Source organism: Strix aluco, chromosome 12 (genome assembly GCF_031877795.1).
Source record: "Strix aluco isolate bStrAlu1 chromosome 12, bStrAlu1.hap1, whole genome shotgun sequence".
In the NCBI taxonomy this organism is placed as follows: Eukaryota; Metazoa; Chordata; class Aves; order Strigiformes; family Strigidae; genus Strix; species Strix aluco.
The window spans coordinates 5414066-5540618 of NC_133942.1; the positions used below are offsets into that span (position 1 = coordinate 5414066).

The window sequence follows — 126553 nt, forward strand, 5'->3', positions numbered from 1 at the left end:
TTTTACCACCCTGTGATCAGATACGCCTGGAACATATTTCTCAGCCTTTTTCTTTTCCCCCCTCCCCGACTGTTCCCAGCTGGGCTGGGAACAGGGCTCTGCCACAGCGATGCCCCACGCCGCTGATATTTAGGGTGACATTTCCCATGGAGGAGAAAATCCTGCACCATGCCATGTGTTTGCAACCTAAGGGAATGAGATGCAGCAAATAAACACAGCCGCAGCATCCCCCCCCCTGTTACACAGGTAATTTATTCCGTGGATTTCACGCCGTACAAAGCACCTGGAAAATAGCTGTGTGGGCTTTCCATATGGGTTGCTATTATTTTCCAGGGTACAGAAAACAGATTGTTGGAAGAACTCCCTGTTCTGTGGCTTGTGCTATTTTATTTTTTAATTTTTTTTTTTAAAGCAGAGCAGCAGTCAGTGCTGTTTCCTCTCTGCTGAATGTTGTTTAGAGATTGCTCCTAGTGCAACTTGAAGCAGGAAAAGGCTTAGAGTTTTTAATTAAAAGCAGCAATCTGCTCTTTCTTCTAAATGCAAAGTCTCACCTACAAGATGGGAAGAAAAAGAATACAATAATAAAAAAATGAATCCATTTTTACTCCATAAGGAGGGACTGAGAATGAACCGTGGGATTGCTCTTCTTTGCAAACCAAGTCCTGTTGCTCCATGGGGATCTCGGTGGTAGGTTGGGATGGTTTTGGGAAGCCCACAGCTCTGCTGGGATGGGCACATCGCTGATATATATGTTATTATATAGGCACCCTTTCCTTGAGCATGAACCCCCTGCCTGAGCCTCCAGCAGCCGTGCTGGGCCTGATCCTGCTGAGCCCCCCAGCCTCACCCGGAGGATGTTTGCATCTCTTAAGAGAGGGAATCGCAGATGTTTCCCTGGCCTGCTGGCTGTTCAGCAGCATCCATGCATGGCTAAAGAGGTCAGCTTGCTTTTAAACATGTCACCGAGCATCTCTGTCTCCCTCGGGATGTGGGGTACTGAGAGGAGCCTGTGGGGATCAGAGGGAGTTTGCACCACAGCAGCTGAAGATGCTGGAAGACACGACAGATCCCCAGAGGGATGTGGTGTCAGGAACACAGGGGTGAAAGGATGCTCCAACTTGATAATCAGGGAGTTTTTATTTGCAGTGTAAACGTGCTGGCTCCAAGGCAGGGAGAAGATGGGTCTTCTATATTTGGCGCTGGGGAGCGTGTCTAGCTCTGCCTGTCGTCCCTCCATCTGCAATGTCTGGCTCGTTGGGGTGGTGAGCCCCAGGCTCTGCACTTTCCTTGGGAAATAAATGCTTTGGGAAGTCGTACAGAGGTTTTTTTTTCTCCCTTTGTTGATGATGGGGAAAATGCTCCAGCCCCTTCTTGGCCATTGCAATTCCTTTGCCATACCTGTCTGCTGCCTTCCTTGAAGGGTGACCAGTGTCCCCAGGGTGGACTTATGTCCCCTGGGAATGCTGAGCAAAGGCATTCTGCCCATCTAGTCCCATAAATGTTGTGGTTTGTGGGAGTAAAAGAAAGAGGAGAAAGGCAATGAAGTGGAAAAAAAAAATCCCTATAATCTATAATAAAAGGAAGATGCTAATAAAGATATTGTTCATTTGTTGGGCTGTGGGGCTGCATTTATATTCTCTCTGGCTGGTGCCTCTCCGCCTCTGAATTCAGATCCGTGTGCTGGGCAAAAAGTGAAATGTGCTGTAAGAGAAGGGTCAGCAGCTGGGACCCTCCTCCAGCCTCCTCCCTGGGGTAGATGTGGTCTGGGGGCTTATCTGTAGCAGGGGTATTGGCTGGGGGGAGGACTACAGCCCCTCATACCCCCCGGGCTCATTTTGCTGTAGTCAGAAACGTGTTTGGCTTCTGTTTTCATGGGTTTGATCCTGAGTCTTTAGGATGATCTTGGGTCACGTTTTGGGGCTTTTCCTGGCAAATCAGAGCCAGGGGCTCAGGGAATGCATGAAATAGGGTGAGATCATGAATGTGTTCATGAGATACATGGAGAGATGAAGCTTTTATATTAAATCTCCAGTCCCCTTTAACTTAATTTTCCCTTAAAGCTCTCTCGAGGGATTGCATGGGGAAGGATGGAGAGGTGTGGGGAAGGGGAGTCCTGGGCTGAGCGCTGCATCCTTCCCAATCCATCCATCCATCCATCCATCCTTCCCACCCCAGCCTGCATCCCTGGTCACCAGACCCACAAAGCTGCTCAGAGCCCCTGGGTCAGGCTCATTGGGGTCCAGCTACCTTGAGGTGGGATATTGATGTCTCCACAGACCTTCTGCACAAGATATCTAATAGAAAAGCAGCTTTTCAGGGGATCTGATCCCCTCCTTGCGCAGTGTCCCATGCAAAGCACCCGTGCTGGAATCTGGCAGAGAGCTGGACCAGGGGAGCAAGTCAGGGTGAATTTTGGGGGAGATGCAGCAGGGTGCTTTCTGTGAGCTATATTTGGGTCCCCATCAGAGAGAGCTGGGGTGGAAAGGGGTGGTCGTGGGTTTTGCAGGGAGATTGGCAGCTCTCCTCCCAGAGCCTCATCTCCCCATCCCTCCCATAGCACATTGAAATTCAAATCGCGCCTCTCTGATGCCGGCTCTCTTTGTTGCTTCTTCAAATGACTAATTGTCACTTTTCTTAATAAGGCAGCATCATGGGGAGGTGCAGGAGATTTTTTTTCCCCCCCTTTTACGATTATTATTACAAAAAAGAGGGGGTGGGGAAGGAGAAACACAAGCACCAGGGATAGTAAATCTCTTCCTCCTTTCCACACACCAGCTGCTGTGATTCTCTACCACAGCAGCCAAGACATTTCATCCTCCTCCGGGGGTTTACTTGGAGCTGTGTGATTGCTTGGGTAAACAGGGCAATTCCTGCTACGTTTGCTTTTTATTTGCTTTTTTTTTTTTTTTCCTTGAACTGGCTCTAAATAGCTGGGGAGGGGGTGGGCTGGCCTTTCCCAGCCCTCTGAGTTAATTTAAAAGCTCTCATGTTAATTTAAAACCAGGCTGAAGTCCGATACATCTCCCACCAGCATGGTCCAGGTCCCTCCCCACTGAAGGGGGGGTCGGAATTGGTTATGGAGCTGCCCTCACTATTTGCTCTTAAAACTCTGCTCTTCCCATCCCTGGTGATTTTCCTCCAGGAGGTGTCCTCTTCAAGACTGGTAGAACAAGCAGATTTTTAGGGTCACTTCTTGGCTGATCCTGGACCCCCTGGATCCCCGCTGGACCTATTGTTTGCAAACAGAGAAGGACTTGTGGGTGATGTAATGGTTGGAGGCTGTCTTGAGCATAGTGATCCCAAAATGATACAGTTTTTGATTCTTGGAGAAGTAAGGACGGGGGTCAGCTGAGCTGCTACCTTGGACTTCTGGAGGGCAGTCTTTGGCCTGTTTAGGAGACTGATTGCCAGAGTCCCCTGGGAGACAGTCCTGAAGGGCAAAGGGGTCCAGGAAGGCTGGTCGTTCTTCAAGAAGGAAATCTTAAAGGTGCAGGAGCAGGAGCAGGTTGTCCCCATGTGCCGAAAGATGAGCCAGAGGGGAAGAAGACGGGCCTGGCTGAACAAAGAGCTTTGGCTGGAACTCAGGACAAAAAGGAGAGTTTATGACCTTTGGAAGAAGGGGCAGGCCACTCAGGAGGACTACAAGGGTGTCATGAGGTTATGCAGGGAGAAAATTAAAAGGGCCAAAGCCCAACGAGATCTTAATCTGGCTACTGCCATAAAAGACAATAAAAAAATGTTTCTATAAGTTCATTAGCAACAAAAGGAGGGCTAAGGAGAATCTCCATCCTTTATTGAATGTGAGGGGAAACATAGTGACAAAGGATGAAGAAAAGGCTGATGTACTTAATGCCTTCTTTGCCTCAATCTTTAATAGTAAGATCAGGTGTTCTCAGGGTACCCAGCCCCCTGAGCTGGAAGACAGGGATGGGGAGCAGAATGAAGCCCCCATAATCCAAGGAGAAAGCGTTAACAACCTGCTACATCACTGAGACACACACAGATCTATGGGTCTGAGGGTATGGTGGGATCTGGCAGAAGTGCTCACCAAGCCACTTTCAATCATTTATCAGCAGTCCTGGTTAACTAGGGAGGTCCCAGTTGACTGGAAGTTAACAAATGTGACACCCACCTACAAGAAGGGCCAGAAGGAGGATCTGGGGAACTATAGGCCTGTCAGTCTGACCCAGTGACAGGGAAGGTTATGGAGCAGATCATCTTGGTGCCATCACATGACACAGGTTGACCAGGACAACCAGGTGATCAGGCTCAGTCAACATGGGTCTATGAAAGGCAGGTCCTGCTTGACTAACCTGATCTCCTTCTATGACAAGGTGACCTACTTAGTGGATCAGGGAAAGGCTGTGGATGTTGTCTACCTAGACTTTAGTAAAGCCTTTGACACCATTTCCCACAGAATTCTCCTGGAGAAACTGGCTGCTTGTGGCTTGGATGGGTGTAGTCTTTGCTGCGTGAAAAACTGGCTGGATGACTGGGCCCAAAGAAGGTGGTGAATGGAGTTAAATCCAGTTGGCAACTGGTCACAAGTGGTGTTCCCAGGGCCCAGTATTGGGGTCAGTTCTGTTTAATATCTTTATCAATGATCTGGGCAAGGGGATTGAGTGCACCCTCAGTCAGTTTGCAGATGACACCCAGTTAGGTGGGAGTGTTGATCTTCTTGAGGGTAGGGAGGCTCTACAGGGGTGTCTGGACAGGCTGGATCGATGGGCTGAGGCCAACTGTATGAGGTTCAACAAGGCTCAGTCCCAGGTCCTGCACAACAACCTCGTGCAATGCTACAGGCTTGGAGAAGAGTGGTTGGAAAGCTGCCCATCAGGAAAGGACCTGGAGTTGTTGGTCAACAGCTGGCTGGATATGAGCCAGCAGTGTGTCCAGGTGGCCAAGAAGGCGAATGGCATCCTGGTTTGTATCAGAAATGGTGTGGCCACCAGCACTACAGAAGTGACCATCCCCCTGTACTCAGCACTGGTGAGGCCACACCTCGAATACTGTGTTCAGTTTTGGGTCCCTCACTACGAGACAGACATTGAGGTGCTGGACAATGTCCAGAGAAGGGCACCAAAGCTGGTGAAGGGTCTGGAGCACAAGTCTTATGAGGAGTGACTGAAGGAACTGGGGTTGATTAGCCTGGAGAAAAGGAGGCTGAAGGAAGACCTTATTGCTCTCTACAACTATCTGAAAGGAGGTTGTAGTGAGGTGGGTGTTGGTCTCTTCTCCCAAATAACAAACGATAGACAAGAGGAAATGGCCTCAAGTTGCACCAGGGGAAGTTTAGATTAGATACTAGGAAAAATTTCTTCAGTGAAAAGGTTGTCAAGCATTGGAATGGGCTGCCCAGGAAAGTGAAGTCACCATCCCTGGGGGTGTGTAAAAGGCATGTAGATGTGGTGCTTAGAAACATGGTTTAGTGGTGGACTTGGCAGTGTTAGGTTAACAGTTGGACTCAATGATCTTAAAGATCTTTTCCAACCTAAACCATTCCATGACTCTATGATCCCCATCTGTCTCTGGGATGTGCTGGGTGGGATGGAAATTAATCTGATATATTTGAAAGGCTTAGTAGTAACCTGGGGATGGGAGAGCCTTGGACTGGCCACCTCCTCTTGACTCTGTCCCGGGCGATGAGCAATGAGCAGAATCGGGTCCCTGAATTTGAGCCCTGGGGGACGTGGATCAGGGAATGGGGAGTGGAAGATGCTAAAACAGCATCAGTCCCAGGTAGGATTTATCCTCTGGACTCTGTGGTGAAGTATTTACCCAGAATGTTGCCTTTGAGAACGCTCATTCTCATGCATTATACCTGCCTGAGTGGCACAAGCCATCTCCTGGTGACAAGCTCTGGACCACTTTCCATCCTACCCTCTTTGGTTTGGTGGGTGAACTGCAAAGCCTGTCAGCCGCAGCCCCTCGTTAGGCAAATTATCTCATTGCTGTTCTCCCGACCCAGCCATGGAGGATGCTGAGAGCTCTCTGGCGTTGCTGATGGAGGTCAAACAGCATCTTCCCCTGCGATGCTTTGGCTTCTCCCTTTGCCAGCCTTGGCCCGGGGGTTGGTCTGAGCCATGCAGGGATGGATTTCAGGCACAGCATGAAAGAAAAAACCCCTCTCCTTCTTTTATTTATCTCAGCGAGTCTCTCGCTATGAACTACCGCCAGCCTGATGCCAGCTGGACCATTTACGATGGCAATAAAAGCCAAACGGCGATATAAAATTGCACCTGTCATAATTGGGCTTGATTTAACCGTGGATGGAGGCAGTCGATGGTGATGCTTGTTTAATATGTTGTGTGAGGGTGCCTTGGCCAAAGGGTACCACTGCAGCCACGGCCCTCCCACAATGTGCCAGACCCTCGAGCATCTGTTTTGCAGGTGAATAAAATCACTTTGATTCTCCCTGAAAGCAGGATGCTGCGTGAGCTCATGTCTTAAAGTAATGGGAGAAAAGGATGGCTGCCGTTTTAATTTGATGTTGTCTGGCTTTTTTTTTCCCTTTCTTTTTCTTCCTGAACTTCATAGGAGACTGGATGGTGCTGACAGATGACAAGAACTTTTTAACTCCTGCTGCTCCAGAAACTCAACGCTGCATTTTCTCCTTTCCTAGAAAGGCAGCCTTGCTAACCAGTAAAAGGTCCCTTGCTCCCTGATTTTTACCAGCTTTGGCTCATCCCCCTGGAGACAGGACAGGAGCAAATGTCCGTTGTACAGAAACAGTGGTATTTACACCCAGAAAGCAGCTGACTTGTGCATGGCCCCTGTACAGTACTGGACCAGGGGTGGATGGATCTACCTCATTTCCCCTTTCTCCTGTTCACAAGAAGTGTAGGAATCTCTCGGTGCAGATTTTGGGGTGGTTTGGTGTATTGCAAGAGGATGGGGGCTGCAGACCCCTCTGAGAGTAATGAGACTTCTTGGTGTTTTTAATATATGGGGTATTTTCTGCTGCTCCCCTGGTTGCTTTTCTTCCCTCTAATTCTTCCATTATCCTTTCTTAATGAACAAATAAGGCTTGCACTTGCAGGGCATGCAAAGGACGCTCTGACAGCTCCCAAGCTTTTTGGGATTCTTCAAAAGCTTCAGGATTTAGATCCACATCGTGGACATAGCTAAGCAGGGGAAAAGGAGCTCCTGGCATCCCTGGGTATGGACTCGTGACAGCACTGTTCAAAGCAGCATCTTATTTTCCAGCTCATAAAGGTGACACTTCAGCTCACCCCTCATTTAAAGAGCAGATGTTGTGTGCGGGTACCCGCTTTGTTACCCAGGTCCTGATGCTGGCCATACCTTGATGCTGATCCAGACCTTGTGTTATTTAATTTCCTTTCTCAATCTAATGAGTGTTAATGGGAAGGGAGGTACCAGTAGCAGGAGTGCTCGCTGCCAGCCATGGGGCATGAAATGGGAGTGGTAACATCTCCCTGAGCCCCACAACTGGATATTCAAGGAAAACACCGAGTACCTGGCTCAGGTACCACGTATGCCCCTCATCCATCACTGCAGAGTCCTGGGACTCTGTTCAGGCTCCCCAAATTACTGGGCCATCTGAAGACCAGTGTGTGTTGTTGAAAGCAAGACTTGAGTTTCTCCTTCAAGATTCCTATTTTATTATCCCTTCTGATATTTCTGCAAGACATCCTGGCTTGGTTTCTTTTCTCCCAGCTCTCCTTGCTGCCAGGGTTTGAGAGCATCGTGACCATGCTCTGCACAGCCTCTCCATTCTCTTTGGAGATGGTTATTGGAATGCTGCATTTAATCACAAGTAATGAAAGCAAACGGTGTAATGTCAGTGGTATCTCTTCTTTCACCCCTCCAGCAATTTCATATCCTGTTGTAATAATGTAAAGGATTAAAAGCGAGATGGAAAGTGGTGACACGAGGACGTGGTGCTGGGGCGGGCAGCCGGCTTTCCGCCTCCTCCTGCTGTTGGGAAAACTCATTTTGCAGGCTGGCCCCACTCACTATGCCTGTTTGAATGAGACAATTCTTTCTGCGAGCAGCACAGCCTAAATAGAAGAGCTTTTTTACAGCTTTGCCCCTATGTCGCTGGCTTGCCCAACATCTTTGGCATCGGCATCAGTGCCCACTGATGTGCCAGGCATGGTCTATCCAGGTGGGGCTGCTAATCCCCGTCTTAATTTGGGTTTTCAAGGACATGTTGAACCTGTGGACATGGGTTCATGCATCGCTGATGGGGAGATAATGGGAGAACAGATGTAAGCAGCTGGTTATCTCTGTAACCCATTAATATGTGTCCTAGGGCAAAATAGCTCCAGGGCTACATGAGAAGTGCCTCCTCTCTCCTTTTTGACCTGGAGATGAGGAATGGAAGGTAAAACCCTATTTAAAAGAGAAGAGGGGAAAAAAGCTCAGGTCCTAATGCTGCCTGCGCTTGTTCCCTGCCTGGGTGAGCATCACTTAAACAGCAGCAGCCAGTTAGAAACCCACCGAGCCTTGAGCACACCCGCAGATGGGCTGGGTGAGCATATTTAAGACCTGATGAGCAACAGCATTAATATTGCAGGGAAGAGGATGTTGAAAAAAAACCTGTAATGGCTTGAAACCAGGTTAATGGGGCACGCAGGAGCAAGCTTGTTAAAAAAAAAACGCCGGTCATCAAAAATCAAACCAAATCGGTATCTTCTGGAAGGGAGAGGGAAAGAGGAGGTTTAACTGGAGACAAAGGACCTTTGTCTCTAATTACAGGAACAGCAGAGGCGGCGAGGGAAGATGAAAGCTCCATGTAAAGTACCAGGTGTTTTGATCTGCAACTGAGTTACCTCTGAGATGTTCCCTCAAGTCAAATTAGCTTCTGAGGGTTTGTTTTAAAATAATAACCATGAAAAAAAATCTCTTTTTTTGTGTGTCTTTGAGACTAAAAGCTTTAAACACAGGGGTCTGAGCCATCTCCCCAGCCCTCCCCAGTATAGAAGCATCCCTTCCATCCTGCAAGGCTCTGCTTGGAGCTCAGCTGGACAATTTCCCCCAGCAAGCTTGAGCCGAGAGCCGAGACCCTCTAAGCCACCAGTTGCATGGGTTTTCACCTCTGCTGTGACAATTTATTTTGTCTTTATGGGCTGCCCCTCCCCATCTGGGGAGCCCTACAAGTATTGGAGGGGCAGTGCTTGGATTAGGGGAGCCAGGGAAGGGTGACCTTTGTAGGAGACATCATAGCGAGGGATCAACCTGTGACCTCCTGCTGCCTCTTCTTTTATGCATCTGGCTTAGAAAAGCCTTGCTTTTCCTAGGACTTGAGGGAAAATAAAAATTGGAATGATATTTGAAGAAGAAATGGTCTCTTTAGGAATCAAGTGTGCAAGCACTGGGGACCGATCCCTACCTCCACTTTGGGTTCAGGCTCTCCCACCACCCATAGGCATCACCTATTGCCCCAGGACCCAACCTCACCCAATCCATGCTTAATCACTAATGAGCGTTTGAAGCTGGAGATGCTTCTCTAGGATGTTCCTGGCATTGGCAACTCTTAATTTACTGCCAGGATGGTTCCCCATGGTCTGGCTTCAGCTCGGAGAAATATATAACTGACAGCTGGCAAAGCACCGTTTCATCCAGCAACGGGGTGAATCCAGCAAATAATTGTCCAAAGATTATCGCGGCGTAATGGTGCAACAACAGCAGCCGCCGCACATCATTAGAGCTTACCAGGGAGCACGGGAAGAGATTCAACAGAACTAAAGCAAACAAACGCCGAGCAAAATACACAGCAGATGTAGCGTATTAGTTGTGCACGGATTGACTTAAGAGCTGTGTGTCAACAGCATTGAAGCAAGGCAGGAGTTGGCAAAGCCTGAGGCTGGTTGCATCTCTCAAGCATGGCTCCATCCTCATGGGCTCTTGGGTTTAAAGGAGTTGATGGGTGCTCAGGAGCAGTTGGGATCTCCTGCAGTCTTTCTCTGGGACTTTGGAAAGAGGTGTCTGGGGTTTTTCCCCACCTCCCTGCCTGCCAAATGAGTACAATAACCCATGCTGCCTTTGTGTTGTCTCTCCAGGTGGTAACTCCTTTTGCCCTGTCTCTTTTTCAGCCCTCAAAGCTCCTCTGCTGTGTTGATACTGGCCCTGCTCCTCTGTTTTTTGTTATATTTTATTCCATGTATGCATGATCGGCAGCTGGCATTATCGTGGTTTGCTCTGCACTTTCATGCGGCTGCTAGGGCTCAGAACCCTGCAAATATTCGGGCTACTCCATTAATGGGAACATAAGAATTAGTAGTTTTCAATTGCCTGTACATGGGAAAATCAGGATGATCAGAGCCTGTGACAGCATCTTGTTTCTTCTTGCAGCCAGCTGTTCCCTTGCTCCATAGAACAGGGACTGGCCGGTCCGAGGTGCTGTCCTGGTGTGGGACCACATCCCAGTTTCTTGCTGGGAATCCTTTCATCCATCCAAACCTGCAATGAACCTCTCCATAGGAGAGGAATCGGTGTTAATAGGCTTTTGCTCCTATTTTGGTATAAAAAGAAGTATTAAGGCATTGGTGGGGGCTGGTTGGGGGAAAGGCAGGTACCTCCAGGTTAGGTTTCCCCAGTTAAGAGCTGCAAGTGTCTCGGACAAAGGTTATCTGGACTGTTAAATCTTGTCTAAACAGTAGGAATTTGTCTTGGGCAGTGTTTTTTGGGTGGTTTCTAGAAGAAATGGAAACCTCTAAAGTTTCTGGCTTTTTTGGAACCTTCTGTCATAAAGCTCGATCCTTTGAGTGAATGATCCAGTGGAAAGCAAAGCAATCCAGGACATAATTGTACATTTGATTTTGTTTATAATTTTAGCCTGGTGTTGTATTAGTGCAGACCTCAGAGCAGCTGGAAAAAAGGTTTATTGGATGATGGAGATATTCTTGCATTGACCATCAGCTGCAGGCTGCCTCCCCACCCTCTTCCTCTGCTGTTTTATATCCCTTTTATTGCTCCCCCACCCTCAGCACCCAAGTCCCCTCTAGTCCTGGATGAGAATGATAATGGTCCATCCCCAAGTTACAATATTACCGCTGAAATTTGCAGACAAGATAAACCCTCTACCTCCTTCCTCCAGACCACGAAACACCAGTGATGTGTTTCTGTGTCTGAGACATGCCTAAATATCACTTAATGTGAGGCAGAGCATAAATACTCCCCATGAGCCGTACACCGAAGTTGAGCATACGTCGCAGCAGCTGGGGGATGTTTGCAGGCTGCGCTCAGGTGCGCTGGAGAAACATATATAGGACATCATCAACTTTCAGCAATTTATTCCACCTATGCCTTTTTTATTTGTCACTATGGCAACTACAAAGTAAAGATCAAAGCAGCGTGCCAACAGCAGGAAAAAGTATTATTCCCCCCCCCAGCCTTTGCAGAAATAACTTAAGCTTGTTTTTATTTCCTTCCCATTCAGAAAAATCCCTTGCTGCTGGTCAGTGCTGCTACAAGGGGTTGTACCTCTTTTTGACAAGGGATAAATCCTTGTCTCCAGCTGTTGAGAAATTGCACCTCAAGAGTCTGAGGATCAAATAAGCTGAATTTGCTTTGGTTTTGAGGCAAACACGAAGTGCGGCTTGATGGATGGGTGATGGGGTAGTGTGGCAGAGGACAAAGAGTGTTGATAGAGAGGGTCCTGTGTTTTAATAATGGTGATGGTTTGGAGGGCTGGAGCAGGTCCTGGGGCTGGAGAAGAGAAACTAGAGCTACCAGAGGCTTGTGAGGTGGGGAAAAAATTCTTAGGAGGAAACACTTGGTTGTTTTTCTTTCCCTGTTGGGAAACACTGATTTAATTAAAGGAAAAACAAATTGTGGAGAAATGGTGTGGGCAATAAGGTGGCCTGACTGTGGGGAGTGGAATTGCCCTAGAGGCTGCTCTGAGACCTTGATGGTTCCAGGTGGGGTCCCATGACCGAGCTGCTTGGAGGATGCCTGTGGTGGGACCAGTGCCGCTCCTTGGGGCAGATCGCAAGAATAACAAGTGACTTATTGAAAACAAGATGAACTTGGCTGCATGGTGGGCTGGCATCTCCTCCTGGCTTTGTGGAGCAGTTTGCCTTGGGTAGGAAGAGGAGCTGGCAAGGTGCTGAGGCAGGCTGTAGGGTCACTGCAGATCCCAAAATTCTCCATCCATTGCTGGCTGGCCAGGTTTGTTGAGGAGAATGCTGCTGCCTGACCTGCCTGCAAGCTGCCAGAGCCTTTGGTGGGTGTTTTGCATTGTGCATGGTACAGACCAGCCTGGTGGGACCTGGAGCAATGGAAGGGCAGCCCATGTTGGAACAAGCAGCAGGGATGATAGCTGTGGGCTGGCTGCCTGCGCATACCAGTCCTCACCCATCTCACTCTGGGCAATTTTCTGGGAGCAAATATTCCTTGCTGCAGCTTGCTCCCCGGGAATGACAGCTTTTATGGGGATTTGATTGTCACTTAAAATGGAAATCAGCAGGCAGCCGAAACAGTGGAGAGGAGGAGGAGGAGGAGGAGGAGGAGGAGGAGGAGGAGGAGTAGGAGGAGGGAGGAGAAGAAGTAGGAGGAGGAGAAGGAGGAACAGGAGGAGGAGGGGGAGGAAGAGGGAAAGTACCACTCTGGCTGTCCTGGCTGACGCAAAGAAAAGAAGGTTCAGGTCAGAAAAGGAACATCATCCCCCAACACCCCCCCAACAATTGATATTGTTCCTGTCTATGCCCTGTGGCTCTGGGGCTCGGGATGGATTTGGGGTCCCCATCCACACCCTGTGGCTCCAGACTGAATGTTTTCATGTGGATAAAAAGCCAGAAGCCACACAAATCTTGAACTCTGCTTGATTTTTGCTGGCTTCTCCTTAGTTATCATGGAAACAGGGTGCATTTAGGGAAGGGCCCTGCTCTACGCATGTAGCTGCAGCTCTAGGGTCTTCAATGAGGGCACTTGGGATCCAGCAGTTACCCTGCTTTGATTACCCTCTTAATTATTTTAATTATTAATAATTGCACTCTTCCCTGATAGGTGTAGAAATAGAAAAGCAGGTGCAAAAAGGAAGAGGATGCTCATCGACGTTCTGCCATTGGCCATCCTTCCAGCCATCAGGCCCCTGCCACACGAAGCTGAATTTTTTGCCAGGCACGTGGCATTTCCAGCCCTACTTTGTTGACTCAAGCAAAGCTACTATGGAAGTAAGTAGCATCCCAAACTTTGTATTTTTAATTATACCAAAGTGTGCCAATATGCACACAGGAAAACTTTAACTCTGATTTAAATCTGAGAAAAAAAGGGGGTTTTGAAATACATAAGCACATTCACAAGTAAAAAAATTTGAGGTTTCTATGTTGTGTGTTTGCAATGTAAGTGGTAATCTCTTCCTCTATGGGCTATAAAGCAGCTTTTAAGTTGGAGGGAATTGAATACTGCGTGTATTTGTTGTTTCTGCAGATGAAACGAGATGCACAGTTGCAGCAACGAGTAGTACAGCCAGTTAGGATGTAGGCGCTTAAAAAATTAGTGGAAGGTTTTTGGCTGTCAGGAGAGTTTCTGGAGGGATATTGAGGACAGCCAGGAGCCATCTGATTTTAAGAAGGAATTTAATCCATTTAGGAGTGGGATTATGTGATATATTTGCTTGCAGATGCTGGGGCATAGTGGCCTCAGACTTGCTTTGAGTTTCTTTTTGCTCCTGCAAGCTTCGCATCGCACTGAAGATGGCTTCTGCTCTATTCTTCTTTTTAAGTAAAAGTATTTTACAGGCAAGAGGGAAAATATATCTGGGGTCATGCTGCCATTGTGAGGCACCACTGCTGGACTCCCCCTTCCCGGGGGGGCTGCGTGAGGATATAGTGCAGGACCTAGTCCCACCTATCCAAGCCTTGGTCTTGTGTTTAGTGCCTTATTTTGCCAAGGGAGACTTGTTTGGCATCACTCAGCATCGCCACAGGTTTGTAGCCCAGAACCCACAGTGAGGACAGGAGGATGATTCAGTGTAGGTGAGCAGAGCTGGTTTTAAATAAGTAGGGGCATTTCTAACGCTGCGAGACCTCCTTTAGCAATGGTGAGTTAAAATTAGACCTTTAAGAGAAACAAAGAAATGTAATTAAATTAAAGTTTGGTGGGAAGGTGGCTTCAGGGTCTCTCCTCCCTGACTCATGTGAACCCAGTGTGGTGGGCCCACACATGGCAACCAAAAGCCAAATTCCCACTTGGTCCAGTGAGTTTGGGTTGTTTTCAGGGTTTTTTTCCATCCTTCCTTAACTGCAGATGCATTTATTACTCAGAGTTGATGATTTCCAGATGGAAATCGTTGGGAAGGGGATCTTGGAAATGCCCTGATTTAGTCCCCAATCATGCTTGTATCTACCTTCAGCTCCACTCTTTGTTGGCCATGCTTGAAAAAACACAGAGGAGCTTCTTAAAGCCAACAGCTCAGCAGGGGCAGACCAACCCTCAGCCTCCTTTGTCTCTAGTAAGAGACTGTCTTGAATCTAATTAGTCTGAGGTTAACGAGAGAGGTGGCAGTGAGGCAGGATCTGGCCCTTGCTTGTTGGCTGTTGGAGCATGGACCTGTCTGGAGCATCCCTTGGGGTGCCTCAACGTGCAACTTGACTTTGTGCATTATGAGTCATTAGAGGGTGAAGGAGAAGGAAGCAAACGGTTAATTACAAGGAAAAAGCTGTTCTGGTCATCCTGGAAGTATTTGTGAATTTGTTAAACAGAAAACCTCAAAGCTGGCTGTGCTGGCAAAGGGGGGCTCCAGATCTGTGCGGTGGCTGAGCTCATGGGGCGTTTGCCCAAGGAGAGGGTGGAGGGAGGGTGGAATCCCTCTCCTGGGTCTCATCCAGCTCTGCCGATGTCTCTTGTGAGCACATAGCTCCCAAACTTTGCACCCCACTGGACTGAGCACCAAACAGGTCACTAAGGGGGTGCCAGCTTAGTCCTGCTCATGATCCCCATGGGATGTATTTGCTGAGCCAGGTGCTGCTGGTCCATGCTCCTGAGCACGCCGCATTGCAGAACACACTCATATCCCCAGGGGGTTATATATAAATTTTATATAAAATTATATTGGTTTATATATAATTTTATATACATTTCTATCCAGGGCGCATATAAATATTTATACTGCATGAGGGCTGAGCCATGGGATGCTGCTGCCCCCCTTAACCCTCTGCAGCTCCCTGCTCCGAGCAGGGCCGCACCCAGGTACCTTTCCCCGCCAGGCACGTGGTGGGACCATGCCAACACCTGTGATGCCTTTGAAGACGCGTAGGTGACAGGGCTATATATAGACAGGGGCGGGTTGGGGATGTTTCGGTGGAACCATCCTGTCAGAAGATGAAGTCCTGTCAATGCTAAAACGCTTTCAAAAATCAGATTTTTTTCCATTTTTACAATTTTTCCATGAGCTTTCATTTTCTTGCAGAAGAAAACCAGGGAAGCAGTAACCCCTGTGTGTGCATGCCTATAGGCACCTCATATAGGAATGTGTGAATGTCTGGGGTCAAAATGAGCTAGAACAAGTCGATATATCGCTCCTGCATAGCCATCTGCAGCCCAGGACCTCCTCTTTTTAATCTGCAGGGATAAAGGATGCAGCTATAAGTTGTATCCCCACAGGTAATTCCCACAGGCAGACAGGGTTGCAGGACTGTGGGGAATAGGGGACCAGGGAGCATTCAGCATCGTTGTAAGTGCAGCGACATCAAACCAACATTTGCAAATTGCTGACAAACTCAGTTTTGTCTGCGGCGGATCGGCGATGCTTGCAGCCCTTTATCTCTATCACCGCCAACAGAAGCTCTTCAAAAATTTATAAGTCGCCCTTCGAATGATGCAAAGAGTGTTATTACCCTGCCTGATGCTCAAAGCCACCAGCATTAGATGTGGAAATGTGGCTGGCCGAGGCATGTTGGAGCTGTGGGGACAGTTTCTGAGCTGCTCCAAGCATCACTGATGGTTGTCTGTAATCTGATGGTCTGATGTAATCCCAGGGATTTCTCCCGGTGACCCAGGACCTTGAAAAAGGGCTCAGGCACAAGGAGGAGAGAGCTGTAAGTGGGTGTCCTCCTGTGGGTGGTTGCAAGCAACCCCTGTGAGCTCCAGGCTGGCACTTCCCAAGGGTGGGTTGAGCTTGGAGGGTGGATTGACACCCTGGAGCCATCTCCACAACTTGTTATGTTTGAGATTGGAAAACCCTCCCCAGATGATGCTTTTTGTAGGCTCCTCTGTGAGAATGGTGCTGGATTAACCTGGTAGGATCTTGATCACATGTCCCTCATGATCGGAGCTAGCGATAGAGGACTTCAGTGTCAAGAGGGGTTTGCCTTGCAATGGGGCTAGAGCATCCTTCAGAAAACACATTTTGAACATAAATTTGGTGCTGGGCTGGCGGAGCTGTGCACTCAATGGTGGTGGTGTGGAGATCCTCCCTGCGGAGGTTTGGCTCGGTGGGTCTCTCAATATCGCTCTGTCAACACATCATGAAGTGAAGGAGGCCATTGGTTTGGGCAAAGGAGATGCTGGGATCAGGCCTGATGGAGCGGTGCTGCATGAGCCCCAGGCAGCCAAAGCTGGGAGCAATACCCCCATGAGATGCTGCAGCACCAACACCATGCAAATGCAGGTACAGCTGCTGAAATCCCACTCTGGGTGATTTTTGATTCCAGCAAAGCTGGTCAAAGAAGTGGTTGTGTCCTGCCACCCTTTGGAAGGAAAGATAACACAAACTCCTTGTTTCTTTGAAGCCGTGTTGGAAACATAATGTACAGATGCTGGGGATGGGTTGGTCCCACCCAGCCCCAAAGATCCTGCAGTAACTGTTGAGATTCATTGAAACTCAGCAACTGTATAGGAACTGGGGATTTCCATAAAACTTGTTTATTGATGCACATTCCCCTGGCTGCCTTCTGTCTTTTTCCACTCTGGGTTTTGGCAGGCTTTACGGCTAGATTTTGTGTTCATTAGGAGGAAGGCTTGGCTGGCGCCTGCCCACGTGCAAATCTCTGGGGTGCACAGGTCTCTGGGGCTGCTGTGGAAAATATTTCATGTAAAATAGCAAAGATCTGCTGGAAAAATGCTCTGGTAGGTCTTCTCTCCTGGATGACTGGGGCAATGTGCAGTTGCCTATCTTTGGCCAGGCCCTGAGGACTGCATGCCCTTTGGTGAGGACATCTGGGCCCCTCTCAGATGTTTCTGCTGGGTAAATGGAAGGTGAGCACCAAAGACCATCCTGGGAATCTCCATGAACCTTTGAAGGGTGCAGGAGGGTATTTTACACTCAGGATGGGGTGGTGGGATCAGAGCCTGGCTGCTGTGCCCCAACAGCAGTGACAGCCACCACATCATCCTCAGGCTTTGCAGGGGCAAGTTTGCATTTCTGGAGGTCCTAGATGTGATGCCAGCAGGGCAAGCCAGGACCGTTTTAGGGTGCATCATCTCACCTATACTATGGTCTGGTATCTATGGGAGGGAAGAAATGGGGATCACTGTCTGTGAGAAGCATGGGCCACAGATTCTCCAGTCCCTGTCCCGCTCCCTGCACGCTCTGGCAGAGAGGGACCACAGGGGTGGTGGTGGCTCTGGTTTACTGGGAGCAGTCCTGCCCTGGAGGGATTCCCAATGCACCCACCTCCACTCACACCCCATTGCCCAGGGATCGCCCATCCTTGGGGACATCCCCAGCATCCCCCCACCACAGCTCACATACATACCATCACGGGCCATGACTCACGCACACAGCCACCCCCACCACACACCCCTCTTCCTTCCCACCCCCAAGTACCTAAATATACCTCCATCTCCTCACTGACACCCCCTCCTGTGCTCCCAAAACTCCACACCTGCTTTCTCCTATGCTCCCCCTCCCTCCCGCGCTGATGCCCCCCGAACCCTGTCTCTCCTGTAGAGATAGGTGCCACAGGAACGCTGGGGACAGGACAGTGTGTGCCTGCGATTCTCCAACCCATTTCTTCCCTGCTGCCTGCCTCCGCCAGCGTCCCGCCGTTCTTATTAATGCACCGTTCGAAATACAAGCTGTGATGGAGGAGATATATTTAGACTAAATCCCTCACAGATGATTTGGGGGGGGGGGAGAGGCAGGGTTTAATTTTTTGCTGTGATGGTTTAGCCTCAGGGCCTCTTTCAGAAGCTGCGCTTCTGTCCCGGCAGCGCCAGCAAAGCCCCCAAGGTAGAGAGTGCTTTGGGGGACACCCCTGCCACCAAACCTCACATCTCACGTTCAGATCAGAAACCCTGCGGCACACATCCAAACCCTTCCCAGACTGTCTATCCATCACTCTTGATAGATTTTGTTGCAGGGTATCTCTCAATAACTCTTTCTTTGCAGACCTCTTGATCTCGGTGATGTCCCACGGCAGTGATTTCCCCGGCTGGTTGTGCCCCGTGCAAAGCAGCCTGTGCTCCCTTTCTTTCCCTGAAGGTTTGTGTTAGGAAAAAAGGGATTTTTTTTTTTCCCCTCAAGATACATGTGCATGCTCCAACCCTCTAGCAAATGCAACATGACTCAAGGTGGTTTTGCTTGAGCTGATCCTGAAAGATGTGTGCTTGTATGATGCAAACCCAGCTCCTGGAAGGGTGATGGCTCCCCCACCGGGTCCATGGTCCCCAACCCTGCTCTCTATTCACCCATCTCTTCCTGGGTTTTATATCTATCCATCTGTTTAAGCAAGAAGGTGTTTTCTGCTTTGTGGATGTATAATGTTGCCTCTTACACATGCATTGAGCAGGTCTGTGATGCAACTACAGGATTTCCTCACTCTTCCCATCATCCAGGGCTCTGCTGGGCAGGGTGAGAGGCTGGGCTGGGTCCAATCCTGTACACAGCAAGCTCTTACCCCCAGCTTCATGCAGGATTAAACCACAACTTGAGTAATTTCTGTGTCTCCAGTGAGACTTCCACTCCAGGCGATCACAGAAATGGTGCCAGCAAAGGTTGAAAGCATCTCACAGGTCTGCTGAGACCCATGTCTTTTTTCTGGGAGTTGTGAACATGATGGACAGAAGGCAGCGGCAAGAAAATAGGGTAAATCATGACAGCAAATTGGATTTTCATCTTCGTGTAAAGTTTCCATCTTTTACAAGGAAATGACCTTCCTTTTTTTCTTTTTCCTGTATCCTAGAAATAAAACAGCAATAGATGGGAAGTTCACCATCTGTGGCATTAGGGGTGTTCAGCACAGGTGATGTTGTACAGGCACACATGCATGTGGTTCCTCACCCAAGTCAAATAGAGGATGGAGAGAGCACTTTCCCTGTACACCCCAGAGCACCAGCACCTCTCCTTGCGGGGGCGTGTACTGTGGGTGAAACAGCAGCATTTGCCAGTGGTTTTGGGGGGCTTTGGAGTTACAGCCATGCTCTGAGCTCCCTGTGGGTCAGGAATGAATGCTGCCTTGGTAGCGTGATTATTGGAGACTGGAAACGGGTGAGGAAGTTTTTTATCATTGCTCTCCCCCATCTGTCAAAGGAGATGTGTTTTATGTCCGCAAACCAAAGACTGAAATGAGAGATCAGGATTTATTTGGGAAATAAAGCACTCTCTCTATATTCATTCTGGTTTTGGTTTTTTTCCTTTCCCTTCCTACAGTCTATTTATCTAATCCATTTACATCTCTTCATCTATCTGTCTCCTGTTTATCTGGAATATCTTTCAATATAAATCTATGCCTGTTCCTTTCTGCATTATCGCTCTTGCCCTTATGTATCACCATCAATCTAACTATAAAATCTCTCCCTTTCTTTCCATCTTTTTTGAATAAATTTTGGCCTTTGGACTGTTTCTATTTCTCGCCCTACCTGTTGCATGCCACAACTTTTCCTAACCATGACCACCATTCCTCTTGAACAGAATATTTTAAGAAAATGTGTCATTAGCGAGGGATTTGATCAATTATGTATATTATGCATTTGGGGATGTGATGTGGAGCTGGGGCACATCCCTGCGATGGAGGAACGCCAGTGATGAGGAGGTGTGTGAAGCCCTGGGGGGATGTCACCGTGTCTTCATGGTCCTGAGGAAGGAATAAGCCCTTTTCTCCAAGATCTCTCTAGGGTTGCGAACATCAAGTTGGGCTGCTTTCAAGCCATGTCCCTCCTCCACCTCTCCCTCCTGCTGGCGTGACTCAGAGCCATCTTGGTATTCCTGGCAGGTACTGCTTCCCACCAGCTCTCAGTAGCACCAACCAGGTCAAATGCTCTTTTACAAATGAGCAGCTCAGTGCTGTTTGTGCATTACCAGGCTGCAGGGATTGGTGGGTAAGCAGTTAAATAATTTTTTCATGCCACATCCCGTGGTGCACTTGATTAATTTTGTTCTCAGCATATCTCGATTTTGTGCTGATGTCTTGTCCCTACCATCCTGCTGATGGTTAACCCTCTTCATGCCAGCATGGTCAGCCTGGAGCAGGACACTGTCTCCTCTGCTAGCCCAGGTTAGTGCTCCTTCCTCCTGGGGAGGGTGCCTGGAGCAGGACACTGTCTCCTCTGCTAGCCCAGGTCAGTGCTCCTTCCTCCTGGGGAGGGTGAATCAACCCATTCCAAGCTCCAGATGCTTTCTTTGGATGCAGACACTCAATGCCCTTTCCACCAGTGCAGGTGACACTGCTTAAACATGGTTTGCCAACAAGCCTGCTTTGTTCCTCATGCCAGGGAGAGAAGGCTTGAGTGACCCCAGCAAAATGGACATCTCCAAAAGTCACAGGTACTGTCAAGAGGCACTAACATGTTTGCTTTAATACACTCATGTCTAGTTATTTTTTTAAATTAGCAACAAGTAGCCATCAAGAAGAGAAGATGCCTCTTGGGTATGTTGCTGGTAACGTGCCAGTCATGTGGAAGATGACTGGCACTGATGGTAATTGTTCGAGCCTTTTGGGAGACAGAAAAACAAAGAGGTCTTACTTCCCTTTCACTTGATCAGTGTGAAGTGAGTGCCAATTAACCTTCAGGAGTGAGGTGTTCTCATGATATGGATGCTCTTACACATGCCGTACTGGGACAGTAATAGGTCTCAGTTTCAAGAGGGACAGGCTCTGGAGGGTATTTGTGCCTGGATATTTTCCCTTCCTTCTGTATTTTCACAGTCTCAGTGTTTTTTTCTGAAATCCCCAGTTGCCTGAATCATGCTACTGCCTGAGAGAGCTCAGTGTTTCCTACAGACAACCAAATACATCCGTGGTTTACGTGCGTGACCCTGACATTGTCAGGCTTGAGGAGAGAGAGATGTTGATCTGTTTCTGGAGAGGGAAACTCAGCCGTGTAACTACATGCATTACAAGATGCTGCTGCCTCTAAATCCTCAGGTAGGGCAGGACACCAAGTGCTGCCTGCTGTCCTGAACCCCATGGCTGTCCCGATCCCCATGGCTGTCCCTTCCCATTGCTTTCCATCTGAGTCCACCTTGTCCAGTAGGACCATCTTCTTGGCCTGTCCTGTCTCTTCCCATGCACACCCACATCTCCTGTGTTGCTGTCTCCATCTCCTTTCTCAAGGGCAGATACCTCCTGCCTTCCTCCCATCACGTCTTGCTGCAGGGTCTTCATCTTGCATTGTTGCTCGCTCCGTGGTCCCAGGAAACTCTTCCCTAATACACCCCTTGTGCCTTCAGCAATCTTCTCCCTTTTTTTTACAGTTGTCTCCTCTCCGTTTCATGGCCAAGTGCAGGAGCTTGGCTGGACCCTGCTTGCTCGAAGTCCTCCCCAAAAGTGACCACCAGCCATGGAAAGCTGCACTTGGATTACAGTTTTTGAATACCTGGGTCAAGTCCTTCAGGAAGCATACTGGGTTTGCATATTCCTTTCTTCTTAGCAACAGCTGTCTCTTCCTTGTGGCCATTTCTTCTATCGCAGAGGTCCCATGGGACACTGCTCAGGAAAACAAGGTAAACTTGCTGAAATTATTTCCCAAATGTAAGTTATTAGCATGAATTTCTCATCAAAAAACAATAACAGGGGATTTATCTTCTTTTTTTTGTTTTGATGGAAGCCAGGATGCGTAAGGTAGCCGGCAACACATATCCACTAGATAATTAGATTGAAAGAAAACCACCCCTCTGAAGACAATGAAATGATAAAAGAGATCAGGGTCCCTGGGAAAACTTAATCCTTCCCTTTTTTCCATTACTTCTCAGGTTATTTCACTTTGCTATTAAGAAATTTGATTTGCTGATGAGCAGGAGAGGAAAATTCCAGACTCAGAGAAAAACAGTTGGGTTGTGTGAGAACAGGCTATTAAAGATTCCCTTCCCTTCCCTTCCCTTCCCTTCCCTTCCCTTCCCTTCCCTTCCCTTCCCTTCCCTTCCCTTCCCTTCCCTTCCCTTCCCTTCCCTTCCCTTCCCTTCCCTTCCCTTCCCTTCCCTTCCCTTCCCTTCCCTTCCCTCGGACACGGCTGCCCTGGAGCACAAGAATTGCTCCAGCACTTTCTCGAACTGCTCAAATTGGCTTTTCATTGCCCCTGAAGGAAGGAATCAGCTAAATGCCACGGCTGTGCTTCAGCCATAATGAAGCTGCGCAGCTGGACCCAGACCTGATATCAGGCTGCGTCCTGGCCACAATCCAGCACGTCTAATTACACCACAGAGCAATGTCTTCCCAGTCCTTCCCTGGAGTTTCAATCAGGATCATTATTTCTTGCTTCCCCTCCTTGTCCAAGTGACTCTGGGAGGGGGACAAGACCAGATGCCTACCATGGTGCCTGCCTGGCTTAGAAATGAGATTTTTTTCCACTTGCCATGGGAGGTTTTCCTTCTTTTTCCAGCCCAGGCAACTCTTCAAGGAGGAGGCACAATGACCAGGGTGGCACCAGGTTGTCCCTCCCGCCTGGCTCGAGGAGGGAGGCTGCAAACTCACATCAAGGAGTTTGGCTCAGCTTTTTAGCGTGAATTATTAATTCATAGCCAGCCTTTCTCAGAGCAGTGCTCTGCCTAATTCTGGAGCACCTGCTGCAGAGCAGATTTACTGCAGCCAGCAGGAGCTTGTATTTATATTGTTACCTTCACCCCACAAAATTAATTTTCATATGCCCACAGGAGGGTCATTTCACCCCTTGCTCAAAGTTCTGCCCAGCAGTGAGTCTCAGAGGACCGACTTCTGGTTTCGCTGCTCCTGGAGTTGATTTGGAGGTTGGGACCTCTCTCCTGGCAGTGTGTTATTCTCTCTCTCTTTCTTTCTTCTCTACCTGGAGAGAATTCTGCTTAGGCTGCTCCCTTCCAGGGAGTTTGTTGGATGGAAACCTCTCACATGAGTTTGATGCAATGGGAAGTGTCTGGAGACTGCTTTCGTCTCTAGCTGTATCAATATAGATAGAATTAAATCTGGCCAGGATGTCAAGGGCAACAAAAAAAAAGCTTTTGCAGATAGGTCAGTGATAAAAGGAAGACTAGGGAAAATGTGGGCCCTCCCTGGAAGGAAAAGGGTGACTTGGTCACCCAGGACATGGAGAAGGCTGAGGTACTCAATAGCTTTTTGGCCTCAATCATCACCAACAAGGGCTCCAGCCACACCGCCCCGGCTGCAGAAGGAAAAGGCGGGGACTGGGAGAATGATGAACCACCCACTTACCCACCATAGGAGAAGATCAGGTTCAAGACCATCCAAGGAACCTGAAGGTGCACAAGTCCATGGGACCCGATGAGATGCATCCACGGGTCCTGAGGGAACTGGCAGATGAAGTGGCTCAGCCACTTCCCATCATATTGGAGAAGTCGTGGCAGTACAGTGAAGTTCCCTCTGAATGGAAAAGGGGAAACATAACCCCCATTTTTAAAAAGGAAAATAAAGAAGACCCAGGGAACTACAGGACAGTCAGTGTCACCTCTTTGCCTGGTAAGATCATGGAGTGGATCCTCCTGGAAAATATGCTGGGGCACATGGAAAATAAGGAGGTGACTGGTGACAGCCAACATGGCTTCACTAAGGGCAAATCCTGCCTGACAAGTCTGGTGGCCTTCTACAACGGGGTTACAGTGTTGGTGGACAAGGGAAGAGATATCATCTACCTGATCTTGTGCAAAGCCTTTGACACTGTCCCACATGACACCCTTGCCTCTAAACTGGAGAGACATGGATTTGATGGATGAACCACTCGGTGGATAAGGAACTGGCTGGATGGTCGCACTCAAAGAGTTGTGGTCAGTGGCTCCATGTCCAAGTGCAGAGCAGTGACGAGTGGCGTCCTCAGGGGTCGGGGTTGGGACCGGCGCTGTTTAACATCTTTGTTGGCAACATGGACAGTGGGATCGAGTGCACCCTCAGCAAGTTCAACAACGACACCGAGCTGTGTGGTGCGGTCACACGCTGGAGGGAAGGGATCCATCCAGAGGGACCTGGACAGGCTGGAGAGGTGGGACGTGCAAACCTCATGGAGTTCAGCAAGGCCAAGGGCAAGGTCCTGCCTGTGGGTCGGGGCAATCCCAAGCACAAATCCAGGCTGGGCCATGAGTGGATTGAGAGCAGCCTGTGGTGGTTTAGTCCCTGACAGGGTCCAAGACCATGCTGCCACTGCCCCTCCCCCACAAAGGGAGTGAAACACAAAGCCCCAGGGCTGAGATAAGGAGAGGTTTAATACAACAGTGCAACAGCAACAAAACAAACAACAACAATAACAATAACAGTACAGTAATAACAATGAACAGAGCAAGAAATATACCGATACAGCAGTGAGGAGAGCGATCGCACAATAACACGTGTTCACCAATTCTGCGCTTGGGCGCCCCGGATGTGACGTCAGCATGGTATTGAATAACCCGGCTAGAGCTTCCCCCCACTGCTGGGGAAACTTAACCCTATCCTAGCTAAACCAGGACACAGCCCCAAGGAGAAGGACTTGGGGTGATTAGTGGATGGAAAACTGACAGTGAGCCAGCAACGTGCACTCACAGCCCAGAAAGCCAACGGTACCCTGGGCTGCATCCAGAGAAGTGTGGCCAGCAGGTACAGGGAGAGGATTCTCCCCCTCTACTCCACCCTCGTGAGACACCCCCCCCTTGCAGTGCTGTGTCCAGCTCTGGGGCCCCCTGTATAAGAACATGGACCTGCTCGAGCGGGTCCAGGGGAGGCCATGGAGATGATCAAGGGACTGGAGCACCTCCCTTATGAGGACAGGCTGAGAGAGTTTGGGGGTGTTCAGCTGGAGAAGAGGAGGCTCCAGGGAGACCTTCTAGCGGCCTTCCAGTACTTAAAGGGGCTACAGGAAAGCTGGGGAGGGACTCTTTATCAAGAGGTAGGGATAGTATGAGGGGTAACGGTTTTAAACTAAAAGAGGGTAGATTTAGATTAGAAGTAAGAAAGAAATTCTTCCTTGTGAGGGTGGTAAGGCATTGGGACAGGTTGCCCAGAGAAGCTGTGGCTGCCCCCTCCCTGGAAGGGTTCAAGGCCAGGTTGGACGGGGCTTTGGGCAACCTAGGCTAGTGGAAGGTGTCCCTGCCCATGGCAGGGGGCTTGGAGCTAGATGATCTTTAAGGTCGCTTCCAACACAAACCATTCTATGATTCTATCTTTCTATGAATAATTGATATGTTGATCCAGAGCAATATTAGAAACAGGATCAATACTCTTTATTTCCCCTTTTTTATTTCTTTTTTTGGTAAGCAGCAAAAGAAAAACAGCAGCTGTGTCACTGCTCAGTGGGGACTTTTCAGTCTTTCTGTGGGGTTTGCACCCTCCTCCTTGCTGAGATGCTCTCTCCATCCCTTTGGCCAGATGGATTGGAGATGGCCATGGCTCTCTCCAGCCTTGAGCCCTTGCGTAGGAGACATGTCTCAGTGGATTCATGTAGGGTGAATGGTTTATGGCAATTTTAAAGTTTAAATGTTTTAAAGCTCTTCTTTTAATGGGAAATTCACATATAAAGCCACGAAGTTATTTCAAAGCAGCTGAGAGCCCTCCGGTGATGTTCAGTTCATTCGTGTTTCGGAGGCTGCTAGAAGGCCACTGCATGGGCACACCAGCATGGGCATGCATCTCATTGCAAGTGGTTTCTCCAGCATCTTCCCATTGACTGTTTTCATTTCTCACTCAATTTTTAGTCTTAATGCTCCTAAGACGTATATTTGGATTTAGAAATCACATCACGGCTCAATGTGTCAATCAGGGTTGAGGAGATCTCAGGAAGAGCGACTGAAGCACACTTGACAGAGAGTTTCCAGCAGCTGTATCTCCAAACCCTACTTGGACAGAAAATGAAGGGCACCTTTCCAGAAGCCTTCAGTGCCCAACTTGCTGACTGCTGACTTCAAGCATCTTGACCTTGGTCCTGAAATAGTTTTGAAGGTTGTTTCATCAGCCAGTTGACGTTCGTTCTGGAGAACACCACAGCTGACATGATTCACCTGAGGCCAATTATACCCGTGGCATTTGAACTTCTTAAATATGCAGATAGGACTTTCTTCCTCTCGCTTGTCTGCAGAAGTTGACTCTGCCTTTCATGATGTTCCTTGAGGTTCCACAGTCCAAATTAAAATATCATCTGCTGTAACTTCAGCACCTCCTAATCCCTCAAATATCTGCTAAATTACTCTTTGAAATACCTTGGGAGCAGAACTAATTCCAAATGGCATTAGCTTAAAATCGCAATGTCCAACTGGTGTATTAAAAATCACTAGCTTTGAGCCCCATTCATCTAATTTTACTGGCTTTAATAGATGTTCTGCCTTCATGCTGAGAATATTTCTGCTTCTGAGAACATTTCTAACTTTTCATTAAGAGTTTCCAGTGGATAATGTCTCCATTTGAAAAGCTTTATTTAAACCATATAAATCAATCTGCATCTATGATTTATTTGGCTTTTTGATTCCTACCCTTTTCAGTGAATACACTAGGTTTAACCTAGTCTGTTGTTTGATACAGTCTAGAGGGATGAAAGACAATGATAGGACAAGTTGTTTCATCCTGACACAGAAGGTAATCCCGGGATGAGCCTGGGAACCAAGCTTGTTCTGTCCCACCAGTTTTGGGTGTTTTTCTCTCCCATCAGCCTTCTCCAACATGGTAGGACATGTGCCTCCCTCCTGTCACCAGGAAAGGATTTAGTTTCACTACAAGCTGATTAATAACCCTGTTGTTGCTGGAATGCGCCTTTTGTCAACTATTTCACCCCTCTGGCAGAAACCTGTGCCTGCAAGGAGGGCACTCTGTTTAGAAAGCCATGGACTGACCATGCTGGGATTGTTAGGGGTGGTCCCCTCCTCAGGCTGTGCCTGGACCCATTATCCCCCTGCCAGAAAGAGCAGGAGGAGCAGTTTTGTCACGCTGTGGACCAGTGTTTCCATCTGATTTGAACTCAAAAAGGACCACAAACACACAAATAAAGTTTCCTGGTGGATGGGCTCCAGGACATGAGATCTTCCCATACTTCCCCTCAAGGGGCACCTTGCTCCAAATTTCCTTCTGAGTTTGGGACACAAAAGTTTGTCTCTTTATTGGATCTTCTCTGCAAGGTGGAGCTGAACTGGTCCTCCTGTGATGTTGTAGAAAGGGCCCTGGTGAGACATTCTGCTTCATCTCCAGCTTTAGTACATCTTCTTGGGGTGGGCGTGCAGTGATGTACCTGCTTGATGTTGGGACTTATCCAGACCTTGGGGAATGGGACATGGTCTCCTTGCACAAATAGGCGGAGACTGAAGCTTAAACCCACATGCTCCCATAACATATCATAAAGGATCTACCATTTATGTGATACCCAACAGGGATTCATCTTCTCCAAGCGTTAGCTAGGCGCACATCCAGCACATTGGAGCTAAAATAAGTTAACAGGAGAGGGAGAAGCTCAAAATAAAGAAAAATTGGAGAAAAATTAAAGTCCTTGAGGGTTGTTAACCTGGTGCATCTGAAAGCCGAGCCAAGCTGCCATCCACGCGCAGCTCTCTTCCAGCTATGTGGGCGAGGGAGAGAGCAAGAAGAGCTGGAAGTACAGAGGCTGCCAGACAAGGAAACATGCTGCAGGGGAAGGGAACCAGAGGGAGACGCTCTCAGATCACGAGCACCTTTGAAGTGTGAAAAGGAGCGGAAATTCCTCCTCAGCCCCCTTGGGATAGCAGGCTGGCACACCATGACTTTTAAATTTGATTTTAGCAAGGTGGAGGTGAAGGAAGGAGGCAGGAGGAGGAAGGCTGTCGTGTCTTCTATCATGAAAGATGGATCTGAAATTCTCTGGTGTAGACTCATTTTTCCTTTGAAAATAATCCCTGGGAGTTGGTCTGATGAAAGATGAAGATCTCCCACTGGGAGATGATTCACTGCCCATCTGCACAAAACTTGCCTTGACAGGGCCAGTGCCATGGGCTTGGGCCATCTACCCTCCCCAACGTGTCCTCTGGCTGGGACATCAACTCCACCCCAGCCCAGTTGGGACTCCTGGGCAGGAGCGGGATGCTGGAGCACAGGGTGGGTCTACAAGGTGCCTCCTCCTGAGGGCGACCCTTGGCCAATGGAGCCAGGGAGCAGAGGGGAATCTGGTGGATGAGGGGCAGGGGACACAGCTCCAGCTGGGTGGTGGCATCTTGCCACATTGTCACTGCTGCTGGTGTTGGCATGTGCTGGGGATGGAGCAGGAGGGTGATGCTGCCCACACCAGGCGGTGCTGAGCCAACTGCAAGGTGGTGCCTGATGCCCATAGGGAGCCACCACGCCACTGTGGGGACCAGGGCCTCGACCCAGGCAGGTGTACCCAAACCCTTCCCTCTGCCTGGGCACCGACAGGAGACTAGTGGCTCTGGCTTGACCATTTGTGCATCATTTTTGCAGCCATCCAGGACATTTGGCTTTTACGAGTGCAATGCCGTGAAGCACTGGGAAGCGTTTGGGCGTCACTCAGGCTCTGGCTGATGGTTTCTTCTCTAGTGGGGTGCAGCAGAAGGTTGGGCTGGACAGACAGTGGGGATGGGAGAGACGATCCTCTCCCGCTTTGGCTCTTGCTGCCGTGCTTGTTTGCAGGGACCATGCACCAGATGATGCTTCCTCCATGTTTCCAGGTTGGTACAATTGCACTAGGCATCCTGATTTTTCTCTTGCTTCTACAGCATGTCCTCACCCTGCCAGAGGACCCTGATGCCCTTGGGGGTGCCTGTGGCAGCCCGGACTGGCCCTGTAGGGCTCTGCTTCCCTCCAGGGACACCCTGTGTGCATTGATTTGCCCGTGCAAAATCAGGCAGGGTATTCACTGGGTTTGATTTCAAGGAACAAATCTCCTCCCATTCTTCGGGTAGGACTCTGGTACTGGGGCCAGCTCATTTCCAGGCTGGCTTCCAGCAGGGAAGGGTTGGAGGCCACATGGCAGCTGCTCAGATGATGGGGCTGGAGCTGCCAGCAATTTTCTGCTGTGACCAAAATGATCTTTAATAAATGCATCAGGGATTTCTCACTCTTTTTTTCCCCCCCTTCTCTCCATGCCCTCAGAGTTTGGGTAAATTGTGGCACGCTCGAGTGGTGGGCACCACTTGGCAGGCAGAGGAGCATCACCAGCTGGGGGGCATCTTGGTGAGCTGGTGCCATGTCTCCATTGGCCAGATACATTTGTATGGATGTATTTCTTTTCCCTCCGTTTGCCTCTGGGGAGGGCTTCTCTCTGCCACAACAGACCTGATGAGGCTGTGAAGACAGACAGATGGACAAAACGGAGCTGTGGGCATGGGCTCAGCACAGGGTCTCCCCTGCCCATGTTTGCACCCAGAAAATTGCTCATGTCTTCTCAAAAATCCCCCTTTCCTCCCTGTTTCTGGGAGGGATCTTGGGATATCTGTTCCTCCTCTCACTTTTCTTTCTCCAGTGCTGTGAAGCTTGGCATGCCTGGCCTGGCCGAGGAGCCCTGAGGCTGGGAAGGGAATGGTTGCCCTTGGGACGAGCCAATGAATCCCTCATCAGTGTCAGGGGTGTGCCAGGCTGGCTCTGCCAGTACTCCCTGCAGGAAAGAAAATAATCCCCAAGCCTCTGGGATATTCAGGGAATCTCCCAAAGGGGAAATTGGTGATGTTTCTGCTACAGTTTTCTTGCAGAACATGCAGTTTTATTGAACTGGAAAAATTCCTGGAAGAGTATTATTAATACCAAAAAAACCCCATTATTGCGGATGCGTTATAATGGATCTTTTCAGTTTCATTTAATTTTGATAGTCAAAATGTTTCATTGAGATGTTATTGCTTTAATTTCATCTGGACTTTTCTACTGTCTCACTTATGTGTAGGCTTCATATTATATGTCGCATTACACTGTTCAAACGTTATCCCAGTAGAACGTTGTTACTTATCAAAATGAAATTCCCTTTTGGAATTTCCTACAGGACATGAAATGCCTTCCAGTGGTGTTAAGCTAAAAGACATGCTTGATTTTGGGGACACAGCACCCTCTTTCCAGAGATTTTTTTGGTGACAGCAACAAATCACTCACTCCGAACCCTACAGAAGGCAGTATAGCTCTGAGCACTGTACTTCATAAGTTTCCTGTCTCTGCATTTGTTTTGTCACCCAGGGTCCCCCCCCAGCACCAAAGAAGCAATTGCTTCAACTTGAGCTTAATTACTTTAATAAATTAGATGATAGGGGTTGACAGAGGGTGGTACTTAGGCAGCAGGGGAGGATGCTAGCAGAGGAGGTGCTAAGGTGGGGGTGGTGTTTACTCCCTTATGGTGGCAGGTTGTTGGGGACTTTCTTGGCCAACGGAGGTTTCACCATGAGTTGCTGCTTCATTCTGGGGTAATGCTGTGAGTTATCTCTGAATAATCCCCTGGGGATGGAGCTGCTGCACCTCTCTAGCTCGCCCTGTGCCTCTGATGTCCCCAAGGGACACACCAAGTGTGGAAACCCTCCCTGTCCCCTGTAGCTGGTGGCCTTGAGGATGTTATCAGTGCTTCCTCCATGTTATTTATCTCCCCCTGGCCTCTTCGTGTTGCTATTTTGCTTCTCCTGCTCCTCTCTGCTGTCCCAGTCCCAGAGGCTCTGGTTTAACCCTGTGCCCAGGGAAGCAGTGATGTAGACAGAAGTGGGAATAGGGCTGCAAATCCCCAATTTGGGCAAGTCCTTGGGCAGAGGTGCAGGCAGCTGCCAGTGGTGAGAGCTGCCCCTGCTGCTGTGTGATCCCTCAGGGCATTGCTGCAGCCCCTGGAGCCCTTCCTCAGCGGGGGGCACCCGCCCTGTGGATTTGAAGGGGGATTGCTTTTCAAGTCTTATATTCAAGCACTAAATAAGTTGGTTCCTCTTGTTCTGGGGATTATCTATAACTCCCAGCCCCAAAATGGGATCTCCCCTTGGTGAGCAGGTCCCCAGCAAGACCCTCACCGCCTGGGATGTGGTTCCATCCCTTCCCAGCCAGAATTTGTCAAGACTCAGCTCCTTTTTTTTTTTTTTTTCATCTCTCTGCAGATCTATCAGATGGAAAACAGCTTTCGAAGGAAGGCAAACAGCCCATGATCCCCCACTGTGGGTTGGGGTCTGCTGCCCCACTCCCCACCCAGGGTTTTGGGAGTCCTTGGGTACCTTCGTGCCTTGCAGCTGGCTGGTGAGCTGCATCCCTTGGGTGGTAACACCCAGGAGTAGAGCAGTTCATACTCATCAAAGTCCATTATTTTGGTATTTCTTTTTCAAAAAAAGGAAAAAAGCTTTTTTTTTCTTTTTTTGCTCTTTCTTGAACACTTTGAAAGGAAACATCAACTTCTTGCAGCAAACCCATTTTGGCATCCAAAAAATTCAAGGAATTTGGAATAACTGGAAGAAGTTTGATCTCTGGATTGTCAGAAACAACTGTGAAAAAAAAAATTGTCTGAGCAAAAAGCAGTTTTTCTCCTTGCATCACCACCCTGATTTGCATCCCTGCCTGAGAAGAAATCCTTCCTTTAAAAATGCTGCTTAGTTTTTTCCAAACATGCACACGAGGCAGTTTTTAGCCTGATATTAATTGGGCTTGGGATGCTGCAGAGGTGAAGCTGTCCATTTAAGTGCACTATAGACAGGTAGATTGACTTTCAGGGCTGCAGCAAAACGAATCCATCTCTTCCCTCCATCTCCTAAAGGCCAGTTTTTATTAGAGCAGCCAAAGGGGAAAGGGGAAGAAAAAAGAAAGAATAGAGACAAGAACAGGTCAGCAAGAAGGGGAAGGAAGATGAGATGTGCAGCGAAGAGACCAGATTGTCTGCCTGGAGGTTGGAGTTGGGGTTTCTTTTCCCTTTCCCTATCAAAGGTGCAAGATAAACAGAGACAGAAGGTTGGAAAGTGTCCCAGAAAGGTCTCTGCAGAAGCAGGCCAAACGCAAAGTGGATAAACAGCAGGCGAAGAATGGCACCAAAATTTTCAGTCAAGGTGGTACAAAATTAAAACCTTTAAAGCTGATGCAGATGCATCAGGTACATCATCTCCACCCTAACTGCACCCAGCCTGCCTGCAGAGACTGGAGGGCTCCAGGAGATCCTCTGAGCATGGTCTGTCCCCATCCCTCCTCCAAATGTCTCCCTGGGTAGCTGGACTGGCAGGTTTCCCCCATCGGCACTCAAGAACGCTTGGTTGGTGTTGATGAGGACCTTCTATCTTAAGGGCATCATCCTAAGAGGGCATCCCATCTTAAGGGCATCCCATGACTGCGAGATGTTGAAACCTCCCCCGGTTTTATTGCTGGTGCCATCAGCATCTCCATCTCCTGCCTGTTTTCTGCTTTGGGATGGATTCTTGTATTTATGGGCTTGCTACACTGCACAAAGAAATCAAGTGTGAGATGGGGGCAGCCCGTGTGTGACAGCAGTGTCCAACTGTGGAGCCTGATGCTGTGCGGGGTGTCACCAGGGCATGGAGCCGCTGTGCTGGTGCAGAAAGAGAAGAACCATGAGTGAGCCGGTACCCACCATCCCCCTCAGCTGAGCAGCCTGAGGAGTTCACTGTAATGCTTCAGTATATAATCATACTTACGGATTTATTGCATGGATGTCATGGTGGGCTGTCAGCAGCTTGAGACTGGTGGTCACTGCCTGCTTGGTGACTCAGCTGGGTCAGGAAGAGCAGTGCGGGTGTCACCTTCTGACCGTGGCAAATACTCCACTGTACAGGAGTATCTCCTCATGGGTCCCAGCTTGGCCAAGATTTGGGTTTGCAGCGATGCTGTGCAGAGGTGGGGGTGCTGGTACCTGCCACAGAGTTTGGGGGTTACCCCTGCAGTGTTGGGGGGAGCATCCTTCAGGGTGGTGGGACCTGGAGATCAGGCTGTGCCAGGGGCTGGGGGCACCTTGCTTACCATAAAGCCACCACTGCATCTGGAAATGCATTTTCCCAGATGGTTTGGCCATGTTTTGCTTGTTTGGGAAACGTTTTTTTCCTGGAGCGGAGAAAGTAACCCCCAAAGAGGATTTTACCTAAGATGAAGTAGAAGAAAGGGACAGCATCAGTGATGGGGGAGCGTGCAGATGGACCTCAGCAGGCTGAAGGTCTGCATCCAGGGTGTGTTCTCCTTGCATCATCCTGCACCTCGCAGGCTCTCTGTTGTGGGGCAGAACACCCATGGGTGCTGGGCACAGGAGACACCTTGTTAAAGGCTTAAACGACCGTGCCCAAGGCTCCCTGCATCAGTGGGGTGCAGAGCGGGGAGGACAGCCAGAAAACATGGCATTTGGGGTTACTTTTTAATGTGGGTGACTTGGTCACACTGCTGGCTGATGTAAACCTCCAGAAAATGTACCTGCTCATCACGTGTGGTTTTACTCCACTTGAAGGGAAAGCCCAAATCTGCTGGCCTGTGTCAGAAACCTGGGCGAAATGGGGAATTTGGGACAGCTTCTGCAGAACACAAGGGGTGGGGGAGGGAAAAAGTACAGGAGCTTGATTTGAACCATTCTGGAGACTTTTTTTTTCCTTGATGTGTTTTGTATTATTGAGGTGGCGAGCTTACCAAGAAGTTTATTTTTAATCATTCCGATGAGATTCTTTTGAGAAAATGCCACTATAATATAAATATATATATATTATATTTATATCATATATATTTTGTTTATAGATCTTTTATATGTTTTATATATATTTATGTAATTTAAAAAAAAAATATATATATATGCCCATACTGGTTACCTTTCTAAATAGCCCCAGTGATGTCCCCTTTATCCCTGGGAATCTTGCAGGGCTGGTGGCAGGGACATCTCCTGGCACAGAAAGTAAGTCATCCTGAAAAAACTAACCCTAAGAAACCACCTTTTTCTCAGGATCTTGTCTTGGCATCCCATGCTCAGGCACCGGTGCCTTTTTTTCATTCTTCCCTACCTCGCCTACAGCAGGTCCCGGTCCTTGGGACTGCGTGTTTGCTAAATCAGATTAGAGCCAGGCAGCGAGGAGGCGAAGGGTGGACATGAAAATTTAATGGATCTGTGTCTCTAAAGGCTGAAAATCAGGCTGCTCCGGGTGTTTTGCGTTTTTTATTTTATTTTATTTTTCCGTCTCACTTGCTGCTGATTTTAGCGTGTTAAATGTTTAAAGAGCTGCTCCCCACACCAGGAGCTGCAGCAGGGACCCTTGATCTGATGCTTGGGGAGGATGGAGAGATCTAATACCTGCTTTTTTTTTTTTTTCCTTGTGGGGCTTGGCTATAAGGCATGAGTCCATATCCACTCAGCTTGGCAATAAACCTTCCTTTCTTCTTCAGAATGAGAGAATAGCGCCAGTCCAACAGTAAATAAAGGTTATAATACCCAATATAAACATTCACTGGCGTCCTACACCCACATGTCTGCATGTTGCCTGGTTACAAGTAAAAAAGGCTAGTGGCTTATTTATCTAGGAAATATGTCCTGGGTATAACCTCATGTCTGAATTTAAACCAGTGTAATTCACTCTGAGCAAACAACAGGATAGGTGATCTCAGTGTGATTTGTCTCCTTGCCCCCTGTAATTTTCCATCTCACCCCAAATAAACCTTATTTCCAATGACTGAAGCCTCCAAATGAGGAGTTTGCGCTGGGCTGACAATGTCGGTGAATAACCTGCCAATGATTTAATTGTGGTGGGTGGCTATTTTTGAGCTTGTAAGTCAAGCTGAGGACAGTTCTTCTTGTCTATTCCCAGTCTTTGACTGCTTTTCTGGACTGGAGCATCATTTCCCAGCCCTGCTGCCGGGGGCTGAGCCAGATGGTCTGTCTGTCAGTGATGCTGCAAGGTGAGTCAATGAACTTGGAAGGCTGTCTGCATCTCTGACTCCCCTTTTCCACTCTTCCCTGCTGGTTTTTGATCCGTGCTTGCTATGTCTGACCCCATATTGCATCTCTTCCTTCGGTCCTTGTGAAATCCGGCCCTCCTTCTCCAGGTCTTCTTTCTTCTTCAGATTACCTCTAGGTGAGATCCAGCACTGGTCCCATCTCCCTGTAGTGACCTCCAGCTTGGGTTTCCCAATAGACAGGGAACCTCACAGTAAACACTGAGCTGAGCTTATATATAGGGATATTTGACAGTGAAATCCAAGCCTGGGCTCCATAGAAGGTGCTGGTGTGCAGTGTGAAATGATTCACGGTAACACATTTATGGCGTATCTTTTTTTGTGTCCCAAGGCATTTCCATGTAGGTGAGGACCTGTGAACTTTGAGGCATTAATAACATTATTTTGCTTTTTACTGCATTGACATAAAGTGTCAATATTACCTTGACTTCTTTCAAGAAGCCAGTTGGCAGGGTTGTTCATTAGGAAATGGCTCAATAAAAGTGCTTTTTTAAAAATTTATTGAACCTATAAAAGGAAGTAATATCACGAACAAATGGAATGATACCAAAAATGGCATCCTTTGTGTCCTCACAATAATCCATGTGCCACAAAGCAACATCCGTAAATCTTGGTGGGAATTCCTAGCAGCTGTTCAATTTGGCCACGTCAGGTAATCAACATGTGAGGCTGTTACATTGGATGGATTTGTGGGTGTTTGAGGAATGCCTTTTTCTAGCACTGATGGCCTTTCCCACCTGGCTACGGGAGAAGAACGAGGCTTGGCATAGCTGTCCATTTATATAGCCTCTCTACAGGCTTTGAGATGGGTTTAAGCACCACCTTGGGCACTGTCTGCCTTCAGCCAAGCTCTCATCTGCCTATAAAAGCATGTTGCTTGCTGCCAGCAGAGGTATGTGGCTCCATCCCCTGAGATGGAGATGCTCATCGCCGGCAGCAGTGCAAGGCTGAATAAGGATACGAGCAGAATTCCCAGTCCCTGCTGCCTCATCCAAAACATCTGCCAGCTGCTCTGAGATGGGCATGGGGACATTTGGACCATCTCAGAAATGGCCATGCAGAAATCCAGAGCCTGCAGCAAGCAGGAATGATGGAGATATCAGGATTAAATTTTCTTGGTGATGCTGGTCTTTGGAAGGAGCTCAGCATATGGTCAGAGATAGAGGGACTGGCAGCTCCCTGCTGACCCTCTTCAGCGGGCATTACTTTGCCTATCACCACCAGTCTCAGTCATTCGGGCTTCACAGCACCAGGTTTTTCCACCCCTCATCCCAGAGAAAGTATTTTCATGCTTAATAGCCTTTTTTTAGTCTCTCATTTCAAGACTTTTATTGGCTTGTCCTCTTGTCAAATTAAACACGAGCTGCACAGCCAGAGGTATTTATCAGAAAAGCGGGGCTTTTCTTCCAGGCGGAAAACCCCAGGGTTGGAAATCTTAAGCCAGAAAAAGCATAAGCAATTACCTTGGATCGGCCACATTTGGTATGTCATTGCCTGGCTGGAAACGCTGCATTTATTTACACACACGTTGGGAAGAGGAAAGAGCAATGCCCTTATTGTCCATTCATCTCGGCTCCGCTCCTCGCCTGGTTTGATGAGCTTTGCAGGCGTTCGCTGATAAATCTTTGATTTCAAGGAGCCAAGGTCATGCTCTGCTTCTCAGCGTGCCAGGAGTAAAACATCACCCAGGGCACGCATACGTGAATGTAATTGCTTACATTTCTTAGCTGATATGTGTTGGGAAGGACACTTTTATTTCTTTTCTTTATTTTCCTGGCTTGAATGAAGCCAGTGTTGGAGAAGATAGTTTTTCCCAGGCAACAAGTGCTCAGGAAGGGTGGAAGGACCCTCTCTAGGTTTGTGGAGCTGCCAGAGGAAGGATGTCTCCTTGTGACTAGTTAAATCAGCAGGCAGTCCCAAGAAGAGGCATGGGCCACGAGTCAACCTTTCTGCTGCTTTCTTCTTCCTGTGTCACACAACAGCAGCAACATGTCTGGACTTTCCCCATGAGCCTTGACCTTGGGGTGCAGAATAACCTGCAGCAGCCTCCTGGGGCAGGGGGAAGCCTCCTCCTCCACCCAGGCCATCTATACGCCTTCTGGGATCTTTGCAGAGAAGGTTAAAATACTTGAAGTTGTCAGCATGCATTGGAGATGGTTTCACCTTGTTCCACCCTAAACTTGCCTCCTCCTTTGATTCCCAGGAGATGCGATTCTGCCATTCCCATGTCTACCTCACTGTGGTGGGAGATGCTCTCCTTCTGTGCAGACTGAAGCACTGTGGTCCATGCTGGAGACAGTTCTTCAATGAGACCCATCCACTGGAGGCATCTCCTAGATGATTCTCCTTCTTGTTGTTGCAACCGGAGCACTGGGGTGAGTTGTGCATCCAGCTTCACCCTCTCCTCCAGGTGAGATGGACCTCCATGTGCTGTCTTGTCCCTCTCTGCCAGGCCTTCAGACCTACCTGTTCTTGCTGGTGAGGAAGAATTGAGTCCTGAGCATTGAAGCAGGGAGAGGATGGGATGAAGAGCAAGAATGTGCTGTTTTGCAAAGCTGGGGAGCATTAAATGATAATGGAGACATGTTTGTGTAGTGGCTGCATATGGGCTTGTTCCCTTCAGCAGTTTCCCATTAATAAGTCTTTGTGAATGTTCCTGGGCGTATAAACTTTAAATAGATAGCTTGTCAGCTGGGAACTGAGCCTTTCATAGATCTCTTTGATGGAACAGTTTTTAAAAACAAAACTGGGGACAAAGAGGGAAAGTTTGCAGCCCTCCATCCATAGAAGATGAATGGGGCGCTGGAAGATGCTGTCAGAGAAGCTAAACAGCTGTTTGGATGATGGTGCATTCGCTGCCCAAAGGGGTTCCTCCATCCCAACACCCTTTCCCGACGCATAAAGTATCCCTGCCTTCAATTTCTTTTAAGACCATCTTAGCAAGATCTTGGTCAAAGAAGAGCTCACCTCTTTTCCCTGCTCATTTCTGGGGGTCCAACTTTGACCCACTCAAGCAGGAGAGAAATGCTCCTTGGAAATCTCTTAAATTCTTATTTATGGGGTTTTTTCCCCTTAATATTTCATGGTTTCTGGGAACAAGAAGACAGGAGAGCACAACAACTGAGCTGAGCTCACCAAGCAGAGTAGTCAAGAGTTGCCCAGTGATTGCAGACACACAATTTTAGGACATCAGGCTTCCAGATCTTGGGTCTGAATGCCACCTGAAAGTAGTCTTGAGTAAATGCGAGATGGTTAAAGGTGGAAATAATCACATTTTCACTTTTAGGGGTTTCAGCCAGATGTAGCACATTGCCTGCACCTTTCTCATGTGGGTCTCATGGCTCCTAGCTGCTGTGCTGAGAATCGGAGCTCCCTGGATGACAATTTAGAGGGATGTCGAGGGAGATCAGAGGGGTGGAACAGCCTGTGTACAAGGAAAGCTTAAATAACCCGGCTCTCATCAGCATAGGGAACTGATGATGGATGGGGTCGGTGACAGAGGTCTATAAAAACCTGAGCGGCAGGGAAGGGCGAGCAGGGAACAATTATTCTTCACAAGGTGAGGACCAGAAAACATCAAATGGAAGAGGTTTTAAAACAAAGACAGGACTTGTTTGCACAACACATCATTCAGCTCCATTGCGTTAGCACAGAGGTGCAGCATCCCAGGCAAGACCTGGTGGTGATGGGTCTGTTTTGAAATGGTGTGGAGCAATTCCCTCTCATCTTGAAACTGGAGTTTTAGAATTTCTCTCCATCTTTTTGAAAAAATCACGATGGGTTTTGCTCCCTATATCTACACTCAGTTTTTGCTCTGTCTTCTGGGATGAGTGAAGTTTTTCATGGCATATGGCTCATGAGGGATTACTTCCTCCTCTGGCTCCAGGCAGACCTTGCTCAGAGGGCTTGGAAAGGACCTGAATTGTAATTGTGAGACCCCAACTGTGGTATCCTGTCCTCTGAGTAAAACAAGGGTTCATAGAGGGAGGTTAGACCACGAGGGCAGGCTGCAGAGAGGTAGAAGTCATGTACTGTGATGTTAAAATGCCCATCTCCATGCCATGCCAGGACATGACATGGGTGTGGAGATGAAGTCCATCCTGGGGTTTCCCCTAGATGGTGGAGGAGGTGTTTCGGGGTACTGGATGCTCTTGGTTTGTGGCACCATCCACCTTCCCACTGTTCTGTGCTAGGCAAGGCTTTCTCATGGCTTGCAGCGCCCTGGGGAATTGAGGTGCATCCTCATGTTAAATACAAAACTCTAGCTCAGCCTCCAACTGGGGCCTCTGTAGCAAGTCTCCTCTCGGGGGTGTCATAACCACTTGACCCCTATGAGTTCCCATCTCCCTCCTTCCATTTTAAAGGACATTTTCTCAGTCTGTGTGAGACTGAATTAATTTCTGGTCCTGCCTCTCAAGGTCAGGACTTGCCTGGGAAAAGCTCTAGTTCACCTCTCCATGTAATCTTGAGATGCCCAGCCGCAGTAGATACTGTGGAATGGTGTGACAATCTCCAGAGCTTTTCCTTTCTATGTTAAATAACTGGAAAAGAGCATTATTTTTTTTTTCATTAAAAATTAATTTGGAAGTGATGAGGTTGTAATTAGCTGAGTTCTCCTCCTCTATCAGCTCCTCTCCAAAGTTTCTTGGGATCACTCTTTTCCCTTTTCCTCCTTATTTCACTCTTTCTTAGCCCTTTTTCAACTTGCTTAGGTTTCCCTGGACACTGAGTGAGGCACATCCTTGCCAGTCTCCAACAGAAGTAAAGCCAAAGTAGTTAATACAGGAGATGAGATCTGGACCAGTTATTCCTCAACAAGACACCTCTGAAAGAGCATCTCTTTGTATCTAGACCTCTCTTCTTCCATGTGCTGCGTCATCTAACACCATTTCTGCTCTCCAAGTGCAAACCCTGCTCTCTAGGTGGCTTTTCTCTAAAAGTATTGGGACTAGTGGGGCAACTCTCCTGGTTCTAGATGGGAGGATGCAGGAGGGAGATGGGGATTATGGGCAAACCTTCCCTTGAGTGTTACTTGCCTGAACATCTCTCTCAGGCCATCTGGGTGTTAGCAGCTGTCTATCTGAGATGACCAGTGGTTTGTTTGCAATAACAAGGGCTGACTGATTCCTTTATAGTTGCCCACAGCCAAACCAGCCAGGCTTTGCAGGCTCCCACCACATACCTGGCCTCTGCACTGGGGGAGTGAGACAGACTCTTCCCAACTACATCTATCTGCCTTTTTGGTTGTTTTTCTTTTGTTGCCTCTCTTACCCTAGTTCCTGTTTGTTTTCTCCCTGTTTTTTCATTCAGCCACCCCAGCCATCATCCGGATGCCTGGCCCACCATTTCGTATGAGGCCAAAGCACAGACTTTATTTCCAGGAGCTCTCTGCATGGGGCAGCTCATGTTCAGCAGGCATCTGCAAAGTCCTTGGGGTGTCTTCCTCTCCTTAACAGTGTCCTTAAGTCCTGCCTTCACTCTTAGCTTCCCCTTCAGCAGTTTTTTGCAGATCCCTGTCTTGGAAAACCCTTCTCTTGAAAAGCTCTTTCTCCTCAACCTCAGGTTCCCTGGGTCCCAGCACCTTGGCAGCCAGATCCTGGCAAAGTGTAACTAGCTCTGCCCCATCACTAACATGCTTCTTGCTTTCCAGGCAGGAGCTGGTTTGAATCCCACTGCCCTGGCCCCATGGGTTGGTGCATATCTGCAACCAAAAGGGCTGTGAGTGGGTGGGCAAAAGGAGAATTGAGGATCTCAAACTCCTGTTGTAAACTTTTGCTGAGAAAAATGAGATGTGGCATCACTCTGTCTGATTTAAGGACAGGGAAAGGCTGATTTGCTCCTGCCTCCCAGCATTCAGAGGATGGCAAGCAGCTCTGCTCATGCCCTGTTTTTCTTCTCTGTAAAATGCAGAGAAGAGGATGCCTGGCTGCTTGGAAATGCTCTGTAGCTGGCAGGTGGATCTTCCTGAGGCTTTACTCTGCCAAAAGATCAGCCGCTGAGGAGTTAAAGTACTGTTTAAGAGTCCTCAATTAGACCCCTAATGATGGGGCATGCCACCCCTGAGACCCTTTGTCAGGCTAATTTCCCCACATGGGTTTATGTTCCCCTTACACCCCAAAGGTTGGTTGTGTGCAGACCCCCCCAGCTCTAAATTACAATTGAGATTGATTAAGATTTATTCTTTTTAATTAAGATTGAGAGGCTGGAACCCCAGGGTGCACAGCCTCAGGAAGAAGGACAATTATGCAGCAATTACACAGCCTTGTAATCACATTATACATGGGATGTAGACTGAGATCTACCAAAGCCATTGTAAATGGGTCATCAGCAAACCCAAGAGATGCTAAATGACTTGGGCACCTTTAGCTCCTTGCTGAGGGGCTCAGATTTGGGTTGGAGAGGAGATGCTTGCTGAGAATGCCACGTGACCTCATATCTCAGTGAAGTCCTGTCTCTGTGACCTCACAGCATCCATCAGCACGTCTCTGCCCGGCAGGCATCCCCTCCCCTCTTCTCTTATGAGTGGGTGATGCATTAGCATCACTGCAGAGCTGGGAGATGGCGTGAGTGCCTCCTCACAAACCAATATCTCTCAGCTCAGATACTCCTTCTTCTCCTTGCTGGTACATGGGGCTCCCTGGATCTGGGCAGCCCTCCTCATCCCTGTCTTTTACTCCACTTAGAGAGGAGTAAAATCTGGGCAAGCCTACACTATACCTCTTCATAACACTCCCCCAGATGGTATTTCCAGCCCAGGGGATTTCCTTGGGAGATGAAAGTGCAACTGTACTTACATAGGGTGACTGAAACAAGCCATAAAGGTGTTTTGGAGATAGGATCTGGAAGGTCAGGCATCTCTGACTTGTGTCTTGATAAGCACTGGCCGAGCTGGCATTGCTCAGGACTTTGGGCATGTTCCAGTTTAGGTCTCCTTGTTTGGGAATATACCTTGAGTCTTGGGCTCACCCAGAGCCAGCTGGGTTTTCTGCACCATGTTTCTCCAGTCCCATAGGTCCTAGGTGGTAGAACTGCCACACGGGTGCCAGTGATGGGGACATGGTCTGTTTGCTCCTAGGATGGGCAAACTTCTGCTGAAGCCCACCCTTTCATAAGGAGGGAGCAGAAACACAGGAGACAAAAATTCACTCTTCTTTTCCCTTGATTTGGTGCTGGGTTTAAAAAAAAATTTCCCGGCTCCCCTTCCCTTCAAAGAGCCAGGCAGCAGCATTGGTGGTGTTCCCATGCCCCGCTGCCTGCACAGCCCTTCCTACAGGACCTGCCTTTGGACCCCAGGAGTCACGTTATAGTTTCTTCTGCTGGATGCAGAAATTTCAGATTCCTCTCCCGGTTTTCATCCCATTAATTCCTCCTCCTCTCTGGTCATTTCTAATTACCAATGCTAACCCACACTGCACTTGCCTTTTATCCTCCACTAAAAGTGAGCTTGGACTGGAATTAAATGGAGTGATGTAGGCTCAGGGCTGCACTTTCCCACTGAGGGAGTCGGGGTACGTGGTCAATAGGAGATGTGCTGGAGCCAAGCAGGTTGCTGATGTGTTTTATGGGCTTTAGGACAGTGTTAATCTAGGGGAGCTTTTGCTACCCTTACCCGGCTGGTCCCACTCTCCTCTTGCTTGTAGACAGCCAAGAAGATGCCCATCAACCGAGTGAGCAGGCTCAGCGGTGAAAACAGTGTCTCCAGGGTGTCCCGAACCTCACCGAGAGGTCTCCCTGGGTGGAACCTGAAGGGGAAACCACCCCCAGAAAGTTTCCTTTTTTCTAGGAGAATAGATAGGTCCTTGAGGAAGCAGCAGCCCCTCGCCTAGGCGTGCTCTGCGCTTATCCTCATCTGGCATTTCTCACTCGCTGGCTTCTTTTTATTCTTTTCTCGCAGTTTACAAATTAGTCAGCTTTGCCCAGTGAGGGAGAATTGATTCTTACAGTGAAACACCTTTTTTTTTTTTTTTTTTATTCCCTCCTTTTTTTAAGCCTCTAAAAACAGCTTTTCATTCTCCTGAAAGCAGCTGGGAGAGCTCCGAGACGAACCCAGACACCTTGTCACACTTGCAGAGAGCTGCAAAAACAGTCTGCTTCCCGCTTGCTGGGCTGGTAGCGAGAAATTTTCCTGTCTGGGCTTAAAGGCAGTGTCTGGAAAGCATCTGGGGAGGTCAGGGCTGGCTTGCTGGTGTCATGGAGGTTGGGGATGGTGCTTTTTGGCAGGGTCACTTCTTAGACCCTGTCCGGCTGGTGTATGGAGTTACAGCTCTGGGACCCAAGGAATGGGGAGGTTGGGGGAGAGGATGTTCCTGCCTCCTTAGAAATGGAATTGTGTTGTCCAAGAGGGGCCACAACATGGGGTTCATCTTGCAAAAGTGCTGAGCATCCCCCTCTGTGCAAGGGGGTGCAGCCACTATCCACACCCCTGCAACATCCCATGAGCCCCCTCCCTTCTCCTGACACCAGGTAGCCCCATTGCATCTGGGAATGGGCAAATCTGGGCTGAAAATCTTCTGCTGAGCTGTTTGGGTTTAAATGAACTTGTAAACTGGGGCTGCTTTAGCAGGAAACTCTGAAACTGCTTGTCCAAGTAGCAGATGTTGCCACCTTCATGAGGGTCTGTTGGGCCACAGGAGCAGATGATGGCCCCAAAGCCACCCCTGGGGACACGGATGGGGTGTCCCAGGTGCCACGTTTTCATTCCCAGGGCCTGGCTTCCTCCAAGCAGCCAGAAGCGTGGAAATATCTCATGGGTTAGTTCTCAAGGTGATATGCTCGTGGTCGACAGCACTTGGAGATACGTCTGTCTGCCAGCTCATCCCCCCATCCTGCACATCCCTCTGGGTCTGAAGTGGGGAAAAAAATCAATAAGAAATCACATTTTGGTCCAAACTGTGGGGTAACTTTTCATCCATGCCCCTCCTACCAGGCAGGATTAGGAGGGACTGTGCAAAATGTACGACAAGATCCAGCTGTTGCTGGAGGCACAGCACAGGGGTTTCTCCTACGTCTGAAGCTTCATCAGTAAGTGCTGATGGCAGCAGGGAGGCGAGCATGGGGTGCCCAGTGGGGTTACAGTGACTTGAGTTTCAGTGTCCAGCCATCTGCAGAATAACTAACCCTGAAGATGTGCACCGACCTAGTTGCAAGCCTGATCAGCTCCCTAATCTGGCTGGCAACTAGTCCGAGCAGGAGGCGTGGGGTCAGTGCCACCAAAGTCATTGGTCCTGCATCACCTTGAGCTGATTTGAAATTGTGCTGGGACTGGGGAGAGAGGCTGCAATGAAATCCTCCCTCCTCTCCATCAGCTGCAGCAGGACCAAGACTATCAATGCTGGACTTTTACCTGGTTGAGATACTGGGATGGATGTCTTCGCCCTGCAGCGGTAGCAGGGTGAGGGATGGCAAACCACCAGCAGTCACCCATGCTACCCCCTGGCTGGCCCAGCCCCAGCACCTGTTTTTAAAATCCCCACAGCTGCTCCAATTTATGGCATTTTTCTACCTCTTTTCTCACCATGAGCTGCAGCATTTGACTGCTAGATCTGGCACCTGCTACAGCATTGCCTGGAGCCATTGGCTTTGCAGCAATGGGTCGAGTGACCCAGAGAGAGGGAATTATATATGTAGAAAGATAGGAGATAGAGATGTCATTAGAGAGAAGCTGGGAGCTGGGAGAGAACCTCCGGGCCCGTTTTTTTGTGGATGAAAGGAGCTTACTTCAGTGAAGAGTGTTATTATATTCAGATTCCCATTTAGGCTTCTCCAAGTTGTACAACAAAAGGAATATTAAATGATCTTGCAAAATTTATGTTACAAATCAATGTAACCTGCATAAATCAACCCAGCTGAAGCAAGAAGGTAAGGTTTGGGGTTTTTTTCCCAAGTGTCTTGCTGTGACAAAGTCACTGCTTTAGAAATGAAAGATGCTGCATCCAGCTGGAGAAGACCATAGAAAAATGTCACGCCTTCAGCCAGGTACATGTCCTTGCTCCCTTTTTTTTCTATGACTGGGTGAAGAAGAAATCACTCTCCAACTTTCTGTGTGAAGTGAGCTGCTTAGAGGGCTAGTGAGGTTGCACACATTGCTCAGAGCTAGAACTTCTTGTGGACGTAGGCAAACGTGCGGGCAAAACTTGGGGCAGCAGGGATGGTGGGACCCTTGGACCAGGAGGAAATCTGTGGTCAAAATCAGGGTAGGACAGCTGTCTTGGAGCCCCCTTGAGTTCTCCAGGTAAGGAAATCAGCTTTGCATTGTCTCAAGCTTGTTTTGCCCATGAAGTTTTTTCCCAAAAGCATTTACGTGTGCAGGATATGATGGTGTGAAGCAGACTGGTAAGAACACCCTGCTCCAAAGGTCCAATGTGGGTGGATGTCTCTCCCTTCAGGCTTGGACCTGCAAAGACTGCACATGAGATGAAGAGTGGTAGACAAGAAGCAGCTGGAGAACATCCTTCTGCTGAGCTACGTGTGCAATGCAGAGGCTGGAGAGCGCGTAGGGAGGCAGCAGGTCCCTCCTGGCCATGAGGGGCATTTCCAGGGAGGACCTTTCCTCTTGGCATCCGGCAGTGCTGATCTCATCTCTGCTCTTCAGTATAATGAGAATGTTTGGAGGACCTCTCTCTGGACAGAGTACCAGCAAGGCTTTTGTGAGATGCTCCTGCTCTTCCATCTCCTGGTTGAGAGGGAACATGAGGTCTATTGGCTCCTCCAGTTCTTTCCCCAGAAAACAGTAAGTTTCTGAGAGCTTATTCCTTGGCTAAAACAGTCCAGGTGGTGAAATTCCATAATTGCTTCTGACCTGATGTCCTCCCACCCTGGGGGAAAGTCACCTACAGCCTTCACCTCCCCTCTGCCCCCCACCAGGCACGGTCCCTCCTTCTGGCCACCTGTCCATGAGCATCAGCCCTCATTCAATTTGCCCAGGCAGTGCTGATCCCTGAACAGGATGGACTTGTAGTAAAGGAGTCAAATCCTCTATTATCAGGGCTCTGGGTTTTGTGGCTATGGACAAGTTGGGCCACAGGAGCTTTCCCTGCCCTGGGTTCCTGCTTTCCATGTCCCCCAGGAGCACAGCTATGTGTGGAGAAGAGTTTCATCATGCTGAAGACCTCAGTTGCATTTATGGATTCCACTTTTGCAAAACACCCGGATGAGTCCCAATCCTCCTCAGCATCGCCACAGACACAGCAGTAAATACTCCCATATATCCAGCAGCATCATTTAGAAAGGATGCCAGCAAAGGAGGGTAAATATTTACACAGCAATTGGTGTCACCTAAACCTGCTAAATATACTAAAGGCATGGGTCATGGCCACCGATCAGAGGTTACGCATCTTGTCTCTCCTGAGTTGGCTCCATGACGAGACTCTGGAAGACCTTAGCACTTGCTCTTCTGAATTCATCTCCTTTACTCTGTAAGTTGCATGAAGAAGGAGCTGAAGCTGAAACCATTGAGCTCCCCCAAGCTGTTCTTCCACAGGCCAGCCCTTTTCATGTCCCGCTGATGCTGCTTGGGCAGAAAATGTTCCCTTTCCTCCAGGTTTAACAGCCTGATTTTCTCTGGCCAGGTTAGCTTTTACCTCCCATTCCAATGGCTCGCAACTGTTCCTGTTTGCCCTTAAAATACAGCGTTGCCTCTGCCCCAGGGTTTGCTTTTCTCATCTTTCAGAATGAAGAGTCCTGCAAGTTATTCACTTGCTAGTGTCCTGCTTTGGCTTCTCCTTCCAGTCCTTTGACAATGTCTGGAGGCTGTGGGAGGTGAGTGTGTGTTAAGATCCCATCCTTGGTCACCCCTACCTGTCCTGCATCTGCCCAGGCACCCCGAGCATTCTGTATCCCTCCAGCCAGCCCCATCCATCCACAGCTCCTGGTCCACAAGAAGGAGAGAGGTCCCTCTTCTTGCAGCTCATCCCTCAGCCCCATTCCCATTCCCCAGTGGCTTTGATTATCTCAATTAATATTTGCACAGATTCTCTCCCCGCACTCACCCATCTCGATGAAGCCTGTGCAGCAAGTGTTTGCTCTCATTATCCTCTGGCTGATGGAGGATCACCTCTACAGAGGCTTCTGTGACTCAAGAGGTCCCTGAACTGCAAATTGCTTTTTTTGAAGGAAACCATCAAAACCAAAACGTGGGGTCCCCAAACCTACACGTGTGCGTGGGCTGTGTCTGTCCCTCCGACTGTTGCGGTCTGTCCCAGGTCTATAAGATGGGAGAGGTTTGAGGTCTTCCAAGGAGGAACATCAAGGAGTTTGGATTGCTGCTTTATTTATTCTAGTTTAGCAGGGAGTTTAACTCGTATCTGTGGGTCTGGTAATCTGGGCTTGGAGACTTTGCCTGAAGGCTTCTCCTGATGTTAACTTCCCCTCCCTGTGCCCCTCTCCCACCCATCCCCTGAGATTTATCTGACAGTGAAGCTCCGCTGAAATTTCCAAGTGCTTGTAGCTTAGATAGTATATGATCAGGTCCTGTGGGAAAACAGGTCAGGGATGACATCCTGACAGTGAGTGGCAGGAGTGGGGAAAGGGAAAAAAATGGGGGGGAAAAGGGGAAAAATAAAGGAAAAGGGAAAAAAAAAAAGAAAGGGGGAGGGAAGGGGAAGAAAAGAAAAAAAAGGGGGGTAGAAGAAAAAAAAGGGGAGAAAAAAAAAAAAAAAAAAAAGGAAAAGCTCTCCTTCACATTGCAAAGAGCTGGACGGGCTGATCTTCCCCAGCACTGGACAAGTTCACAACAAAATAAAGAAGCACGAGGAGGAAAACTGCTTCTGAATCGGAGCATGGTGATGGGCTGTACTGTGGCTGCTGCCCTGGAGATGGAGATGTCCATCTCGGAGAGGAGTTCCATGTGCTGCCCATGTCTCCACCCCCTGGCTTGGCCCCACTTGGGTACCCCCACCCTACGTGATGCTGGGTGGCATCTCCCAGAGCCCTCCTGCTTTTTCTGTTTTCTTGTGGTCAGGCAGGTCATGCCAGCATCAAGGATCTAGGGAAGTGATAAATAGATTCCAAACTGCTAAGATTTATCATCCTTTCTTTTTTTACAGGCAGGAAATTACGGCATGCAGCCACCATGTACCTTGCCGTGGCACAAGGGAGGGCTGGACTTTGTCATCTCCCCAGAAAGGCAAAAGTCACCGAAGAGCCATAAAGGGTTAAAGAGGGAGAAACAGAGACTCCAGCTAGTGGGAGGAATTCATTCATCCTCAGCCAGGCTGGCAGGTGGAGCAGAAAATCTGCCGATATATTCAAGGTTCTAATAAGTTTGGGAGCGTCCAGTGGCTGGTCATACGGAGCCGCCGCTGCTGAACGGCTTTTATCACTCCAGACACTTCTGCTGACATGGAGCAATTTGTTTTGCAAAGGCTGCTCCCTGGGCAGGGATCAGGGGAAGGCTGAGCTAATGCTGCCTGACATACTTCGTTTAGGAGATAAGACGAGGCGGGGAGGAGGAGAGGAAAGCTAGGAAAGCCTCTGGGGAGGAAAGCCCTCCCACGCTGAGAAGGGCAACACGAAGGTGTTGTGATGCTGGTGGTACCCAACCCAGCATCCCAGTCCAGGGCCATCCAGGATCCTAAAAGTAGCGGTTCCCAGGCTCCAGCAAAGAAGAGCTGGCAGAGTTGAGAGTGCTTCGTTATTATTTTGTTGGCCTGGGACATCTTACAAGGCAGAGCATGATGATGAAGCATAGACGTCCCTCTCCATCTTCATGAGACATTGAAGCATGTTTATCCCTATATGTTTTAAGTCAAATGTTGTTCTCCAGCTGAAACTGAAGAGATTTTTTAATGCTTACCGTTTTAGATGGACAGGGTATTCATTAGGGCAAAAATTGTCTTGCAGAAGGAATTCATTGCTTGCAGTGAGGGCGAGAGGACATAGGGAAGGCTGAGTAATACAGTCAGATCAATGCTGTCTTAGTTTGCAATGGTGCTTCTGCAAAATGAGGGACAAAAGGTGATCCCTGCAAAAATTCAGAGCAAATCAACATGTATTTATTTACTCCATTCGTTTCACTCCATAGGTAAAATCTGGGAAGATCTCAGCCTTGTTTTCCCAAATGTAATTGCAGAGGAGGAGGGCTGGCTGTGCCCACCTGAGCATCCCCATCCCACTCCCCATCTCAGCTTGGAGGGTGGTGTGGGTTACTGGGAGCCCACAGGGTCCCTGTCCCCTTTTGCCACTTGATAACCTGACAAATCCCCTTCTCCTACACAAGCAGCCACCTTTTTGGCAGCAACAGCAGCCCCAGCAGCAGCAGAAAGGAGACAATTCATCCCTCTTCACTTGCCATCAAGTACCCAGAGGTACCTGCTCCCTCCTCGTGACGATGCCATAGGCACCAGCTCCCAATTCATCTCAAACCGACCAAGGGATTGTTCTGCAACGAATTTGCTAGGTTTAATTACACCACGTCCCTGCTGAGATTTTTAACAAGATTATGCTTCCTGAGCCTTGCTGCTTCACTTTCTCCTCCTCCTCTTTCCTTCCTGTTTCAAAGCATGCAGCAGGATTTGGGTTTGGGGTTGGTTTTCTCCACCCCGCCCAGGATGCTGGTGAGGAGGAACGAGCAGCGGCAGCAGCTCCGTCACTGGGGATGGTGGGGCATGGGGGAATGCTTCCCCTGGGAATTGCCCTTCCCTGGGTGACGCCTTAGCTCCTGCACTGGGCTCAAGAGGTTGCTTTTCCATGGGCAATGCTGCCTCTGGTTTCACCAGGAGGCTGGGAAGGTGAAACACACTGGAGACGGTGGTGGGACCTGGTGTGTGGAGATGGGGCTGGTGTTCGGTGACTCCTTTTCTGCTGCAGAAGCAAATTCCCTCCGTGCTGGGCAGGAGGGGAGGAGGCTGCTGGTCCTCTCTCACCTGATCCCTGAGATGGATGCTGATCCACTGGCACTCAGTCAGTGGTCCTGGCCCCGAGCTGAGACTCTCCAGGGTGGCACTGGGTTGTTTTGGGTTCTCCCTGTGTCTGTGCTTGCTGTCCCATCCCCGTGCAGCCTCCTGGCATTGGCAGATGCAAGGGGAGACATCATCGTGCCTGGAGAGGAGGCAGCGAAGCCTGAGCTGGAGCTGCGGACTCAGGGGGGAAGATCAAAAACATCTCAGCAGCAGGTTTTTCTCCAGCCCTGAGAGGTATTTAAATGTTCTCACACTGCAAGTGATTGACTGTGTTCATGCAGCAACAGAGAAATAGCTGCCTTGATTTCCCTGGGGCTGCAGAGATGAGGAGCCCGCATGCCATGGGGCAGTACCTGAAGCCGGGGTGGGATGGAAGGGAAGGAGCGTGGTGGCACAGATGGGGTTTGTGGTTGGAGAAGGTCATGACGGTGCTTTTCTCCAGCATGAGAAGGGGCAGACAAGTTGCTCTGGGAAAGCCCCAAGACCCGGTGGGCTCTGGAGCATGAGTAACGAGGTGCTGGCCACACTTCAGGGTGATTCCCCACCATCATGGGCACTTCAGCATCCAGACAAGCACCACACCAAAGCCGGAGCTCTCAGCTTGTAGAAGCATTAACCCAGGTCTGGGATGCTCACAACCCAGCATTTCCTTGCCAGAAACACAGGCTCCGTACCTGAAACCTCATTTCCTTACTCTGGATTATATATTTTCCCCCGTTGTATCTGTTATCTATCCCTACCCCTCTCTCTGCAAAGATTGCTTTTCTTAACTTGAATAAAGTGATTTCTGCATCCATCTGGTCCATGATAGACCCACATTGGCCTGGCTGTGCCCTCAGCATCCCACCTGGCAAACCCCAGCTCATCTTTCTGGCTGTTTCAAACTTCTTTCTGCCAGCCTCATTGGATGCTTCTGGGTATTTAGCAGAGTATAAACTGCTTTTATCAAAATGAAGCCGGCTTTGGGCTTGCAGCAGAAATTCCCCGACCTCCTAGGTTGTTTTTTTTTTTTTTCTCTGTAGGATTAACAAGGCTAGTCAATAAGCATGAGCCGATTTGGGGCTGATGCTATTCTGGGCTGGGTTTAGATGCCGTGGCACGGGTGGACGTGTGGCTTCGCGGCGTGAGGCGGCTTTTGCAGGATAAATGAGAGCATATTGATAATCAGCCTTGTACCAGCTGGGAGCTAACGCTGCTAAACGGTTTAAAGGGGACGAGTGTTTTGCTTGCAAAAGGCCTTTTTGTGGGGTGCTGTTGTTTTGGGGGGTGGTGATAGCTTGCTTTGGGTCCCTCACCTGCTCCCAGTGCAGGTAAGAGGAGCCACAGCACTGTGTTTCTTTGCACCTGAGACATATCCTTCCCCACGGTGACAAAACACCTCAGTCCAGCAATTGTTTATACTTGACCTCTGCATTTTCAGGGCTGCATCGGATGCTGCTGGGGACCAGTTTGCACCAGTTCCCTTCACACTGCTCTTTGCAGATGATACATCTGCTTACAAGCTACCCCTCTCTCATCACAGGACTGGGGAATGAGCCACCCTTCCTGTAGACGGACACTACAATGGGGTTAAACCATCCTTCCTAGCTCCTCCTCAGGCCAACTGGCTGTCCCCTCCTTAATGAGGGGCAGGGCTGTTGTGGGGGGAGCTTGGAGGGCATCAAATACAGGGATTGTCTCCCTTCCTTTTCTCCAGGGGTGACACCACGTAATATGGTCAGGTTCAGCCCATCCCTGCACACAGAAGTGGGTCCCTGGGGTGGGATGGGATGGGATGGGATGGGATGGGATGGGATGGGATGGGGTAGGATGGGAGTGGCTAAGGGTGCTCAGCACTCAGAGCAAGGGTGTGGGCGAAGGGACAGGATGGATGCTACATCCCTGTTCCTCTGGGCCAACTCAAGGTGTCTACATGTCCCCTTTTCCTCCCCCTCTCTTTCCCAGTGGGAGGGAAACTGAGGCACAGCCAGGGCCAGTGCCCTCCACCTTTCCAATTCTTTCCTCCAAGACCAGTGAAAACAACTAGAAAGACTGGGAGTTGCTGGGACTGTTTCAAAGGGGAATAGGGGCATCTGGAAGAATTGGGCTTTACTTCTGCTTCCCAGGGATGAACGGCTGGAGGAAACACCTCCACCATGGGGCAAAGATGCGGCAGCTCCCAGGAGCATGGGGATAAGGATTTGGGTTTGCTGGAGAAAAAAAGGTGCTTGTGCCACCCCCAAAAATCCCCAAACTATTGTGGTTGGGGTTTTTTAGCTCCCATTTCCCAATTCCTTCTCCACAAGCACACACGGATCCAGAGCTGCTGTTTCCATTTCCTCATCAAAAACAAAGCGAATAAGCAGATTTATATGAAATTTCCACCTCTCCCCAACCCAAAAACCAATTTCTCTTTTTTTCCCCAGACAGTTCTTGTCACTTTTTCAATTGCTCCTAATGGAGATGTCCATCACGGAGTGCGCGGGCGAGGACATTAACCCAGATATGATTTCAAGCAGGAAGGGATGCATTAATGACCATTTAAACCTGTGTACATAGCTGGTCCAGCTGAAGATGATGGGCTGATTTCTCTTGCTTTCCTGACAGGCGAATTTTTTTTCCTTCACTTTTAAACCCAGCCATGTGCAGGGCTGAGGTTTTCAGCCTGCTCGGGCCAGCTTCAGCCTTGTTTTGGCCGGTGGAGAGGATGATTATCATGGTGAGATGCATCCAGACTCGTAGCGAGACCTCTCACCCATTCCTCCAGGAGAGATTTCATCCTGCGGATCTTCTGCAGCAAATATTAAGGGGAAAAAAAAAAAAAAAAAAAAAGCAGTTCTTCCTAACTGGGAAGAGCAAAAAGGAGCTGGGTTTGGGGTTTTGTGTGTAAAACCAGGGCTAACCTACACTGAGCATCCCTCCAGCCTTGACTGGAGCAGAAAACCTTTTTATAAGAGTAAGTGCAGAGGTCCTAATGTTGCATTATATAGCATAAAGCAGAGTAATACTCAACCAATTACGCTAATGCTGCTTATTTGCTCTTGTTACAGAGAGTAATTGCTCACCCAGAAGCTATTAAATTAGATAAGAGCAGAACAAACAAAACTATTCATTTTATTCACTATATATTTATACACCTACCACTCCAGAGTGTAAGCAGCCACCGCTCTCTGGGTGTTAGCTATTCCACTTGTGAGCCAGACAAAGACATTTGTCACGGCTGTGGGTGGTGTTTCTCCTTTTAAAGCGGCTGTAGGAAGACAAAGGATGTGTTGGGGTTTATTTATCTTCCCTGCCATCATCTCAGGTTCCTACTGACGGTTTTGGGGTTTCTTCCAAGCAAGGGGGGAAAATGAGGCACAGGGGAGCATGGCCACAACCCCACCATTGACTATGGTGAATTAAATGAGGGGTTTGGGGGACCCCATTACAAGCATGCACCATCCTGTCAAGGTTTGGGGACAATCCTCTGCTGATGGCAGCTGCCACCACTGTCCCAGCCTACCCAGGAGGGGCTGGGCAGCTGTGGGCAGGAGGGCAGCGATGGGTTAAACTTGGGGAAAATATTAAATACCTGAGAGCAGCCAAAGGGAATAAAGGGTGAGGATGAGGGGGAAGAATAAGAAGGAGACCACAAAGAAGAGGGTGGTGGGAGGCTCTCCTGGGCTGAGCTAGGGTTGGGGTGTCTGAGACCCTCCCAGTTCACAACTGGGCTGTGGCTGGGGCAGCTGTGGCCTAGAGACAGCTTTGCCCTGTCTCTACACTGCTCAGGATACAGCCTTGGCTCCTGCTCCCTGCTTGCAGCAGCCCAGGGCTGGGATGAAGCCGTGGTGAAGCCGCTGGTCCAGTTGCAGTGAGCATTGTATCCTCCTCCTCCTCCTCGGGGTCCCTCAGGGGGGCTGCAGTACCCTAACGAGGGTCTGCTTGTTAAACTGGCTCATATAACTGGCGTTACTGCTGAGAGGGAGATGCTCAGGGTCCTCAGGCTGGTGACTTGCTTTGAAATGTGCTGCTGCACCCGTGGAGGGGCTGGGGGTGCCTGGGGAGCATCAGTGGGGGAGTCTGCACCCCCCTGGGACACAGCCAGCATCATCCCCCAGAGCGGCACGGCAAAATTCAGCTGCTTTATTTAGGTTATAGACACATCCTATAAATAACCCACTCCAGAGAAGTCTGCTGCAAACAACATGCTTTAAAAAACATGTTATTATCCACTCTGCCTCCCTAATTAATTCCATCTCCTGCCATCCATGAGCAAAGCCCGCAGGGTGCCCAGCATGTGTGCTGGGGTGGGACCCCTGCGGGGGTGCTGGGAGCCCTGGGGAGGGTGCTGAGACCCCTGGGGGGATGCTGAGACCCCTGACTGATGCTGCGGGGATGGGTGAGACAGCGGTGGGTGGGTTCTAGGCTGCCGAGGCTGCCATCTGCCGATGCCAGGACAGTTGAGCCACCTCGGGTCACCCCTTCTGGGCATGGAAACCCTTGATGCTTGGATTAAGATTTAAAAAAAAAAAAAAAAAGGTATTTGCACATGGGAATAGTGGGTATGTGTTATTTTAGGGTGTTGGTTGACTGTTGGGGGTAATGGGCAGAGCCAGGGAGGGCTGGCCTTCAGCCTGGCGCTGCTGGCTTTGCTCAGTCCCTGGGTGCTGCCATGCTGGACATGATTAACAGTTACGGTGTGTTGGTGGAGGATAATGGGTCTGGGGGTGTGGAAATGTTTGGGTTTACCTTGTGGAAATCAACAGAGCGATGTTGTGAAGGTAGAAAACCTGCCCGAGGACTCTACTGGCTGGTTGCCATTGGGGTGCTTCTCCTGCGTGGCTGGGTGCAGGCAGCCCTGCCAGACCCAGTGGTGCACCCATGGCTGCTTTGATGCCTCCAGGTGGGAAGATGTTGGAGAAAACCTCTCCCCTGGCTTCCCAAAGGAAATTTTAATGCCTTTTTTTGCAGGAGCAGCTGATGGCTGCTCCTGACCCTCTGCTCACCTTGTGCAGAGCTGGATGACGATCTCCTCTGCCCCTGAATCCATTCCTGGACTCAGACACCCAGCTGTGGCCATGGGAAGCTGGAAGGGAAGGACTCCAGAGGTGCTGAGGGTGATGTCCCTGGTGATGTCCCCCATCTTCCCTGTCTGGGATAAGTGTTGTCCCCCAGCGAGGGCTGGCTTCCACTTGGGGACCATGATGGTGGCCAGGCTCAGGAGATCAGAGAACGATGCCCTTTGGGAAGGCTCGCAAAAGTGAAAAGCTTCCTGACTTTACTCTCACCTCAAGGAATGTGGTGGATTTTCCCAATTTAGCTAATAGCCACATTGGGTTGCAAAGCATTAAAGCAATCCAAATGGGCTGGAAACCCAAGGCAGGAGTTTTGAGGAGATAAGAGAGGGAACATTCCTCATGCAGAATCACTGAGATTCGGGTGATGACAACTTTATTCATTTTACAAGAGCTAAGAGAAACCTCTGGCGAAATGCAGGCGCTCCTGCACATGTGCTGGGAGCAGGCAGACGCGCAGATTAAAAAGATGTTTCTCCCAGTCACCTTTATTGTCCCCAGTGGCTTGTCCTACACTGAAGGTTAATTTGAGCTCCCAAGAGACGTCTCAGAAGCTGTATTTCTCCTCCCCTGGCTTTGGCTAAAAAACCCTGCCACTCTGGATGGGCTGCTCAACATGGGTTGGGCTGGGACCGGGTGCCAGGGATTTGGGCAAAGCCATGGGTCCTGCCAGATTCACCTGCCTCTGGCTGACCCTGTGGGCTGGATGCTGAGGGACAGCATCTCCTGGGAACAGCGGGTTTCTCATCTCTGGGGAAAGAAACCCCCTGGATTTGCATCCCAACCTGTGCTTGGCTATAAAAAACCCAAAGGCAACGTTACTGAAGGACTTTGCTGACATGTCTGATGAGGCTGGCAGGCAAAAAGGGATGCGAATCAGAAGCAAGTTAATTATAAGCTCTGTTAGGAACACAGAGGGAAAATAAAATCACCTGTAATTGCTAAATGTGGCAGAGGAACGTCAGTGTAGACAGCACGGAGTGCTGCAAGGGTTCAAAAGTACTGGGAAACCATAAAGCAAGTTAGGGGAGCACGTGTTTGGAGAAGGACCACCATCCCTTGCAGACCCTCCCCAGCCATCTCTGGGTCAGGCGTGGGGTGGGGAAGGAGCTGGCCAAGCCTAGGCACGGTGGTGGCAGGGCTGGGACCTCCCTACTCCATCCAATAGGTTTCTCCATGTAATTGCTCTTGAATTTTGCATTATTTGTGGTATTGCCTAGGTTGGAGAGAAAGGAGGAAAAGAACCACCTCAACCCAAGCTTGATTTTTGGTTTTATTACCCCAGACCATATGTTTTTCCCCTTCTTTTCTTGCCTTCCTGCCTCAAGACCAGCTCTAGGAAGGAGCTTGCACAGCCCTTGTTCAGCTTTGAAACTCCTTCCCACGGGATGCCATCGCCAGACAAATTCATGGAGGAAAAAGGCTTCTAGGGACAGGATGACTCAAAAAATCCCTCTGCCACTAACTGCTGAAGGATATATAGCATCACTTCATGCTCTCCCTTCTCCTGTACCCGCCCTGGGAAACCAGGAATATAAAGCTTGGGGGGATTTTTGTGGGGCAGCAGGGTTTGGCAGGTTCAATGGCTGGGGCTGCAGCTGGGATGACAAATCCACCTTTCTCTGGCTTGGAATTACCCCACGCTTAGAATCAAGAAGCGGATGGTTGAACAGGGGATTTTGAAGGCATCAATTGTAGCGGCTGACCTCCGTGGCTGTCAGCAGCTGGCAGAGAAGAAGTTAAGGGCCTGTTTACACCCAGTCAATGAGTATTTCAATGGAGGTGCAGAGATAAAAGTAATAAAGTGCCTTCTATTTAGGTTGGTGGATAAATGAAGTTTCAAACACATTCCCCTGCTGAAAGCGCTTACGGGCTCCGGCTGGAGAGTTCGGATGAGTTATGTGGAGGAGGATGCTCACTGTGTTTCCTTGACTGCCAGCTCCTCCGTCTGCTGATGGATGCCAAAACATTGGGTGGGATTTGCTCAGGTCCCGGTGTGAGTGTACCGTGTGCCAGCCAGGGGGAAGTTCCCCGTGCCTCAGTTTCCCTTCCAGCAGCCCAGGGCAGGAAGGTAAATGCAGAGCCACCCACCTGGGCACAGGGGTGAAGGGATGGAGCAGGAGACATCCCAGCTCCCCCGCAGTCCATCCCAAAGGGTGGCTGAGACCTGGCACACTCATAGCATGCAAGGCCTCTTGACTGCCTCCCAGTGATCAGAGTGACATGGAGAACAGTCATTTTGACTATTTCCTTTTAATCTTGATTATTTTTTGTATTTTTTCTTTTTTTTTTTTTTTGGATCTTAGTGAAAGGAGGTGATGCCTCTACAGCAACAGCACAAGCAGGTTTCCTTGTCCGGTGAGGCTGTAGCATCTCTAAGTTTGGCTGATTTGGTTGAAAAATTAAGAGCAACAAACTGTCTCTGGCAAGGAGACATGGCTGTCCTTGTCCTCTGTCACCGGCTTAGCTGGGAGGCCTTAGTCCCATCCATTCGTCTCCATAGCACAGGGGTTGAAGAGATGGGGGTTGTTGACCTTGCTCCTGCAGCTAGGTGGTCCTTGGTGTGGTGGGAACTGGAGAAAAGGGTGGGATTTCTGTCATAAACTGTTAAAAATTGCTTGTGGGAAAAGTCTGCCGTTCCCCAAAACAACCTGTTTTGGGTCAAGAAAGCAAAGATTCAAGTTCAGTTAACTTCCCCTTTTTCTTCCCCATGTTTTGCCTCACCTAGCTGACTTGAAAAATCAAGTCAGTCCTGGAAAATCCATATTAAAATGGAGGCAGGAAAATCCTGGGAATGAGCTTTTGGGTCAGTTTGACATGGATGGAGCCAGAGGAGCCATGCCCCATGCTGTCCACGTGTCCCCATTAATAAGGTGATACCCAATCACTCAAATGACTGGTTATTCCAAATTTTCTAAAAATAATAGTAATACATCACTAATGTTTCAGTAATTAAGTTGCTACATAATTTAGTCACTCGGGAATGAAACGAATTCACATATCGGTAATTATTTCTGCAAAGGGAAAGCAGAATGGACAGGTTGAGGGGTTAACTTGAAATTTGGGGTTTGAACCCAGCAGGAAGGTACCGAAGCTGTGCTGGGGGGATTGCCCCAGGCCAGCGCTGCCTCAGTTTTCCCAGCACCGTGGCTTCACCTTGCCCTCTTTTTGGGAGCCACCCTGTGATGCCCCCAGCTCCGGTGCTGGATACGGGCACCCACATCCATCCTCATGGGATCCTTATAGAAAGGAGGGAGGAGAAAATGGTTCAGGGCATCCAGCCCCTCCGCCCCCTTCTCCCACCCCACCTCGGGAAGGGGTTTCCGTGGGGCTGGGGTGGGAGAAGCCACTGCAAGGGTGGCTGTCCCCACCGCTGTCACCCCCGTGGCACTGCAAGCGTGGGCTGTTGGCACCATCTAGTGGGGGTGGGACCCCCCAATACAGAGGGACATGGCCCCTCGTGTCACATCTTGGTGGCTCAAGGTCCTGCTTTGGGACTGATGCCCTCTGGCCACCCCCTTCCTGCGTCCTCTCTGGGGATGCTGAACCCGCGTGGGGACAGTGGGGATGGGGAGGTGGGACCCCGCGTGTCCTTACCCCTCCCCGTTAAGGGTTATGGGGCTGGCAGCCTGTCCCCTCGGCCACCACATCCCAGTGGCATCTCACGGCCTGGGGAGTGGGACTGGGTGCGGAGCCACGCAGGACCCCCACCCTTGAACCAAACCTATAGGGGACTCCCCCTCATCATCCCTCCATCCCCCTCCCACCCCACACCGGGGTGGGGATAACCCTGTCCCCCCCCCTACATCACAGCAAGTCCTATCCCTCCCCAAAATCCTGGCTGTGTGCAGGGCTGGGGTGATGCGGAGGGGAGCGACCTGCAGCCAGCCCCCTGTGTCCCTGTCCCCACTCATGACAGGCAGCCGTGGGGCCGTGGGGATGTGGGAGGAGGAGGTTAGGCCAGGCTTTCCTTCCTGGCCAGCACCGCACTGCCTATTACATCAACTCTGGTATTTCCAGTCCCTGCGGGGAGAAGGGAGGAGCGCGGGCGGGAGCAGGGGGAGCAAGGAAAAGCAAAGAAATATTGGGGGATGCAGAGAATTGGGGTGTCCCAGGGCGGGGATTCAGGTCCTCCAGTAAGGCCCGGTGCTGGGATCCCCTGTGGTCAGGCTGGCCTTGGCCCCCGGCCTTCATCCTGGCTCCATCCCCAGCTTCGGGGCTGGGAACGAAAGCGGCGGGAGGGGGGAAAAAGGGGAAAAGGAAAAATCTACACGTGGAAAACACACATCCCTACGGCCGGGACTTAAAGCAACAGGAAAGTGCCGGGCGGCACAAGGGCAGCTCTAGCAACAGGGGGGTGGCAGGGGTTGGGGTGTCTGCTCCAGCTTTTGGGGTGCTGCCTCAGTTTCCCCAGGGTGGAAGATGGAAGGAAAGCTGCTGGGATGCTTTTTCCCAGCCTCATTTCTGCCCTGAAATATCCCCCTAAGGATGCCAGGCTGGGGTCGTGGGGCTGTAAAAAGGCGGGTGGGGGGTTCGGGGGGGGGCCCAGGGAGGACGAGGTGGTGAGGCCCCAGGGCCCTGGTTGCACAGACCCTTCATTTGGTGATGCGGAGGAGACGACGGCCCTGGTCCGGTGATGGATTTGGGGTTTGCATGGGTCGGATCCAGGTGGCAGCAGGGTTGGGGACCCCCCCAGATTCACGCCTCAGGTCTCCCCTTTTTATTTAATATTTCCAGCCCTGAGTTACCGATCAGTCTCTGGTTTTATTTCTCCCTGGAGCTTGTTAAAAACATATTGTGCAGTATCCGTCCTCATTGGGGATACAGTATCAAGGGAAAAAACCCCAAATTGTCACAAAGAGACAAATTCTGGGGGAAAACTCCATTTTTTTGGCACAGTTTCCCCTTTGAAACCTATCAAAAGCTTTTGTGAAGGAGTGAAGGTACTTGTCCAGGCCCTCACCCTGGTATCAGGCCTCCAAGTGGGACAGTCACTGCTGTGAATTTGGGTTCCTTTGTGGGAAAACGGGGACCTTCTGAGCAGTGGCAGGGGGCAGGATTGCATCGTGTTGCCCCATCAAGCCGAACCCTATTTTGAGGCCATTGTATAACACTAAAAACCACGGAATTCAACCCAAATATTGAAGGCACACATCATGCCAGGGTTTTAAAAGAGTAAAAAAAGCTGAAATTTCAGGGTTTTATCCCAAGTGGATGCATTTTGCGTGCAGCCAGCACCCTGCAGCCTTCCCCCCAGCACCTGGAGGGCAGGATCTGTGCCAGAGGCGGTTCCTAGGACCAAAACCCTGCAGAATTCACCCCAAATTTTGAAGGTATGAATCGTGCCAGGGTTAAAGAAAGTGTAAAAAAGCTGAAATTTCAGGGTTTTATCCAGACTGGATGCATTTTGCGTGCAGCCAGCACCCTGCAGCCTTCCTCCCGGCTCCTGGAGGGCAGGATCCGTGCCAGAGGCGGTTTCTAAGCCCCAAACCCCGCAGAATTCGCCCCAAATTTTGAAAGTATGAATCGTGCCAGCGTTTTAAAACAGTGTAAAAAGGCCGAAATCTCAGGTTTTTTATCCCGAATGGAACTTTGCGTGCGGCCAGCACCCTGCAGCTCTTCCTCCCGGCTCCCCCAGGGCAGGATCGGTGCCGGAGGCGGGTCCTAGGACCCGGCGGCGCCGCTCCCCCCCCCCCCCCCCCCGCCTCTCCGCTTCCCTCCCCGCCGCCGCCGCCGCCGCCGCCGCCGGGGAGCGCGGCCGCTCCGCCCGCCCCGGGAGCCGCTCCGCCGGGGCTGGGCGGCGGGCGCTGGGGGAAGCCGCCGCGGGGCCGGGGGCCGGCGGGCAACCGCTACCGGGATGGCGCGGCGGGGAGCCTGGGGGCTGTGGGCAGCGCTGGGCTGCGGGCTCTGCCTGCTGGCGGGCGGGCAGGAGCAGGCAGGCGGCGGGCAGCCGTGGAGGCAGCTGATCCAGTGGGAGAACAACGGCCGCGTTTACAGCTTGCTTAATACCGGCGCCGAGTATGTACCGGCGGGGCAGGAGAGGCCCGGAGGGAACCGGTTGCTGCTGGCGGGAGCGGTGACCGGAGGAACGGGCAGCGTCCGGAGGCAGGCACCGGCCGTCCCGCCGCGGCCGGGCTCCGAGACGGTGCGGGGGCAGACGCGGCATCCCTTCGGTTTCGGGCAGGTGCCCGAAAACTGGCGTGAGGGACCGGTGGGCGACACTACTGCCTCGCAACGGGTACGGCCTGCCGGCCGCCCGCGCCAGTCTTCCTCCTCCTCGTCCTTCGCCTACGCCTCCGTCGGGCAGCCGGCGTACCCCCAATTCCCCTTCGCCCCCCAGTACGAGCCCTACGAGGCCCCCCGCGCGTACGACGAGGCGTACACCTATTACCGCAGTACCGGCACCGGCGGGGCGGCCGTGGCTTCGGCGGCGGCGAGCGCCAGCGTGGTGTACCCCTTCCAACCCCGGGCACGCTACGAGGACTACGGGGAGGAGCAGAGCCCCTATAGAGCCCAGGGTTACTACCCGGCGGCTGAACGCCCCTACGTGCCCGCTGCCCCCCAACCGGTTGATGGGCTGGACCGCCGGTACTCCCATAGCTTGTACCACGACACCGGGGGCTCACCGGAGCAGGGCGGCCCGGACTCGTACGCCAACCAGCAACCCGCCGGCCACGGCATCGCATCAGCAGACAACCTACAACCTCCCACCGGGACAGGGTACGGGGGCCAGTACCCACCCTACGAGCCGCAGCCGCCTTTTCGGGCGCTGGAGCCTTACGGTGTTCCTCGCCCCGAGCCCTACCTGCCTGCCAGGAGTCCTGAAATGCCACAAGCTGTCCCCGATAGCCAAGCCCGGGTCAGCGTGGGCAGCGTCTACAGGCCCAGCCACGGTGGAAGGGGTGAGTCTGGGGGGGACCCTGGGGTGGGTGGCAGCTCCCCAGGGTGGGATGGTGCCTGGGTGCTTCATCACCCGGGGAGAAGGCATCCCTGAGGCACCCGTGTCTGGTGCCAGTTGCTCTCCAAGGATGCTACCCTGGTGCTATGGGGACAAATGTGGCCAAGGGATTGCCAAGGGGCCATTGGAGACCCTACATATTTTGGGAATGATGGTGCAAAACAGGGAGGAAAGGGAAGGGGTGCAAAGTTCCAGTGGGGTCTGGGCTTGGGGGGGGTCTGTGCCATGTCCCAGGTCATCCTGCATTTGTGGGGTGGGTCTGTGCTGTGGGATGGGAGGACACTGTGCTCATGGGGTGGGTCTGTGCCGTGTCCCAGGCCATCCTCTCTGCATGGGATGCTGTGTGCCATGGGTTGGGGGTCACACCATGCTCCTGGGGTGGCCGTGTGACATGTCCCAGGTCATCCTGCATCTGTGGTGTGACAGTGTGCCGTGGGTTGGAGACACGCCGTGTTCCTGGGGTAGGACAGTGCCGTGTCCCGAGTCATCCGGGCCATGTGCCCTGTGCTGGGGCATGCTCGGTTCACAGGTGGATCTGTGGTGCCTCAGCCGGGGCCGATCACACCCATCGCCCGCCCGTGCCGGCTGCTTCGGGGCTGCAGCAGGGGACCAAGGTCGCAGCAGGGACGCTGTCATTTCACGTCCTACTGACCCCAATCCTGATGAAATCCTGTGGCTTTTGGCTGAGGCTTGCCGAGAGTGTTTTTGCTCCATGGTGAAATTGGAAGCAAGGCTGGAGGGCGTGAGGAGCAGCAGCCTGGGGGATCTGTTCCCTGCCTGTCCCTTGGGAAACCCATCTCAGCTGGAGCCTCTGACCCATCTGACCCCATAACCCATCCAGCCCCGTCCCTGGTTTCTGAGAAAAACCCATCCCAGAGGGTTCATACTGGGGGAAGCATTCATCCCAGCCCTGCCCCATTGCGTGCGATCGAGTAAACACAGCAAGAGCAGCCGGGCTAGGTCAGCCCGAAGTCCAGCTGGCCTCGCTGAAGATGTGTGGGAAAGAAGTTGGGGAGAGGGTTTGTACAGAGAGGATCTTCCTCCGGATCTCTGCCCACCTCCCTGGGAGCAGCCGCTTCTGCCAGGAGAGGGATGGAGGGGCGAGGGATGCAGGGATGAGGGATGCTGTGGTCCTGTGTCACCTGGGGACGGCTGCCCTGCAGATGACCCGAGGTGATAGAAGGAAATGGGAAGATGCCTGCCAAGCTTATCTTCTCCCTGTTGGCAAAGGCTGTGTCCTTCAAGGATCCCTGGAAGCTGGGCCAGGAGGTGCTGGTGCTGTGGCTCTGCCAGGGGGATCAGGGTACCCATGGGGGGGTGGACAACACTCGTTGGCCAATGAGGCCATCAATGGGACACCCACCTCTCTGTGCAGGAGCCCCTCAGTCTCCTTCTTCACATTTTTCCTTAATAAATCTAAAGAAGGGAATAAAAATCATCTCACCAGCCCAGGGTGGTGGCTCTCTGGGGCCACCCCACTGCCCGGCCTCTCCTTCAAGTCACCTGCTGCTCTCTCCAGCCAAGGTTTGTTTGTGGAAAGCTGTCACCTCCCTGGGGGTCACCAAAAAAAACCTCCAAGCCTGTCACCTGCAGGGCCACCCTTCAGGCAGGTTTCTTAATTGGTCAAAACACTTTATAAAGCCGAATCAGATGTTAATTATGCGCCTAAGCTCTTTAAGAGCCTCCTAATCCCACGGCTCAGTCAGGAATGTGCGGCATTCCCAACCCCTCGCTGGGGCACCTGGGGGGGTTAATTAAGCAATTAGATCCCACTGGCTTTTATGAGGGGCTTTACTGGGGTTTTCATGAGCGTTGTGGTCGTCCGCCTCCCTCCATCCAAACCAGCCGATGAAGACATCTTGGAAGATAAGAGTTGAAATAGTTTCCATTCCTAAATCTATAGGTGGCCAGGCCTTGGTGGAGGTAGGAGAGGAACATCTCATGTGGCTTGGTCAAGGGAGGGGGATAAATGCAGCAAATCAGGCTTTGGCAAGAAGATGGGGAGGAGACACCAAAAGTCTTCATGTCTCCTGCTCAGGACCACTGCAGAGGACCCAAGTGTCACCCAGATCTTGCTCAGGGCCTGAATCATCTCATGCAAAGGAGGATGGTGAAAGCCAAGCCCACGTGGCATCTAAGCCATGGAGGCAGATAGCCCACCTCTCCTCGTGGGGTTCAGCCAAGGTGCCAGTTCCCACCGGGGCTCCCCGCCCTTGACCGACCCTCAAGGAGCCATCTCCAGGGGCTTCCTCACCCTGACCTCTACCTGGACCCCTGCCTTCTGCTTTCCTCCATCTCCAGTGGGGTTTTTCACCTTGCCCTCATGCAAATGTGTTGCCCAGGGTTGGTTTTTGAATGGGATGGAAATCCCATGGGGTGATGGGGATTTTGGTACCCACTAAGAGTCATGGTGGCTGTGGTGACACCCAAGGATGCCATCACTCATGGATGAGGCACCTGGGCCAGGAGATGACAATCTTGCTGGGAAAGTTGCCCTTTTGTGGGCTTGGCGGTGGGTTTGGGTTGATTTTGTTGCTATCTTCAGGCGTTTAACCACCAACCGGGGATCCTGAGAAGATTCGGCGGGGGGGGATGGGGGGATGAAGGGGTGTGTCAGGAGGTGCTGGAGGAGGGATGCTGCGGCATGGGATGAGGGATGAGTCCAGAGGCGCTGGGGAAGGGATGCTGCAGGGCTGGGCTGGGCTGGAGGGGCGCGTCTCGGTCGCACGGGGTTGTCCCCACACCCTTGTCCCTGCTGCTCACAGCCACCCACTTTGGTGCTGTCTGCATCTCCAGGGCTGGGACACGGCACTGCTGGGCACAGGGAGGCAAAGCAGCCACCCTCTCGGAAAACTGCTGGAGCTGGGATTTTTCGGCTAAGCCCAGCACACCTGCACAAACAGCGCGGTGGGGAGCAGGCCTGCCTTTTTTTATTATTCTAATTTTCACGGTGAAGAAGAAGGAAATCTTCTCTGGCAGCAACCCGGGGCAGGCCGAGGGGCGGAGGAGGAAAAACAAACATTTTCTTGCTGTGGTTGTCCCTTTTCGGAGGCGATAGCGGGGGGCTGCCAGGTCCCCTGACTTGCAGGAGATGGAAGAGTGCTGGCTCAGCAAAAAGGATCAGCGTTTGGCCAGCCCTGGATGAGGACAGTTCAGCACCCTGCTGTGATAAGGGGACATTTGGAAGGTGGTGGGGCCAGATTCTGCCATCCTATTAACCCAAACAATGCTGGCACTTGCGGTTTGACCCTTCGCTGCCGGGCCTGAGCTGAAAATCAGGCGTGAGACCCTACAATAACAATGGGGCCATCCAGGGCAAGCTCCGTCGTGGGGGGAAAATAAAACTCCCCGTTGGTAAAGGAGTCGGGTTTCTCTCTGGAGCGTCCAAGAATTTATTATAAACAACAGTGGGGAGGAAAAGCTGTTTCATAAATGACAAATGTTCCTCTTGCAAGCGGGACGGGGCCCAGGGGTCTTTCTCAGTCGCTTTTTTTATTATTAATTTTTTTTAAGGGGGGGGAAAAAGTCTTTCCAAGCTTTCCTGATTTTCCCCCCTGGCGTGCGTGGCCCCCCCTGGGTATTACATCAGCAGCGATGACCAAGCAAGCGGGGCAGGAAACGAGCTCCAATGGAGTGACGTGATCCCTCGAGGGAAGGCAGGCCAAGAAACAAGAAGGCATTGTTCTTTTTGCCCATGGAAAAAAGGGAAAATAGGGATAAAAAAATAGGAGGGAAAAAAAGGAAGTGTGCTGGAAAGTGTCTGGGTGCAAGGGGAGGAGCCGGTGTGGCTGAAGCTCTCTGGTCCTTTGAAAGGGGATGGGAATGAGGATGAGGATGGGGATGAGGATGAGGACACGGATGAGGACAAGAATGGGGAGGAGGATGAGGATAAAGATGGGGATGTGGATGGGGACAGAGACAGGGATGGGGTGAAGATGGGGATGGGGACAGGGAGGGGGGTGGGGAAGGGGATGAGGATGAGAGGTGAGGATGGGGATGAGGATGGGGATGGGAATGGGGATGAAGATGGGGCTGAGGATAGGGATGGGGACATAGGTGAGCTTGCAGGGAGGAGAGATGCTAGGCAGAGGTTGTTGTGGAGCAGGGCTTGGCTTTGCAGAGGCCTCTGAGGAGGGAAACTGAGGCATAGAGTGCCTGGGGAGCATCCCCCCCCATCCTGGTCCTTCTTGAGCGGCAGATGTGAGGATGCTTTCTGGGTCCGTGGTCCCAGAGGAGCCTTTGGGAAGGGGAGGTGTGAAAGGGCGTTGCTGGGGGGGGGGAACTGCCAGCTCCATCTGGACTCCGTAATGCTTTTGGAAAGCAAAGCAGCCCCCACCCATCCCTGCAGCTGTCTGTCTGTCTGTCTGTCTGTCTGTCTGCAGCTCGCTTCAACTTGGCCCCAAGCGCGGGGCAACATTGGGAATTAAAGGAGAGGAGGGATAATGGTGCAGAGGGGCCGGGGTTAGCAAAGCCCACACTTACACCCCTGTTTTGGGGTGAAAAACAGGAAACAGGGCAGGAAATAGGGACCACCCGTTTTGGGGGGTCGTGTCACCCCCCCATCCCTGGCTGCTGCAAAGGAGGGAGTGGGGGGGCTCGGGGGGACCCCTATAACCTCTCGCAGGGCGGCCGGGCACGGCGGCTGGGCAGGGCTGGGTGTAATCGCTTCCAGGAGGACGGGTTGAGCAATCCTGCTGTAGGAAAATGGAGGATTGGGATTTGCCAGCAGGAGCTGGGGGGGAAGGGGAGGGGAAGGGAGGATTTTCCGTCTGCAGTTTAAAATTAAAAAAATGTGGTGGTGACCGAAGCAAAACTTCCCCACGAGGTCGGGGCTGGCTGCTTCAAGGAGGGGACCACTGCATCCCCAAGCCTTGTTCCCAGGCCCTGTGCCCGTCCTAAGGGCTGTCCCCATCCTCCTGGCAGGTCTCCCCGACTTGGTGCCGGACCCCAACTACGTGCAAGCGTCCACCTACGTGCAGCGAGCTCACCTGTACTCACTGCGCTGCGCGGCTGAGGAGAAGTGCCTGGCCAGGTAGGAGCAGCTGTGGGGTACGGGCCATGTCCTGGGGCACAGGGGACATGGGGGGAGAGAGGGGGGGTCCTGGGGTGAAGGGGCAATGGGGAGTGGGCAGGTGGGGGGCATGGGGGATGTGCTGGTAAGGGAGGAGAGGATGAAGGAGAAGGATGGAGGAGAGGGGAAGGAAAGGGGAAAGTGAAGGGAAGAGGAAAGGGAAGAGGGATGGGGAAGAAGAAGGATGAAAGAAAAGGATGGAGGAGAGAAGGAAAGAGGAAAGGAGGGGAAAGGGGAAGGGAAGAAGAGGGAGAGGAGAGGAGAGGAGAGGAGAGGAGAGGAGAGGAGAGGAGAGGAGAGGAGAGGAGAGGAGAGGAGAGGAGAGGAGAGGAGAGGAGAGGAGAGGAGAGGAGAGGAGAGGAGAGGAGAGGAGAGGAGAGGAGAGGAGAGGAGAGGAGAGGAGAGGGCAAAGGGCAGAGTGAAGAGCTAAGTAAAATTTGAAGCAAAGCACAGAGCAAAGAGCAAAGCAAAGCACAAAGGTGTCTGGCAGGTGCTGCAGGGCAGGGGACCTTCTCTCCTCTCCTTTTTTCATCATTTCCTTTTCCACGGAGGAAACTCTCCCAGGTGCTTGCTGGGGATTTTCCTCCCCAGGGGTGCCAGGGCTGAGCCTGCGCCCCACACCTGGGGGGGGGCCTCCTGTCCCCTGGGGCTGGGGCTGAGGGCAGGGGGGACATTGGTGTTGACTCTCCCTGATATCCTCAGCACTGCCTACACCGCTGAAGCCACTGACTACGATGTGCGGGTGCTCCTGCGGTTTCCCCAGCGGGTGAAGAACCAGGGCACGGCCGACTTTCTGCCCAGCCGGCCCCGGCACAGCTGGGAGTGGCACAGCTGTCACCAGTGAGTGTCCCCACCTCCCCTCCATCAGCCCTCCTTTTCATGGCCGTTTTAAGGCTTTTTTAATGGCATTTCCCCTTTTTGTGGCTTTGCTTTGAGATCTTTCGGGGTGGGTGGGGGGCAGGTGTCACCTTGCTTCGCCTCTTTGTCCCTAAAGCCACCAAGCTCCTCCAATTAATGTCCCCAAGGAGGGAGCTGACAAGCCCAGGGTTGATGAGGAGCCCCCAGAATCACACTGGGGAAGGGGATGGCGTCATTTGGGGGGGTCACCCTGACTGTGGGTCCATCCCCCCCCATCCCCAGGCACTACCACAGCATGGATGAGTTCAGCCACTACGACCTGCTGGATGCCACCACGGGGAGGAAGGTGGCCGAGGGCCACAAGGCCAGCTTCTGCCTGGAGGACACCACCTGCGATTTCGGCAACCTGAAGCGTTACGCCTGCACGGCCCATACTCAGGTGCCTTTGGGGGGGATGCTCAAAGGGTTCCTTGGGGGTCAGCACCCCCCAGCACACCCTGAACCCCCTTTTCTCCCCGCAGGGCTTAAGCCCGGGCTGCTACGACACCTACAACGCCGACATCGACTGCCAGTGGATCGATATAACAGATGTGCAGCCAGGGAATTACGTCTTAAAGGTGGCCAGGGTCACTGGGGAAGATTTTTGGCAAACGTTACCAGTTTGGGTTGGTTTGGGATCTTCTTAACCATCAGGTTCAGGACCATGCGCCTTTTTCAGGGCCATCTCTTTAACATGGATTGGGTGCTGCTTGTCCACCCTCTTACTAATTTTTAGGGGTGTTTTTTCTTCCCCTTCCCCCATTTTTAGGTTCAAGTGAACCCCAAATACATCGTCCTGGAGTCGGACTTCACCAACAACGTGGTGAGGTGCAACATCCATTACACCGGACGCTATGTCGCCACGACAAACTGCAAGATTTCCCAGTAAGGAGATATCTGTCTGTCCTCCTCTGTCTGTCTGTCCTCTGTTCTTCCCTCGGCCATCAAAAAAACCAGAGACGGGGTCAGACCTGAGCAGTTTAATTCCCTTTTTTGTCCCTTTCATCCGGGTTTCTCTGCCAGCATAAAAAAAGAGCTGGATTTCGCCAGCGGTGGAGTTGGGGGTTGGTGTCTCACTCCCTTTTGGGATTTATATTGAATTTCCTTGTTATTCTAGGGAAGAAGGAAGCTGGGTTTCAAAAGAACCCCCCACCCCCCTCCCCCCACCCCCGTGTTTGGAATAACATTTTAAAATGTCTTCCTAAGCACATTCTCCAAATCCTGGGATTTTTTTTTTTTTTGTCTTCTTTCAGATCTTGATGGGAGCAGGGCCAGAGGGACATCACCTGCCCCAGCCTCTGTCCCCCTCTTGAGAAAGTGCCTGAACTGGCTCCTCTGTCCCACTGGAGACCCCGGAGCCCATCAGCAGCTCCTCGAGACCCCCCCCCCCCAAAAAAATCCATTTCTTCATGTTAAAAGGAGGAGAAGCAAGAATGGATCTTTGAAATATTTTTTTATACTTAACTTTTCTTTAACCTTCATTTTTTTTCCATTTCCTAAGGGAAACTGATGCCGAATTTTAGCTGGAATAAAGGCAGGGGCCCCTAAATGCTGTATAAATGATGTAAATCGCATATTAGCAATAGAGAGCTCTGTAGTCTTTAACCCCTTTGGCCTTTTTTTTGGGGGGGGGGGTCTCCAACAATGCCACCTCTCTGGGGAAGAAGACGACAACCCCGATGTGGAGGTGTTGCCCTGGCAGGGATGCTCACCCCCTCTTCTCGAGGTGTCTGCCACGACGGGATGCTTTTGGGACTGAAGGTGCTGGAAATCCCGTCACCTTAACAGGGGGGGGGGGCTTGCTCCATCTGTTTGGCTTTTAAAACCAGGGAGGGAGTCCTTGAGATGACTGGAAGTCTTGGTTTATTATTATTATTATTATTTTCACGAGCTTTAAAAACAGAAATCATTAAAAACACGTTGCTTTTGAGGGTTTGGTGTTTAACTGAGACTGCACAACACCGTGACAGCCCTCTGGGGCCACGAATGGGATGGGGATCTCCCCTGAGAGGTGACCTACAGGAATTCAAGGATGTTGCGCTTGAATCCTGGATACTGGGGAGCAGAAGGCACCGCACATGGCAGGGGGCGGGGGGGATGCGCTCCCGAAGACACCCCAAGTGCTCCTCGCTGCCTGCCCTTTTGTATCAGCACTAGCGTGGCCAGCAGGGACAGGGAAGGGATCTTACCCCTGTGCTCAGCACTGGTGAGGCCGCACCTCGGTGTGTGGGTTCAGTTTTGGGCCCCTCACTCCAAAAAGGCCATTGAATGACTCGAGCGTGTCCAGAGAAGGGCAACGGAGCTGGTGCAGGGTCTGGAGCACAGGTCTGATGGGGAGCGGCTGAGGGAACTGGGGGGGTTTAGTGTGGAGAAGAGGAGGCTGAGGGGAGACCTCATGGCCCTCTCCAACTCCCTGAAAGGAGGGTGCAGAGAGGGGGGAGGAGTCTCTTGAACCAAGGAACAAGCGATAGGACAAGAGGGAATGGCCTCAAGCTGCGCCAGGGCAGGGTCAGACTGGCTCTTAGGAAGGATTTCTTTGCAGAAGGGGTTGTTGAGCGTTGGAATGGGCTGCCCAGGGCAGGGGGGGAGTCCCCATCCCTGGAGGGGTTGAAGAGTCGGGTTGACCCAGCGCTGAGGGATCTGGTGGAGTTGGGAACGGTCAGGGTGAGGTTCATGGTTGGACTGGAGGAGCTTCAAGGGCTTTTCCAACCAAGATGATTCTGGGATTCTGTGCCCTGGCCGGGGAGGGGGCGTGGGCCACGGCCACCCTCTTGGTGCCATCCTTTGTGCTTTGGGAGCCATCCGCTGGCCCAGATCCCGTCCTTCCCGCCCTTCCCGCCCCAACCCTTGTCCCCACACTTGTCATCTCTGTATTATGATTTAATCCATAGCCCCCCCCGCCGCGCAGCCCCACGGCCCAGGGGACGTCCCGAGCCCCCCCGCTCCCGCCGGATGTGGTGGCCGGTGCCCTCGCCGCCTGCCCCGGGCTCCTGTCCCCGCCCCCCCCGACGGGACTCGGCGGCCCGGCCATGGCCGCCCGCGCCCCGGCTCACCGCCCACAGCCCCCGACGGACGTTCCGCGCCGCCAATCCCGCGCCGAGGCCGCGCCCCGCCCGTCTCCCCTTGGCCCAATCCGACCTAACAGACCCGCCCCCGCCCGTCTCCGACCCGCCCAATCCCTGCCCGTCCCTTCAATCTGGTCACTCCCCGCCCGTCTCCTCTACACCCAATCCCGACCCACTTCTTCAATATGGCCCCGCCCCCGTCTCCTCTACACCCAATCCCGACCCACTTCTTCAATATGGCCCCGCCCCTCCCTTATCCTCTACACCCAATCCCGGCCCGCTCTTTCAATATGGCCCCGCCCCTCCCCTTCTCCTCTACACCCAATCCCGGCCCGTTCCTGCTATCCGGCCCCGCCCTCCTCTCCTGTACACCCAATCCCGACCCGCCCCTTCAATCCGGCCCCTCCCTCCTATCCTCTACACCCAATCCCGGCCCGCGTCTTCAATCTGTCCCCGCCCCCCTCTCCTCTACACCCAATCCCGACCTGTTCCTGCTATCCGGCCCCGCCCTCCTCTCATCTACACCCAATCCCGACCCGCTCCTTCAATCCGGCCACGCCCCCCTCTCCTCTACACCCAATCCCGGCCCGCTCCCTCCCTCCGGCCCCGCCCCACCTGCCCCCGGCCCGGCAGTCCCCGCAGGAGGGCCGCGGACTCTCTGCGAGCTCCGGCTGTTGGCGGCTCTGGGCGCTTGACCAAGTAGTTAAAGATAATAATGAAACTATTATTATTTTATTATCTTCCTACAAACACACTGTTTATAAAAAAATACGACCCTGAAGCTACAGAAGTGCAGTGAAGCTTCCCTGGGCGGACAGGAGCTGCCCCCCCCCCCACCCCCATCCTGCCGGGGCCGGGAGCTGCCTTGGGGCCGCCGCAGCAATCGGGGGGTTCCAGCCCCTGAGACTGAGACTAAAAGTGGCTCGGTCGGGGGGTTCAGCAGCCAAAAAAAAAAAAAAAAAAAAAAAAGTATGTGCTGTGTTTTCAGAGCGTGGGAAGGGAGCCAAGTGCTGCCTTTCTGGGCCTGAAAACTGGTGGGCCCAGGGTGGTGTTTGTGGGGCTCAGACCCAGCCCAAGTGCCGCCTTTGGGGATGGGGAACCAGAGGCCGAGCAGCTGTTCCCAGCCCCCAAACACCATCTTGGGGGGCTGTGGGCAGGTGGGGGGGTGTTGGGCAGGGCCATGGGACCCTCCCCTGAGGTTGCATTTGCCCCCAAAGCACGGGAGGCCAGCAGGTACCGGGCTGAACTCAGTGGGTGAGCTACAGGCTGGGGGCTGATGTGATAATTAAACCACTATTGGGACAGTTAGGACAGCTCATACTGGTATTTGAGTGGTGATGGTGATTGATTTACGACCTTGTCAACAGCCCCAGTGCTGCCCTGAGAACCTGGAGCAGCTTTCATGTGGAGGTGTCACGGTCCACTCAGTGGACTCGTGATGGTTCGTTTGCTACGATCTCGAAAGTGCAAAATTAAGGTGACCAACACCAAAGGGGATAGCAGTAATCAAACAGTGAAACTTTATTGTGTTGCCTGTGAAGCGGCACGCGATAGAGATGGGTGAAAGGATGGAGAAAAGTAAAGTAAAGTTTAGAGAGAGGAGGGAGAGAGGTTATAGCTACCACCGCTGATCTCACGACATCCTAACGGTCCTGGGTCCAGCTGATGCTGCGTCGTCAATCGTTGTGGTCCTTGGTGGGGAAGCTTCCAATTTTCGTTGTCCAGAAGTCATCTTTTATGCTTAGTAACACACCTCTGCCTCAGGGGTCTCCGCTCTTCTCAGAATTCAATGATCATATCTCCACCCTTCTCGAGCGAGGCCATCGAGCGTGTGCAGGGGGGAGTGTCCAAGGTGTGGTCAGTCTTGGAGGTGGGTAACCTTCAACCAGGAGGTGTGTTTTGGTATTATAATGAAGCAAAGTTCGTCTAAGGTTCATGATTTCTTCATCGATGTTATGGCAGCAGTTGCGATCCATCTTTTTTGACAGTGGCTATGTGGTTATCTCTAACAGCTCCGGCTAGGCCCAGGTACCGAACAATAGCACAACACTCTTTGTACTGCACGGCAGCGTTGTTGGGGGTGTTGGTTGACAGCCGGCTAAACATGAGCCAGCAGTGTGCCCAGGTGGCCAAGAAGGCCAATGGCATCCTGGCTTGTATCAGCAATAGCGTGGCCAGCAGGGACAGGGAAGGGATCTTACCCCTGTACTTGGCACCAGTGAGGCCGCCCCTCGATGTGTGGGTTCAGTTTTGGGCCCCTCACTCCAAAAAGGCCATTGAATGACTCGAGCGCGTCCAGAGAAGGGCAACGGAGCTGGTGCAGGGTCTGGAGCACAGGTCTGATGGGGAGCGGCTGAGGGAACTGGGGGGGGTTTAGTCTGGAGAAGAGGAGGCTGAGGGGAGACCTCATGGCCCTCTCCAACTCCCTGAAAGGAGGGTGCAGAGAGGGGGGATGAGTCTCTTGAACCAAGGAACAAGCGATAGGACAAGAGGGAATGGCCTCAAGTTGTGCCAGGGAAGATTTAGACTGGATATTAGGAAGTATTTCTTTACAGAACGGGTAGTCAGGCATTGGAATGGGCTGACCTGGGAGGTGGTGGAGTCCCCATCCCTGGAGGGGTTCAAGAGGCGGGTCGACACAGCGCTGAGGGATCTGGTGTAGTTGGGATCTGTCAGTGCTGGGTTAACAGTTGGTCTAGATGATCTTCAAGGTCCCTTCCAACCGAGATGATTCTGTGATTCTGTGGCTCAGGCACCGAAGAACAGCACTGCGCTGCCTGCACCACACGGGTCAGTGCTCAGGAGAACAGCACTGCACTGGCTGTGCCACACAGTTCTGCATTCAGGAGCCTTTGCACCACATTCCACTCCAGGGATCAGCAACTGCGCTGCAAACAGGCCGTTGTCAGGGACCTCACTGTCCATGTCCCCGATGACAATGTTGGGACAATGCTGATCTTCTGACCGACTCTTACAGGAGGTGGTGGGAAGATGTGGAGCTAGAGCTCAAACAGTAGAGCTGAAGCTGAAATAAAGATTGTAGGGCTGGAGCTGAGATGTCACAGAGCTGGAGACGAGATAAACACAGCAGGGCTGGAGCTGAAATAAAAACCCTGGGGCTGGGGCAGAAATACCAACTGCGTGACTGGAACTGGGACAACATAGAGCTGGAGCTGAAATACCAACTGTGTCACTGCAGCTGGAATGAAGAGCTGAAATAGATACAGTAGTGCAGGAGCTGAAATAAAACCCTGTAGGGGGAGAGCTGAAATACATAGTGTGTGGCTGGAATTGAAATAAAGACCCTGCAGCTGGGCCAGAAATTAAGGTCTGGAGCTGTAATAAATACTGTAGGGCTGGGGTTGAAAGAGTGGGGCAGGGGCTGGGGGTGAAAGAAACGCCATCGGGCTGGCGCTGAAATAATCATAGAACCATTTAGGCTGGAGAAAACCTTTGAGATCGTTGAGTCCAACCGTTAGCTGAACTCTGCCAAGTCCTCCACTGACCATGTCCCTAAGTGCCACCTCTACACGTCTTTTAAACACCCCCAGGGATGGTGACTCCGCTGCCTCCCCGGGCAGCCTGTTCCAGTCCTTGACAACCCTTTTGGTGAGGAAATTTTTCTTAATATCCATTTAAACCTCTGCTGGCGCAACTTGAGGCTGTTTCCTCTCGTCCTGTCGCTGGTTACTAATGTCGGGCTGGGGCTGAAATGTCGCAGAACTGGAGCCCGCGGTCCCCGGCGCCCCTCACCCGGGCTCAGGGCGGCCGCTCCCGGCTCGGTGCGGAGGGCTGGGACGGGGCTGGGGGCGGCGGCGGCTCCCCCCGCGCCGGGGCTCCCCGGGCTGGGGTAGGACGGAGAGAGGGCGGGGAAGCGGGAGGACCGGAGTGGAGCGGGACGGAGGGAACCGGGACTGCCGCTGCGGGAGGAGCCGGGACAGCGGCCGAAACCACGGCGGGGGCGGGGAGGGAGCGGGGGGGTGCACGGCGGGGGGCCGGGCTGTCACTTGTCCTCTTCCAGGAGGGGGGAGCCCCCCAAACGCGCCCTCCCGAAGGAATTGGGGTCCTTCCCTGGCTGAGCTGGAGCGCCCCGCACCCTACTCTGCCCCCCCGCCCCCCCCCCCCCCCCGGAGCGGTGGCCGAAGGCTGGGGGGACACAGCTGGGATTCCTCTAGGGTGAGAGGACTGTCCCCAGTGTCACCCACGAGTGGGGCACCTCCCAAAACTGAGCCCCAGGGAGGGCTGAAACCCGAGTGAAGATATGGGGGACGTCGCCGAGAGCTGGGGGGGGCTCCGGCACTCCACGGGGATGGATGGTCCCTCCCTGGCAGCGCACCCCACCCAGGCATGTCCCCAGGGTGCCATCGCAGAGGGAGCAGCACAGACGCAGTTTGTCCTTCCCAGGCTTTATTCGGCTCTTGCCCCACGCTCACGCCGAGGCACGGGCGCACCTCCTGCGCCCCACGCCGACGGCCAGCCCCACACCGGCCAGCCCCACACCAGCCAGCACGCAGATCAGCCCTGTCCCCACGCCGGGCACTGCCGTCACCCCACCTGCAAAATCAAGGGGGGCTGTTAAGACTCATCACCGGGGCTGTGCCACAGGGCCGCGGCCAGCAGGGACTCACCCTGACCTCTCTCCTCCTGCTCTCCCACTGCGCCCAGGTCCCTTGAGAGGAGCACGGGGCCGATGACCACGTCAGCTTCAGCCTCTTTCCCTGGGGAGGAAGGAGGGATGAGGTGGGCTCGTCCCGCATCCCCGGGGTGTCTCCTGCATCCCCACGGGGATCTTACCGTCGGCATTGTGGCGGCGGAAGCGACGGCCGGGCCATCGCTCCAGGGGGTTGAGCCTTCGGGAGAGCGCAGGGGACTCACAGTTGCCCGTCTCACAGCAGCTGCAGATGTCCCGGGTGCCTTCCACGGGTGCCCAGCTGTAGCAGGGTGAGAGCATCATCACTGGAGCCCCCTCAGCACCCACAGAGCATTCGTGTCCCGCAAATCTGGGTCTGTGACGCATCCCTGTGCCATGCTGGGGGGCTGTGGGATGCTGGTGGGGACCTACCAGACGTGTCCCATCTCAGTGTGGTGGCTACTCACGTGTTTCTGGCTTTGTTGAAGGAGCAAGCCTTGTTTAGGGGGTCCGGGGCTTGGTCTGCTGGGGTCACCTTCAGGTGGCAGGTGATGTAGATCTGTGGGAAGGACAAGGGAGAGAGGTGGGAACCCACTGGTGGGGGACACCGGCTTGGTTTGGGGCTGGCAGGGGGAGGGACAGAGCCTTACCAGGTTCCTGGTATCCCCTGCGAACCTGAACACATCAATCCTGAAGCGCAGCACATCCTCCTGGGGCCGGGGGGTGATGAAGGCAGAGCTGGTGTCATCCAACCTCCCATCAACCAGACACCTTGGGTGGAACGGTGGAGGGGGTCAGCATCCCAGTGTGTGTCCCCCCAGTGCCGCTGCCAGCAGGTCGCCGGGACTCACCCATTGAAATCGATGATGGTGTAGTGGGGTGAGGAATCGGTGCCGGGGCTCAGGGCGGCCACGCAGCTGTCCACAAACAACCGCAGCGGCACGTGGCTCTCCGTGTTCACCTCAGCTTGGATGTTGAGGACGTCGCCCAGTTGGAAACCAGTGAAGGGTCTCTCAGCACTCCAGTCCTCTGCAAGATAGCACCGGGGTGACAAAGCGGGGGTGACTTCAGCTGTCCCCGAGCTCCCGTGGGATCAGAGCCAAGGCTCAGCCCAAAAGCAGGAGTGCTGGTGTTTGCCATGGGGTAGGTTGGCCTCCCCAGTGGGATGCTGGGTCCCTGAGCTTCCCCACACTGGGAAAAGGGTGGAAAAATCCCCCGTCTGCAGGTTGGGGTGGCTTCCCACCTACCGTTCATGAGGCGCAGGGAGAACACCAGCCTCTCCTCTGCTGACAGTGTGGAGCTGAAGGGAGCCCAGGTGGGCCGGATGGCGTTGCTGCTCACGTTCTCCCTCCTGGTTAAGGACCACTGCACATCAGGATACGGCCCCGTGCTGGTCCCCAGGGACAGGGGCGGGGGGCACCGAGGATGGGGAGGCCTCACCTGGGGTAGTGGCACTCGATGGGGATGACAGCGGGGTTGCTGCGGATGATGACGGGGTTACTGGCAGGGCTGGGGTCATAGTTGAGGAGCGTGCGGTAGATGAGGGAATCCGGAGTGATCTGGGCAGAAAAGCAGTGAGAAGTCGGCAGCGAGACCACCCCACCTCCTACCACCACTGAGCCATGTGGCCATCCTTTCCCAACTGAAAAATGCTGGGAAAATCCAAAGAAAGGGGGAAAAGCCAGGGAAAAGGGGATGGAGAAGGAGCCCTACTACATTTTCAGCAAGTTAAACTTCTTAATGGGCCAAAACACAAGCAAAATGGGTCTGACGTGGGGGCTTTGCATCATCGGCATGTCTCCAGCAGAAAGGGCAAAGCAGCTTTGGGCAAAAACACTCTGGTTTGGGTGAAATACCTGCTCATCCTTCCCCCAGGGTGTTCCTCGATGGTGCTCTGCGTCCGGCACCCAGAGCTCCCCTGGCATCACAGAGGATGGAGCTGCTCGGGGCGGGGATGCCAGGCGGGATCCCGGGACTGGGAGAAGAACTGCGGGGAAAAGGTCTTACCTGCACGATGCTGCCACACTCGTGGAGGCCGGCAGTGAAGGTGACGGTGTTGTGGGCAGGGTTCAGCGAGGAATGCTTGCATGCTGCTGGCCCCAGCGTCAGGTCAGCCGCATTGACCAGGCGGCCAGTACCAAAGAGGTCCCTGTTCACTATCACCACCAGCTGAGCCTCCTGGCACTGCACCATCACCGGATGCTGGCTGGAGATGGCTCGAGATTGGGGGTCTTCCACCCAGGACCAGGTGTGGGGGTCTGCCCGTGCTCCCCGGCTTGCTGGTTCACCCCAGGAGAAATCCCAGGGTGGGTAGGCAGCCACCTCGCCCACTGCCCAGCAGAGAAGAGAGAGGATCAAGCCGCTTTCAGGTCCCATCCCTCCTTCTTCCAGCAAACACTGACACAGAGAGCTGGCGCTGCTCCTCCAGCCTTTATATCCCCCCAGGAGCAGGAGCCATCCGCCCCTGGGCTCCTGTTTGGGGACCAATGGCACCCAAAGGCCAGCCCTCGTGGGTGAGGGGAGAGGGGAGGCACAACCGAGTCATTTCCGGGGTGCTGGGACCCCCTGTTCCTGGGCTGCCCAAGGCAAGAGAAAACATCCTCGTCAGCCTCTTTGGGGAAGTTGTTTATAAAACTCAGCAGAAGCTGGAGACGGGGAGACTGGTACAAAGTGGCTTGTTTAGGTTACAGGGTGATAAGGGGCTTTTCAAGGCTGCTGGGGAGGTGACAGGAGCAGGGAGAGCAGGGTCCACGATCCCAATCCGGGTGCTTCCCATCTCCTCCATGGGGACCATCCCTGCCTGGCACTGTCAGCCCCCCTGGGACTTTGGTTTTCCGCTCGGATGCTGATGTGCTGGGGGTGGCCAGGAGCCCACATGCTCACAGCTCCAGCCTAAATAGGGGCTTTACACATCCCCCTGCTCCTCGGTGGGGCCAGGACCGGGATGTTCGGTCAGTAGCAGATGATGGAGAGCCCTCACCACTGACATAAGCGTGGCTGTTCTCAGCTGGGGCCGAACAACCCCCATTTCAGCCTCGGCAGTGAGTTCATTAGCTGCAGAACCACAACCTTTCTTTTTTACCTCTTCTGCCCTTCCCCAGCTTTTTGGGTTGTGTTTGTTTTGTTGCCTTCAAGGAAACGGGTTTGGGGTAGAAGGCGGCAGAGGTAAGGCGCTCCACCCATCGCTCTCTTCCTCACACCACGGCACCCTGGTTTGTACCCCACTCCCCACAAGCACAGCTGGGCAGTGCCTGACTCCTCACAGCTGGGGAAAAGCTGCTTAAAAATAAACCTTACATGCTTTCAAGCTTCATTATTGGAGTTTCTGTCCCTTCTTTTGAGCATCTTTAACTATTTTTCCCTGTCAGGGCTCTGCAAGCATCTTGTTGGCTTTGTAATAGGAATGCTCCCTTTCATACCCCAAATCCCTCTCCATCTTTCGGGATGTCCCTGGCAAGTCTTAGGGACATTACGAAGCCTCTGATTTGGAGGCTTGAGCTGGAGCAGCTAAGCCATTTCTGAGAAAATGAAAAGAAACAGAAAGTTTTTGGGGCAGATGTCAGCCAGCCCACTCCTAGCAGAAATCACACTGGGTTTGGAGCTGGGACTGGCTTGTGTCTGACTCAACATCCACCAAAACCACCTGCATGAAGCTTTATGAGCCAGTGTAAAACCTTCCTCCTTTCATCCAGGAGCTGATACCCCATCCCTGCTGCTGTCAGCCAGTCCAGGACTTGTATTTCATGTTTAAAATACCTTGAAACTGGCACTTGCGTAGAAATGCCAGGGATTCCAGCAGGCTGAGCCCCGTGCGTCACCGAGATAATGGCAGCAGGCATTGCTGAATCAGTAAATAAGTGTCTGCCCCCTCCCAGGGGAGAGCATCACAGCTCAGCCAGGTCCTTGGCCGCAAGGACTGTGGGAGATGCCTGGTCTCACCCCATCACATCCCCGAGAGCCGCAGCTCAGTGTGCAGCTCTGGGGTTAGGGTGTGGGTCTCTGGGTACCAGGGCTTGATCCCAGCAGGAGAATAAGTCCCCTGGATGGGTCATCTTGTGTTTACACAGCTCAGATTAGCAGAGGTGAATCTCAGGTGAAGAAACATGCCCAGACTCAGGGCAGAGGAAACATTTCACTGTGAAAAAGGGGATTTTTATTCCCAGGTTGGCCCCTGCCAGGACCAGCTGTCCCATCTTTATTCCAAGCACAACACAACATTGGCCATGGACCAGCACAGTTGGGAAAGTGTGAGCTCATTTTTTTGAGGAGGCAGAGACCAGAAAGTCCCAGGGCACTGGACAAGCACAAAACCCCATGTTTTTTCCCACCTTGTATAAAGTAGACTTTAAAGCATATCTCATTTTTCCTTATAACAAAGTTTCAGGTCAAAACTCTCTCACCAGACAGCAAGACCAGTGCTGCCCTTGAGCCTTGCCAGAGCTGGGGATGCTGCCTGGGAAGGTGCAGGAGCTGCTAGAGTGGGATGTAGAAACCTTTTCCCCATTCCCAGTTTCCTTGTAAAACAGATTTGGCTGATATTTGTCTTCCTTTCTGGAGTCAGCTGAGGTGTTTTGGTTGAATGGCTGCAGGGCAGCTGTGCTGAGAATGGTTTTCAGTAAAAGGTTCCTCCACGTGTCTTGGCAAACCAGAGAGAGAGTCCCTGCTCAGAGCATGTGTGCCAAGGGATGGTCAGGGCACTGAGCATCTAGAGAAGATACTGATCAAGAAGGAATCAGTTATGTGAAAGTTTAACACATCAGCAGCCACAACTTGTGGTCTGGAAGGTTCAGGTTGGGTGAGGAAATATTTCTTCTCCAGGAGGGTTGTGCAGCCCTGGGCTGGGCACATAGAGGTGGGGGAATCTTCACCTATGGACCTTGCCAGCCTCAGGCAGGCTGATACATCTGGTGTTGGACTGAACACATTCTGTGATCACTTCCACCCCCATTTCCATGCCCTTCTCTTCTCCCTTCTGTCCCAAAAGCAGACACCTCACAGCTCTTAAGGGATGGTGAAGAATTCTCCCAGCTCTTCCCCCTAAGAGGTCCTATACCTCCCACCTTGCTGCAAGACAAGGACCAACCCCCTCCAGTGAGGGTCAGATTATATGGATGAGGAAAGACAACCCCAACCTAAAGTCAGTGCACCTCCCTGATCCAACCCAGAACCAATCTTGTAATTCTGAGGGAGGGCTAATTTGCTTTTAGCTCTACGAGCAGCCAAGGGAAGGGATGGGACTGGGGTTTAGGTAGCCCAAAGTCTCAACTCCAGCTCCATACCTTGTGCCAAAGATCCTACTGTAAGGTGATGGCTATCAAAGGCATTCAGCTGAGGGTCTCCAGGGTGCTGGATGACACCTAAAGCCACATCAGGTTGTGCAATACATCACTTCATCCCTCACAGCCAAGAGAGCTGCCCAAGCTCCCCCAGAGCAGGCTAAGAGGTTGCTGAAGTCCTCCTGCCCCCTGCAAAGCCAGCTCAAGAGGTGGCCATGCTACAAGCAACTCCTCCCAGGTTTGTCTTCTGTGAATCAAGGCACCTGAATTTGCTCTGACAACAAACACCACAGCCCAAGATGTTCAGCTGGTCCAGTTCCTACTGCTGCCTAAAGCAGGAGCCTCTCCCAGCTAGCAGAGAGCAACAGGACTTGGGTTTGGGGCATGAACATCTTGCTGTTACAGCTACTCTGCTAAGCAGAAGAACCCAAATTCCACAGCACTTGAAGAAAAAAAGCAAATGTGACTCAGGCATGTCAGAAAGCCCCTTTCTGGAGGTGGGGGGGAAGTGGGGGCAGAAATTCCATTCTCTGCCTCAAGGACTGTTTATACATTTCAGCCAAGGCTTGTTACATAGAACTATGTAAACAGTCCTTGGGGCAGAGAATGGAATTCCTGACTGTCTGTCCCAGGAAGAGCCCAACCCACCAACCCTCAAGTTGTGCTCCCTTCCTCATCCATCAAAACTTAATTTCTCTCCCAGAAACAGCTTCAGGCAGAAGGAGAGTGGTCCAAATTTTATTTAACCCTTAGCTCCCCGCTTGACTTAAGGAGTTACCAGTATGGAGCAGACCCAAGTAGCTCCACAGAAAGGTAAAACATTGAGGCTAAATACAACTCCATGCTTCTACAGACAAGAAAACAGCAGGTGGGAGGTGATTTTTTTGCATCAGTTCCCAACTAGGTGATGTGGGAGAAGTTCATGGGGGTGGAAGGCTGTACAAAGCTCTGCTGAAGACAGGGCTTCAGGAGAATGAGATACTCAAATTGGGTTTAGGGAGACAAAGAAGCAGAGTCTTGACAAATCTTGACATGAAGATTTGATTCATCTGTCTCTCCAGGAAGACTTCTCCACTCCCCCCACCAAGCCTACATCCAATAAAATAAATAAATTGAAGGCCTGTGAGACTACAAGAGTTGAAACCAGTGACTTAAACAGGGTTGCTGGGTTTCCAGCAGACAGTCAGAGCTCCTAGAACAGCAAGGATCAGCATGACCAAACTAGCAATTGCAGCCAGCCCCAATACCATCCACAAGTGACCTGCATCTGGGGAGGAGAAATAAGGAGGTGGTTATGGCCAGACCCAGGACCTGCCACACAAACTATCCCCCTTCCCTGAGTTTGCCCTACCTTGTGAAGGCATCCTCCTAACTGAGTGATCCTGCCGGCTGTGGATGAAGAGAGGTCCAACCACAACATCTGCTTCTTTCTCCAAGGGATCTGAAAGGGAGGACCTCTGGGCACTCAAACTCATTTGAACATCTAGCTCTCCCCAGTCTTGGATTAGCACTGAGGAGCCAACGGGTAGTGAGGCAGCTCCAGCCACCCAGCTCTGAGCAAGTTACTATGGTGGTGACAGAGACCAGGAGGCACACTGAGACATACCAAACTGGGAGGGCAGTTCTCTCCGGGCACGTCCTCCTTGCCATCGAGAGGGAGCATGGAGCCTCCTGGAGTGCCTGGCCAAGCCACAGCTCCTCATCTCACAGCAGGAGCAGACATCCCGGGTGCCTTCCACAGGAGCCCAGCTAGAAGAGAGCCTGGTGACCAGCCCACCCTACGGTAGGAATCCCTCTCATGTTTCAGGGTCTCCTAGGAGAGACCAAAACCCTCCCAGCCAGATGGCCAACCCCACCTTCCTGGAAGGTGACACACCAGACGAGAAGCCCAAACTTCACCCTTGGGCAAGTTTCTGTTCCAACTACTCACAGGTTGCTGGCTTTGTTGAAGGAGCAAGCCTTGTTCAGAGGGTCTGGAGCTTGATCAGCCATAGAGACCTTCAGATGACAGATAACATAGATCTGGGGAGGCCAGACAGAGGGGTTAGGCTGTCATTTGCCTTTATGGCTTTCCCATCCACCATGAAGTTAGTCTCCAATGGGACCACCAACTCCCCAGGGCAGCTCAAGCCCCTCTGCTTCCTTCAGGCCACTTAAGGATTCAGCTACTGAGGCCCATCAGAAGAGCTTGTCTTGACCAGTACCAGAACTGGTCTCTGAGGAAGATCCTTGGCTCAGAGGGCCAGCAACACAGGGTGACTGCATTCATAGGTTGCTATGAGGCAGTTGCCTTGAGAATGCAATTCTAGACAAAACCACATCAGCTTTCTTAATGGACTAAGGCTACAACACCATCTAGACAAGGGAGCTCACTTATTTTAGTATGTATTTACCAGATTGCTGGAGTCTCCTGCAAACTTGAACGCATCTACTGCGAACTGAAGCACATCTGGCCTGGGTCTTGGGGATATAAAAGTCGAGGTGGCATCATCCATTTGCCCATCCACCAGGCACCTAGACACAGAAGCAAGGGCCAGCAGGAAGTCACTGTCAGAGACTGCCATAACCTGCAGAAACACCTCCCTAAATAACAGCACAGCCAGCTCTTACCCACTGAAGTCAATGAATGGATACTGGAGAGAAGAGCTCCTGTCTGGGGTTGGGGTAGCCACACAGTTGTCCACAAAGAGCCTCAGAGGTGCATGGTTCTCTGTGTTGACACCAGCTTGGAAGTGGAGGACTTCTCCCAGTTGAAATATGGTAGAGAGTCTCTCAGCACTCCAGTCATCTGGAAGAAGAGTCGCCAGGCACTTATGAATGGGAAGGCAGCTTGTGCTTCACTGCTTCCACCCACAGAAACCCCAATGGGCACAGGCCCCTGGGTATTCACCAAACCTGTACTTTGCTACAAATCTCAGCTGCTCCAGGAGCATGGGGTGATACTAGCACCAGCTGTGCCATCTTGTGGCAGCATGGTCACCTCAGGGTGCCCTGCACCAGAGGAGACCCTCACCCAAAACCTACCATTCATGAGGCGCAGGGAGAAAGGTAGCTTCTCCTCAGAGGACAGGGTGGAGCGGAAGGGCACCCATGTGGGCTTGACACCATCACTGCTCACGTTGTACCTCCTGGGGAGAGATGCCCATAGTTAAATTCTCAGGGGCAGCAGAATGGTTTGCTTGGCACTCATCTGCAATGGCTCACCTCGGGTAGTGGCACTCAACAGGAACCACAGCAGGGCTGGTGCGGATGATCACAGGATTGCCAGCAGGAACTGGCTTATAATTTAAGCTCGTGCTGTAGACTAGAGCATCAGGGGTCACCTGGGGAAAAGACAAGACACATTATCCAGTCATTAAGAGCCCTGTTCCTTGGCCATGCTCACAGAGCAGCACATTTAAGCCTGGAGACAACGCTGAGATGTTTCTTCTGGTCATCAGCCAGTAGCATTTGCACCAGAGGCAGGCAAGTGGCACTTGTCTGCTGCAGGGATGCTCTGGCCTGAGAAGCTGCTCCAGCCTGACCCAGGACAACCTCTGGCCAGCAGCAGAGCTGTATGCAGAGGTGCTTAAAGTTTTTTTTTTTCCTTCTAGTTTCTATGCCCCAGAACAACAGCCAGAAGGTCTGTCCCTCAGGAAACCAGAGAGTGACTTCTGTTTAGGGGGATTTAATGAAGATACCTGCTGGCTGGCATATGGGGGGGCACCTACTCACCCTCATGGCCCCAAGCATCTCCTAGGGGACAGACACCACTTCAAATTTAAGTTTTCTGTGAAGTAGCTTCTTGCTACACTCAGGGAGGTGCCTCCCGAGGTAAGCATCCACTGCCGTCTTGCTGCAGCGGCTCCCAGCACCAGGTCATCTGGGCTCCACCCTGAAGGTGGCAGCAACAGCTTAAGTAGTCCTGGAAGATTTAGATACCTCTGTATTCATCAGGAAAAAACTAATTTCTCTGCCTCTTGCATGCCCTTCCCTGCTCGCACAACCCCAGAGCTAGTCCCTGGACTGGACAGCACAGCTTCTGCTGACCTTGAAATGCAGACTGAGACGCTCAGCCTCTAGGAAAGGCTTTGGAGCATTTCCCTGAGCCCAACTTCACTGCAACTCCTGACAGTGCCAGCATCCCAAGGCACCAAGGTGTAAGCCAAGAGGCAAACCCCCCACCCTAGGGCTCCAGCCCCCCTAGAGCCTTACCTGGAGGGCGCTGCCACACTCATGCAGTCCGGCCACAAAGGTCACTGTACCCTCAGCAGCGCTCTGGGCCACCGGCAGGCAAGCAGCAGAGCCCAGGGTCAGCTCTGAAGCCCTAACCAGGCGTCCCGTGCCAAAGAGGTCTCTGTGCACTGTGACCACCATCTGCGCCTCCTGGCACTGCACGGCCACGGGGTGCAGCGGGGCTGCAGCCTGGAGCTGGGACACATCCACCCATGCCCAGGGATAGGGCTGGGAGAAAGTATGGGACCACCCTAAGGAAAGATCCCCTTCATACCTCCGCAGCTCTGCATCCCCTCTAGGAAAGCCCCAAGGGTTGTAAGCAACCACCTCCCCAAAAATCCAGCAGAAAAGCGCAAACCCCAAGTTGCTTCCAGGCCTCATCTTGCCTACCAGGGTCCAGCACAAGGAACAGCTGCTGCCCAGGGACCTTTTATAGCCCCCATCTTCTACAGCCACTCCTACCCCAGGTGATGCTCAGCACACCTCCCATAAGGGCAATTGGCAACACCTGAGAGCACCCAATTCACTGTGGAACTCATTGTGGTGGGATCTAATGAGGTGTTGGATTGGTTCCCTTGCCCACAGGAGAGATGTTGAGTTTGCTGGGCAGCCAACTGCAGTTTTTCCCTGTTTTTTGGTAACAACCAGCTCTGTAAGTTCCACAGAGATGTGTCCCACCTCCAGACCATATGTCCCACCTTCAGATCACGGGGCCCTTCTTCAGTGGGGTCACTGGGGATGGCATGGGGGGTGACACTTTCCCAAGGCAAACCCACTCTTCAGGTGCCCAAACTTGTCCCTGTCGCCAGCTCCTTCAAGGTGGTGATGATCCTCATGGAGCCACTCATGTCAAGGGCAATTGGGGACTCGTGGCTGGCTCTTCACTACCAAGCAAAAGTGGATTTTTTGGAGGAAGAAGGCAAAATTTAAACTTGAATGAAGTGGAAGAATACAAGGAAAAGGGGGATTCATAGAGAAGATCCCCATCGGTTGCCCTGAACCGTGTCTCTGCGCCTGCAGTACCAGACTCCACATGGTGGCGTCCGCACCAGCGCAGTCACCCTTGTGCTTCCCGGGATTTTAGCAAAAGGGAGGAAAATGCTTGTACACACATCATCATTTAACTGTTTCCTGAACAGACTTGTCCCCTGGAGCCACTGGCTTCCTGGGCAGGACTGGTGTTGAAATGAGTGGTAGTAAAATAATGAATAGAATAATCCTTATGAGGAATAATATTAGAGCTGTTAGGTATTAGAAATAATAATTATTTATAATAATTATTAGAATAATAAGACCTGGGCCAAAATGGTCCCCAGAGTGTCTGGGCAGTCCACTCCTTCCTGGAATGATTCAGCAGCAGGTTGTCCCCTCCGTGGTCCCCAGAGGGAGGGGACCAGGGCAGGTTAACCCAGCTGAATCACCCTGCAAACTTCCTCGTGCCTGGTTAGAGACTATAAATAAGGAGAAAAAGCAGTTTGTGTATTGAAGTGACACCAGGGAGGAGCACAGCTTTGGACAGGAGTCCTTGTATGGGGTTTTAGGGACAGCACAAGGATGTTTGCTTTGTCTCTGCCTCTTGGTAAACATTGGTGCACTCTCGCACACGCAGGTGAGGACCAGGTGAGATGCCCACAAGTTTCGGGTGATAGCTGTGGCTGAATCAGGCTGTTTTGGCATGATCCAAACGGGATAGCTGCCAGCAGGACAGCTATGCACCATCTGAAGGGAAATGACTTGGGTTGTTGCCATGGGGAGCGGGCTGACAGGCTTTCTAGGCACCTCCCTGAGCAAACAGAACCTCTTGATGCTCTCTTGCTTGTCTTGAAGCCAACACCTATCTCGGGGATAGCTGCATGTCTTACATACGTGGGTCATCCCGTGCTCATGCTCATCTCAGCAACATCGTGGGCTCAAGAGGCCACCACCGCACCACCCACCACCCTGTACATCTGCCAGTGGGTATTGTGAGAACTGGGAGAAAAAGGAAATAATTTGCAATGCAAAACAAACTAGGAAAATTATTTATTTCTTCTGCAGCTGTAGGCAGGCACAGGAGCCAAAGAGCAATGAGGTTCATCCCCTGATCAAGCAATTCCCTGCCTGTCTTTGATCCAGGAAAGCAGGGGGAGAGGTAGGAAAGTCATAACCCTGTGTGCCCACTTAGGAGGTTCATATCCCAGGCTAGAGGGGTAGGATCCTGCTGACTTTCAGTTCTTCCCACAGCCGTGTCCCACACAGCAGCTCATAGGAACAGAGCAGCTCTGCCCAACCCCCTTCCCAGCAATGACCACCATTCTTGGTCCTTCCAAACCAGTTTCCTCACCTGCTGTTGCTCCAGCTGGCTTCAAATCCCATTGACCCCCCAAAAAACCCAGACCAGAAATGGTTTGAAAGATTTCTTTCAAGAATTGGCTTGATCCATCCAGAAGGGAGACAAAGGCACGGTGTGGCTGCAGGGTGTCGGATCAGAGTCAGGACATCTCCCAGCTAAGCTGGTGTTCTCACCTCTTCTTAGCACAAGTTCAGATGAGAGAGGACAGCAAAAGTCACACCCCAGAGACCCAGGCTCATCACCCCAGGCAGGAGTGGGCAGAAAATATTGAAGGCAAAACTACTGATGTGAGCCAGGATTTGGCTCCAGGACTCAATCCCCGTGGGTGAGAGGATTATGAGTACTGGAGAGGTACCAGCATCTTTCAACACTTTTCCTCGCTCTTTAGCTCTTGGGAAATCACTGCCTGCTGGGATCTTACGGCTTTCAGCTCCTGGCGCTGGAAGTAGACCTTGACCTTGCTCAGGTTTCGGACTTTCTTTTCAGAGCTGTGCCGGGAAGCGTTGATGAAACGGCACATTTTCTGGAGCCCATTCTCAGGGTTGTGCAGGTAGCAGAACCAGAGCTCGGAGAGGCCGATGTTGTGGGTGGCCAGTGTTTGGGCTGATGGCTTGGTGAGGAACTTCTCGGCCAGCAAGGGCTGGAGGGAGATGAAGGACTCCAGGCTGACTTGACTGAGGATCTGCCTGGGTTTCTTCACTAGGTTGATGTCCAGGATCTCGCACAAGTACTTCACAATGCTGGCGTTCTCCATGGCACTGCAGTCACCGAAGTACCACCAGTGGTAAGTGTTGGCCAAGTTCTTCAGCTTGTAGTTATCCCTCTCAGGGATCTCCTCCTTAATCACGGGCAAAATGTCCAGGAATCCATACACAACAGAGCGGAACTCCTCTTTCTTGTTCATGACCGTCAACGCTTCCAAGAGGGTGGGAAAGGGGAGTGACCAGAGACCAAAGCCACCCAGGATGGGCTTGTGGACAGTGTTGAGGTGGCACAGCAGATTCCTCAGACCGATCTCGCAGACACGCTTTTTGGCCATCAAGCTGGACAAATATTTCACTGGCTGAATCAGGACTGGGAATATTTTCTCTCCATCTACCACTGTCATCTGAATAGTTTCATTTTCTAGAGAAGAGGATGGGGGAGGGAAAGAGGATTGGAGAGGGAGGAAAGGCAGAATTAGTCTCTTATTCAGTATGAAAATAAAACATTGACTGAGTTGTTCAGCCTCTAACAGTCTTCACCATCGATACCAGCCAGGGGACTGATCCATCATTTCACCTTTCTTCACCATTCAGTCACACCCTCAACTTCCAGCATCTCCAGTGTCCTTCAGGAGTGTCCTTCCCATCAACCTATCACCTCCTGCAGTGGGATCATTCCCCCCACCAGGAACATGAGGGCCTTTACAGCTTTTTGAGAGTGGACTAAGGAGAGGAGCTTTAAAAATAAAATCCACCTCACCCGAGGGAGGTTGGCCGATGGGAGGGAGAAGCAGGGGAGCCCATGTTGACACAATGGCACAAGGGCTGGTTAACTGACTGAGCAACCTCAGAGAAATCTCCCCATGGCCCTACAGGCTCCACATTCCTTCAGATGTCCTGAAACTCAAAGGCAAGGCCTCTTGGGAGCTCAGGATATTGTCTTCTCCCTTACGCAGCCAAGGCCATGGTGGACATGCCTGAACTTCCTCCCCCCAAAAAAGAGACACTGACAGATGTGGGGATCTGAGCTGGCTGCAACATGGGACCTCCTCACTTAGGATCTTACTCAAAATCTTCACATCAAAGAAGACCAGGGATCCTTGTCTCGTGTCCAGAGTGTTCTGGCTGCTGATGGGAAGGCCCAGGTAGTCTTCACCAGTGCTCCCATCAAGGATGCTGCTGAGATCATCTAGCGCACTGGAGTCCTGGAAAAGCACACAATTTGCTTTTAATAAACATCACAGGAAGAACCAGGGCAGCAGCTCTGGGCACTCGTGTGTCCTGGATGTTACCAAAGCTCAGGGATCTACTCAAACTGCCTGCTAGAGGACTTAGGCTGTAATAAGCCCCTTTGCTTGGTCACGAAGATTTGCCTCCTCCAGCACCACAAAACAAAGTGACATGCACACTCCATGCACGTCCACATGGGACGGCTCGCTTGGATCCTTCCCAACTGGCTTTCTGCTCAAAAGTGACAGAAAAATTGGGGCTATCGAACATCTCCCCTCTGGCTGCGAGCCAAGGGCCTAAACCAGCAAACAGCAGGCAAGGAAGGGAAGCTGCCCATTTCTAAAACCTCTAGTGAAGAGCTAGTCACCAGCTTTTGGTCGTGCAGACTGTCACGGGAATTGATTGGTGTTGCAAAGTAACAACAAAACCCCATCTATCCATAGCCTCAGAGAGGTGAGGTTTTGGACTGCCTCTTCTTGCTGACCTTTGTTTTGGCTGCTCACCACCTTGGAGTCACCAAGATGGTATCTACCAAGGTCTCCAAGATGCTGGGCAACCCAGTTCCCCAAGAAGCGGAGGAGAGCTAGAGGGGATTTATTTTGGCACTCAGGAAGAATTTCACAAGTTCCCTGCCAGGCTCTAAGGGGGGTTATGGGATGGTCCTGAAGGTCTGGAAGCACCACGTGGTCCAGCCTTCATGGCTTAAACACTGAGCAATGCTGGGCCAAGCACTGAAAGCCCTTTAACTGCACTCACCATTGACTCCTCATCGGTGCTGTCCTCCTCAAAGCTGTCCAAGCAGAGAACATCGCTATCTGCGAAGGAAGGAAAGACGTGTCACCTTTCAGACGTGGGGCTGTCCACCCCTGCAGTGACTGCCAGGGCCAATGGTCCCCCAATCAGCATCACCAATCATGCCAAGAGTGACCCTGGACAACCAGCAAGGTGGGTGTGGAGAAAGCAGGGAGCAACCCTGCCCTCAGGGACAACCTGAAAAAGGACTGATTCTCTCTCAAGCCACAGAGTACACACTGGGCAGGATCCTACAGGGGAGAGAGGACCAAAATGCAGCATCACGTAGCCTAAGAGTATGCAAGCAGTTGAAGGAGCAACATCGGGTTCTCCATCAATCTCCACCAAACATCTTGTCTTTGAACAAGACAATGTGCTGGGACAGAACTACCCTCCTGGGAGGTCTATGGAGATGCTTCAAACTGCCCTGCCTCAATGCCTACACCCCATATTCTACCCATAGCTTCACTGCTCTGGATACCACTTACCTGAGTCGTGCAGGCCACCGTTGCCATCTGGCACATCTTCCAGCAGGCTGTCCTCCTTGGAGAGAGTCATGGGGGACACCGAACAGCTGGTCCCAGGCTGGTCCGAGCAGCTTGGCTGCTGCGGCACTGTCTGGTTCCACCCGTCATCGTTGTCTTCAACCTTTGCTACCTTCATCGGCAGCGTCAGGACTTTTGCATTTTGGACTTTCTTTCTCTTCGCAGGGGTAGAGTTGGAGACCTAAGTGTGCAAAGAGGAGCCCAGTGACAGCAGCCCTGCGTTGTCAGGGATGGAGATGTTTGGCTGTTCTCTGATGGCAAAGGACAAGCTTGACCACACGGGTTTGTCCCTGCACAAAGTAAGTGCTCTGCTTGCCCAGATGGTCTCTGCTGCTCTGGGGTCACCCACCACATCCTCATTTCTGGCATGAAGGCCCTGGCTATCCCGGGCTGTGGCCACTCCGACTGCCCTGGTCAAGGTCTCCTCTCTGCCTGACAAGCGTCAGGAAAACTTTCAGCTTTGCTTAACAACTGCAAAGGAGAAGATGGGAACCTCCCCTTCCTGAGCTGGGGGAATAAATCATCTTTATCTTCTTGCTTCAGCCCTGAGGCTCCCAGACTCTGCAGGGTTTGCAGGCAGGGTTAAGCCCTTCTGATCCCAGGCTGGGAATGTGCTCTGCAGAGGGGCAGCCTGGGGGTCACCAGCCTCGGTTCTGTGATGGCTGTTTTGTCCCAAGCAAAGGCAGGCAGGTCTGATGCTAGTTTTGTCCCAAGCAAAGGGAAGCAGGTCTCCTTTCTGCACTATGGGACTGGAAACCAGAAGAGAGCTTGCCTTCAACATTGTTGAAGGCCACTTCTGCTTGAGTGGGGCTCTGCCCTTCTTCTGGGACATGTGTTCGGGGGCCCCAAATCCATCACAACCAGTCACAGCATCTCCCCGCTGCCAGCCCTGGGCAGGGCAGGGTGCAGGCAGGAAACGACTTGCAAGCTACCATGCCTACAAGAGCTCTTTATGGTGCAAGCAGCGGCATGTCTCATGCTGAGATGTTTGCGCCTTAGCCACAAAGGCGCCTTCAAGGGACAAAGTCTGCCCTGGCTCTGCAGCCCTATGCCCAGCCAGCCTGGCTGATCATCTCTTTCAAAACAGAACTTGGAAAGCAGCAACCAAATGCCAGAACTCAAGCAACCTTGCAAGGGCGGGGGGTAACCCCAAATTCTTGCCAGGTAACCCCATGAGGCAAAAATCCCAGAGCAATGCCCACTCTCACCTGGGGGGAGTTTTCCATGGCTGGAGCTGGGGAAGATGCTGAAAGAAGAAAAACACATTGAGCTGAGAGGAAGGTGGGCAACGCTGGGGACATCTGAGAGCAGCAAGAAAAGGCTCTGCAGAAGGTGCAGGTGGCTCCAGGAGGGTCACCTCTTGGAGACGCTACTGAGGCCGAGCTCCAGCAGTGAGCTGGAGAGGTGCCCATTCTGCCTGGCCACCGGCCAGCTCATTCACTCATCCTCACACTAAAGCCTTTCCTCCAGCTCTCCCATACAGGTTTGCTGCCCTCCCACTCCTCCCAGACCCATAAGCCAGGAGGTCACACGTGCTGGGAAGGAAATAAAAAAGAAAATTAGTAGTATCATGCTGTTCTTGAGCAAGTTATTGCCATGCAGCGTCAAGGGCTTGTTTGTGGGGGAGATGCTGCCTTCCCAAACCCAGCAAAAGACTAATGCACTAATGCACTGTTCGTCCCAGGAGGATTTATTGGCATAGCAAGATGAGATGGAGAGCCTGGTCTCCATAGGGACCTTTAAAGGATTTTTCAAGCAGCTGCAGTCCATGGCAAACGTTTGCAGACCGTCACTTCTTCCTCCGCTTCTGAAGTCTGGTGCTGGTCTTCCCACCGCGCTTGCCCCTGGTGGGGTGCCTTGATTTGGGGCACTCCCCCTCAGCAGCTGGGCTGGGGGGCTCCAAGAGTGCTGAGCTGCCAGGGGGGGTGGCAGGAGGGTGGCTGCTGGGGGAAGGGGCCGTGGCAGCCGCTGGGACCAGTGGTTCATGCTTCTGTGGGGTGCTGCTCTGAGGAAGTAACTCCAGCACATTGGAGGGCAGCAATGGCCAGTCCACATCTGTGGTGGGGAGGTCCCCTAGACTGGCCACGGGCTGCAGCAAGGGTCCCACAGCAGAGGCGATGGTGGCCAGGGAGCGGGACATGGCCTGCATCTCCCGGGTCACGGACACCAGGTGCTTGTTTGCCCTGCGCTGAGCTTGCAGGAGGTTATTGCTGGTCTTCAGGAGCATATCTGCCTGCTGCACGTTGGACCTGGCCCAGCCACTGAAATCTTCCTGCAGGAAGGTCAGAGAGTCCTGGATGCTCCTGGAAAGAGGCACAGTGTCCCCATGGGCTGACCCCGAGCCTTCCTCTGCTTCTTCATTCCTCTGCATCAGAAGGGCTGGAGGTGTGGGTCGGGTGGGGGACATATCCCCTCTCTGGTCTGGACACACGTGTCCTCTGTCGCCGGTCGGGTCCAACACGGGGGCACAGGGCTGGTGGTGGGCAGCCAGCCCCGCAGGGAGACCTCCAGGTGGTTGGCAATGCTCCCCGGGAGGCTCAAGGTCCGGGATCAGGGTGGTCTTGTCTTTGGACGGGGAGTCGTGCTGGGGAGTGGAGGTACCTGTTGCAGGGAGAGGGGCTGAAGGGAGCAGGAGGGAAGAATCAGGGCTGAGAGGGTCCTCCCAGTCTGCCTCCATGGGGTGGAGAGGGGAGATGGAGGGGCAGTGCCTACCACGCAATGGAGACACGAGGAGTGGGGTGGGAGACACCTTGTCCCCAGGAAACCCCAAGCTCCATTCAGGACATCACCCCCGGGCTCTTCAATGGACCGCCCATAGCCCATGAGCTTGCCCTGGGGAGCTCAACGGTGGATGCCCACAGAGGCCAAGGAGGTCACTGGTCATAGCCCAGGTCTGAAGACAGCAGCAGGGGGATGGAGCAGAAGACCCCACAAAGTCTCTTCCTCCCATTGCTTTTTTAACCCCATTTTCTGGGAGAATGCTACCACCTTCTGACCAAACATGGATTCTCCAGCACACCATCCCAAGGCCTTCACCACTCCCAAACCATCAGCATTTCCACCACAGTGCTGCTACCAAAGAGCTGGGAGAAGACCTGGGCAAATCCAGCAGCGGTCGTGGACCTCTTGCCATCCCTATCAGGGAGTGCTCCCAGGGAACATTTCGCCTTTCTGGTTAGATACACCATCCCAAGGAGGTAATCAACAACCCAAAAGGGGAATTGCCACAGATGGCTGTGGACAAAGGCAGACTGGCTGGAGATCTGAGGAGCAGAAGTGGTCAGTGGGTGGCAGGACACTAAGGGCTGGAGGATGGTTATGTCCCCTGAGGGACCTGCAGATGTCACCAGCACAAACATTTCTCAGAGAGGATGCAGAGTTGATCCAACCCTTCCACCTGCTTCCTCCCTGCCAACACCAGCCTCTGCAAGCCCCCGCTCCACGCACCCCATCTCCAAGTGCCACTCACCTCCCTTGTCCTTCAATCCATGGCATGGCTCCATCCCAGGTGATTCACCATGTTATCTCCCAGTAGAACTGGGTTTGGGGGACTGTCGTACTCCGCAGGGGCAAGAGCCAAGTGTTGCTTTGGAAGTGATGGAGGCAACAACTGCATCTTGCCCCTGGGAGAGGTCGGAGTGCGCCCACTGCATGAGCAAAGGCTGGAGGCACAGGTCCATCAAGTCACCACGTAGAAGGAGACTTGAAACCCATGGAGAATATAGTTTACCCAGGGATTACAACCTTCAACTCTGCTTTCAGTCCCGCCCTTCCCAACCCACCTGGCCAAGTGCCTCCTCACCTGGGTGCCCCATGACGCGCTCCACCAGTGCCTGCAGCCTGGCTCGGCACTCAGCAAAGTCCCCGGGCTGCGCTCGGTCCCGGGCCACCGGCGGCTGTAGCTGCTGCAGCTCCTCCAGCGAGTCCTTGATGAAGGGCTGCATGTCCATCACCTCCTGCTCCGTGGCGTACAGGTTCACCTTCTCCACCAGCCGCTCGCTCGCCTCCATCCGCCGCAGCACCCCCTCCACGCGCTGCAGCTCCCTCGCCAGCTCCCGCCGGCCCTGCTCCTGCCGCGCCTCCACCAGCTCCAGCAGCTCCTCTTCCTCCCGCCGGATCAGCCGCACCAGCTGCTCCACGTGCTGCCGGATCAGCTCCCGCATCTCCCGCTGCGCCTGCTCCAGCCGGGAGGCCTCAGCCTGCAGCACCTCGAAGGTGGCCTCGAAGCTGCTTCTCTTCTGCTTCAGCTCCTGGCTCATGGTGACCAGCTCCTCCTGCCTGCGCTGGGTCTCGCTGTGGATGTCGCAGAAGGGGGCGTGCTGGCTGTCCAGCAGTGCACAGATGCAGCACACAGGCTTGCAGCACGTCTTGCAGTAGATGCTGTGAGGCCAAGCACAAGCAGAGCAGTAATTTGTACCATACAATTGGCAATTCATTCATTTAGCAAATTGCAAATTCATTCATTCATTGAATTTAAGTTACCACCAAGTTTGGGCCAGGCATTTGGTTTTATACTCTCCCAATTGCAAAGAAATATGTTGGTCCACTATCTCCACAGGGTCTCTGCTCCTCTGCTGGTCTGGTTAAAGTCACCATGGTGACTGTGCAAGCGTTATGGTAGACATTCATCCATGCACTGCAAGGGCAGTGAAGAAATGAGCTCTACGCCCTTCCATGAGTGCTTACTGGGGTTATGGATAAGAATATAAGACCAAAGAGTATCTTATCTCCATAAGATGCCTAAGACAAGAATATAAGAAGTGGGGAGTAGAGATCATCATCCATTCCTCACCTGACAAGTGGTGGCTTAGGGACATGCTGAGGCAGGGGCTGCATCTGGGTCATCGTGGCTAGCATCAGTGCTGGTTTCCATGGATGCTCCAGCCCCTTCCCCTCTCACTTGGACGTTCCTTTGAGGGCATTTAAACCTTGTCCTGCACTGCAGCCATGCTGTTCCCCAAAATCCTCTCCAAGCTGGTCTAGCACCATCAGCAAAACACACCCTTCTCTGCTGTCCATCACAGCAGCTGAAGCAACAGACCTTCTTCTTGCTGAGCTCCATCGACCTCACACTCCTTACCCTAGCAAGGAACACCCCCCCACACACCTCTCCCTTGGTCTACTTGTCCCCACACTCCCATCATCAACTCGATCCCAGCTTCATCCAAACCCTCCCTCCATGCCCTAGAGCCCGCTGGTCACTACTTCCCACCCATCTTCTCCATGACATGGTGGCAATCAGGGCAGCAACAGGACAGGGACACCCATCATGGCCTAGTCCAAAGAGATTTGTGACAAGAAACCACCCAGTTGGGGACAGACCTCCTTAGACCTACCTTACAGTCTGGTTCTTGTGGATTGGGTTGGAGCAGGACAAGTTACTGGTCCTCCTAGTGCCCTCAAGGAAGTCCTTAGCAGACCCTGCCCTGATGTCCATCACCCTCTTGGCTTCATGGCTCTCCCTCTTCAGGTAGCGCTCGTGGGCCTCGAAGCACTTGGTGCAGAGGAACTCCTCGCACTCAGAGCACCAGAACTCGCCAGCTGTCTCGCAGTTGTCGCAGAACAAGTCAACTCCATCAACGATCTTCTTGTAGACCTTGAGCCTGGCCTGCAGGCTGGTGAAGAGCAGGTTGTCTGTGGCGGGGATGCCGCTGGCCTGCGGGATGGCCGTCTGGCACAAAGGGCACTGCTTAATTGGGTTGCTCTCGCTCAGGCAACTGAGGCAAAAGGTGTGGAGGCAGGTGAGGAGCTTGAGGTTGGGTGATTCCTGCTGGCAGCCCTCACAAAGGATGAACTGGAAGTCATCTTCTAGGAACTTGGGGAGGGAGAGAGGAAGAGGAATGAGCACTGGAGTGTGTTTTTAAGAGCCTCTGAAACCACATCTTGGCTGGGGGGGGTGACCTGCAAACCCTACTTGGAGCAACTAGTGAACAACCACTTCCCACCAGCGATGCCCTGGCCCTGTGAGCGGTCTGGAGATGGCCTGTGCACCATGGTAGGGTTGGATGGATGGGGCCCTGCTGTGTTCTTCCTCTCCCTCTAGCAAAGAGGAAACGAGATGGTTCCCCTGGCTATGGGGCTGGTGGGGAGGGGCAGCAGAGGGGCAGCGCAGAAGATGGGGCACGGAGGAAGCATCCAGGTACCACTGGATGATACCGTGGCAGGGTGGGACCACCTTCCCAGCCATCTCCCCCACCCACCTCCCTCCCTCAGCCCATCCTCTGGCCTCCCGCCTCCCTCCTTCCCGCACTTGTGCCTTCGCACGGCTGGCGGGGCTGGACTGGGGACCCAACACCCACCAAACCGGGGAGGGGGGGGAACACCCCAAAACTCTTATCCCCATGGCCCCCCTTCCCCAGGCTCCGCCTTGGGGCCGGGAACTTCCTGGTCTGGACCCCGCCGAGCCCCCCGCCCGCATCCCCCTAAGACTCCCCTGGACCAGCCGGCGCTCACCCGGGGGCCGGAGCCGGCGGTGGCCATGGCGGGGCGGGCAGGGCCGGCAGCTCCTCCGCCTGCCTGCGCTGCCTGCGCTGCCTGTACTTTCGGTTTCTTCCGCGCTGCCTGTTAACTCCTCCTTCGTGGCGGGAAGCTCCCAGCTCAGGTTACACCCACCCCCCCCCCCCACGCCCCCGAAAAGAGCTTCGCAGCCGGCTCAGCCCTTCCCGGCCATCCGGGACGAAGAAACCCAGAGGGGACCCCAAGACACCCCCCAAAAAAAACCCCAAAACCAAGGTGTTTCCCCAAGGAGCAGCATCCTCCAGGAAACGGACTGCAGGGCCCCAGTGCTCTGCCTCGCTCCGTGCCAAAGGGGTCTCGCCTCCTGCCACCACCCTACCCCTCTGCACCCCGCGGCTGGGAGGGGGCTCTGGGACTGTCCCTCTGCCCCTTGAAGAGGATTCTCGCATCCCTCTTTGTCCTGGGGGGCTGTATCCTGGCTGTCCTTTGCCCCTTCCTGCAGGGTTTCGGTACCCCCCGGCCATCTTCACCATGGGGACCACCACAAAAGGGGGACCACCTGTAAGGAACTGTGTTAGACTTTGTTTGTCTCAACATTGCTGCTTCGCGACTACCGCTTACTGGCCTCAGCATCCTGTGGCTCTGAAGGAGTGCGCTTTGGAGGAGACGCAGAGTCCCAGACGAAACCACGACATCCCCTCAAAGCTAGAACAACGACAGCCTTGGCAGCGCCTGCCAAGCTGTACCTGTGCGCGAGCTGGGTGAAGAGGAATTCGGGGCGAGGAAGACATGAAAAGGCTGAAGGGACCACAGGTCAACCCCCTCCCCGCCAGCAGCACGACCACCATGAACACGTGGGCACATGCGCGTGGAGGACCACGGGGCGGCACATATTACAATGAGCTCCGTGGAAATGGGCGGGCCCTTCGGAGAAATCGTGGGGACTGAGACAATAAAAGGACTGCGTACTCCTCCCTCGGTGGGCATCCTTTTTCGACGCTTGTTATCTGGAGCTGGGACCTCGGCGAAGCTTGGAGCTTGGAGCACCATCACCTGCACCGAGCCCAAGCCAACGGAACATCGCTGGATCCCTGGTGGTGGCGGTAATTAGCTGCATCTCTACCGTTTTCTTGCTTAGGGACTCTGACTTTCCCTTTCTTTTTCTCTCTGTCCTATTGCTATTATTAATTGTTACAGCAAATAAAGTTCACAAGGTTGTACAGCATCTGACCTCATTTGTGTCTTAATCTCGCTTTTGGGATTGTTTAAGAACCCACCCCGATATTGGATCGGGACACCACCATGAAAGGGGGACCACCAGGAGCGCTTGGGGTTCACCTAGCCTGGCATCCCCAAAGGGAGAGGGCACAGTAGGACACTACTGTCACCTCCCCTTAGGGCTTTTGATGCCTGTAGGATCTCCAAAGCTTGGCCCACACTGGTGCCACCCAGCCCCAGGCTTCGAAGATGCCCAGTTGCACCAGTGAAACATTTCAGTTTGAAATATCTCTATTTTGGAAACATTCCAATTCTTGTTCCCCCTCCTGGCAAGCAGCCCCTAGCATGGCCAGGCCAGGCCAGCAAGACTGGTCAGGCTTGTCCCACTGGTGTAGCAAAATATCCTGGGGGCTGGTACAACTGGCTGGAGCTACAAGACGTTTTAATCCCTGGGGTGCTGGGTGCTGTTGAGGAGCTGAGCATCCCCTCAGAGGCCACACCACATCCTGACAACTCTTCTTCGCCATGGCAGGACTTCACGTGTTCATCAGGACCATATGGTGAGATGGAGTCACACCACACAGCCTCCTTGACTGGCAGCAGCTCCCATGCCCTGGAGCATGTGGCCTCTTTACGCAGCACCCTGGGGTCCCTTGGGGAAACTGAGGCACTGAGGGGTGCAGCCCCGTCAGCCTGCAGAAGTCATCAGCCCATCTCTGCCCAGGCGCAAGGCTGCAGACCAGGTTTATTGTCCATTAAGAGTTGATAGAAAGGAAGCTTACAAAATAAATAAATATGTATATATGCCTCTATACAGTCCACACACCCCCACGGACAGACTCACAGCACGCATGCAAAAGCACTTTGAAGCACAAATTAGCGCAATCACTTATTACAAACCGCTGTGTTGGGAAGGCTCAGGTACCTCCAGGCAGGTCGTTCCCCAAATCGCCACCTCTGGTCCTTCCTCATAAATGCCAGTATAACTGCCACTAGCAGTGCCACACTGGACCCCAACTCCAGTCTGCTGGTGGCATCCCAGCTTGGTCCAGCCAGCCCTTGTGCCCCGCTTCAGCTGCCCACCCCACCCCATCACTACCATCCTTGGCCACAGTGTCCCCAAGCTCTTCTCTAGCCAACCTGCTCAGCTCATAGCCCTCCCAGTCTGAGACGCCCGGCTGTGCAGCCCATTGGGGGGGCACCAGAACATTGGTCTGTGCCCTGGTGGCATATTGGCCAAGGGACCTGGAAGCAAACTGGCACATGCTGGTGTGCCAGCTGGTTCCCATCCCATAACATTGTAGGCAAAGGCTGGGCAGGGGAGGTAAAGCCAAGGACAAGGACAGGCAGTGGAGCTCAGCTTCGGTTTTCCCGCTCAGGTCTTCACCCAACTCCCATGGCCTCCACAGGGAGGACAGCAAGAGTTCCAGCAGGGCAAGGGCCCCACCATGCAGCACCCCTGTATGTCCCCCCGCCTTCGCACACCTACAAAGACACATGCACACAGACACGCACCCACACGCATGCTCTATCTACGTTGCTTCATCGCTTTGACGAGCTCCTCCAGCTTCAGGGCAAGGTGCAGGTCGCCTGTCACCTGCAGCCTCCCACTCATGTAGGCACTCAAGGGGCGCAGGTCACCCAAGAAGAGGTCCTGCAGGTCTTTCTCTGCCACCTCCAGAATGACATCGGGGCTGCCCTCGGGCACACCGTGGCCAGCCCGCCCGCTGCCTGTAGGACATGATGGATGGGAGAGGAAGAAACAGTGGGCTTCAGGATCCAGCCTTGCCTGCTGGCATTTCCCCCCACCACTTCATAAGGATTGAGTTGGGCCAGTGATGACCGTCAAGGGCCTGGCAGGGGGATTTTGGAGACAGGAGTCCTTACTCCTTACGGAGATAAATTTCTCTTGTGTTGCTCCACCAATGTCCTCTTACAGTGGTCCACCTCCAAACCCTGTCCTACTTTTGCCATCACCACCAGGGAAACCATCAGCAACCATGGGGGGATGGATTGGGTGCTGGGAGGACATCTTCCAGCATGGCAATGGCCCAAGGCACTGCCCACGCATGTCCCTCCATCACCTCCTCCTTGGGCTGATGGCATACAAGAGGCAACAAACCCTGAGGTCTCTGAGCCATCCCTTTTGGCCAGCCCTGAGGAGACCTGGCTGCCAATTTTCTATCAGTGCTCTCTTTCTGAAGGAAAATTAGTGGTTTAACCCAAAACAAATTGTACTTTGGACTTCCAGGGAGCATGGACTCAAGGCCACAGTCGCCAAACTGCAGTGCTCAGCGAATGGACCCTGGGGTGCCTTTGATGGAGATACCAAAGGGGCTTGGTTTGGGACCCCCTTCCCCCAAGCCTGGGGGATTTGCAGCATGCAAAGGGGGCAGAGGCACAAAACACCCTCCCGCCTCCAACACAACAACCCCAAAGAGCAGTGACCTGAGGAGAGGTCTATGAAGTAGGTGCTCCGGGTGCCGCTGGGCAGGGTGATGTTGACCTGGTAGGATGCTCCCACCTGGCCGACCAGGGCCTCGGAGAGGACAGGCTCCACTGCTGAGAGCAGCTCGTCTGCGCTGGGCTTCTGCCGGGTGCTGCCAGCAGCAGCAAGGAAGGAAGAGGTGGGAGGCTCCACCTCGTTTACCGTCTCCACTCTGTCTGCTGGGGACAATGGGACAGAAGTGGGTTGAGGGGACACCTTCAGGTGAGCTTTTCTGGTCTGCATGGACCCATAGAAAAGGTCTCCAGGGCAAAGAAACGCACTTATCCAGTTCCTACTGCCTGCTCCTCTGTCTGCCATGGGTTACTCTTCCCCTGTTACCAAGGGGTGGAAAATTATCCCTGAAAGAAATAGCAGGGCACAAATTGGTGCAGGGTTTCTGGAAAAAAATCCATGTTGCCCTCAGATATGACTCTCTCGGCAAGTTCAGGCTTGGGTTTGCCTGACGTAAATGCTGAGATCTGAGTTGGTCTTGAGCCCAGGCTCCTGCGGATCTGCTCCCACCCTCCCCAGTCCCATCTGCAATGTCTTGTTAGAAAGGCTGTGTTGTGCCACGAGCTGTGTGGAGCTGTGCCTGAAGCTGTCCTCTCTCCTCCCCCCTACCAGCCTATTTGTGCTGTGCTTGTAGGAGCGTGTTATCTCCTAGACTTTGACTCCTCTGTCAAACAGCCAACAGACATAAAGATCATCGGGCAAGAGGGACATCCCCCAGCAAAGCGGTGGCCCTGGGTTGGTTACCTGCCTCCGGAGCGCTGGTCCCGCTGCCCGCCAGAGCCAGGCTGTTGCTGAAGAAATGAGCAGCCAGCTGCTGAATGGTGCCATCCAGCCCCTCCAGCCCAGGCACGGGTGGCATGGTGGCCAGAGGGCCCACCAGGTTCTCCCGGGGTGGCTGCAGCACAGCCTCCATGCTCAGCTCCACTCGGTCCACCTCCAGGCCCCAGGACTTGGTCATGTCATTAATCTCCAGCTGCAGAGCCGGGAAGAAAGGGAGAAGTGTTGGCAGCCCAGGCAGAGCTGGGTATGGCCATGGAGACCACCCACCACAGCACCTCCAATCATGGGCATCCCATAGCTTATACTTCTGCTACCCACCAGCTTTAGACGTGGGGTGTTGGACCATGCTCAGTAGTCCACCTCCTCCAAATTCTCCACTCTCATGCTCAACCCTGGTCCCCAAGGTGCTCTCCCAGCTTGGAAGAAGTCAGAACAGGGGAGACAGCTCTGTCTTGTTCCCCTTTCCATGGCTCCCTTCCAGGCTGGCCCCTTTCCTTGCTCCCCCTAAACAACATGTGCTGGTATGGTGCTCCACCAAGCAGCATCTCTGGCCTCCAAACCACCCCAGACACCCAGAGATAGCAGTATATCCCCCCAGCCTCCTTTTATATCATCCCTTGTAGACATTCAATCCACAAGATCTTGGCTTGGCTCAGGTCAGCCATGGGCACTACTCATTGCCCCTTTCCCACCGCCCTGTCCTGCTTCTCTCCCCAAAAGCCCTTTCCAGTTTGCAGCCCCCTCCAGACATATTCCTGGTGGAGATATGGAGATCAAATTTAAGCCTGCCATCAAAATGTGGGCTTTTCTGTGTGGTCAAATCCCTTAGAGATAAGCCACAGAGCTCCAGAGATCCACAGGCTGAAGGCATCCGCTCCCCACTAATCACCACGTTTTCCCAGCTCCCTTCCTTGGCCAGGTCCACAGCCAGATGGACTTTCAGCAGCTCCATCTTTTCCTTACTGTTACTTCCACACCAAGAACCCAAGGGTTTGGGGGGCTTGGGGTGCTCTGCACAGGACTGGGGCAGTCCTCACCAACAGCTGCTCCCCGATCCTCAGCTTCTCCACTTGGATCTCACGGAGGTTCTTCTTCACCAAGGTCTTGGTCATGGCGTTCTGCGCTGTCATCCGGGTGGCCGCGATGAGGTCCTTCACCATCATGACGGACAACACGGGGTCCCACACCCGAAATTGGACATCAGCACCCATGGAGATGATCGCCCCATCCTTGGAAGTCAGCTGGGGCAGAGGGGAGTCAGGATCTCTCCCCATCTCTGCCCCATGGCCCCACCCTTGTAAGTAGAGCCTGGGAGCAAAGGCATTCACTTTTTTCCCAGATAGCAACTGGTTCTAGATCTCTTTATTAAGAGGGCTATTAGAAACAAAACCAACCCAAATAATTAAGTTTGGGCTAGTCTGAATGGTGAGGACAGTTTCCAGCATGGGGCTGTTCTTGAAAGACATCAGGGAAGGACAGGGATTGATGTTTTTGAGATGTCTCCAGCCAGGAACACTCATTGAGCAAGGTGCACAAAACCAAGAGGAGCTTTTCAACTGCAGGCAGGTGAGGATTCTGGCTTCACAGCACCAGCTACAACCCCCCTCACCTCACCGTGATGATGGAGGAACTGAACATTGGGTCCATGCAAGACACCAAGGGTCAGACCATCTCAAAATCCACCTGCTCTGGGTATTTTAGAGATGTGTCTCCATCCTGCCCTGAGGCCCAAGGCGGCTCACCTTGCAGGGGGGCACGTTGAAGGCCCTCGTCCTCAGATCCACTCGTTGCCAATGATCGATGAAAGGCAGCAGCAGGACCACGCCGGGTCCCTGAGGTGCCCGGATGCGGCCCAGGCGGAAGATGATCATTCGCTCGTAGGTGGGCACGATCTGGAATGGGAAAGTTTAGACCAAGGCAGAAGCAAAACCCTGGGTCCTGTGGTGCCAGGAGCAGTGGGACCAGGGGCAGCCAGGAACAGTCCCCACCATGGAGGATGGGTTGTCATCCCATTCCTCGCCTGTTTTCTCCCTTACCTTCAAGGCAAACCATCCTGAGATGGGGAAGGTGATAACCATCAGCAAGAAGACCAAGAAGGTGATAATGCCATGACAGATCCAGGACAGCCAACCCTGGGAGGAGTCTGCAGGGGGGTGAAAGGGGGATGTACCTGCTCCAAAACCCCCTGCCCTGCCTGTGAAATCCCATCCAATCCTCTTCCCCCGTGCACCCTGCACCCTGGCGAAGCCAGCAGCGTGGGGGGCACCCAGACAGCGCGACACCCTGCAGCAAAAGTGGCAATGGGGAGGAAGGCAGCAGTTCCCCTCTAAGGTTGGGACTCACCTGCAGTATTTCCAGCTGGTCCCAGAGGGTCTTGCTTGGATCCGAAGGAGAAGAAGCCCTTCTGGGCACCGTAGAGCCCGATGCTGGACTGCTGGAAGCGGTCAAAGTCTCCCAAGGGAAGGGCCTGGTATCCTGACCGGCTGAACATGGTGCTGGTGCCTTGCACGGGGCCCCGCTCCCAGTGCTCAGAGCCCTCTAATCCCGGCTCCCTGCTGCCATTGCTGCCACCTCTGTGACCAGCATGGCTTCTGCCTGTCCCCGACCCGATTCAGCGTCCCTGCCCGCCTGCCTGCAAACCTCCCCGCCCTCACGTGCAACCGGAGAGATGCCGGAGGAGAGCTGACGAGCCCTGCTGTTATCACGGAGGATGCCTGTGAGAAGAAATCAAATCCTTCAGGGGGTTTCCTTGCTGGGGTCTCACCCAGGCTGGCGGGCTGGGGGCTTCACATCCTCCCAGCAACCCTCTGGGCCGGAGCTGAGCCAGGAGCCAAAAGCAGCGGCCCCGCAGCCACCCTCCGCTTCGCACCCCGGTGGAGCTGGGAGATAAGCCCGGGGTGTCCACGGCCGCCAGCCCCGTGACCGTGGGGACCGCAGGCCGCGGTGAGGATGCTGCGGCGGGGAAGGAGGGAAGGAGGGAGCCGCTGGCGCTTCCTGGTCCGCCCGTCATGTGGCTGCTGACGGCACAGGGACGAAACGGCTCCCAGCTCCCAGCTGCGGGAGTTTTTCCGGAGAGGGCCTGCATGGCGACTGCCATGGGGAGGACTAGCTCCTCCATCACACACACACCTTGGGGGGCTCCGGATGGTTCCCCAGCCCATGGGAAAGCGGGAGAGGTATTTTTCCCAGTGATTCCTGCTCCGGCGTGGCTTTCTCACCATGCCAAAGCCCCCCCAGATCCCATCTCGCCTGCCTGCAAAGGGTAGCAGAGACCAAAGAGCAGCCTGGAGCAGCGCTGCCGAGGAAGGGGGTGGCAATAGGGCAGGTTTAAAGCCCCCCTCGGCTGAAGCGGGGACCTGAGACACTGCCCCAGGCGCAGCAGCAGCCCTTGCAGCTGAGCCGGCACCCAGACGTGCACCCCAGCACAGCTCGGGGGTCCTGTCTAGCAGCTGAAGCAGAGTTTTGCCATCCGACCCCTCTCCGGTGCCAGCATCCCCCCGGTACCAGCATCCCCCCGGTGCCTGTATCCTTAGGCAGGGCGGGGGGCGCTCCCTTCCCACCCCCGACACCGCGCACCTCTCCCGCCCGGGGAGCTCCCGCCTTGCCTTCCCCGCCTTCTTCCCGTCAGCTGCTCCTCCTCCTCCCTCTCCAGGCAGGCGAGGAAAACGAAAGTCCCCGGTGAACGTCGCTCGGCCCCGCCGCCCTTATGCCCGACAGCCCCGCCGCCCCCCGGCCGCCCAACCCCGGCCCCCCAGCAGGTAACGGGGAGCTCCCCACTTTTCTGAAGGGAGGAGAAGAGACGGGAGACAAAGCCTGGTCCAGGGCCGCCCCAAAGCGAGCGGCGGGGATTGCCTGCTTGTGGGGGGGTGGCGGGAGTTATTTTTTCGGATGCAAAACCGTTGCGTGGGACGGGGGGAATGCGGGAAGGGGCGTCCCTGCTTTATTCGGGGGGCTCCTGACTGTGCTGCCGGGCTGGGGGAGGCTCAGGGGGGGTGAGGAGTGGGGAGGGGGGCACCTCTGGGGACAGGGCTGGTGCTGTCCGGGAGGTTTTGCAGGAACCGGGGGGAGACTGTCGCCAGGGCCCTTCTCGAGTTCCCCTGCCCTCCCCTGCCCTCCCCGCTCTCCCCTGACCTTCCCGCTCGCAGGGCAGGAAGGGGCGGTGGCCACAGAGAAAAGGAAAGTCCCTTTGCAGCCTTCCTTTTCCCCTGTCCCGACTTTGAAATCCCAAATTCCACGACGGGAACGAGATTGGGGAGGGAGGAGAAAAGCCCCCAAGGGTCCCACACTGAGGACAGGAGGAAGCACAACCCTTTACAGCCAGCAGAGAATCTCCCCAGAAGAGCACCCTTTGCCTTGCTGGGGTGCTGCCACCCACTCACCCCTGGCGGGAGGGATGGAGAAGAGCCACTCACCCGCCTTGCTGCTCCCTTATCGCTTCCCTGCAGCGCAGAGGTTAGAGTGGGCTGCCCACGGGTGGCCTGAATGGCCTCCAGCGGTGGGACTGAGCCTTCCATCCCCCTCCATCTCTCATGTTCCAACGGGGCCTTTCCCCCACATCCCACCTAGATGGAGACGGTGCCGCTGCCCCCATGGAGACGGGACCCCAGCCGAGTACATCTTCCTGCGCCCCTCCAGCCCACCCTCCCGCCATGGAGGATGACTTGCAGTTTGTCCTTTGTGAGCGCTGCCGACAGGAATCGCCCAACCTCAAGCTCCTCACCTGCCTTCACACCTTGTGCTTCGGTTGCCTGAGCGAGAACAAGCCCATCGGGCAGTGCCCTGTGTGCCAGACAGCCATTCCACAGGCCAGCGGCATCCCCGACATGGACAACCTGCTCTTCACCAACTTGCAGGCCAGGCTCAGCATCTACAAGAAGATCAGAGATGGCCATGGTCTGAATTGCTGCCGGTGCCGGGGGGCAGCCGCAGCGATGTGGTGCTCCGAGTGCGAGGAGTTCCTCTGCACCAAGTGCTTTGAGGACCACCAGTGGTTCTTCAAGAAGAAGAGCCATGAGGCCAAGAGGGTGGAGGATCTTCGTGCGGAGTCAGCCCATCAGTTCCTGGAAGACAGCAGAAAGTCCTGCAACCTCTTTTGCTCCCGTCCTGGGCACGCTGACCAGGGCCACATCTCCAGGTGAGAGCGGTGCCTCATCCCCGGATCCCATCTTGCACCAAGGGCTTTGGGGCTGCTCTGCCAGGAGGGCAGAGCCAAGGGGATTTCATCACCTGCCTTTGGAGAGGGACTGCTGCAACCCCAGCGAGATCCTGGGCAGGAGCAGGGTGTGGTGTGGGGCTGGCAGGTCCCCAGGAGGAGGGAGGGGAACAAAGGTGGGTTGAACACCCAGCTTCATACCCACATCTGCAGCCAGTGATGGGAGGCAAAGCTCTTCCCTGCCCTGTGCTCAGTTTCCCCTCTCGTTAAACTCCTCAGCTGTCCCTTGGGGAGGGGGAATCACGCCCAGCGCAGTGCAAATGCTTTTCTCCCCCTGCTCATGTACCGGCTTTGAAGGATGTGCCCATTTCCTTGCAGCATCTACTGCAACAAGTGTGAGAAGGCACTCTGCTGCTCGTGCGCGCTGCTGGACAGCCAGCACGCCCCCTTCTGCGACATCCACAGCGAGACCCAGCGCAGGCAGGAGGAGCTGGTCACCATGAGCCAGGAGCTGAAGCAGAAGAGAAGCAGCTTCGAGGCCACCTTCGAGGTGCTGCAGGCTGAGGCCTCCCGGCTGGAGCAGGCGCAGCGGGAGATGCGGGAGCTGATCCGGCAGCACGTGGAGCAGCTGGTGCGGCTGATCCGGCGGGAGGAAGAGGAGCTGCTGGGGCTGGTGGAGGCGCGGCAGGAGCAGGGCCGGCGGGAGCTGGCGAGGGAGCTGCAGCGCGTGGAGGGGGTGCTGCGGCGGATGGAGGCGAGCGAGCGGCTGGTGGAGAAGGTGAACCTGTACGCCACGGAGCAGGAGGTGATGGACATGCAGCCCTTCATCAAGGACTCGCTGGAGGAGCTGCAGCAGCTGCAGCCGCCGGTGGCCCGGGACCGAGCGCAGCCCGGGGACTTTGCTGAGTGCCGAGCCAGGCTGCAGGCGCTGGTGGAGCGCGTCACGGGGCACCCAGGTGAGGAGGCACTTGCCATAGGGATGGATTCAGCCAGCCCACAGGCAGCAGGGACTTGGGCCAGCTCAGAAAGCCATCACCCAGCTCGGGGTCCTGCAGGGTTCAGAGCCACTTCCCGGCAGCAAAGTGAGCCCACATTCACTCTTGTAGGGTGCTTATTTCCACGGAGGCCAACAACTGCTTCTTTGCTTATATGGCCAGAGCCTCTTTTTGGTCTCCCACCAATCTGACAGGCTCTGCTGATGCTGATTTCTGTGTCTCCCGAGGCTCCTAAACCCCTTGGGCCGTCCCAAACCAAAGGGCTGGGAAAGGAAAAGGAGATCAGGGCTGCCCCTTCCTTGCTGCAGCTGTCGGGTAGATTTTTCCCAGCTTGGCTGCTGCCAGGGCCGGGTGGGAGTTCCAGAGGCTCCAGTTCGGGATTGCAACCCTGCTCTCTCCCTTGCAGGTACTAATTCCCAAGCCGTCCCCATGGTCGAGGTGGCCCTGGAGAACAACCTGGTGAGATGTCTGTGTGTCCTCCCGGTGCGCTGCTGTGTGGGGAGGGTCGAAATGTGGATCCCCCTTCCTCTGACCTTTGCAAGCCTTTCCTAAGGGTCTGCCTTCCCCTCCCTAGCCCATCACTCCCATTTTTTCATCGACAACAAACTCCCAGGGATGTTTCTGCCTGGGCAGAGAAGTACCTGCTTTGTAGCCATCATTTCGTGCTACCCAGGTGTGCTCCTACCCCATCCTGCTTCTCCAAGCCTGCTGCTTCATCCCTCATTTTTGGCAGGGAAAACCACAGCCTCCGCCAGCTATAGCACTGCCAAACACACGCAGCTCAGGCACAAGCCTTGAGCCAGGCCAGAGGGCCGGGCTGTGCCTCAGTTTCCCCCCTGCTGAGGATGTCTGTGCCCCGGCTGGCTCTGCCTGCTGCTCAGGGACACCCCAGCCCTGCAGAGGGGCCTGTGGTCTCAAGGTTCACCCCAACGCTGCTTTGTATTTTCTCTGCAGCAAGAGGAGCCGGTCCAGCCTGAGAGCCCGAATGTCTTGCCCACCTTCACCATCAGCCTTGAGGAGATGCACATGAGCCCGGTAAGCACCACCCTGGCCAGGCCTTTGGCGACCAGGAGATGCCACCCTGGCACCTTACATCCCCTATGCTCTCCTCTCTCCAGGCTGTCCCCGTCACCGCATGGTCCAAGCGGAGGTCGAACTGCGTGGAAAGGGGCAGCCAGATCTCACCCAAAATACTGAAGCTGGAGTGTAACAACACACCAGTCCCCAGCGATCGCAGTTCGAACCAGTGGGATGGCAGAAGGGAGCCCAGCACCTCCATGCTGAACCGGGACTGCAGCAGCATCCCTGCCACCAGCAGCCACACTGATGATGCAGGTGGGGACCGGGGACGTGGCCCTCCTCATTACCCCATCTCTTCCCCTGCCTTAGGTGGGTCCCCCATCTTTCCAGCTTTTGTGCACCCCTAGGCACTCAGAGCCTTGGCCAACCTCCCCTGGGTCAGAGAAGCAGAGGGTGGGAGCTGCTTTCTGGGGCGTAAATACAAGAGCAATGCTCAGGGGTGGACGTGGATGCTCCATCTGGCTCCGTGTCCTGCCTCCAAGGTAGCCAAAGCCCAAGCCTAGGGAAGAGCACAGCAGCAGGGTAAGTGTGCAGAGAGAATCCCCTGCCTCCTGCTCCAGAAGCTTTGGATTTTCCTGGAGCAAAATACACTGCAATTTTTAGCAAAACACATTTTCTTCTTGTGAGTTCACCCAGCCCTACTCCAGCCTGCTGCAGCATCCTGCAGCGAGGGATCCTGGGCTCAGCTCTGCAAACAGGAGGGAGGATGAAATGGATCTTCTGGAGAGGCTGGTACAGGGTCCATGGCATGAAGCAGCACTGGAGAGGTTGCCCCCACCTTGGGGTGCATCCAAGAGCTGCCAAGGGCTGGGTGGTTAATGGTCCTGGTAGAAGCTGCAAAACTCAGGAGATAAGATCAGTCCTTGCATGGGAAAACCAGTATGATCCAAAATCAGTCTTGAACCTTCCACATCCCCCTGTTCCCTCTGCAGAAGACAACAGCATCATCATCTCCAGCTCGGAGGACAGCTTAGAAGACACGGCGGTGAGTCCAGACCTCCCTCCTTGCTGAGCCACGCTGCAGGCAGAAGAGGCAGCTGCACCCCATCATGTCTGGGGTGCCTTTCCCTTTCCTCCAGCCACACTCAGCCCCAAGACTTCTCCCTTCCCAGCATCAGTCAGAGACTTGCTTGCATCTTTCTCTTCCCCTTCAGTTGTTTCCAGGTGGCACGGCATCTGTGCCGTCCCAAATCCACTCCTCCTTTGCTGGTATCTCCTGGGATTCTGGAGCAGCCGGGGTCCTCTCTCCCAGGCAGCAAACCCCACCTTGCTTTGCTCTGGCGTGGGATCCCACACCAGCCAATCCCCCAAGACCATCTTTTTGAGTTGGTCCTTATGGCCTCTCTTTCCGCCTCACTGGGAGGGTTGTTCTCAGCTTAAAAAAAATCAATGTTCATATAAACATCAAGTCTGTGAGTTGAATGTAGCAACCACGCTTGGAGAGATCTGGCCAGGCTGGAGCGATGGGCTAAGGCCAACTGTAGGAGTTTCAATAAGGCCAAATGCCAGGTGCTGCCCTTCGGGCACAACAACCCCCAGCAGGGCTACAGGCTTGGGGAGGAGTGGCTGGAGAGCTGCCAGTCAGAGAGGGACCTGGGGGTGGTGGTTGACAGCCGACTGAACAGGAGCCAGCAGTGTGCCCAGGTGGCCAAGAAGGCCAATGGCATCCTGGCTTGTATCAGCACTAGCGTGGCCAGCAGGGACAGGGAAGGGATCTCACCCCTGTGCTCAGCACTGGTGAGGCCGCACCTCGATGAGTGGGTTCAGTTTTGGGCCCCTCACTCCAAAAAGGCCATTGAATGACTCGAGCGTGTCCAGAGAAGGGCAACGGAGCTGGTGCAGGGTCTGGAGCACAGGTCTGATGGGGAGCGGCTGAGGGAACTGGGGGGGTTTAGTCTGGAGAAGAGGAGGCTGAGGGGAGACCTCATGGCCCTCTCCAACTCCCTGAAAGGAGGGTGCAGAGAGGGGGGAGGAGTCTCTTGAGCCAAGTAACAAGTGATAGGACAAGAAGGAATGTCCTCAAGCTGCTCCAGGGAAGGTTTAGACCTTATGCTTAGTAAGTATTTCTTTGCAGAAGGGGTTGTTGGGTGTTGGAATGGGCTGCCCAGGGCAGGGGGGGAGTCCCCATCCCTGGAGGGGTTGAAGAGTCGGGTTGAGCCAGCGCTGAGGGATCTGGTGGAGTTGGGAACGGTCAGGGTGAGGTTCATGGTTGGACTGGAGGAGCTTCAAGGGCTTTTCCAACCGAGATGATTCTGTGATTCTGTGAGAGTTCATCAGTCCTGTGCCTACACAGGCTGAGAAGCTCCTGGAAGCCACCAGAGCATCCCCAAAAGTGACATTTCCAAGCTCCCTGTGGTGACATTTCACAGCACTGATGCTGCAAACTGGTGTGTTGCCACCAAGTGGCCCTGGCCGAGGTGGTTAGATGAACCAAGGGCATGGGATCCCTGCTGAGACACCCCATCGCCATCATGAGCAGGGGATCCCTTTGGAAATGGAAGCGAGCATGGTCAGTTTGGGATCAGGGGGGAGGATTGGTTTTCCAGTGCTGGCTTAATGAGGGGTTAACAGCCCCATTTTTTTTGTATAAACTAATGCAGAAGCTCTTCTTACTCTTCAATAAAGCTGTTCCCGTATAAAATCCCATGCCGCTGCTGGCTTCCTTATTAATTTTTTCCTTTGCTGTTTTTCCTTGCTCTCCTGATTCATCTCTATCAGAGGGGAAAGAAAGAGTTGTGGGGCTAAAACCCTGTCCCCGCTCCCTGCTAGTGCCAAAAAGTGAGGGGGGCTTTGGGGGAGGTTAGCTGCTTGCTGTGAGAAATCCCTGCATGAATCAGATGTCCTTTGGCACGACATGCATTTAAGGGTGTAGCAAAGGCGCAGGCTGAAAGAAGAGAGATCCCAGGAGCATAAACGTCTCACTGATAGTCTGGTGCTGGGCAGTAGAAAAGTGCAACCTTAAGAACTGGGAAAAATTGTTTTAAAGCCTGGAAAAGGGGGAGGGGAGTAGCAGCTGAGTGAGAAAAAAGGGAGCAATGGGATGAGACAGCGGGATGCAGCCCAGGGAACCTGCAGCCTTCAGGGGGTGGAGGGCAAGGGCTGAGGACCTGCCTAGAGGCTTGGACATCTAAAAGGAGATTTTGGGGCTGGGGAGGAACTTTTGTGGGCTCACCTGGGGACTATCTTGCTCTGCACACCAAGCTGAAGCCACAAGAGCATCACCAGTGCCCGCCTCTGCCTGGACCCGTCACCCACGGCCACTGTGGTGCTACGAGCGTGTGTCTCTGCGTGGGTGATTTTCCTCCCTCTTTGCTTAACCCTTCAATAAAACCTTTTTGCATAGAAATTCAATTTGCTTGTTGCTGGTTTGGGTAACAAGAGCATCTGCAATCACATTTTGTTGCCAAGTTTGGTTCATCTAACTCCCTTCAGGGCAGCTGTGTCACTCCAAGCACAGCCAGGTGAGGGGGACACGGGGCACTGCCATCACCCCCCCACCAGTACCATCCTTCTGTCCCTTCCCAGACAGAGGAACCCCATGTGCCCTTCAAACACCTAATTTTAACGTGGCATTTAAGCAATCCCACATCTCCTGAGCTGGGGAGCGCTTGGTTTTGCTCACATGCCTGCAGACATCGGTCCAGCCACGTTTCCACCACTCCTGGGCTGCGGGTGAAGATGCAGAGAGCAGGTGCGGAGGGAGATGGACGCCCCATCGCGGCAGGGTGCCCAGGCCAGGGGTGCAGGATTGTCCCTGAGGGAAAGAGGGAGGAAAACCAAGGTTGGAGGCTCTTGAATGTGTTGCTGTCCTACTCTTCCCATAGGGAGCTATTCGCTGTGGATGTCCTTCCCTTCAGAGGCTGGGCAGGGGACAGTTGGTGTGGCTGGTTTTACTCACCCGTGGGAAGCGCCGCTGTAGGCAGTGGACCTGCTGAGCCCGGAGAGGCACCAAACCTCCTCCTGGCCCGATTCAGTCCCCTTTTCCTCTAGAGACCAACCAGATCTTTAAGTCTAACAGTATCTCATGGGGTGAGGTTGCTCAGCCACGCTTCTGGCCCTGCATGAGCTGCATCCACACGGGGTGTGCAGAAAGGGACAGCGAGTCCCCAGACCTGCGTGTTGGGTTCCTCTGGCCACTGCCTGGATTCCCCCCCCCGCCCCTGCTTAGGACATGCAACATTCAGGGCTTTGCTCTTGCTCACTTGGCTCAGACCCTGGTTTTGGGCTCTCGATGACGCTCCCCATGGCCAGCCCGCTTCTGAGACACAACATACACCCATGGCAGTGCTGGGACATCAGACCCTGTGGGTTTCACGGCATTGCACACAACCAGGTCCTTGTCCGTGGCCAATGGCACACCCAAGGGTGCTCCTCACACCTTCCCAGCCTGGTCCAAGCAGGCAGACAGAACTTGGCCCCCTTCTCCAATCTCTTGCAGGCTCCCAGCAAACCCAAGGATGGCAAGAAGCCCTCCAGCCCTACATGGTCCGGGAGTGGCACCTCACCCCACCACAGCACTGGCCCCACCAGCCCCTGGGATGATGGGTCGGAGCTGAGCACCTTGGTGTTCCTCAGCTTGAAGGTTGACCAGAAAAGTGAGCATTGCCTTCCCCAGGCACGGGGGGCTGGGGGCCAGAGAAGGGCACCCCCAAATACTTACTCCAGCCCCATCCTTTCCCCTCCACAGCCCAGCGCATCACAGAGATGGCAGCGGCCAATGGAGAACACACCTTCAAGACGCTGATTCAGACGCCCGAGTCGGTGCTGGCACTGCTCTCCCAGGGCGTCTCCATGGAGGTGGGGATGCAGCACCTCCTCTGGTACCTCTCCCCGCTCCCCAGGCCCACCCTCATCGTCTACAACTTCTGGGCGCTGGAACTGCCCACTCTCTTTAAGGCCCTGGATGCTATGGGTAGGAAAGTGGACTTCTGCCACATTGTGGGTGGTTATGTGGATATGTTGTCCTTGATCAAAGAAAAGCTGCCCAAGGCCCCTTCCTACAAGCTGAAGAACCTGCTGAGAAGTCACCTGCAGCAGCAGCTCAACGAGGGCAGCGCGCTGGCCACAGCCAAGGCCTTGCAGGAGCTTTGGGGAGCCCTGGGGCTCCCCGCCTGCGCTGACGCAGGGATGATGCTCACCCACTGCAACCTGCAGAGCTACACCATCCTGCGGCCTCTGGTGCAGGAGAAGCTGCTCAGCAAGAGGGCGGCCAAGATCCTGGCCCGGCGCAACCTCATTCTCTGGGAGCTGGAAGAGGTGTGAGTGCGACCGTGGGGTGAGCTGAGCTGGCCAGGTCTCAGACTAACCATGCCAGGGATGCAGGGATGCTCTCCAGGGATGCTGGTCATGGATGGAGGGATGCTCTCCAAGGATGCAGGGATGCTGGTCTTGGATGTAGGGATGCTCTTCAAGGATGCAGGGATGCTCGCCACAGCATGAAACAGGACTCACAGATCCTCTCTGCTCCCAGCACGGGGCTTAAAATATCCAGGACCCAATCAAATTAATATCTTTTAAAAATAAATCACACAGCACAGGCTAGCATGAATTGTTGGGGTGTCTCCACTCCTCCCTTTCCCAGCCAGGCGGGAGGGGAGATCCTCGGGGTGCTCTTCACCCTGCCCGAGCAGCACTAGGTACTCTGCCCGCGCCCCCCCCCCCGCCCTCCGAGCCCCCACCGCCTGGATGTGGCCCCGGGGACAGGCCGAGGTTGCCAGCGGGCGACAAGGCAGTGAGGGGGACACACCACCAGGGGTCCCCTTTGTGCAGCCGCGCGCGGCTTGTGCGCGCACACGCACCCCCACGGCTGCACCCACCCCCCGCTGGTGAGCACCCACCCCCACTGGTGAACACGCACACGCATCCCCGGAGCCCACCGGTGGTCCCTCTGGTACCTGGGAACTACTGGCGACCATCACCGGGGCGTCTGGTCTGCCGTGTTGGGTACAAAGGGGAGGCGGGGGGGGGGGGATGAAGAGGTCCTCTGGGTGGGTCGAGGTGGGTGAAGGTGAGCAGGAAAGGGATGTGGTGAAGGTCTCCTCACCGAGAGGGTGCGGTGAGAGCTGCCAGGCTTGGAAAACTGGGGGGAGATGGGCAGTAAACGTGACCCCCCCATCTTCTGGGGAGCCCCCCCAGGAACAAGCAGTGGCCTGGACACAGCCGTGAACTATTGGAGCTGCGTCTGGGCCAGCGAAGCAGGGGCAGGCAAGAGGCTGCCTTCCCCCTGCCTGCCCTGCCTGCTGCCTGCCCTGGGTGGGGGAAGAACCGGGACAGGCCCAGCACCATCAGCGGTTTAGAGGGAGCGATCCCAAAGGACGCCCCCGCCACTGCACGGCTTGTCACCAAATTCAGACAATGCCACCTCACCCTGCAGATTCTCTGGTGTCTGCTACAGGGCTGTGCGCGGGGAGCAGCCTCTACAAGGGGCACAGCCGGAGGAGAGCAGACCCCATCTGTCTGCTGTCACCGGCCTCATCAAAGTCTTGTAAAACAATAGCGAAGTCAATGGGCTGCGGGAGCCAGATTAGCTGTTTCTTTGCCCTGAGCTGCCGTAAAGCTCGTTCATCCAGCTAGAAGAGGGTTTGTCACTGCGGGGTGAGCAGAGCAGCACCCAACAGGCTCCTGCCCTGAAGAAAAGGGCTGCAGCTGGGGTACCGCTGCGGATTCAGGGATCCCAAAGGTCCCACCAGCCTCCACCTCCAACAGGCAGCTTCTACACACTCGCAGACTGGTACGGCCCCACCTGGACCTCCCTTCCACCCACAGGCACCCCATGAAAATCCCCCTTCAAGCCAGAAGTATAAGGAAGAATCAGAATCTCTGGGTTTTTTTAGAGCAATAAATAACTTTACTGAATTAAGCGAATCTCCTGAAATGATATATAATATGCTGCTTGCTTGATTGGCTGTTATTAATAATGCATTGCTCAATCTAAACCATTCATAAAATTACTCCCTGCTAGCCCCGAGCAAAGTGCTTTGGGACTCAGGAAGGGGAAAAAAAAAGGCAAGAAGGAGCAGCATAAATCCTTTCTGTTTATGAAAATGGATTTCCTCCCCCAACGATCATGCAAAACTAATTAGAGCCAAAGGGCTGGTTCCTCTGCATTCGATTACACCCTGCAAGCTCGCTCAGGTTGGCTGACCAGTACGGGTGGAAGTCCAAGGCAGAGGAGGCTTCACCCCAATGAGCCTGAGAAAGGTTACCTGGATTATATTTCTATTAAAAACATCAGCCTGCTAACATCCAAACAGATTTGCATCCCATGGACCAGCGAGAGCAAGGACAGGGTGGACAGGACTCTTGAATATTTGGAGAAGTGGTGAGGTAAAGCTGAGGGGAAGCCTTATTTAGATGGAAGGAGAAGCCACATTGTCTCTGCCCGGGCAGGTCCTGCAGCCAGGATGCTCCCAGGGTGGTGGGTCATGCACTCACCCGATCTTGGAGGAGCTGGGTTGGGGCTAGAAGTTAGAGAAGCCAAGAGACCCCAAACTGGGGGCTCACCCTTCTCCTGAAATAACCAATGCCTCTGACCAGAATGGTGAGGAGGGCTCCTCCCTCAGACACCAGTTGGAGATTAATGGTGTAAATCATCAAACCCTCAATGACCACAGTGGTGACCCAGTGACTCCTCCAGCTAAGAGGCTGCCCTCATTTAAACTAGTGGGGGACGTGTCCCCAGAGCTGCAATGGCCCCCAGCCCAGCTTCTACTTGTCACATATTTAGGAGCATGTTGAAGCTTAGGGTGCCTGGGACTGAGGGAGTTGTGGTGTAAGAAGGAGAGGTTGGCAGCCCCAGAGCCTTCTTTTCCATCCATCCATCCATCCATCCATCCATCCTTCCTTCCTTCCTTCCTTCCTTCCTCCACCATCCTGTCTTGGAGCTCTCATCTGAGGGGACTGAAGAGCCACCACAGAGCACTGTTGTTACTCCCTGTGCTCAGCCCATGGGAAACTGAGGCACGAGTGGTGACACAAACCCCACATGTCATGTCTGCTGGGGAGGCAGGTAGATAGCCTAACCCATGCCATGCTGCTTCATGCTATGATGCCTCTCAAGTGTCTAGGTTAGAGTCTGGCCCTCAGAAGTGTGAGGAGGGATGCGTCATCCCTCCTGTCACACGTGCCTCATCCCCTGACCCATTTCTAGCAAAACACACTGCCTCCAATGCTCCTGAAACCCTTCCACTGTATCTAGGACACCTGGGTTTCTTCCTCTTGCATGATGAATGAAGGCATCTTGGGACGAGCTCAGCATAGTGTGGTGGATAGCAGCCAAGCCAGAAAACAAGCGTCCTCTCTGTGTTGGCCACGTCCTTGTGGCATTTTAACCTACTTCCATGCTCATCAAAGCAAATTTGCCATCCCTGTGACTCCCACCTGAGCTCTGCAGCCCAAGTCCCAGCCATGGGTCAACACCAGTAAGGGTTGACCATGGTCCTGCAGCCCCACAGCAGCACTGGGAGCCTGGGATGTGCAATAACCTGACACGCAGCAGCGAGGGGTGAGGAGCAGTGTGGGTACGTATCTGGACTGCTTGGTGATGCTGAGCCCCCCAAGGGTGCTGCCCCATTGACCACAGAACTCCCTGCCGTGGGGCTGGGGAGAGGCTGACAGCCCGTGGGCGTTCGGAGAGTGAGCAAAACAGGGAAAAATAAAATGTTTATAAACCACAACTCCAAACGCCTGATGCTGTAATTCGCTAAGCTGCAAATTGCTAGTGCCTGGGAGGGTGTCACAGTAAGGATGAGGACATGCTTGGGTGACCAGCCAGCCACGGGGACTGGAGGGAGTGAGTCATGGCTCAAGCCCTGAAGATGCTGAGAGCACAACGGCCCTTCAAACTCTGCTCCGGCAGGAAGGGACACATGGAAGCGCTGCCCTGTAGATGTCTGCGCTGGATTTGAAGCGATGTCTCCCTCCTGCTTGACCCCTCTGCAGACCCCTGTAGTCCCCAAAGCGAAGTGGCCTTGTTCATCTGCTCGGGACAGTCCCCTGGACCATGGCCACGGCTTTTCTGGGGGATGACAATTGGGTTGGGCCAAATTTATGTCGGGGATCACAGTGGCAGCCACGGCGTAGGTGACCACAGTGCAACACTTGGACAGTGTTGATTCACTTTCCTGGAGACAAGGCGGTTTTGGTGGCCATACATCACCCAAGCACCTTGCCCACCCCATGGGTGTCAGCCACCCACCAATCCTCACATCGCTGGACTGAGGGGAAGCTGAGGCACATCTGAGACCAACCACTTTGCCCGAGGTGGTCCCTGGGCACAAGGCATCATGCTGGGGAGCTGTGGACATGGGTCCTGGGGGGTGGAGGTGCTCAGAACCAGCATCCAGGATCAGACCTGGCATTTTGCTGTGAAGCAGCTTCCCCTCTCTGCCCCACCAGCCATCACCCCCCCTCCTGCTCCTCATCCTTGGGACAACACGCCCATCCCCGTGGCGTCGGAGGAAGAGGTGATGGGGCTTTTACTCTGCTTGCGAGACTCCCCCAAGACCCCCTGGGGCTCCCCACTCCCGGAGCCCCCCCGGGACGTGCCCACCCCGCGCTGGGGTAGCCACAGGGCCGGTGGGACCGCTGGCTGTCGCGACAGAGCCGGGTCGGAGACCCCGTGAGGACCGGGCTGCCCCATCCGAGCTTATGCAGATCCCGGCCCAGAGCCCCCCCCCGGCAGAGATCCCGGCCGGCAGAGTGGCGGGGGGGACGGCGCGGAGGGGGGGGATGGCGAGAGGCACGAATCGATCCCACTCACAAAATCAATGATTTCTCGGGTTTGGCGGGGCGAGAGGCCGGGGGTGGGGGGGGGGGTGTGGACAACAGACCCCCACGTCGAGGCGAAACTGTGGAGGGGAGAGGGGGCTCCCCGTTACCGCGCCTTTCCAAGGGGTTGAAACCTTCAGGAGGGAGAACGGCCCCGTCCCGGGAACCCTCGGCAGCCCCCCGTGCCCCCCCCCCCCGCCCCATCTCCTTCCCCCTCCACCCAAATGCTTAAATCTCTTCGCATTCAGTTAGCGCCCTGCAGAAGGGAACCACCCGCGACGGGACGGGCTGGGGTGGCGGCACACGCCGCACATCGCCCGCAGAAATACCGCATCGACCGGGCGGGGGGGGGGGGGGACAGAACCGGGGAGGGGAGGGCTCCCGGGAGGGTTGGGCTGGGTCCCGAGCCCCGGTTCCCCGTTCCACAAGCACTTCCCAAAGGGCTGCGATGTCCCGGGAGGACGGGGGTAGCCGTGTCCCGCATCTGCCCCGACGGCATCCCGGTCCCTCCGGGGAGGGGGGGGACCGGAGGAGGCGACCGGGAGGGAAAGCGGGAAGCACGGGGAAGGGGGGATGGATTATGGCTGCTGCCAAGTGCGTGTGAGTTGTACTCGTTGCTCTGCGGGGAGGGCGTTTATTACGGTTATTTTAATTTTTTGGGGAGGGGGGGAGTGCCGTGCCCGCCCCGGGAAGCAGCCGGCTCCGTCCCCGCCGGAGGCTGGCGAGCGGCGGCGGTGGGTGGGTGGTGGGATGGGAAAGGGGTGGCGAGGAGGGAGGGGGCGGCCGTGCGGAGGGGGAGGCTGGCAGAAATGCTAATTCCTCCCTTCGCTCTCTCCTCGGCAGCCCAGTGCCCGTACGGCCCCGCTCCGGCTCGCAGCTCAGCCCGGAGAGGTGCGGGGGTCCGGGTGGGGTCCCCCACCTCCTCGCCGCGCCCCTCACCGTCGTGGCCGGCCTGGCGGAGCCTCCTCCGTGACACAAGGACGGGGATCGGGAAGAGGATGCGGAGGACCGGTAACGGCGAGGAGAAGGGCTGCGTGTTGCTTAACGCCACTTAGGAGCGGGTAAGGCGCGGGGTGACCCCCGGTGCGGCGAGGCGGGGCGGGGGGGCGCAAGGGCGAGAGGAAATTAGGGAAGCAGAAAACTAGGGAGAGATGGAAAAGGGAGGGAGAATAGTGGGGAGAGGAAGAGAGAAAAGGCAGGAAGGAGAAAGAAAGAAAAAAGAAAAGCGAAAGAAATAATAGAAGAAGGAGAAATTAAAGCAGAGAAGAAAGAAAACGAGATATTGGGGGGGGGAGGAACAGCGCGAACAAGACAAGAAAAAGAGAGTGAGAAGGGAAGAGAGGAGGGGAAAGGGAGGGAAACGGGGGAGAGGAGAGGAAGGGGGCAGAAGGGGTGAGAAGGAGCAAGGGGCGAGGGGGCGGCAGCCGGGGGGAGCCGGGCACAGACAATGGGGCGCGGCCCCGCCGCCGCCTCTCGCCGGGCGGGGACCGGGGCCGGGAGCGGGGCGGGGAGAGGGGGCGGGAGCCCTGAGAGCCCCCTGTGTCCCTCGGCAGGGGGAGATGGCCCCGCTGCTGTCCCTGTGGCTGGTGGCCCTGCTCGGCCTGGCCCGGGCATGCCCCGAGCCCTGCGCTTGCGTGGACAAGTACGCCCACCAGTTCGCCGACTGCGCCTACAAGGATCTTCAAGTGGTGCCCACGGGGTTGCCCTCCAACGTGACCACCCTCAGCCTCTCGGCCAACAAGATCACCTCACTGCAGCGGCGTTCCTTCGTGGAAGTGACCCAGGTCACCTCCCTCTGGTTGGCACACAACGAGATCCGCTCCATCGAGCCCGGCACCTTCGCCATCCTGGTGCAGCTGAAAAACCTCGACATCAGCCACAACCAGATCGTGGACTTCCCCTGGCAGGACCTCTACAACCTCAGCGCTCTCCAGCTGCTCAAGATGAACAATAACCACATGGCTCTGGTGCCTCAGGGGGCTTTCCACACCCTGAAAGACCTCCGGTCCCTACGCATCAACAACAACAAGTTCACTGCTCTTGCAGAGGGTATCTTCGACTCGCTTAGTTCCCTCTCCCACCTGCAGATCTACAACAACCCCTTCGAGTGCTCCTGCAAGCTCCAGTGGCTGAAGAAGTGGATGGACAGCACACTCATCTCCATCCCTGAGAAGGACTCCATCACCTGTGCCCTCCCGGAGCAGCTCCGAGGAGTGCCGGTGGGGAAGATCCCGGACGTGCAGTGCACCTCACCTACCGTGCAGCTCACCTATTACCCGAACCTGGACACCACAGAGCTCTTTGATGGCTTCACCCTGACACTGCACTGTGCCGTGACGGGCACCCCGCCTCCTGAAGTGAGCTGGAAGATCCGCACCTCCAGCCAAACCCTAGAGCTCAATGGGAACCCAAAGGAGAGTGCTGGGAAGGACCTCCCCAAACAGGACCCTGAGCGCTTCTTGGTCTTCAAGAATGGCACGTTGGTGATTCCCCACCTGAGCAAGCGGGAGGAAGGCACCTACACCTGCCTGGCCACCAACGAAATGGGGAGCAACCAGACCTCGGTCAATGTGGCTGTGGCAGGCACCCAGAAATACCCACTGCAGCCTGGGAGGGACCCGCTGGGGGGTAAAGCACAGCCAGGTGACAAGAAGCCTGGTGCCAAGGGAGCAAAGAACAGTGTGCTCATGCCCGATGAGAGGAACAAACCCTTCAGTCCCACCCGGCAGAGCCAACCATCCTTGGCAGCTGGGACAGAGTCCACGGGAGATGGGCAAGTCCCTTTCCAGATTCCACCCTTTGAGAAGAAGTGTGGCTCCACACAAACCAGCAAGTACATTTCCAACCACGCCTTCAACCAGAGCGGTGATTTCAAGCAGCACACGTTCGATCTGGGGGTGATCGCCTTAGATGTGTCGGAGCGCGATGCCCGGGTGCAGCTCACGCCCACCTATATGCAGCCCGAGAAGGTCCACCTCAGGATGCTCTATCTGTGCCAGGAGAGCAGCCAGGGCCACGCCTTGGTCCAGTGGTCCAAGATAGAGGAAGGGGTGAACTCGTACTGGTTCCAGGGCTTGAACCCCGGCACCAACTACTCCGTGTGTCTCACCTACCTGGGGGAGGACTGCCAGGTCCAAGTGGTCTTCACCACCAAAAAAGAGATCCCCTCGCTCATCATCATCGTGGTTGTGAGCATCTTCCTGCTGGTGCTGGCCACCTTACCCCTGATGGGGGCCACGTGGTGTCACCTCCTCTCCAAGTACCAAGGGAAGACCTACAAGCTCATCATGAAGGCCCAGAACCCGGACCAGATGGAGAAGCACATGGCTGCCGACTTCGACCCCCGCGCCTCCTACCTGGAGTCTGAGAAGAACTACAATCCCAGCGAGGTAGGGGAAGCGGACGTGGAGGAAGAAGACGAGGAGGAGGAGGAGGAGGAGGAAGGAGGCAGGCGGAGGAGGAGGAGAGAAGCCGAAGGGGCTCCGGAGATGGAGCGGGAGGAGAGCGTGGCAGCCAGCTCCATGGCAGAGTCGCAGTCCAAAGCCAACGGTGAGGAGTTCGAGGTCCGCTCCGAGTACAGCGACAAGCTGCCGCTGGGCGCCGAGGCCGTCACCATCTCCCAGGAGATCAACGGCAACTACCGGCAGCGCCCCCGCTGAGCCCCCCCGCACCCCCTCCGCCACCCCCCCCCGGTCCCCACCTCCCCCTGGCCCCCCCGCCCCCCCCCGGGGCACCGCCGCTGCTTTTCCTCCGAGGAAAGACCGAAGCATCCTCAGCGACGCCCGCCTGTCCTTCCTCCTCCTCCTCTTCCTCCTCCCTCAGGCAGGGGGTCCTCGGGAAGGGACTTCGCCCCGGGGATGCTCGATGCGGACGGGACGTTTCTCCCCCAATTTCGTTTCCGTTTTGGGTACCGGCGGTCCTCGCTCCCGGCTCGGCGACAACACCGCAACGATTCCCGGTCCCCCGCCCGCCTCTGCCTTCCGCTCGCCCCGTATTTTCTTTCCCATTAAAGGAAAAAAACGAAAAAAAGAGAGAAAAAAAAAGGGTAAAAGAAAAAAGCCCGATATCCTAAAACCTTCTTTTTTCTGGAAACGGTTCAGCCCCCGACGGGTCCCTGCCGCTCCTCGGTCCGATCCCCGGTGAGTCCCCTCCGCTTCCCGGTCCGGTCCTGCCGCTCCCCCGTTCGACCCGGCCGAACCCCGGTGCGAACCCCGCCGCAGCCCGGTGCGGTCCCCGCCGCTCCTCGGCGTTATCCTCCCTGCTCCCCGCTCTCCCGCTCCGCGCCGCTTCCCGCTGGGTCCCCGCCGCTCCCCGGTGGGTGCTCATAGCGCTCCGGTGCATCCCTATTTTCACCGGTGGCTACCGGGGCTCCCCGGTCCCTGCCGCTCCCCGGTGGTGCTCTCCGTTCCCTTGGGGGTGCCAGGGCTCCCCGGTGGGTGCCAGGACTCCTTGTTGAGACCCCCCCCCGCCCTCCCCTCCTCCTCCCGCTGCCCGGTGGGTGACGGGGTGCGAGTCCTGCTGCTGCCCGGTGGGTGCCGGGTCTCCCCGGTGCGCTCCCCGGTGCGCTCCCCCGCTGTCTCCGCGGCGCCGTTCAGCACCCGGCGGGGGCTGGACAGCTCCGCGCCCCCCGCCCGCTCCCCGGGGTGGCGGGGGGCGGCCCGCCCCCCCCCTCCCGACCCCGGTCCCCCCCCGCCCCCCCCGGCCCGGCGGGGCCCCTCGATGTGTGTTGGGTAGAGTAGCCTTGTAGCCAAGTGTCTGTGCCGTAGACGCGCCCGCGCTGCTGGCGGGCGGGCGGGCGTGGGGGGGGCCCGGCCCTGGGAGGCGAGGGGTAGCCGCCGCCGCCCCCCCAACTCCGGTCCCCGGGAGCCCCGGGGCCGGCGAGAGCCGCGGGCGCCTTTCTACGAGCTTCTGTCTGTGAAAGAGTCAATAAAAGGGATTGAAAGTGGAGCCGGGTCTGTGTTTGATGGGGGCAAGGGGGAGGGTGTGACGGTCCCCCCCCCTCTCCACGGCCCCGGGCTCTACCCGGTACAGCCCGGTACAGCCCGGCACGGCCGAGGGGACCCCCAGGAGGTGGGCGACGGCGTGGAGTCACATCACCGCAGCCACAGGCAAAGCACGCACGCACACGCTAAAAATATACATCTATATATATTTCCACCCATACACCATGCACGCATACAGTATATATGTTATATTTCTGTATTTATGTATGTGCATATTACATATAATTCACACACATACTGTATATATAGATACACACACATTATATATATATATATCCATGTTGTACACCCTCATTTTATTTATACGCACTACGTATATGCACAAATAATTGTTATATGCACACACGTCGCATGTGTACTCAGCCTATACACACAATATAAATATACATAAATACAGCATATGTGTGAAAATATAATAAACCGAATGTATTATATACTCTGCAGACACACTCTCTATAAATTCACAATATAGAAAAATACAAACAATATTTTCCCCCAGCACATACACGCTCTGTCTCCACACATACCAATACTCATACACCATATACACATGCAGTAAGAACGCATACAATACATACATAGAATTTATATAAGTTCTCCGTGTCTCTGCACACACAATATGTATGCTCAATATATGTACAAATACACGCTGAATACCCACACCACCCACATGTTCTTTCTCCGTGCACGTATACACCCAGCGCTTGTCTCCTATAGATGCCCTGTATGTATGTACATACATGACTCTATTCCCAGCACCGTGCTGCCCCACAGAGCCATGCCAGGGGCAGGACGGGGCTGCCTGGGCAGGGGTTAGTGTCACCCCAGTCCCCACGTGCTCCCAGCCCCAAGACCGGGGGTGCTAAGAAGGTGCCCTGTGGATTTACGTCCCCTCCCCACCCGGCCAGGAGCACTCTCCTCTCGTCCCGCTGATGATTTAAGCCCACAATTACACGGTGAAGATTTAAGGCTGCCTTTGATTGCTTTTCTTATCTGGAGCTCCAAAGCCACATGCCCTCCTAGTGTCCCTGCTTGAGAGGCGGCGTCCCGCCGTTGTGTGGGGACGGTCACCCACTCACCAGCACCCACGGGTGGCCCCTGAGGCCCCACTGAAGCCCCTCACCCTCCCCAAATGCAGCCTCCACATCCCAGCAGAGCCCCTCTCAAGCAAACACTCATTTCTCCGTCATCCAGAGGATGGCTTTCTATTTTAAGTCCGGCCTCTGCATCTTTCTCCTGCGGCAGGGAGTGTGGGGGAGACAGACAAAGCGGGTTGGCAAGCAAAGAGGCAGCGGGCAGGGGGGTGCCCACCCAAATTCCCCAAATCCTGGGAATTTGAGGGTGCTCCGCAGCAGCCCAGGTGTTTGCTCCGACTTTTAAAACCCCGTGCCAAGCAGAGATTCCCCCTTGTAGACAAATCCCCTCCTGCGGATACACTTATAATTGAGTTTCACGCTTAGAAACATATAAGGAATAGAAAAAGAACAATCATTTCTGCCTCCGTTTAATTAGAGAGTAATAGATTTCCCCGCCTAACATATCTACAGGGAATCTCGCTGTGATGAGCTACCTACCGTTGTTGGATTATACTGAGATTTGCTCCTTTTCAGGAGGGCACTAATTAGCACCCGGTGCCCAAAGGCACAAGGAGGGGTCAGGGATGGAGCTTGGCATCCTCCCACCCCCTCCATGTCCAGGGGGGACTGGAAAGGATTTCTCCTGGAAAGGGTTAAAGCCTCCTGGCAGGATGGTTCAGCCCCTCCTAAGGCATTAACTCTTCTGCAGAGCCTGCCACCAGCCCAGGCGCTGAGTGGGACGTGCCCACACGTGATGGTGACAAGCTCGCACCCACGCAGCCCGGGCTGTCACACACTTATGGTGTCACCTAAACTGTGGGAAAGCGTCTGACACCCTTTGCCCAGGACAGCCCCAGAATAAAGAAGCTTTCATTCCCCCCATCCTCAAATTATCTCTTATCCCAGATCAAAAAGTCAAGGGAAAAGAGCACTGCCACATGCCCCGCGGTACGGTCACCGGCAGCACTGCAGCTCTCGCTCACTGAAGGGGTTGTGACTTGGTGGGGTCACAGATGGGGTCTGGGGTCCCTGTAGAAGCGGGCAGAGCAGCATCTTTCATCTGCTTTGTAGGTGCGAGTGGGCAGAATCAGGCTTGGTGCTCTGCGTCCTCCGCTGGTTCAGAGCCCCCAGACCCTTCCGGGTGGGCACTGAAGATGTTCGGGGTGTGCTTCACAGCGTGGGGGGCTGACAGACAATCTGCCTGTGGCCAGACATCAGCCTGCCCTGCTCCAGGGTGACGAGCACCACCGATATCAACCCGGGGGGGGTGTCAGGGAGCAACCCCCATGCTGACCCTGTCTGTGAGAGCATCACACCCGAGAGGGGCAGTGACAGCCCCCACAAATGCCTTGCAAAGCAGGTCCTGACCCCGTGGAGAAAATCCCCAGCTCACCCGGCATGCCAGCACGTTCCGCAGCAGCCACGCTGCGAGCCCACCCGGCGAACTGCTCTAGATTCAGAGTAATCCCTTTCTCCCTTGCACGGCACTATTTTTAACCCCAAGCCTGTTCACAGCCTGGCCTCAGCGACGGCTGCGTCAGCACAAGTGTGAAGACAGGGAGCTGCAGCAGGGACACACGGAGTCAAAGCTCTCCTGGGGGGGCTCCAGCTCCCCCCCTGCTCCACCTTCATCTTGCTCAGGGCCTTTTCCAAAGAGGGTTTGGCTTGCTCCGGGATGGAGGTCCTTGCACCTCTGCAGGCGCCTCGGTGCTTCCATGGTGAGGGCAATTCGCACCACGTTG

General features: G+C 53.7%; 7 protein-coding genes across 11 annotated transcripts; 3 read left to right on the forward strand and 4 right to left on the reverse strand.

Moving 5' to 3' along the window:
- The first annotated feature begins 60901 nt into the window (after positions 1 to 60901).
- Positions 60902 to 69924, forward strand: LOXL1 (lysyl oxidase like 1). The gene is made up of 7 exons (XM_074837102.1): positions 60902 to 61970; positions 66950 to 67058; positions 67800 to 67937; positions 68238 to 68394; positions 68477 to 68572; positions 68764 to 68879; positions 69248 to 69924. Exons 1-7 carry the CDS (start codon positions 60926 to 60928, stop codon positions 69252 to 69254), a joined length of 1668 nt encoding a protein of 555 aa, XP_074693203.1. The 5' UTR covers positions 60902 to 60925; the 3' UTR covers positions 69255 to 69924.
- A 5564-nt stretch (positions 69925 to 75488) lies between these two features.
- Positions 75489 to 78065, reverse strand: LOC141928669 (zona pellucida sperm-binding protein 3-like). The gene is made up of 9 exons (XM_074837272.1): positions 77697 to 78065; positions 77130 to 77248; positions 76937 to 77040; positions 76541 to 76718; positions 76340 to 76460; positions 76157 to 76248; positions 75854 to 75990; positions 75688 to 75777; positions 75489 to 75613 (listed from the first exon to the last, which is right to left on the reverse strand). The coding sequence occupies exons 1-9, from the start codon at positions 78063 to 78065 to the stop codon at positions 75489 to 75491; spliced, it is 1335 nt and encodes a 444-aa protein (XP_074693373.1).
- A 4051-nt stretch (positions 78066 to 82116) lies between these two features.
- Positions 82117 to 85561, reverse strand: LOC141928873 (zona pellucida sperm-binding protein 3-like). The gene is made up of 9 exons (XM_074837671.1): positions 85160 to 85561; positions 84170 to 84288; positions 83990 to 84093; positions 83576 to 83753; positions 83359 to 83479; positions 82896 to 82987; positions 82572 to 82714; positions 82317 to 82406; positions 82117 to 82232 (listed from the first exon to the last, which is right to left on the reverse strand). The coding sequence occupies exons 1-9, from the start codon at positions 85559 to 85561 to the stop codon at positions 82117 to 82119; spliced, it is 1365 nt and encodes a 454-aa protein (XP_074693772.1).
- Positions 85562 to 87210: 1649 nt separating this feature from the next.
- Positions 87211 to 97331, reverse strand: LOC141928872 (protein PML-like). 2 transcript variants are annotated; one of them, XM_074837669.1, is made up of 8 exons: positions 97237 to 97331; positions 96120 to 96598; positions 94586 to 95163; positions 91992 to 92029; positions 90727 to 90964; positions 90203 to 90261; positions 89283 to 89421; positions 87211 to 88637 (listed from the first exon to the last, which is right to left on the reverse strand). In XM_074837669.1, exons 1-8 carry the CDS (start codon positions 97261 to 97263, stop codon positions 87877 to 87879), a joined length of 2319 nt encoding a protein of 772 aa, XP_074693770.1. In that variant the 5' UTR covers positions 97264 to 97331; the 3' UTR covers positions 87211 to 87876. The 2 variants fall into 2 exon arrangements, with proteins under 2 accessions (XP_074693770.1, XP_074693771.1); XM_074837670.1 differs by lacking the exons at positions 87211 to 88637; positions 89283 to 89421; positions 90203 to 90261; positions 90727 to 90964; positions 91992 to 92029 and adding an exon at positions 92453 to 93384.
- Positions 97332 to 99184: 1853 nt separating this feature from the next.
- On the reverse strand, positions 99185 to 104800 carry STOML1 (stomatin like 1). Of its 3 annotated transcripts, none has more exons than XM_074837107.1 (7): positions 104081 to 104800; positions 103774 to 103880; positions 103480 to 103629; positions 102775 to 102978; positions 101702 to 101930; positions 100906 to 101121; positions 99185 to 100188 (listed from the first exon to the last, which is right to left on the reverse strand). In XM_074837107.1, the coding sequence occupies exons 1-7, from the start codon at positions 104226 to 104228 to the stop codon at positions 99986 to 99988; spliced, it is 1257 nt and encodes a 418-aa protein (XP_074693208.1). In that variant the 5' UTR covers positions 104229 to 104800; the 3' UTR covers positions 99185 to 99985. The 3 variants fall into 3 exon arrangements, with proteins under 3 accessions (XP_074693208.1, XP_074693207.1, XP_074693210.1); XM_074837106.1 differs by having other exon boundaries at positions 100906 to 101124; XM_074837109.1 differs by lacking the exon at positions 100906 to 101121.
- A 586-nt stretch (positions 104801 to 105386) lies between these two features.
- Positions 105387 to 114505, forward strand: LOC141928848 (protein PML-like). Of its 2 annotated transcripts, none has more exons than XM_074837606.1 (9): positions 105387 to 105495; positions 106304 to 106871; positions 107268 to 107845; positions 108291 to 108343; positions 108839 to 108919; positions 109003 to 109273; positions 109897 to 109949; positions 113403 to 113559; positions 113652 to 114505. In XM_074837606.1, the coding sequence occupies exons 1-9, from the start codon at positions 105444 to 105446 to the stop codon at positions 114224 to 114226; spliced, it is 2388 nt and encodes a 795-aa protein (XP_074693707.1). In that variant the 5' UTR covers positions 105387 to 105443; the 3' UTR covers positions 114227 to 114505. The 2 variants fall into 2 exon arrangements, with proteins under 2 accessions (XP_074693707.1, XP_074693708.1); XM_074837607.1 differs by having other exon boundaries at positions 109003 to 109219.
- A 5052-nt stretch (positions 114506 to 119557) lies between these two features.
- On the forward strand, positions 119558 to 123677 carry ISLR2 (immunoglobulin superfamily containing leucine rich repeat 2). The gene is made up of 2 exons (XM_074837697.1): positions 119558 to 119793; positions 120286 to 123677. Exon 2 carries the CDS (start codon positions 120292 to 120294, stop codon positions 122389 to 122391), a length of 2100 nt encoding a protein of 699 aa, XP_074693798.1. The 5' UTR covers positions 119558 to 119793; positions 120286 to 120291; the 3' UTR covers positions 122392 to 123677.
- Positions 123678 to 126553: the final 2876 nt, after the last annotated feature.

What these genes read in the sequence shown, in the direction of transcription:
- LOXL1 (XM_074837102.1), top strand. Translation starts at nt 60,926, where the DNA reads ATGGCGCGGCGGGGAGCCTGGGGGCTGTGGGCAGCGCTGGGCTGCGGG. An exon ending in GAGGAGAAGTGCCTGGCCAG is followed by an intron (nt 67,059 to 67,799) that starts GTAGGAGCAGCT and finishes TGATATCCTCAG; the next exon opens with CACTGCCTACACCGCTGAAG. An exon ending in CCTGCACGGCCCATACTCAG is followed by an intron (nt 68,395 to 68,476) that starts GTGCCTTTGGGG and finishes TTCTCCCCGCAG; the next exon opens with GGCTTAAGCCCGGGCTGCTA.
- LOC141928669 (XM_074837272.1), bottom strand. Translation starts at nt 78,065, where the DNA reads ATGGGACCTGAAAGCGGCTTGATCCTCTCTCTTCTCTGCTGGGCAGTG. An exon ending in CTCCCTGCGCCTCATGAACG is followed by an intron (nt 76,719 to 76,936) that starts GTAGGTGGGAAG and finishes GCTATCTTGCAG; the next exon opens with AGGACTGGAGTGCTGAGAGA. An exon ending in CAGGGGATACCAGGAACCTG is followed by an intron (nt 76,249 to 76,339) that starts GTAAGGCTCTGT and finishes TCCTTCCCACAG; the next exon opens with ATCTACATCACCTGCCACCT.
- LOC141928873 (XM_074837671.1), bottom strand. Translation starts at nt 85,561, where the DNA reads ATGAGGCCTGGAAGCAACTTGGGGTTTGCGCTTTTCTGCTGGATTTTT. An exon ending in CAGGAGACTCCAGCAATCTG is followed by an intron (nt 82,988 to 83,358) that starts GTAAATACATAC and finishes TGGCCTCCCCAG; the next exon opens with ATCTATGTTATCTGTCATCT. An exon ending in TTCAACAAAGCCAGCAACCT is followed by an intron (nt 82,715 to 82,895) that starts GTGAGTAGTTGG and finishes GCTCTCTTCTAG; the next exon opens with CTGGGCTCCTGTGGAAGGCA.
- LOC141928872 (XM_074837669.1), bottom strand. Translation starts at nt 97,263, where the DNA reads ATGGCCACCGCCGGCTCCGGCCCCCGG. An exon ending in CACAAGAACCAGACTGTAAG is followed by an intron (nt 95,164 to 96,119) that starts GTAGGTCTAAGG and finishes TTGGCCTCACAG; the next exon opens with CATCTACTGCAAGACGTGCT. An exon ending in CCATGGAAAACTCCCCCCAG is followed by an intron (nt 90,965 to 91,991) that starts GTGAGAGTGGGC and finishes TTGCACACTTAG; the next exon opens with GTCTCCAACTCTACCCCTGC.
- STOML1 (XM_074837106.1), bottom strand. Translation starts at nt 104,228, where the DNA reads ATGTTCAGCCGGTCAGGATACCAGGCCCTTCCCTTGGGAGACTTTGAC. An exon ending in ACCAGCTGGAAATACTGCAG is followed by an intron (nt 103,881 to 104,080) that starts GTGAGTCCCAAC and finishes ACCCCCCTGCAG; the next exon opens with ACTCCTCCCAGGGTTGGCTG. An exon ending in GACCAGCGCTCCGGAGGCAG is followed by an intron (nt 101,125 to 101,701) that starts GTAACCAACCCA and finishes CATTGTCCCCAG; the next exon opens with CAGACAGAGTGGAGACGGTA.
- LOC141928848 (XM_074837606.1), top strand. Translation starts at nt 105,444, where the DNA reads ATGCCCGACAGCCCCGCCGCCCCCCGGCCGCCCAACCCCGGCCCCCCA. An exon ending in TGGCCCTGGAGAACAACCTG is followed by an intron (nt 108,344 to 108,838) that starts GTGAGATGTCTG and finishes TTTTCTCTGCAG; the next exon opens with CAAGAGGAGCCGGTCCAGCC. An exon ending in ACAGCTTAGAAGACACGGCG is followed by an intron (nt 109,950 to 113,402) that starts GTGAGTCCAGAC and finishes AATCTCTTGCAG; the next exon opens with GCTCCCAGCAAACCCAAGGA.
- ISLR2 (XM_074837697.1), top strand. Translation starts at nt 120,292, where the DNA reads ATGGCCCCGCTGCTGTCCCTGTGGCTGGTGGCCCTGCTCGGCCTGGCC.